This window comes from Lynx rufus, unplaced genomic scaffold (genome assembly GCF_022079265.1).
Source record: "Lynx rufus isolate CCGP_SWC_20201006 ecotype Redwood Valley unplaced genomic scaffold, mLynRuf1.p SCAF_9, whole genome shotgun sequence".
Lineage (NCBI taxonomy): Eukaryota > Metazoa > Chordata > Mammalia > Carnivora > Felidae > Lynx > Lynx rufus.
The window spans coordinates 70,801,597-70,945,775 of NW_025814897.1; the positions used below are offsets into that span (position 1 = coordinate 70,801,597).

The 144,179-nt window shown below is 39.7% G+C and overlaps 2 protein-coding genes and 1 long non-coding RNA gene across 3 annotated transcripts; 1 reads left to right on the forward strand and 2 right to left on the reverse strand.

Annotated features, from left to right (window-relative positions):
• Nucleotides 1-1,171: 1,171 nt before the first annotated feature.
• On the reverse strand, nucleotides 1,172-36,845 carry COPB1 (COPI coat complex subunit beta 1). The gene is made up of 22 exons (XM_047071322.1): nucleotides 36,761-36,845; nucleotides 35,899-36,048; nucleotides 31,501-31,730; nucleotides 30,707-30,876; nucleotides 27,802-27,916; nucleotides 26,477-26,569; nucleotides 23,530-23,667; nucleotides 20,944-21,063; nucleotides 19,011-19,118; nucleotides 18,775-18,921; nucleotides 16,950-17,095; nucleotides 15,630-15,726; nucleotides 14,401-14,561; nucleotides 13,417-13,537; nucleotides 11,939-12,166; nucleotides 11,603-11,782; nucleotides 8,267-8,411; nucleotides 7,078-7,197; nucleotides 4,238-4,383; nucleotides 3,570-3,659; nucleotides 2,254-2,409; nucleotides 1,172-1,569 (listed from the first exon to the last, which is right to left on the reverse strand). Exons 2-22 carry the CDS (start codon nucleotides 35,987-35,989, stop codon nucleotides 1,510-1,512), a joined length of 2,862 nt encoding a protein of 953 aa, XP_046927278.1. The 5' UTR covers nucleotides 35,990-36,048; nucleotides 36,761-36,845; the 3' UTR covers nucleotides 1,172-1,509.
• A 4,015-nt stretch (nucleotides 36,846-40,860) lies between these two features.
• PSMA1 (proteasome 20S subunit alpha 1) lies at nucleotides 40,861-53,790 on the reverse strand. Its single transcript, XM_047071738.1, has 10 exons — nucleotides 53,711-53,790; nucleotides 52,383-52,427; nucleotides 51,785-51,886; nucleotides 51,565-51,668; nucleotides 49,450-49,538; nucleotides 48,518-48,588; nucleotides 48,227-48,356; nucleotides 47,238-47,317; nucleotides 43,537-43,647; nucleotides 40,861-41,236 (listed from the first exon to the last, which is right to left on the reverse strand). The coding sequence occupies exons 1-10, from the start codon at nucleotides 53,711-53,713 to the stop codon at nucleotides 41,180-41,182; spliced, it is 792 nt and encodes a 263-aa protein (XP_046927694.1). The 5' UTR covers nucleotides 53,714-53,790; the 3' UTR covers nucleotides 40,861-41,179.
• A 226-nt stretch (nucleotides 53,791-54,016) lies between these two features.
• On the forward strand, nucleotides 54,017-82,744 carry LOC124506314 (uncharacterized). Its single transcript, XR_006960740.1, has 5 exons — nucleotides 54,017-54,119; nucleotides 56,121-56,166; nucleotides 60,047-60,138; nucleotides 80,694-80,896; nucleotides 82,602-82,744. It is a non-coding gene; the product is annotated as an uncharacterized LOC124506314 (long non-coding RNA).
• Nucleotides 82,745-144,179: the final 61,435 nt, after the last annotated feature.

The following is a 144,179-nucleotide window of genomic DNA, read 5'->3' on the forward strand; positions in this document are numbered from 1 at the left end:
GAGCTAAACGCCAGAGAAAAGCCTTTAGAACACAAGGCATTTTTGGAGATACTGGTTGCCGAAACAGTAAGTAAGTAAAACTCAATCAAGTAAATCAAGGCCTGTCTCATTTCATGTCACTGAACTTTTCTTTTTAAAGTTTATTTATTTATTTTGACAGAGGCAGAGACAGCACGAGTGGGGTAGGGGCAGAGAGAGACAGAGAGAGAGAGAGAGAGAGAGAAGGAGAGAGATGAATCCCAAACAGGCTCTGCACTGCCAGGACAGAGCCCAATGCAGGGCTTGAACCCAAGAAATCATGACCTGAGCTGAAATCAAGAGTTGGACGCTCACTGACTGAGCCACCCAGGTGCCTCCTCCTATCACTGAATTTGCAAATTCTCTTTTTCAACGTTTTTTATTTTTTTTTTTATTTTTGGGACAGAGAGAGAGCATGAACGGGGGAGGGGCAGAGAGAGAGGGAGACACAGAATCGGAAACAGGCTCCAGGCTCCGAGCCATCAGCCCAGAGCCTGACGCGGGGCTCGAACTCACGGACCGCGAGATCGTGACCTGGCTGAAGTCGGACGTTTAACCGACTGCGCCACCCAGGCGCCCCAACAAATTCTCTTTTTGAGAGAGACAGAGTGTGTGCACACACATGGCAGAGGAGCAGAGGGAGAAGGAGAATCTCAAGCAGGCTGCATGCCCAGTGCAGAGCCCAACATAGGGCTGATTTCACAACTGACTGTGAGATCAGGACCTGGGTCAAAATCAAGAGCTGGATGCCCAACCAACTGAGCCATCCAGGTGCCCCTGTAAATTCTCTTAATAAAGTCTGTACATGCACAACTCAAAAGGTCATTTAAATTTATAATAGAAACCCATTTAAAAAATATAAAATAAAAAAAAAATTGAAAAAAGGGGCACTTGGGTGGCTCAGTCAGTTAAATGTCCGACTTTGGCTCAGGTCATGATCTCACAGTTCATGAGTTCAAGCCCTGCATCAAGCTCTCTGCTGTCAGTGCAGAGCCTGCTTCGGATCCTCTGCCTCCCTCTCTCTCTGCCGCTCCCCCCATTCATGCACATGCGCTCTCCCTCTCTCTCAAAAATAAATAAAACATTTCTAAAATAAACTGTATTAAAAAGTATAAAATAAACTATGACTAAAAGAAATCCATTGCTACATAACTAAAGTTATGTAATTATAGATTTATTTATAAAATAACAAAAGATTTAGGAATAGATCTGTTTATTATACTGTGAAAATGGTCTTGGTACATGTGAGAAATATTATATACTTTAAGGACAGCATTCAGAACTGTTAAGACAAAAGACAAACTATAATTTTAAACTCAATCTTGATTTAAGGGAAGGCTATTAAATTATTGGCTGGAATGCATTCAGCATGAACTCAGATTCTATATAACATAAAGCATGAAAGAGTACAAAAGATGTTGGGAGTCCAGTAAGCCCATACCTAAATATTAACTGTAAAACTGCAAGGACTTTTTTTTTTTTTTTTAAATCTTATACACTAGTTTTCTTCTGAGACAAGTTGATTTTATCTCCAAGACTTAAGGCCATTCCCTGTAAAGAAGAATGAAAATGTTTATAATTATTAAAACTACATAAAATCAGTAGGTTATTCTATCTTAACCAAGTCCCCATTCAATAAGACATCAATAATGAGGGGCGCCTGGGTGGCTCAGTCTATTAAGCATCCAACTTCAGCCCAGGTCATGATCTTGCAGTTCATGAATTCGAGCTCCACATCGGGCTCTGTGCTGACAGCTTAGAGCCTGCAGCCTGCTTTGGATCTTCTGTCTCTCTCTCTCTGCCCCTCCCCGGCTTGTACTCTCTCTCAAAAATAAATAAAACATTAAAAAGTAATAATGAAACCAAGGATATACAAAACAGACTCAACTCAACTTTACTTTGTTAAGTACTTTTAGTGCTAGATTTACAAATAGTCAATAGATTTGTAGCCTGGATTTCAAAAGTTATAGAGAACCCATTTCACAAACACCCTACGGGAACCAATCTGTTTTAGGCAAATAATCCAGAATGACAGGCCCAAAAAGTGGGCCATTTTAATGAAGCAGAAGTTTTATTTCTATTAAGAGAATACTATTATTACATACATACATACATACATCTAATACATAAAACACTAGTACGATAGAGAATACTACATATAGAAATAACGAAGAAATGCATTCTTCCTTTTTATTCAGTTTAGAGATGATCTCAAAAAAAAACCCCAATTGTTACCTGACTCTTTGCACGAATTCTTATGTGGCCTGTAACAGGGGCCTCTGGTCCCTGTTGAATTGGCTTTTCAATGCTGACATTTGCAAGTGCATCTTCTCCAAATATGGAACGGGCATAGAGGTTGGCTGCCATAAAGCCACAGTAACCAGAAAGAGCCTGAAAGAAATTTGCGATAAATTCAATACTTCACTAGACAACTACACATAAGCAGGACCCATCAGCATAGGTAAATTATCATTTTTCAACACAGAACTTACCATGTAGTGATGGTTACATGACTACATAAATGTGTCAAAACTCAGGAACTATATATGTAAAAAGTGTGAAGGTTACTGGGGTGCCTGGGTGGCTCAGTCAATTGAGCGTCCAACTTCGGCCCAGGTCATGATCTCACAGTTCGTATGTTCAAGTCCCACATCAGGCTCTCTACTGGCAGCACAGAGCCTGGAGCCTGCTTTGGATTCTGTGTCTCTGTCTGTCTCTGCCCCTCCCTTGCTCTCTCTCAAAAAATAAATAAACATTAAAAAAAAATTTTTTTTTAAAAGTGTGAAGGTTACCGTGTCTGTATTATGCCTTAGGAAAAATGACTTCAATCAAAGACACAACACTTATTCCAGTTTGTATTTTTACATTCCCTGTTTACTTACAGTTTCCTGATTGCACAAGACCTTAAGTTCTAAGAAGGAAGAGACCATTTTTGTTTTGTTCATTACTATATATCCAGCAGCTCACAGAGTACTCGGCATATAGTATTTGTTTGTGTATCTGCTAGACTATTTTTTAAATAAACTAATATATGAATTAAAACCTATTTGGCAGAATTTTACTGGTAAAATTAGTATTATAACATTAGCAGAAATTCTACAAAGAAAAAAATTTCCATAGAGCCTCAGTTTAATTTTTCTTTCTAGTCTTTTTTCATACATACACAACTTAGAAAATTCTGTATTCGAACAGATATATTCTGACCCACAATCAGAGCCAAGAGAAAAGAGGGCATGGACATTTTTAAATCCAGTATCACAACCTATTCTGGAAGGAGCCTTTAGCTGAAAGGGAGAAGACTGACAAGGAAAACTAACTTGACTCTCAACTGGGTCACTGCACTGGGAACAAGCAGGTTGATGCATTCTGGTAGAAAAGGATAAGCGGACTGACGCATTCTGTGGGATAACTTATCTCTTAGCTAGTCCAGAATGACACTGCTTTTCTCATGCTCAACAGAAACAAAAACACACTAAAGGAAATACAACAAAGCCAGGAATCTGCCATACTACTCTCTTATCAGATTTAAGAAGTTCTCAGTTAAATCTTACCTTCTCTGGAGTGAGGCATTTCATGTTAGTTGACTTTAATATATGCTGTAAATAGTCATTTAAGTCAACAATATTTGTGTTAACTGTCACCTGCACAGAGGGAGGAAAAAAGTCAAGGAGATCAGAATCCTAACCATGAGAAAGTTATGAATTTCTTATCTTCAGGTTGAGAAAACACTCAGTTGTCATACAGAACCTCCTCAGTATTTATTGGGGAGGATGGGCAACAAAAAAAGTAAATGACATCTCTACAAAATCCAATAAACTGTAAGCTGGCATCAGAACTTTCATACATAGATAACTTCATAAAAGATCAACATGCTGCATATAAAATATTTCTAATAAAAATTAAGGCCACTTTGTAAAACCTCTTTTGGACACTGGATTCAATGGTAAATTATTATTTATACATGCAATTATTATTTATACATGTCTTTAATGTCTTGATCAATCAGATTAATAATAGAACTGCTCCCTCACCAATTTATAACAGCAACTTACTGACCTACTTGCATAATTTCTGGTGAAGACTAATTTGCAAGAATAGATTATCGAGAGACAGCTTCTCATATCTGACACTTTTTAGGGGGACTAATTTTATCAGACCATCCCTCAACACTAGCCAAATAGGAAGATAAGGAGTTCAAGGAAATCTCCCAAGGACTAACTTTGTTTTCCCATTCGAATTCAGCCCACATCTGACGGAATTCAGCATCAGTGCAAGTTGCAGGCTGGATATAGTCCATGATGTCGATGTGAATATCACTGAGGACTACACAATTTCTGTCACTTGCTGCTCCGGAGACATCATAAACTGCAATATACACACACAAAAAGGTCCTGAATCACCAGAGGCAATCTAAAGGTAAATCTGAATGTTTTACAAATATTAAGTAATACTCCCATCAATCCTATGTTGTAATATTATGATTTTCCATGTTATGGATGAGAAAACAAAAACAAAGAGAAGTCATGTAAGTTGCTCAAGGTCACAGAGTTGATTAAGTGGAAGGGCCAGGATTCAAACTCAGTTGGTAAATACACAGCAGTTGCAGTGTGTTAGGCACCCCGGGTGGATATGTAAGTAGGTAGTATTCATGGAGGCAACTACCCTAAGTAGGTGCTTAACTAATAGTTTTGAATGAATACTGAGGAGCCATGGTGCTTAATGATACAATTATTTGCTTCTACGACTGCTTTTTCCACAGCAGAGTCGAAATCTGATTGGAGTCTCTTCTCTTGACATTTCTCCACCGTCTTGACATTTCTATCATACTTTCAGAGAAAACTGAGGTTACCAAGAAAAAGTTCCTTCAATTTCTAGCCCCCTTTCTACAAACAAGTTTCTCTCTCTCTGAATCCATTCTCACCTCCTTACCCCACGTATCAGCACATCTGTGATCCCTGCTTTGGTCCAGGGCTTCATTCCACCAATCATTACCTCCCTCACTCGTGTGTTTACCTTTGTATTCTTTATGGACTTTTTTCCCTTTGTCTGTAAACATACTCACAGATCTCCCTCCCCCTCCCCCTCTGACTTCTCTTCAGTCTACTACCCTCTCTCATTCTTAACAAAACCAAGGTTCCAACTCAGAAGAGTCTATGCTCACTGTCTATGTCTCCATCTCCTAGTCTTCAACCCACCACCACTGTGCAAGACATACCAGAAGTGTTACTTCACTTCACTGATCGCCAAATCCAAAGGACCCTGCTTTTAGACTTCATGCTACTTGACCTTTTGAAGTTTCAGATTCTTTATGAAGAGTTTTCCTTAACTTCTTCTTGACCACATTTCAGATACCTTTGTAGGATTCTCCTCGGCTGACCCAGCTTTCAGTATTCCTGTTCTCTTAGATTCGGTTTTCAAATCCCTCTTCATGCCCTCTCTGGGGGGGGGGATTCTTCCATTTCTATGGCTTTCAAACAAATATTTATCTCTAGTTGAGACCTCCTGTTCAGACTCCTATCAAACTGTGCTTTGACATCTTTAGAAACTTTATTACTCAACTTGCTTAATATTTATTTTTTCTCTCAAATTTGTCCTTCTCTCCTGTTTTCCTTGTTTTGGTGACTGCCATAAATATCAACACAAGAAAGGCAATAAAACAATCTGAGGGTTATTCTAGCCCCTTCCTCCTCAATCAGTCCGTGTCCTGGGCATTCTATCTTCTTAATACTGATAATATTCAGCCCTTCCCTCCATCCCAACCTCTGCTACACTGGTTCAGACTCTGTCATCTCTCACCTGTGCTACTAAAATAGTCTGCTAGTTAACCTTCCTGCCTCCTCCAATCAGTCTTCGATCGTGCTGTTTAATCACATAACTCACTTTTAAGTCCTTAATGGCTCCCCTCTACATTAGGACAAACTGAAATCCTTAGCATGACAAAATACAGCTCCTACTAACCTTCCTAACCTCTGTACCCTCCAGTCCACTTTGAACTCCAAGTATGTCAAATTACTTGCATGTGTTCCAGCTGAATCCTTGCCTATCTGTGGAACACTTAGTAATCTTTCAAAACGCCACTTGAGCATTTAGTTGTTCCACAATGCCTTACCTAACCTTCCCTGCCCACTCCCCCCACCACTTTGAGAAAACTGACCAAATGTCTGCACAGACTCCCACTTTCCCCAGCACAAACTTCCTCGTAGCACTTACCATTCTGTATTACACGTATTCTCTGTTTTCTCTGTATTCTCTATTCTACTTGTCTGTTCTCCCTTACCACAAACTACGTGAGGAAAGATCTGTTGTCCTCACCATGGTGGCTCCATCCCTGACACAGGACTTACTTTAAAAAATGCTATTGACTAAATACCTCTGTGTAAGTTAGTCCCTAGGTGGTCCGGGAACCAATGCCTGTACAATGTTTTAGACTCAGTTCAAAAGTTATCCTTTGAGGGGCACCTGGCTGGCGCAGTCGGTTAAGCGTCTGACTTCAGCCAGGTCACAATCTCGCGGTCTGTGAGTTCGAGCCCCGCGTCAGGCTCTGGGCTGATGGCTCAGAGCCTGGAGCCTGTTTCCGATTCTGTGTCTCCCTCTCTCTCTGCCCCTCCCCGTTCATGCTCTGTCTCTCTCTGTCCCAAAAATAAATAAACGTTGAAAAAAAAAAAAATTAAAAAAAAAAAAGTTATCCTTTGATAACATATCCTCTTCCTCTGTAAAGCCTTCAGTACAGTCAGCATTTTTCCTGTATGATCTCAAAGCGTATAGTATATAAACTAGTACCAATCACATTGTGCTGTACTTATATATTTACTTATCTATCTCCTCCTTTTGCTTGGCAGTTTCTTGAAGACAATGACCCTCTATGGTTCATTTCCGTACATCCATGAACAGAGTACAGTGCTTACAATAGCAGGTGCCCCATAAATGACGAATGGGTGAATGAATGAATGAATGGAATAGATTCAGGTGCTGTCCTCAAGAAATGGCATACAGCTACTCTTTACAGAAATTCTTTAATAAAAATATTCAAACATCACAGGCTATAAAACAATTCCTTACCTATGTTACCAAAAATTATTCCATTTTCTGTTGATGCTACTTTGACATTAGCTTTAATATTTGCAAAATCATGAGGAGCAAGAGTCAAAGGAGATGGCTTTTCCACAAGTTTCAGATCCCCTGAGAAAACATTGAGATATGGTTAAAAAATTATTAAATCACATATATATTTCTCAAATCATAAATCACACATCTCCCTAAAAATAAAATCTTAAAATGTATGCAACTTAATTGCTTCTAGCAAAATAAGGAACAAGAGAAATGTTAGGACTCAAATATTTTGAGGAAAAAAATAAATCATTTAACATCTTATTCACATCAATATGCACATTTTTAAAAACAGGTTTCTCAGAATAATTCTATATTTAATTCGTGTGTGTGTGTGTGTGTGTCTATTTGGGGCATACCATTTTATCTCAATGACTGAATACAAACTTCTCAAAAGTCTTAAGTTTTAAATTATAATATACTCCATTATAAACAAAGATAAAATAATCCACAGAAAGACTTGTAAATGCTTAGAAATAGTTTTTTTTTGTTTGTTTGTTTTGTTTTTTTTAATACAGGCATCAAGCTATATTGAGGAAGACAGGGCAGAAGTATCTTTTCCCTTGATATCTTAAAGTCCTTTAACTCTTGCTTCAGTCACACAAAATTTCTAAAAGGCACTGTATTCACTATTCCTGTACACAATTTGTATTTTCCAACTTCAAAGCCAGCTGTAGAAGTGGTCAGAGAGAGTAGGATTCATGTGTCTTTATTAAGAAGAAAAAGACATCTCAAGCTGCTAACTGTAACAATATTACTTTGGTAGGTATTAGTTACAGACTCAGAAAATCCCTAGTTCTGTTCTAAGGCAATTAAAAATTTAACTAAGTGAACCATGTGGTAAATCCATAACTTTAATAGCTCTTATTAATATCTAGAAAAACTGGTATTTGTTAGATTACTGAACAAACCCATCTGGATGTACCAAGAGCATAAACCTAAGAAAGGCAGTGTCACAGAGGTTCAAAATATTGGGAGCTGAAGGAGACTAAACATTAAATGTAAAACTAATAAGCCTTGATACAAAATGTCACAAAGACTCAAGAGAATTCTTACACTAAAACTTGTACACTTCCCTTATTAATTTGTCATAAAGACTTGCTATGTAATAATATCTTTCCTTTATGGTAAATGTCCTTACCCAGAGTAGCTAACTCTAACGTGCAGTTCTGCAAAGTATCACTGGTTTGGTTCACAACAAGTACATCCAGGACGATATCATACTGGTTGACATGGACATAAGCTTCTGCATATACAGGATCTGAGAAACCTGTCAACTGGGTGACCTATCAAACAAAAATAAAGAGATAATCAAGTTACCAAGACCATTTAACCAAATATATCCCTAGCCAAATGACTAACTCTGTTAGGTAATTAATTAACAGGTGTACTTAGACAAATCATTTTGACGTAGATAAAATAAAACTATTTTATAATGTAGATGTGGGTAACTGAAACGGAGACATTAGAAATAACAGGTGCTAGACTTTACAGCTGGGTAGGAGAAAGATGAGCAAATACATTAAACATGATCTCCATTTAGGAACCAAATAGATTTGGATACATTTTCAGTTAAATCCCTCAGCATCTAAACTTACTAGTTGCTCTCCAAAACTTGGGAACTAAATAAAATCCAGATCATGTGGTAGTCCCTGCTACCTAAGCTCAGGAACTAAATAGATTATATAGCAAGAAATGCTTGTAATTCCACAAAGATAAATTTTATACACTTCTCCCACCATATTTTTTAAAAACACCCAAGTATAGCATTTTAAACATAATATTGTCACCAAAAACGCAGCAAAAGAAAAAAAACAGATTAAAACTGGATTATGTCAAAATGAAAAACTTTTGTGCATCAGAGGACATTATTAACAGAGTGAAAAGACAACCTGTAGAATGGGAGAAAATATTTGCCAATCATACATTTGGTAAGGGACTTATGATCCAGCAATTTCACCTCTGAGTATAATCCAAAAGAAATGAAAGTAGTGCCTCAAAGAGATATTTGTGCACCCATGTTCAAAAAGCATTATTCACCAACAGTCAAAAGGTGGAAGTAATCCAAGTGTCTATCAACAGATAAATGGATAAACAATTATTCAGAATGGAGTATTACTCAGCCTTTAAAAAGAATTCTGACACATACTACACCATGAATGAACCCTGAAGAGGTTAAGTGAAATAAGCCAGTCACAAAAGGGCAAATTCTGTATGATTCTGCTAATATGAGGTGCCTGGAACAATCATTCATAGTGATAGAAAGCAGACTGGTGGTTGTCAGAGACTTAGGGGAGGCGGGTATGGGAAGTTATTGTTCAATGGGCACAGAGTCTCAGCTTTGCAAGATGAAAAAAGTTCTGGGGATGGATGGATGGATGCTGGTGACAGTTGCACAATAATGTGAACATACTCAGTGCCACCGAACTGTAAGGGGCTTGGGGTGCCTGGGTGGCTCAACCAGTTAAGTGTCCGACTCTTGACTGCAGCTCAGTCATGATCTCAAGGTGGGTTTGAGCCCTGCGCTGGGCTCTGTGCTGACAGGAAGGAGCCTGCTTGGGATTCTCTCTCCCTTGCTCTCTGCCTCTTCCCTGTTTGTGCACATACATTCTCTCTCTCAAAATAAATATTTAAAAAAAAAAGAATACTTAAGAGGATAAATTTGATTTTATGGAAATTATATCACAATTTAAAAAAATTAATTAAAAACATTAAAAACTCTAATATTGTTGATGTCAATTCCCAATTATAAGGGAGAGAAAGTGTTTCAGTAGTTCCAATTCTGCTACTAACCATATCTAGGACCAATCAATTTGAGATTGTTTACTCTCACCTAATAGATGAAAGGAGTGAACTAGATCATTGATTTGTGAATTTATGTATTAAGAATAGAATAGTTTTCCTATTAAAATCCTATATGGTACTCAAAATACTAGGAATATAAAAAAGTGGGGTCACACTGTTTAAAATAACAGGGGACAAAGGGTGCCTGGTGGCTCAGTTGGTTAAGCATCTGACTTTGGCTCAGGTCATGATCTCACGGTTTGTGAGTTTGAGCCCCACATTGGGCTCTGTGCTATCAGTGCAGAACCTGCTTCAGATCCTCTGTCTCCCTCTCTGTCCCTCCCCAGCTTGTGCTCACTCTCTCTCAAAAATAAACAAGCATTACAAAAATATAATGTAACAGGGGACAGAAGAAACTGAGGGCAGGGTGTCAGAGTAGAGGCCAGAGCCCTGTCCTTTAAAAGTTTTAGTTAATCTTTTAGGATCTCCCAGCTTATGTGTTAGTCTATGATTCCACAAACAACTGGAACAAGTTATAAAACCATCTATTGGACTTATAGTACTACTGTAGAGTAAAATACTTTATTGGAATCTGAGGGTTTTTTTAAGCATTTTATTTTTTTTTTAAAGTTTGTTTATTTTTGAGAGAGGGTGCACATGCATGCGCACAAGCAGAGGATGGGCAGAGAGAGGAGACAGAGGAGCTGAAGTGGGCTCTGTTCTGACAGCAGACAGCCCATTGTGGGGCTTGAACACACAAACCGTGAGATCATGACCTGAGCTGAAGTTGGATGCTTAATTGACTGAGCCACCCAGGTGTCCCAGTATCTTGAGTTTAATACATGTTTCGTGAACCTATTGATCACAGTGACTTGATAAAAACTGATGCTGTGTAACAAGTTATTTTTCTTTTAAAAAACAGCGAGACCATGGGGCGCCTGGGTGGCTAAGTCAGTTGGGCATCCGACTTCGTCTCAGGTCATGATTTCACAGTTCGTGAGTTCGAGCCCCGCGTCGGGCTCTGTGCTGACAGCTTGGAGCCTGGAGCCTGCTTCAGATTTTGTGTCTCTCTCTGCCCCTGCCCTGCTCACTCTTTGTCTCTGTCTCTCAAAAACTGAATAAATGTTTAAAAAAAAAAAACAGTGAGACCAGGGGTATCTACCTGGGTGGCTCAGTCGTTTAAGTGTCCGACTCTTGATCATGCTCAGGGCATGATCTCATGGTCTTGAGATCAAGCCCTGCATTGGGCTCTGCACTGGCAGTGCAGAGCCTGCTTAAGATTCTCTCTTCCCTCTTCCCTCTGCATCCTCCCCACCCCCCCAACAAACAAACAAACAAACAAACAAACTCCTGTTTAAAAAAATATGGGAGCAGCCACTTCCTAATTACTACTTTCTTTTTTTTTTTAAATACTAATTTTTAAAAAAAATTTTTTTTATATTTATTTTTGAGAGACAGAGAGACAGAGCACAAGTGGGGGAGGGGCAGAGAGAGAAGGAGACAGAATCTGAAACAGGCTCCAGGCTCTGAGCTGTCAGCACAGAGCCCGACGCAGGGCTTGAACTCACAAACTGTGAGATCACGACCTGAGCCAAAGTGGACGCTTAACTGACTGAGCCACACAGGTGCCGAATTACTACTTTCTTAAGTGGCTAATTTAAATCCCTTACCAATGTATTTGACATTTTGTTACCTTGTTAAGTTTAGATGCGAGGGGATCTGCTGCCTCTTTCCTCTGTGTGTTGCCCATTGCTGCCAGCAGGCTCAGCTGAAACTGATCTTCCTTGCAGTTCATTTCATTCTTAGCAGTTAGTTGCATAAAGGAAATGGGGTCATCAGGCTGTACTGTCACATTTCTCTTTTCAGATTCTTTCTGTGTTGAGAAAACAGTACACACATCTCTCTTTAATACAGAAAGGAAGACAGCTTTCTGTAGGCCTATAGGGACAGCCTTCACATAGGAGAACAGAAAAATCAACAAAATAAAAAACCACAAAGTGCTTTTATGACTTAATCATATATACCTTACCTTCTGAGATAATTTCTCTTCTTCTAGTTTAGCAGATAACATGTGAGAGAGGGACTGTCTGCATTCCTTATTGAAAATGTCATTCATTAAAGGTGAACATTCAGACAAGACCTTGAGGCACAGGGAAATTCGATCTACATCATCATCTGTAATTGGCTTCTTAGGAAGAGACGATTTTCCCAAATGAAGGATAGTGGCCATAAGCAACATAGCCTCAGCAACAAAAGACTAGAAAAGTAGAGAAATGGATTATTATTGTCACGGTTCTCCAATTCAATAATGTCACTTTATTATAACTCACAATCCAAGGAATAAACCTAATTTTCGCTTCACTCAAATAAGATTTCAAATGCTTTAGATTTTATCGCCATATATTTGATACACCCTTTTCCTTCCTATCTTTTTAACTGCCACCCTCTAATACCTTCATTAACCTTCAACTGAAATAGCAATGGCTTTTTAACTGTTTTCCCTTACCTAACCCCTTCACATGCTAGTGCTATCTTTTTTTTAAATTTCCAACTACAGAAAAGTTAAAAGAATGATACATTTTACCAGTTGCTGACATTATGCCACATTTGCTTTCTTATTCTGCCTGTATGTGTACACTTCCTTTTTTGACTAACCATATGAAAGCAAGGTACTCCACCCCATAAGTACTTCAGCATACACGTCTTAAGAATCAAGGCAGTTTCCTATACAACCACAATATTGTTATCTCACCTGAGAAATAGAGCAATCTAAAAATATATATACTATATACTTATATTCAAATAAATTTTCCTAATGTCACAAAATGTTTTTATTGTTTTTTTGATCCAGGATCAGCTTCATCAATCTTACTTGGCTGTTATTCTCTTTAGTCCTTTCTAATCTAGACCAGTACCCCCTGGCTTTCTGTACTATTTTCCAGAAATGAAAACCCATTTAAGAGACACTTCTGGGATAAAATAGACAGTGACTGACTAGATGAAAATACTGGAGAGAGAGGTCTTTCCTTCACTGAGCCTTGACTGATCCTAGCAAACAAACGACTGGCTTCATAAACCCTTACATCTCTTCCACAAGGTACCATTATCGTATTACTTTGTCAATTTTACAATAACGTTATATTACTATATCCGTTTCCCCATTACCATAAGCTCTTTATTTTTAATAGTTTTAAATATTTATTTTGAGAGAGTGTGCATGCACACACACACAAGTGAGAGACGGGCAGAGAGAGAGGGGGAGAGAAAATCCCAAGCAGGCTCTCCGCGGTCAGCATGGAGCCTGACACAGGGCTTGATCTCACCACCATGAGATCATGACCTGAGCTGAAATCAAGAGTCAGATTCTTAACCAATTGGGCCACCCAGGTGTCCCCATAAGCCCTTTAATGACAACAACTTCAGCATTTCCTTTTAGGTCCTTCACTGTTCAGTGCATATAGCAGACACTCAATATTTGCTAGGTAAATGCAGGATAAATAAGCTTACATTTTGCTTTTTCTTCTCCTGAACCAAAGCTACATAGCGCAAGGCAATCTTGGTCAGAGTTGTGGCAAGGGAGGCAGCAACAAAGAAATCTCCATCCAGAAGGAATCCTCTTAGGGGAGGTCTGCAAAGCAACCACAAAAAGTGAAACCCACCCACCATTTCTTAAGCAGCATACAGTTTTTGCAGAAATGATTCCAATAAGCCTATTTAACAATCTCACTGCCACCCTTCAGTGAAAAGGATTCTCAGTTTCCTCCTTAGCTTTTAGAATGGAAAAAGGAAAATATACATGGTTTTACAGCTTATCCTCAAAAGATGCTAGAGCCACTGAATATGGAAAAAGAAAATGATTACCAGTGTATGTACTGGAGCCAATGAGCTACATTCAAATTCCAGCTTATCTATTTATTGTTTCCCTATGGGTAACAGAAGAGGAAACTTTTCTAACAGAAGAGGAATTTGAAGTATCTTCTGTAAAACGCGGATAATCATATACTGCATTTCAACAAGTTGTTGTTAATAGACAAACTACTCAGCACAGTGCCTAGCATATAGTAAACAACTGTTAAAACTTTAGGCATCATTTTTATCTTCGTTATAAAAGTGGGAGTGCAAAATAAGGCAGAAACATCAAATTGTTATTCCATCAATTAGAAGTGGAAAATCTTCAAAATATGTTTCCCAAGTACTAATACAGACAATGAAACTCACAAAGTTACCTCTACTTTGCATTTTCTATGTGAGTAAATTAATTTTAAACAGAACAGTTCTTTCAATGAAAGTAGTTTTGAGAAGCAGAGATTCAAGCCATTAACACAATTTCTGGGAGAAAGAAATTAAATGTCCTCCTTTCAAGTATCTTAAATGGCTAAGATTTCCATTTTGGTCAAAAAAAGCAAACTAATCAGAGAAAAACCACTTGTCCTATCACAGGAGTGATAACTTAAACAGTACAGATGGTAAGGTACAGGTGCTGCAAATTACCTTTCATCCTCTTTCTTGGTGGGTCGGGAACTACTAAGGGCGCTCTGAGTTGCATAGGTGCCCATCTCAGTTACCAACTTCTGAACTGGCCCCACAGTCATTTCCTCTTCAGGTTTTAATTCACCAGCTTCTTTCTTTATTTCTGACTCTACGATTGGGATCTAAAAATCAATTGGAATATCAATTTAGTAATAATATCAACCGCAAGCAAATTGTATTTAAATATTCAATCATTTCTATGGAGGAGGCAATTCCCCCGAGGGGATTTTTGCAACTCTGCATTCAATTTTCTTTCCTTCCCTGGGCAATGTAGTGAGGAGAACAGGGCTTTGGAGTGAATGCCACTTACTTGTTGAATGGTTCTGGGCAAGTTAATTAAACTACTTTGAGTCTCAGTTTCTCTCTTAAATGGAAATCTTAATTCTATTCATACAAGTTACTTTATAGGAAAATGCTTAGGACAGTGACTAAGACAGAGTAGATACTTACTAAGCCTTACTCCTCTTCTCTATCCCTTCCCCTGCAATCCTAGCCCTAACAGCACCTATGCTAAAATGAAATAAACCTGACTTGTATGTACATAGTAACTTCATCAACTACCTTTTTTAAAAAACCAAATGGCTACTATGTATTTATTCCTCAATACCAATCCAATCATCTAACTTAAGAGCTCTTCAATCATTAACTGTCAATTCCCTGACTTCATAAGTGAAAAACCTAAAGTCCAGTCATGTTAAGAAACTTAGATCCAAGGTCCCAGAGTTAATTACCAGCAGAAGCGAAACTGTAACCAAGGTCTCCTGACAAGCACTGTTCTTCCTATTCTACCATATGGTGGGATGAGGAAACACTGCCAGTTTTAGTACAGAAATATTCTAATGTCAGCCCAGTTCTTATAATATTTACATTCTCCTTTCAAAACATAAAGGCTAGCACAGAGTTTTACAAGTCTTTTTTTTTAAACATAGAACCTCTTGTTCAAATAAAACCTTACCCTAAACAGTAAATAACACAGACAATGCTGTATGCAGCTCAATGCAAGGGAGAGGGATGCCCCTAATTTCCCACAGCCTCTAAGCCTTAATTATAGAGGTAATTAAGACATATTTTTCAATGTTCTTTAACCCTGACTAACTAAAAACATGAAAGAAAGCAAACCAGCACACAAAAGTCAGATTTACTGAAGTAAATACCACCATTTAAGTAGTTTTTTCTAAAGTAAGACATACCTCCCCCAGGGACCTGCGGACTTCAGTCATCACACTCTGAATGTCTTCCTTGGTACTACAGTATTCTCCCAGGATCCATAATGCTCCTCGGTAAATCCTAAGGGAAGAACACAGTTCTTGAAGCAGAGATTGTTCTCTGTGAATTTAAGCTCAAGGAAAACAACAAGATTCTGCAGTTCCAAGGGTAGATGGATGAAATTTTAAGAATGTAATAAAGGCACTAAGTTTCTTTGATTCTCTCCAGAAATCACAAGGATTAAAAAGAAAATAAGTGTTCTCACCATTATTACAAATATTTTAAAACTGGTAATCTCATTAGTAAAAATAAAACACCAAAATGTTTCCCAGAAAGGTGTTATCCTCCATTTAGGACAGAGTTAAGGTAAATTTTATTTTAATCACTTACTACTATAAAAACTGTATTACTTTGATGTAAAAAGTAATTCACTTTTTATTACAGCCACTGAAAAGAATAGACAAGATGCTGAACAGAACTATTAGGAAGGAGTGCAAAGGATTGGTAATACAAAAAACCCAAAAACAGAAGGAAAGCAACAATTCTCTAATTAAAAATGTTAAACTGAATAGAATCTTCAGTCACCTTTTCCCTAAGATTTTCATTAAATTTATTCAGAAAAATTTTAGAAACTAAAGCTCTAAGAGATGATGGCCACTGAAGGCAAAACTTAGATATACTTGTTTTCTCACAAAGGAAGCAAATCTTTCTCACTTCCACAAATATCAATTCATTGTCATATCATAAAAACAATTTTGCAAAACAAAAAAACAAAACAAACAAACAAACAAAAACAATTTTGCAATGGTCCTTTCTTTTCTATCCAGGCAGATATAATGGAAGTGTATTACACTCCACCTATCAGATGCTTTCAATGAAGCAAAGTTTGGATGCAACAGTCCTTTCTCATTAGCAAAAGCTATTTTAAGGGAAATGCATGACGTCAGATTTGGGCTGCATTTTCAATCCCTCATTTTAGTAAATGCTAATGGGGGATATAAATACTGATATCCAAAAAGTGATACCCTTTAAAAATATGTTCCTTCGCCACTTTAGGATACACCATGTTTTAGAGGAAATACGGATAGAGAAACCTAGGTCAATCATACCTACAAAAACAAATTCTGCCCATAGATTGCAGATTTACAGAGAGTAAGGTAAGGTGATGTTTACTATGACACTTATGTTGGTTTTAGTGTTTTGCTTCATTTCTTCTCTCTTGTATTTTCTACCAAATGACCCTTTAAAGATAGAAACGGTAAAATGCTTGCTTGACCTTACATTTAAACAGATGTTAAACCTACTTGACAGATTTAATAGCATGAAAGACTTCAAGCATCTTCTCAACAATAAGCATTCTCAGGTTATCAAAGCGCTGAATGGCTTCACGGACAAACTCCAAGACATCAGCGGCTGCTGCTTCATTATTGTCACTGAGAAATTCCATTAACTGAAAGGAAAAAAAAGAAAAATAGGTAAGTTATATAATTTTCAGAAAGAAAATTATCTAAGTTTTAAGAAGTAAACAAATTCACAAGAAATATAATTAATGATTTTCAAACATGTAACAAAATGTTGAGAGACAAGTACTGTTACGTAAACAAAGTCACAATGTCTTTTCTGGTTTTTGTGCAGCCAAGTTTACTACAAAAAAACTCACTATAAAACAAAAGCTGGAAATACACAACTCAAAATAAATTAATTGGATACACCTCAGTTGTAACTAAAAGCAAAATCATTTCAGAGGAAATCTGAAGTTCAAAGATAAAATTTCAAATTATAATAACATACTTCATTTATCTGACAGTGACAGAAGCCAAAGATTCTAGGTATATATATTTTTCCTATAACTAAATCCTTCAACTTTTTTTTTGGTTTTTTTTTTTGTTTTTTTTTTTGTTTTTTTTTTGTTTGAGAGAGTGAGCAGGGGAGGGGCAGAGAGGGAGAGAGAGAATCCCAAGCACATTTCGCACTGTCAGTGCGGAGCTCAATGCAGGGCTAAAACCCACGAACCATGAGATCGTGACCTGAGCTGAAATGAAGAGCTGGCCACTTAACTGACTGAGCCACCCAGATGCCCCTAAAGCCTTGAACTTAAAAAAAAATTTTTTTTTAACGTTTTATTTATTTTTGAGAGACAGACAGAGAGGCAGAGTGTGAGCAGGGGAGGGGCTGAGAGAGAGGGAGACACAGAATTTGAAAACAGGCTCCAGGCTCTGAGCTGTCAGCACAGAGCCCAACGTGGGGCTCGAACTCAAGAACCCTGAGATCATGCCCTGAGCCGAAGTCAGACACTTAACTGACTGAACCACCCAGGTGCCCCTAAATCCTTCAACTTGTAAAGAGATAAAACTATTTGAGAGAAATACTTATTTGCCCTACTGAATCACATATACACAGCATAATTTTGCCACAGGTAATTGTAACAAACATCAATTATAATAATACATGGAAGTATTCATCACTGTGTTTTTCTGTATTTACTTAAAACAAAAAAATGTTTGTTTGTTTGTTTATTTATTTATTTATTTTTGAGAGAAAGAGAGAGAGAATCCCAAGCAGGCGCCACGCTGTCAGTGCAGAGCTCAACAGGGGGCTTGAACTCATGAATCGTTGAGATCATGGCCTGAACTGAAATCAAGAGTCAGCCACTTAACCGACTGAGCCACCCAGGCACTCCCGTTGTTTAGTTTTTTTTTTAATTAAAAAAAAAAAAAAAAAAAATTTTTTTTTTTTAATGTTTATTTACTTTTGAGAGAGAGAGAGACAGAGTGCGAGTGGAGGAGGAGCAGAGAGAGGAGATGCAGAATCTGAAGCAGGCTCCAGGCCCTGAGCTATTAGCACAGAGCCCAATGCAGGGCTCGAAACCACAGACTGTGAGATCATGACCTGAGCCAAAGTCGGACGCTTAACCAACTAAGCCACCCAGGCGCCCTGTTTACGTTTTTGATGTAAATGTAAGAGAAAGAAGTCAGAGTCCTTAACCTTCTGAGCTTAACAGTGAACATCAAGATCCCGTCTGACCACAAGATTTAGTGAATCTACTAGACAGTTCCAGAGTCTAAGTGCTATGTAACTCTTTTCATTCTTTTAGAGAATTTCAAAATTAAAGTCACTGGAATTACATACCACAGGAATAACATTTGCAGCCATATCTGGAAATCGGACAGAACAGGAATGCAATGTTCTCACAAGGAGTTGTCTGTATTTGTCAGTATCTTCATGCTCAGACACATTATTTGTTTTAATCACTTCCTTCTTCAGAACAATAACCAGCTAGAGAACCAAATAAAAGTTAAGTGGGAATTATACCATGTTTGTCCTGACAGCTTACAACAGTGCTTTCTTTCAGAGTTTTGTTTTACCTCTTCAACATTCCTAGAAGAAACAAGATCCAGTGCTAACTGCAGAGTTTTCTTGCGTACTTCTAAGTCTGGTGTGCTCAATACTCTCAGGATGTCCATAACTAGATCCTGAGAAAGAACAAAAACTCCAGAATTAACACAAATATTAACAGAAAAAAATCCTAACCACACAATAGGGTATCTATCACCACCTTAATTCTTTAATCAATAATACAATCACTAGTGGTAGAAGAACCAGATATCTGGGGTATCCTGATGTAATGCAATATGAAGTATATAATATCACATATGATGCAAACTACAAACATTTACTCTTTATCAAGCTTTAGATCAAACATATAGTTAACAGGAAATATAGGAGTCAGAGAAACAAACTGAATGACACCACTGGGAAGTCATTAAATAAACCCACAAGGAAGAGCATCTTACAGGACAATTGGTCTGGTCTCTTCAACAAGCCCACGTCATGAAAAAAAAAAATACTGCTCCAACTGAGACATAAGGACATAATCAGGTAAGCCATAAGGTCAAGAATTGGACAAGCTAAACAAAAGTACATTTCAGGGACATCTGGGAAAATCTGACTTTGGAGTTGGCATTGGATAATATTAAGAAACTATTAATAATTTCATTAAATGTGGTAACATTATTTTTGCTCTGCAGGAAGATGTTATGTTTTAAGGAATATACTTTAAAATATAGCAAAACTAGGGATACCCGGGGGGCTCAGTCGGTTTAAGCGTCTGACTCTTGATTTCTGCTCACATCTTGATCTCACGATTCAGGAGACTGAGACTGGCATCGGTCTCCACGCTGTCAGGGGCTCTGCCCCTCCTTCCTATTCGCTCATGCGTGCGCTCTCTCTCAAAACAAATAAACTTAAAAACATGTTTAAAATATAGCAAAACTAATTTACACATGATTTTACTTCTTTAAAACTTTATTTAAAAAAACTTCACTGATAAAAAAGTTCTAAAACTCTATTCCTGTGTAACTTTCACTTACATTCACCAGTTGTTAATTCTGTTGCATATGCTTTATCAAACTCTACCCCTAAACATTCTCGTGTACATTTCCAAAGAAGGACAAGCTCTTACATAACCACAGTACAATGATCAAATTCAGAGAACTTGACACTGGGAACAGTGATATTAACTAATACACAGTCTATAATGCACATTTCTCCAACTGTCCCAAAAATGTCCTGTAAATTTTTTGTTGTTGCTCTGATCCGGGATAGCATTGGAGTTAGCTGTCATGGGGCTTTACTTTTATAACAATCATTATTCTCACAGATTAAATAGGTATGTTGATAATTCCATAGAATTCAATTATCTTTTTTTTTTAAGTTTATTTATTTATTTTGACAGAGAGAGAGCACATGCACGCACACACAGGGGAAGGGCAGAGAGAGAATCCCAAGCAGGCTTCACAGTTTCAGTGCAGAGCCCAAAGCAGGGCTCAAACCCACGAGTTGTGAGATCATGACCTGAGCCAAAATCTAGAGTCAGATGCTCAACCAACTGAGCCACCCATGTGCCCCCAATTCAATTACCTTTTATTTTCAATCAACTGGAATAATTATTTTTCACAAACTGTAAATTATATCCAAATTAAAATGCGTGTATTTCTATTACTAAGAATATCCAATGCAGTACAAATAGCATATAAGATAACATTAATTCATTTTAGAAAAAAATTTTTTATGGCAAAGACAATACCCCAAAAGACTATGGTGATTCAAAAGTTACATCTTAGTTGACCAAAATTTACACTGCCCAGTCTCCAAGAATTTATGTTACTACACTTGATCTTAGCCAAAAGGCCAAGGAGTGATTCAAGAATTTATGTTAACCAAGACAGCAAGGCTTAAGTATTATCTCAACTTGAAAAAGATTTTATCTAGGATTTTTCTCTTCCAGATAATGTTTACCTGTAGTACTCGTTCATGAGCAGGATGCTCTTTTAATTCTATCAATCGATCCAGAACTATGAGCTTTACGTTGTTGTCACTTTCCTTAATAATTAAATCAATGTAGCACTGAGCAGCAGCCTATATAAAAAAAGAAACATGTTTTAAGCACACACCCATCTTAAACACAGAATTTGAAGATAAGGAAAAAAAGCCCCTAAGGAGCCAAAATATATTCACTACTACTGTACTAAAACTTTATGTATTTTCCCCAAAGGAATATGTCCCTCTATTTCCTAAATTCTAACAAATTTCATTATTTTCAAGTTTAAAAAACTTAGGAAGCATCACAAATTAAAATAATGAAAAGGGGCTGCTATAGGTAGAAATACCAACAGTCAAAAATTAAGAGTTGAAACTAAGGAAAAGGTAGAAAAAAGTATTCCCTAAAATATAGCTATTGAGCATCTTTTAGTTTAGGTGCAAAGTCTAACACACCTGCATTACAGTACAGAAAAATTAAGACCATAAAAATTACCCTGACTCATTAAAAGCAGAGGACAAAGGAACAACCTGAAAGAGCTCCCAATGACCAAAGCTGGAATAACATGACCAATAAAATTAAATAATAATGACTACAATATACAGAATGAAATAGCCATGCTAATATAAAGAGAGAAAGAAAGCGGGAGGGAGGAAAAAGTACAGCTCCTCCTTGCAGAACTCCAATTATTAAATGTAGAATGAGGAAAATAGAAAACCACCATTAAAATATCACATTAACAACTGCTGTACAGGGGAGCCTGGGTGGCTCAGTCGGTTAAGCATCCAACTACTTATTTCGGCCCAGGTCATGACCTCATGGTTCGTGGGTTGAAGTCCCACATCAGACTCTGTGCTGGCAGTGCAGAGCCTGCTTAGGATTCTCTCCCTCTCTCTCTGACCTTCCTCCATGTGCTCTCTCTCAAAATAAATAAACATTATGGGGCGCCTGGGTGGCGCAGTCGGTTAAGGGTCCAACTTCAGCCAGGTCACGATCTCGCGGTCCGTGAGTTCGAGCCCCGCGTCGGGCTCTGGGCTGATGGCTCAGAGCCTGGAGCCTGTTTCCGATTCTGTGTCTCCCTCTCTCTCTGCCCCTCCCCCGTTCATGCTCTGTCTGTCTCTGTCCCAAAAATAAATAAACGTTGAAAAAAAAAAAAATTTTAAACATTAAAAAAAATTGCTGTACAGAAATGCTAAAATTAGTTGGTTTAAGTCTGAGCAGAAATAGGATATTTTTTTTTTTTAATTTTTTTTCAACGTTTATTTATTTTTGGGACAGAGAGAGACAGAGCATGAACGGGGGAGGGGCAGAGAGAGAGGGAGACACAGAATCGGAAACAGGCTCCAGGCTCTGAGCCATCAGCCCAGAGCCTGATGCGGGGCTCGAACTCACGGACCGCGAGATCGTGACCTGGCTGAAGTCCGACGCTTAACCGACTGCGCCACCCAGGCGCCCTAGAGAGACATTTTACAAAGTGACCCACCCACTACTCTTAAAGTGTCAAGGTCATGAAAAACAAGAAAACGCTTGAGAAAGTGTCACTGATTAGAGGAGACTAACACATGACAACTATATGTAATGTGGGATCCTGGATTGAATCCTGGTACCAAAAAAGGACATTTTTGTGGGGGAAAACTGGTGGAATTCAAATAATGCCTATAGTTTACTTAACAATAATATTGTTCCAATGGGAATTTCTTAATTTTGACAATTATACAATTGCTATCCAAGACACGGACATTATGGGAAGCTGGTGAAGGGTGAACTTTGTCCTACTTTTACAACTTTTGTTGTTTCGTTGTTCTGTAAGTCTAAAATTATTTCAAAATAGAGTTAAAATTTTTTTTTAATTTTTTTGTTTACATTTATTTATTTTTGAGAGACAGAGACAGTGTAAGCAGGGGAGGGGCAGAGAGAGAGAGAGGGAGACAGAATCAGAAGCAGGGTCCAGGCTCTGAGCTGTCAACACAGAGCCCGATGCAGGGCTCGAATCCACGAACCATGAGATCATGACCTGAGCCGAAGTCAGACGCTTAATCGACTGAGCCACCCAGGTGTCCCAGAAAATTTTTTCTTCTAAGTATTGGCAGCTAAAGCAATCAAGTCTCCTATTTATACAAGCTGGCTTTATAGAACAATTTGTTCTCTGAATATATTAGAGGTTCATCGTGCAGTCTTGATACAGTAAATTAAAGAGAAAACTTAATACTCCATTATTGAAAATATGCACTCTTTTTAGGATCCATCATGTAGAATCTAAAATTCATTTCCCAGATCTAGGTTTTAATGTAATTAAAGTATGGAGAGTGATCTTAAAATCTTCATCATTCTCCAGAAACCAGAAATATTAGTATTCTCTGTCACTCTTTCTCCCCACATATATATATGAAAGCAGGAAGGAAGAAAACAACATTGGGGTATGTAAGGAATCTAATAAGTTCACAACATTTATAAATTGTTGTCTCTGTGTCATGTAATCACATAGTAAACTGCAATGCCACTAAATCATAGTGCTAAGACAGCATTCGTATCATCCAACTGGCACCAAAAGAAATAAGCAGTACCTTGATTGCAGTGGGCGCACTAGAAAGTGTCACTAATGTTCCAGCGGCTTCATATTTTACAGCAGGGCTAGATGACTGTAGTAAGTTATAGATGCAGCGAATGAAACGAGCCCTTTCTGATGGATTAGCATGACAGACCTGGAGAAGGAAACATTTAGGTTTCAACGGACTTCAGGGATACTTGCTTTCAAACAGATTTTTTATAGTTGTCAGCTTACGGGATGCTACTTCTTATCATCTGAAAGCTAAGAATAGTCTTATAAGGGCATCTGAAGATGTCAGCCAACGTGAGATGAGACACTGTGGCTGGTAATTTCAGAAAGAAATAGGTTTTACTTTGGATAATTGTTATAGCTACTCATTCATTTATTCATTCAGTCATAAATACTCTCACAAAAGGTTTTCAAATGGTTTATAATAAAAGATATGCGTACTATACACAAATGAAATAGAAAAAGAAAATGTAGAGTAACAAAATCAAGGACAAATTATTAACAAGTGATATTAAATTTGATTCTAAATTTTTATTCCAGATGTAATGCCAAAAAGGAAAACATAATGGATATCAATCTCAGTAGCTAATAAAAGGAAAATATCTGTTCTTAAAGCAAGAAAGATAACCCCCTTTTTAAGTACTACTACTTCTTATTGGGAACTATATTCCATACTGTGGAGACAACTAATTTTCTATGTTGTCCTAAATATATTTTAATACCTTTACCTATAAAGCAATTTTTTTTTTGATGTTGGTATTTCTGTCAGATTTTCCTAAAATATGTACAGTCAAATCTCTCATTCAGGCAAGACTCAGAAGCTATTCCCTTTTACTATAACCTGGACTCTGTTAGACCAAGAAGTCTCTGAATAGCAGAGAACCGCTATTTTTGAGAACCTAAGTGGCATCTCTAAACCATAAAATGAATTAAAAGGATCTATAGTAAAACCTTGGATTGCAAGTAACTTGTTCTGCAAGTGTTCTGCAAGATGAGCAAACATTTCTAATAAATTTCAACTTGATAAACGAGCAAAGTCTTGCAATATGAGTAGTACGTGACACCAAATGTCACATGATCATAATTGAGCCAATGGTTCTCTCTCTCTCTCTCTCTCTCTCTCGATGATGGATTGTGAGTGATCATCTTCCATGCTCGGATGCATCTCAGGCCACAGTGTTTGGCAGAAATCAGTGATTTTTCAGACTGTTGGAAGGTGCCCACAACTGGCACTAGTGTATTTTTTGTCACTTCAAAGCACCTACGGACAGACCTCTGCTTTTCCATACAAGAGTAAGCTTAGGAATGCTTTGCTTCATTCTAGGTCAGGCTGCCTGCAGATACAGACCCTTTCCTTTGTTGCCTTATTGGAAGTTACATTAAATACACTATATGACAAGAGTTTATTAATACTGTACTATAGTCAACATCCGTGCGAGCATATACAATGGCCCCCAGGCAGAAAAAGGTTGAAAAGAAAAGCGGTAAGGAGATGATTACAGTGGAAGTTAAGAAGGAAATCATCGAGAAGTACGAATGAGGTATACAAGTAGCCGAACCTGCAAGATTTTATAAGGAGGCTACATCTGCATCTCCTCTGAGAAGAGGAAGAGAAAAAGGCAGAGGAATACCTCACTTCAAAAGAGATTAGGGAGATGTGTACAATGTGGGAGACAGTGCAAAATTTTATAGAAAAGCACCACCCAAATAAGGCTGTAGCAGTGTGAGTGATGAATCTGTTTAACGATAATGCAATGTCACATTTCCGCAAAATCCTCAAAAGGAGGCAAAAGCAAGTGTCACTGGATAGGTTCCTTGTTAAAGTTGCATGAAAAGAAAAAGATTCGATTGAGCCAATAGGTAGCAGTGATTCTGTTAGTGATAGTGAAAGTCATCCTACACAATAACCCTCCTTTCTTGTCTCCCTGACACTAGCCATGGAGATTTTCAAAGGTAATGCACGTTAATTTTTCTTTATATTTTGTATTTTATTACTTTGTATTATGTTACAGTACTATAATCATTTTTATATAAATATTTTTGGGTTGTGGAATGAACCATCTGAGTTTCCATTATTTTTTATGGGGAAATTCACTTTGATATACAAGTGCTTTGGATTACAAGCATGTTTCTGGAATGAATTATGTTCACAAACCAAGGTTTTACTGTATATATTTACAGCTCTGGTTTCAACTTAAATGGCAGTTCCAAATGACTGGTACCCCGTATGGAAAGGGGCTTTTTTCTTTCAGAATCAAAGACAGCTGTAACCAGCAGTGTCTGCTCTAGGTACTTTGTTAGTGTCATCCTATTTAGCAAAGTCATCCCTGATGTATATTTTTGTTGCCCTCCAATGAATGGTATCAATAGCAAAACTGGATGTTATTACATCTTTTATCAGAATATTAAGATGCAATCAATTCTTTCTAAGGCTATATCAAATTTAACTGTTTCCAATAAAGCACTTCATTTTAAAACCCAAATCTCTTACCTAGTTTTAATGGCCTACAATGTCATATTGACATATTTAAAGTCTCTCTATTCTCTTTTACAAACAAGGAACACAGTAAGTATTTAAAGCTTTTCTGGTTTGTTTTTAGATGTCCAAAGTAGTCTGGTGTGTACTTAAGAAAAGACCTGAATTTTATTCCAAAGCCTGATTCACAATCTATTCAGTTACGGAACAGTGCACAATGATTTCTCTGCAGCTGTATTGGGTCAAGCCATGCGTTTTTAATAGAATTCTTTACGGAAGTTTAGAAAAACAGGAAGTGCTTGGAAAACAAAATAAACCAAAGGGAAAAGAAAAAAAAAAAGACTTTCACAGGCAATGCTATAAAATATTTCTACTACTAAAACATTATCCCAGCAAATAAGCAGCATTCCAGAAAGAGATGATTTAACCTTGTCTTAAACTCCTGAAGTTTATTTTACCCCTTATAGATCAGTCTTACCTTGTAAATTAGCTCAACAATAACCAACTGAAGAATGTCTCCAAATGTCTGAACTTGATCAATGCAAGTACTTAGGTAATCCAAAGCTCGATCCTAACAAAATAAAAACGTATTTATCAAATTCCACTTCATTCAATAAAAGGACTTAATTGGTGCAACCTTAAACATACACAACTGAATATAAAACAAATGAGGCAAACAGGGCAAAGAAAAATTAAAAGAAGGGTGGAAGAAAGGTTAACACATAAATGTTAAGAAAAATACATTTTCTAGAAATGGGCCACAAATCTGGGGTCTGGATTTTCTAGCACCTAAATGGAAAAGAAAAACCACTATGTGTTATATGACTCAGAGTACCCATACAATCAAAACAAACCAGCTATTTAGGTGCATAGTTATTCCTATTTCTAAGACCTAAAAGAAAAAATCTCATTGATTTTCATATACTGAATGTGTGATATAGAAAACTATGACCTCAACAGTATCTCTACAGCAAAAGTATCAGAAAATTTCACCGAACTTTTTCTGATTATGTCCCCCCCCCGGCCCCCATGTAGGTAAAGTGCATAACACCAAATATACAGGTTAATAAAACCAACACTACAAGAGGACAAAACATTCTGGCCTAAATAAACAGCTTTCTTATAATCTTGTTCACAAAGATGAAATGACAGCATCTAGATTTCAGAGAAATGGATAGAGTCCCTATCCTTCAGTCTTCAAGCATATCATTTTCCACATTTTGGTAATACTGGATAGCAAAAATTCCAAGATTAGATGCCACCAAAGTATGGAGAGTCATTGCCAAGCCACCAGCAGACCCATTCACTTTCAGTACCAGCAGAGCTGGATGTAGAGTTGACACCAACTTATGAAATTTGAAGAGCCTAATAAGGATACACATCTATGCTGAAGGCCACGCTTCTTTCAGGCTCAGGGCGAACCCTATACAAAGCTACTACTTTTCTCTGTTAAGCCATTTTAGAGCTACATCAACAGAAGGAAAAACAGGTTCAAAGCCCCAAAATAGAGTGCCACAAAATAGGACCATAATAATTTCAATCTAGAAAAACTGTCAAGTGGCTATTATTAAATATCTCTCAAATGTTTACTTAAAAAAAAGTATATGTATAAGCAATAGTTGGGAGAGGGGTTAAGAAAAACTATTTTACACAAATCAAGTTCAAAAATCTAAAAAAAACCCCCAAAATATACAAACACTTCTACTATAAACAAAATTACTAAAAAATTTGATTAGGACTATGTAGTACTTTTAATTCTCATTGAATTACAGACACAAAAGTATTTTTTAAAAAGTACTTCACCTGATCTGCATGAATTAGCATCATAAATGCATTCCTTTTACAACTTGCATCCTTCTCATTCACCAGAAAATCATGTATCAGTTCAGGAGCATCAGGTATAAGGTGTTCAAAATTCCTTGAAATAAAACAGGTAATATTCATATTTAATAAAAACTACTGTTATTTTAGTAACTCAAAATTAATCCTTATCAAGCTTTATAACACTATCAATTGTTTTACCTTTTGAAACTTTTTTTAAAGGTTTTTTTTTTTTAAGTTTATTTTTATTTATTTTGATAGAGAGAGAGAGAAAGCATGAACAGGGAAGGAGTAGACAGAGTGGGGGAGAGAATCCCAAGTAGGCTCCACGCTGTCAGCATGGAACTTGATCTCATTAAATGAGATCATGACCTGAGCCAAAATCAAGAGTCAGACACTTAACCACGCCACCCCAGTACCCTGCCTTTAGAACTTTAAATCAATTAAAATTGTGGGTAAGAGGGGCACCTGGGTGGCTCAGTTGGTTAAGTGTCCAACTTCAACTCAGTTCATGATCTCGCGGTCCGTGAGTTCAAGCCCCGCGTTGGGCTCTGGGCTGATGGCTCAGAGCCTGGAGCCTGCTTCTGATTCTGTGTCTCCCTCTCTTTCTGCCCCTCCCCGTTCATGTTCTGTCTCTGTCTCAAAAATAAACATTAAAAAAAAATTTTTTTTAAAAATCGTGGGTAGGAATCACAAACTTACATTTTCATCTATTAAATTATCAAATTATACGTTTTCTAGTTCAATAAAGAAAAAGGTGACTTATTCCACATGCTATCTATCACCTGAGTATCTCTAATAATTGTCTTTCATATACTTTAGAAATGTAACATCAATGCTCATAATGACCATCTCAAGGTACTAAAAGATTCTTCATTAAGAATTATCAGAGGGGTCTCTGGGTGGCTCAGTTGGTTAAGTGTCCAACTCCTGACTTCAGCTCAAGGCACAATCTCATGAGTTTGAGCCCCATGTCAGACTCTGTGTTGACAGTATGGAGCCTGAATAGGATTCTCTCGCTGTCTCTCTGCCCCTCCCCTGCTTGCTCACTCACACTCTCTCTCAAAAGAAATAAATAAACTTAAAAAAATTATCAGAAAAAAAAATAGTACCTTGAATTTTATTAATTATGCACTATATTTATTTACTTACTAACTTCCTATTCTGGAAATTAAGTACTTGCAGTATATAGAATAATGAATACTAGCTTAAAAACCATCACCTATGGGAATGCAAGCTGGTGCAGCCACTCTGGAAAACAGTATGAAGATTCCTCAAAAAACTAAAAATAGAACTACTGTACGACCCAGCAATTGCACTACTAGGCATTTATCCACGGGATACAGGTGTGCTGTTTCAAAGGGACACATGCACCCCCATGTTTATAGCAGCACTATCAACAATAACTAAAGTATGGAAAGAGCCCAAATATCCATCGATGTTTGAATGGATAAAGAAGATGTGGTATATATATACAATGGAGTATTACTTGGCAATCAAAAAGAATGAAATTTTGCCATTTGCAACTATGTGGATGGAACTAGAGGGTATTATGCCAAGTGAAATTAGAGAAAGACAAAAATTATATGACTTCACTCATATGAGGACTTTAAAAGACGAAACAGATGAACATAAGGGAAGGGAAACAAAAATAATATAAAGACAGGGAGGGGGACAAAACAGAAGAGACTCATAAATATGGAGAACAAATTGAGGGTTACTGGAGGGGTTGTGAGAGAGGGGATGGGCTAATGGGAAGGGGCACTAAGGAATCTACTCCTGAAATCATTGTTGCACTATATGCTAACTAATTTGGATATAAATTTTAAAAAATAAAAAAAAAAATCACCTAACAATTGTTAATTTATAGTCATTTCTGTTTCACTTACACCTCTGCCCACTTCTCCTCCCATATTATTTTGAAGCAAATCTCAGACCACTTATCATTTTTCTGTAAATATATCAGCATATTATAATTAAGGATTCTTTTAAAAAAAGTAATCAATATACCACTATCATACCTTAAACCGAAAATTCCTTAATATCATCATATACAGCGTTCAAATTTCCAACTGTCTTATAAATGTACTAATTTCTGTGTGTGCAGTCTAGTTTAAATTCTGATATTTGTGTAGTCTGTACAGTAACTTACAAAGAACTCTACATTATTAACCAGAATACCACTTCCCTAACAGATAACAAAATCTCATGTAATAATAAAAGAACTGTGAAATTACCTAACAATCAACTCTTAAAGTACAAAAGACATTTACAAAAATCACATCCTACTTCTAAATGGATTGACACCAGCGATTGTAAAAACCAAGCATTCTAGCCTTATCTAACTGGTTCTCTGAATCATTGTTAAAGTCCAAAATCTTCAGCTTTCCAAGAACAGGAGTCAGTTGAGAACTGCAACCTTTCTCATTAAAAAATTCCCTCCTTATGCTTCTAAGGGTAAAAAGACAAGAACCACATTCCACATAAAGAGAATTCAAAAACAGGGTCAAAAAACTCAAAACCTACAGGGTTAACTTGACCTAACAGGTTAACTGGTCAAAACCAGTTAATAAATTAATTAAGCGCACTGAAGTTACTACAGTTAAGAATGATAGGCACTGTAAACTAGAGTCTGTGTACAACTTATTTAAAGGGAGCTAGTGTCATCCAATATCAGCATATTGTTGTCAGACAGAAACTAGGACCCAGTGTTGTCAGATCTTTTCAATGATGACAATATAATGATATTAAGAAAAAAATACTGTTCAAGCCAAACCAAACATTACCTGTAAAAGACATATGACTTGCAAGTAACTGCTTTGGAACCTCCAGGCTAAAAGACTAAACAATCCTCACAAAACTAAGCCGCAGGTGTGCCTTTACTTACCTATAGATAGTATAGATGGCCAAAACAGCATTTCTTCTAACATAGCTGTGTCGATGCTCCAAACAAGCACGGATAGCTGGCATTAAAGGTTCTAGCAATTCCGCTTCTTTCAATTTGCAAAGAAAACGAAGAGTAGATCCTCGAATAAATTCATTAGGATGCTGAAGATCCTGATAAAATTTAAATATGAAATATTGAGTTCCAGCATTTTACAAAACACACAATTTTTAAGTGCAAAATTTTCCTATGTAAAAAATAAGAAAGTAGGTTTGAGGAAAAAGATCTAGATTACCAGACAATTTCCTTTAGATTCCTGTCTAATCAATTTTTCTCTTTTAAAGTTTATTTATTTATTTTTTAGAGAAAGAGAGAGAGAGAGAGAGAGAGAGAGAGAGAACACACACATGTGCAAGGGAAATGTTGAGAGTGGATCCCAAGGAGGCTCTGCTCTGATAGCTGACATGAACTGTGAGAGCATGACCTCAGCCGAAATCAAGAGTCAGACACTTAACTCACTGAGCCACCCAGGTGCCCCTGTCAAATCAATTTTTACTTATCATAGCAATGTCTCATATTCTATGTGTCACTATTTTTTATTAAGAACACATAAAAATGTATGGAAAATGTCCAAAGAAATTAACAATAAAACTTTTTACAGTAACTTACAACTTCAGTTCCAAATATCAATAACTTCTATCTTACCCAAGATCCAATTTTAAAAATTAAAACTAAGCCCATTCCACCAATTTTACAATCAAAAATCAAAGCAATAATCAGAAATAACCATGGTTTACCTTTCTGTATGCATCACAAACAAGGATCATTTCATGTAAAAGTCTTCCATCTGGAGTTGTTTTAGGAACAATTTCCCAAAATACTAGAAGTAATTTTTTGATGGTATGATCCTGAAGAGGTAGTACGAAACGAATGATGGTCATCAGAAGCCCAGGAAGTTTTTCACCATTCAGAATCATAATGATCACTTTCTTCAAAGCTTCAGTCTTTGACTTCACATCTCCTTTTTCTGATTAAAGAGAAAAAAAAACACACATTTCAAAGGAAAATTCCTCAGATAATTTTACAATTCAGAAAACGTTTTCTCACTTTATTAGCAGTAATGGCAATAAAGGTAATAGAGTGGCAAGGGCTCCCCACCTATCTCTGCCACAAATAAGCTGAATGACTTTACACAAGTCATTTATTTCCAAACCTCATACTTCACATATAACATGAAGGCACTGGATTAGATCTCTGGTCCCTAACCCATGGAATTACTGCAGAAGCCATGAATCTACAGGTATACCAAACAATGCATTTCTCAAACACATATGTAGCTATTTTTCAAAGTGTAAATAGATGTTAAGATAAGTGCTTCTGAATTCAAAGTGGCTTTAAGTTAGTGTGTATTTCCTCAATCAAAGTTACAACCACTATCATGAGGGGAAGGAGGAGGAAGATCAGTGGCATTTTTTTCAACATTAGATCTTCAAACTCAAAAGGCTGGGAACTAATACACTAGATTAATTCCAAAATCCCATCATATTTCTACAGACTATAAAACTTTAGGATCTTAAGAAATCACCTTAGAAATTGGAAGAAAATTACAATGTACTAGAGGAAAAGCCACTATTTAGAATTAAGGATGACACGTTTAAGAAATAAGTTTATTGTCCTTACTTAGCGTAAAACAATTTATACTATAAACTATTTTATGCAAAACAACCTATAATTTCATATCATTATCACTGCAAATTGAAGAATTCAGGGTAAAAATCTCTTGTATCTCAAATTTGAAGGCAGGAATGTAAGAGGCAAGTACACCAATACAACTGTTTAGATCACAGAAATAAATTACCTAGGAGATGGAACAACAAAGAGGGATGACAGAAGTTTTTAATAATTTCAGGGAGTTATCATGAGGAACAGAATAAAACTAGAAATATAGTTCCAGCAGTTAGAGCTCAGTGGCTCTCAAATAAAGAGTTTCTTGTGGTTGCCAAAGAGACAAGAAACTGTGAATGACCAGCTGGTAGAGTTACAGAAAAAATTTAAGCTTTGGAAGAATCATAGCAGGTAAATCAAAATTTCTCTCTAGCCCCCTAAGGCTATTTATCTATTACTAGCTTGGTATGATATTTTTACATGTTGCAAACTAGAGAATATCTTCAAATATTTGGACTAAATCACAGTAAAGGTTCTTGCCAAATTTATCCATCCCACAAGTGTCAACATTTTTGCTAAAAACAAACAAAACAAAAAAAAAAACATTTTTGTTTAAAACAGACCAATTCCAAATAAATAAATGTTAAAAAAAATTTTTTTTAAAATAAATAAACGTTAAAAAAAATTTAAAAAAAAAAAAAAAAAAAGAGGGCGCCTGGGTGGCTCAGTCGGTTGAGCGGCCGGCTTCGGCTCAGGTCATGATCTCACAGTCTGTGAGTTCGAGCCCCGCGTCGGGCTCTGTGCTGACAGCTTAGAGCCTGGAGCCTGTTTCAGATTCTGTGTCTCCCTCTCTCTGACCCTCCCCCGTTCATGCTCTGTCTCTCTCTGTCTCAAAAATAAATAAACGTTAAAAAAAAAAAATTTTTAAAACAGACCAATTTCTCATGCATCTCTCCCTGCTTCAGAGTATTATCCTGCTACATATGAAAAACTTGGTATGTGCCACATCAACTCAAGAAACCAAAAAATGATGAAGAATCAATCTGTGCAAACCTTCAGTTTTTAAGTCTGTGAGGATGACAAAAACAAAGCATCAGGAGAGGTGACAGAAGCTGATAGCAAAAACTATGATAAGATGACAGACTGGGCAAATTTTAAGTAGCTAAAGTTGGATTTGTGAGCCTAAACAGGTCTTATCTCTGTCTGGAAGCTTCCTGAATATAAAAAAAAAAGAAAAGTTTTTTTCCCTAATCTGTTTGATAACATAAAGGACACAAAGTCCAAAAGGCATAAAACTGTATCATTATAATGCTGATGTCTTTTGTTCCAGTTTTTTTTTTTTTACTACTTTTCCTAAATTAGCAAATTCTAAAAGTTTAGCAGAAACTTTTAACTGGTAACTAAATAGAAAACCTGTAAAAAATATACAATCATTTATATTGCCAGCCCTCTTAACTCCAATTTCCACTTATTCCAACAATTCAAAGTGAGGTAAAGGATACTTTTTTTCCTATATCTTCAAAATTTTCAGAACTTCTTGTCCTTTATGACACTACTAACAAATAAACCAAAATAAACCAAGTACTTCCTACTCCGGGTAATGTAAAGTCATCAGAACTCATATCGATTGACTAATAAAAGTATACATAAAATAACTCAATATATCACCAAACAAAAAAGTATTTGTTACTCTAACTGGAAACTATTTCTAAACTTTTTCTCATATCAACTCTTTTGAGATACAGTAAAAAATATATACAGCAGGGGCGGCTAGGTGGCTCAGTTGGTTAAGTGACCAACTCTTGGTTTCTGCTCAGGTCATGATTTCACAGTTTATGGGTTTGAGCCCCACGTTGGGCTCCGCGCTGAGGAGCCTGCTTGGGATTCTCCGCTTCCCTGTCTCTCTCAAAATAAATAAATAAACATTAAATATATATATGCACATACACATAAAATTTGAGATTTAAGACTACTTCTTTCTTTCTTGGTAAGGGGAAGGTAATTAAGGCAGCTGCAATTACAAAAAAGATATTGTTACAATTAAGGACAGATTCTGTTCTTTATCTTCCCATCTATAACCTCAGTATTTTAGGGTCTAAAAGCGAAAACTTTTAAATTTTAAGAAAAAAAATAGTGGGGTGCTTAGGTGGCTCAGTCGATTCAGTGTCTGACTTCGGCTCAGGTCATGATCTCTCCGTCTGTGAGTTCCAGCCCCGCATCAGGCTCTGTACTGACAGCTCAGAGCCTGGGGCCTGCTTTGGATTCTGTCTCTCTCTCTGCCCCTTCCCGTTAGCGCTCACGCGCTCTCTCTTAAAAATAAATAAACCTTAAGAAAAATGTAAAATGGGACACCTGGGTGGCTCAATCAGTTGGGTGTCCAACTTCGGCTTGGTCATGATCTCACAGTTTATGAGTTTGAGCCCTGAGTGGGGCTCTGTGCTGACAGCTCAGAGCCTGGAGCCTGCTTGGGATTGGGTCTCCCTTTCTATCTGCCCCTCCCCCACTCACGCTCTGTCCTCTCTCTAAAATAAACATTAAAAAAAATTTTTTTAAAGAAAAATGTAAAAAAGTAATGAAAACTTATTAATTTGCATTTCATTATACTATCTTACATAACCATGAAAAAAAAGGAACTATATGTACCTTTTGTATATAGGGGTATGGGTTTAAATGCCATAAAGGAGGGTTTCTTTTTCCTTCTCTAAAAATAGATCTCAATAGAAACCTAATGTTAAGTAGCCTAAAATCAGGAGGTATTCAATGCTTCTGATTAAGAGGTGGAATGAGGCAAGTAACATATTGTCTCCTTTCAAACTGCAAATTATCTTCTAAAAGATATTTCCAAGATTTGAAGCATAATTCTCACTCTATTCTTAGATTAGAGTCACCAGTGTAGGTTAAACTTATTTTCAGTAGTTCAATGAAACAAGAATTATTACTTTGGAATGCATTGCTTTAAAAAAATGTTTCTGACAGAATCACTCACAAAAAGGAGACAGAACATACACTTTTAAAATCCACTTGTTTTCTTTTTGTATAAAATGCTTTAAAAAAGCTTAAACTTTTTTAAACCTCAAAAGCTTGAAAAAGGGTTGACTTCATTTGTTCAATAGGTGGCGAACCCAAAAGAACAAAGTTCTTTTGGTTTTACAAGCTAAGGAATATGAAGTTCAGTGCACAAAGAAACTAAGACATTCAAATACACATTCTCAACCTGTTATCTATAGAAAACTGTCAGCTATACTTCAGCATAATATATTAAGCTACACAAGCCATTATATCTAACAACTAAACTATTATATTTCTTTTGCTTTACTAAGACAAATTGAGATGTTATTTCCAAAAACCAATATTGCAAGCCTAAATGTAACAAGTTTCCATTTTCAGTAAGACCAAACGTCTATTAAAGAGATCCTAGAAAACAGTGTTTAGACAAAATTAAGTATTTCTAATTACAAAGAAACTTGAAAAGGAGCTTTTTGTTTTCATTTTTTTCTCCATTTCATTTTCAAAATATTATCAGAGTTTACCTAGATCATTTTTTAAGCTAATTTCAGATGGTGGTTCTGAATCCATGGGCACGTTAATTAACGTATAGCACACGTTCTCAGCAGCCGTCATGGTTTCGGGATATAATCAAATCTCGATACAAGACGTAAGGATGATAGATGCCAGAAAATCTAGAAAAAGAAATACAAGGCTATCGTTACAAGTAAAAAACCAAAAACACAACCAGTAACTATTGTGATCTTTACTGTCTAAAGTTCATTCCGTTTGGCTAGTGAGTTTAAAGTATTAGAAAAGTGGGATCAGTTTATATGTGGTCCCATAAAAATAATGCCTAACAATAAAAAACACGGTCTGCCTCGGTCTAAGGTATATTATCTCCCACCCCACAAACCCGCCCAGGGCTTGAGAATGCTGTACTGCAACACTAAGGCCCACAATACAGTGACAGTCCTCCAGCCCCACCCCACCATTTAACAGAACAATGATTTTTGAACATAACACACAACCTGAACTGCTCAAGAGACCTGCGCACGAGTACTCAGCTAAAAACCAGAAACATTTCGCGTTCATGGGTGGACGCGACTGCGTGTCCGAGGGTCAATGGGTGCGCTGCACCCCACCCCTCCTCTTCCTCCTGCAAGGCAGCCCCCCGCCCTGGAATGGTGAGTCCCGGAGCCCGGGAAGAGATCAGACCCCTGGTCAGTACGCAAAGACGGGAAGGGGCGTCTGGCCCAGAGCTCCCCAGCCCCCCGTTCCACTTGGCCAGGCCCGGACGCGAGCGGCCTAGTCGCTCCCCTTCCTCATCTTCCCGCCGGAGAGCCAGTTCCTCCGACTCAGCCCGGCCCAACACGCCTCCGAGATTGGGGGCTTGTAGCCCGCTACCTGGCTCCCAGGGGCGGCAGCTAGGGCAACGGTGGGACCGTCGACTCCGGCTCCAACCCGCAGCAGCAGCCGCCGCTCCGCACAGTCTTCGGCTGACGTGGAAGGAGGTGGGGGTTACGAGGACAAGCCACCTAGCGCCTACGGCAACTCAGAGAGGACATGCCTTCTCTGTCCTGCGCTTGCGCTCTGCAAGTACGCTGCAAGTTTCTTCCTCTAGTCCACGGTTGTTTTAGACTACGTTGGGGACTGGAGAAGCATTATTAAGCTTTCCCCGCAAGCCAAGCGCCGAATTAAGCGCTGTGGTTATTTAAGCGGTACTTAGAAATTGTTTCTTTCAGGAACTGCAACAGGCAAGGGAGGAGGTGCCCGGAAAGAGGAAAATAGGGTTGTGTGGTCCAGGGGGAAAGAGCACCAGACTGGGAGCTGGAAGCCATTTTCTAGTTCACCCACTAACAAAACAGAGAAAGTAACTAATTACTCTTTGGGAAAGTCGCCTCATTTCTTCTAATAGGTAACACTAGATTCTATGAAGATCCATTTCAGTTCTTAACGTCTCCTCTCCAGTAGTCTGAATCTCTGCCTCTGCAGTTAGGCTGGGTTTACTGGAACATCAAGGCCACTCTTTACCTCGTAATGGTCCCTTTCACGATCCTTTTTGAGCACCCAAGAAATTAACTTTTTTTTTTTTTTTAACGTACAAAGGGAGATTAACGATTTTAAAGGATTTTTACCTGTCTCCACAAACCTAATTGTTACAGCTATAATCAGCCATGGCACCTTCAGTTTTGCCCATTTGAGGTTCCATGTGCCCCCACACAGCATCTTCCCAGCAAAGGTTTTCTGCCCAATTATCATTAAACATTTTTTTGAACCCTTGAGCAAAATACTGTGAATACAAAGACATCTGACAGAACTTGCCCTTAATAGGTTCACTTCAGTTAGGAAGACAATACAAATACTGCCTCATGTATCCAGAATCTAGCTATTTGAGATTTTTAGAACCATCAAGCAAAATGTAAATTCTTCAAGCACCCAGAATATATCACGAAAGTCACCCATTTATAGCACTTTCTAAGAAAGCTCTTCAAAACCCGTGCATTGATTAAAAAAATTTTTTTTCATCGAAATAATTGTGATCTAGAGATCCCATATACTATCCCACTAGTTTCTTCCAGTAGTAACATTCTGCATCATTATAGTACAATACCAAATCCAAGAGATTGACATTGATATAATTCAGTCTTTACCTCATTCTGATTCACCAGTTTTACATGCATTCACTTGTGTATTTAGTTCTATGCAATTTTACCATATTTAGATTCATGTGACTACCACCACAAATGATACAGAACACTTTTAAAGATCCCTCCTGCTATCCTTTTACAGTCACAGCCACTTCCTTCCTTAATCTTTGGCAAGTCTGTAATTTCCCATATCTCTGTAATTTTTTCATTTCAAGGATGTAATATATATGAACTATACAATGTAACCACTGAGATTGTTTTTTCATGCAACATAATTCCCTTGAGATCAACCCAAGATATATATACAACAGGTTCTTTCACTTCCATGTGTTTAACATGAAATTTTGCAAGTACAGTATCTGGTTTCCAAGCCCACATATCAAAAAGTGACAATCTGTTGGCATGAAATAAGGCCCCCAAAAGCGTAAAAACTAGACAGCAATATGAAAGCTCAGTTTAGAGCCACTATGGTGTAGGACCAACCACACCCACTTCAGTTGCCCTGGAGGATCATTGTGTTACAGAAGAAAATTTGAGACTTACCGTGACAGAGTCATTAAGGAAACTATTAAATGTGAAGAGGGCAAGAAAATACAATGTTTTACAAAATCTCATTTTAGGTCTGCACTTAAAATGTCATTGGTGGTGTATATGTATTGATGTATATTAAGTACAGAGTTTGTTCAACAGATATCATGACCTTGAAAAGCCTATTTCTTCCTGGTTTATAACATGCACCTTGTTTTGGGACTTCTATTTTCTATTCTACTATGTAATTATATCATTTTGAATGCATGTGAAATTTAAATTTTTTGAGAGCAAAGACCTTTTGAGAGTCATATACCAAGGATCATAAAAACAGGCATCTAGGAAATCAAGGCCTAAAGAAAAGGGACTTGCTCTCAAATCACAAAATCATCAAACATTGAGAAAGCTGGTCCCACAACCTGAATCCTGTGACCCACTTTACTGCCTCTTATTTTTTAACCATGAGTTCTTCAAAGCTGTACATATAGATGTCTAATAAATTCCAGGTAAATTGATTGTTTGTGTATCAGTGATAGGTTTTGTGAGAGGATACAACTAGGAATTTTATTGTTTATCATTAACACAGACTAAACAGAATGAATATAACACACTAGACAAAGTGACAATGAAAAGGCATTACAACGAACTCTGTACAAACAGTGGAGTTGACTGAATCTTACTGGGGTGGAAACGATTTTAAATTCTAAGGTCAACGTATAAGACTAACATCACATATTAAAAAGATTACTAAAATCGCCTCTGGGGACGCCTGGGTGGCTCAGTCGGTTGAGCATCCGACTTCGGCTCAGGTCATGATCTTGCGATTTGTGAGTTCCAGCCTAGAGTCAGCCTTTGTTTTCATAGCTCAGAGCCTGGAGCCTGGAGCTTGCTTCAGATTCTGTGTCTCCCTCTCTCTCTGCCCCTCCCCGCTTGCACTCTGTCTCTCTCTCTCTTTCTCTCAAAAAAATCTTTAAAAAAAAAATCTTTAAAATCGCCTCTTAAGTACTATCCAGATCACATTTTTTTCCCACCTGAGCACCAGTCAAGTAATTGGTTTACATTTAGGAACAGGTACAAAACGATATACATTATACATGTTATCTTTAAACAACAGAATCACTCAACAAGACAGAGGCTGGCACAATGATAGGCACAGAAGAGACCCGCCTGAGGCTTTAAAGATCAGATTATGAAATTTCCCACTTATGTTCCCTCCTCCAGACTATACTAGCTATTGAGTCTGAAGGCCTGTGGGAGAACTCCCTCTTCACTTTGCGTTTATGAAAGTTGCATGTGCTTAATGCAAATCTATTGTAGGTCAAATGGCCACATGGTACTTGTGGTCTCATCCCAAGCTCAAATGGCAGACTCCTGAGGCTACTTTCAGAACACAGACCCAACACCTCATACACATTCCTATATTTAGTCAGGTCTTTCCCTCAACAAGTTTGCCAGAAAGCACCTAGCACTTTCCCTTCAAGAAGCTAGAGATTTAAATCTACTCAAGCTTTTAAAGTTTTAGGTGATCTGGAAAAAAAAGTAAAGTAACAATTTATGAATTTTAAAGTGTCCAAGTTTTCACATAAATTCTCCCATTTAACCTTCACCCTAATTCTCCAAAGGAGTTCCTTAAACTAGAGCTAAGTAACTTGCCCGAAGACAATGGTAACTAATTAGTAGAATTAGGTCTAAAATCTAAATTCCCTATCTACAAATGAACTGCTCCTTTCTAGATAGGAATCTCAGGAAATAAAAAACTCCTCTCGGCTTCTTAGCAGCGACATGTTGGGATTGTTTTGTAAATCAGATTTCCTCAGATTTCATTTTGCATGGCCTAAGATAAAAATTGTTCTGCAATTTCTGCATACACCACTCACAAAAATAATGGAAGTCAGCCTAAAGATTACGATGGAGTGGGGCTGGGCAGGCTGAGAGGAAATGATGGTTTGGGATTAAAATTTCCCTTTGTTATTTTTGCAGGAAGTTCCCTACACGGAGGCCAGAGCTAGCACTACTGCCATCTGCTGGTTGGAAAGAAAAACCATTCATATGTTAATAGTCTCGCTACTATGGTGGTTGCAAAGGGGAGGTTTCTTAGGTTTATTAAGAAATCTCCAGGGTTGAACTTTGCAAGTTGTATTCTGAAACAAATCTCCATAGATTCTCATGTAGCAAGTCCACACACAGGGAACTGGTATAAGGTTGTGATAGATAAAAGGTATTATTTTCCCCGTCACTAAACATAAGGCAATTTAATTTGGCAAACATGGCAGATGACCAGTTGTAATCTCGTACTATTTACAGTTGAAGCTACTTAAAAAACAAAAACCCAATACACCAGCAGGTGAAACAATTTTATTTCACAGTTGTCTTTAAAACCACAAAGACACTATGTTCTTCATATAAAAACATTAGTACAGATAACTATACTTTCTAGAAAATGATTATATAGACCCTCTCAAAAAAAAAATGCATACCATCATATGGTTTCAGAGAAGTAGCCTGGGAAAAACACATCTGGGCTGATTCCTAAAACATACCATAAGACCACCCTGCATCTTTTGGTTCAAAGTATAGATTATTGTCATCAGTACGTGCTCCTGAATTCTTACATATTTGATAATATACAGATAGACTGGTTTATGACTTAATGTTCCATTGGTTCATCAGCCTTTTCTGCAGGTTCATCAGCAGGTTGAGCAGGCTGTAAGGGGAAGAAAAAAACAAAATAGGTCAAAAAAAAATCACTTGACTAATATATACTTCTTATCACACTTATTACAGTCTGAAAGAATTTATGAGAAAAGGGGTTAGGAAAGAGTTTGGATATTCAATTTTAGTTGACTGTCCTGTTAAAATTTCTGAACAAAGTTTTGTTTTTGTTTTTGTTTTTAAACAGACGTAATTTTATAGGTCTGAAAACCAAAGCATCACTGAACAATTCCAGCATTTTACCATATTGTCTTGGTTAGGAATAAAGGCCTTCCTTTTATCATCACTACTAGCCTTAGAATATAATCAGTAGATTTTAGGCATTCTCTTCCTCTTTAGCACTAATAAACAGAGTGAAAACATGGTCAAACCAACCAGCGGTGTGGAACTCACAGCATTCTCCCCAACAGTGCTGGTTCTTACCAACAGGTTTAAATACAATGCAAATCTTGCTTCTCTAAATAGTACCAACAATATCCTCTCCAAGGTGAAAAAAAAAATTCACACTGTAGAAAACAGTGTCTCTCCAGAACACTTTATTTTCAATTATACAACTATCAAATAAGTATCTGTAAATAGCCAATGTGTATTCTTTTTTTTTTTTTAAAGAAATTTTATTTATTTATTTTTTTAAATTTTTTTTTTTTTTCAACGTTTATTTATTTTTGGGACAGAGAGAGACAGAGCATGAACGGGGGAGGGGCAGAGAGAGAGGGAGACACAGAATCGGAAACAGGCTCCAGGCTCTGAGCCGTCAGCCCAGAGCCCGACGCGGGGCTCGAACTCACGGACCGCGAGATCGTGACCTGGCTGAAGTCGGACGCTTAACCGACTGCGCCACCCAGGCGCCCCTAAAGAAATTTTATTTATTTTTTAATGTTTATTCACTTTTGAGAGACACAGACAGAGCACGGGCAGGGGAGAGGCAAAGAGAAAGGGGGACACAGAATCCAAAGCAGGCTCCAGGCTCTGAGCTGTCAGCACAGAGCCCAACGTGGAGCTTGAACGCATGAACTATAAGATCATGACCTGAGTGGGAGTCAGACGCTCAACCGACTGAGCCACCCAGGTGCCCCGCCAATGTGTATTCTAAATATTCAACCAAAAAGACCAGTATTTCCTGACCCTTTTCTCAGTATTTGTGAAGAGCCAACTTAGTTTCCAGAGGGTCCCCAATGAACTTTCCCTCAGTCCTCACTCCTATAGACTCTTGGCCGGCCCTGTGACTTGTTTTAACCAATAAAATGTGCAAAACTGATGCTGTGCCACTCCCGAGCCTCAGCCTTTTAGAATGTCTGGCAGCTTCCACTTTGGAGCTTTTGAACTTTTACAAGCTCTGAGAAGCTACCCTGCTGAAGAAAGGTTCTGAGAGGACACAGCCATCCTAGCAGCAGTCTCAGCCTTCTAACTGTCCCTCTAAGATATACCAAGAAAGTCTGAATAAAGAAGACATGTGAGGGGAAGCTTGGGTAGCTCCCTCAGTTAAGTGTCCAACTCTTGATTTCGGCTCAGGTCATGGTCTCATGGTTCATGAGATTGAGCCCTGGGTCGGGCTCTGCTCTGACAGTGTGGAGCCTACTTGGGAGTGTCTCTCTGCTCCTTCCCTGCTTGCGCTCGCTCTCAAAATAAACAAATAAAATAAAATAAAATAAAATAAAATAAAATAAAATAAAATAAAATAAAATAAAATAAAAACAAAACATTAACAAAAACAAAAAACAAAAAAAGGGGTGCCTTGGTGGTTCAGTTGGTTAAGCATCCGACCTCAGCTCAGGTCATGATCTTGTTGTTGGTGGGTTCTAGCCCCACATCAGTCTCTGTGGCGACAGATGGGAGCTTGGAGCCTACTTCGGATTCTGTGTCTCCCTCTCTCTCTCTCTCTTTGCCCCTCCCCTGCCTTGCACTCCATCTCTCTCAAAATTAACATTAAAAATTAAAAGAAAAAAAAAAAGACGCATAAGTAGAGCCATCTTGGATGTTCCAGCCCCCCTGCTTCAACTGACTTCAACACAAGAGGCCCTAAGTAAGACTAGCAAAAGAATTATTTAGCCAGTCAACCCACAGAATTGTGAAAAATAGCAACAGATAACTAGATTATCAACCCTCTTTCACTTATGTAGATAACTGCTCCCTCAGTATTTCACATTACTCAGTTCTAAGTTCTCCTACTGTCATTTGAATTATGAGCCTACCTCAATAATTAAAAACAAAAATGGTAGGTTTACACACTTGTGGTAGGAACAGCAGCTTATGACAGAACTAAAGTCTCTGGTGTAATGATTAGTTATATACCTGTGCCTTTCTCTGTGGTCTTTCTTCAAGACCTTCCAGGAATGGAGATACATCATCATCATCATAAATCGTAAACTCCAAGTCTTTACCAACAATTCCAATGGAAACATTCTGAGGGGGAAAAAACGGTAAAAATTAAAAATCAAGAGAATTTAGGTTGGAAAAATGTTTATGATTAAATGGGTGAAACAAAGCAGAATAAAAGTTTATATAGCACTTAAATAAGACTTGAAAAACACTCAAGTGTAGAGAAAAAAGGAAGAAAACTGTAGACTCTTATAACTTGCAAATTTCATATTTTGATAATCACAAGTAACTTCAAAGGTCTATGCCACCAAGAAATTCGCAAGTTGAATCATAATGAGAATGTGCTGCAGACCAGTGTAATGGAGCAAGTCACTTAGCTAAGCAGTAAGCCTAACTCCTAAGAAACAATCAGGTTTGTTTCTTGTTTAAGAGATGATGGTTCTTAACAAGGAAAGAGAGTAAGTAGTGGGTTATAAAGTGCTGAAGTTGGTGGGCTCCTAGAACTATGTTCTACATATTAAAATTAAAGACCAATTCTTAAAATGCTCAGTGAATGCTATCCAGTGTAAAATTAAAATTTTAGTGAAAATTTGAGGCATAAGGATATATAGGCCTTCTCTCAATGATTTCACTGAATCATTATCTACGATTCAGTAAAAATATGAAATCAGAAACCCAGATACCTGAGCAAACTTTTCCAAAGTGTACATGTCAACAGTTAACTATAAACCCAAATTTTAAAAGACAGTCATCTTCAGTGATAGCATTATGGGTACTTTAAACAAATAAAAATAATTTAATGTACATTCCTGATTTCTTTGAAAAAAAAATTACTTTTATGATAGGAAAAATTATTTTCAAAAGATTATCAAGCTATAAATTCTTCACATACATATTACATAATAATTATCTAATCACTGTAACAAAATGGATTTATAAAATGCTGACTGATACCTATACTCTGGTTAATGATCATTCCTGCATTGTACTATATGGGTCCCTAGATCATTCAATCTCTTCTCCTGGACATCTTCTAACATTTTCCATTCTCATTTCACTGAGAAAACAGAAGCAATTAGAAGAGAATGTTCACAAGCTCCCATGGTATCATATCCCTAGATCCTCTCCCTTGCTGTGTTAATGAATAGTCCAATTTCCTGTCTAAGGTCTGTCTACTTTTCTTCCACCTGTGTACTATTTAAGGACACTGGTCTAGCAGTTTTTCTCATATTCCTCCTACATAAATGTTTCCCTTTACAGGGATTATTCTTATAACCATGCACCAAACATGCTGTAATTTCTCCCCTCTTAATTAAAAAAAAAACAAAACAAAAAACTTCCCTTCATTCTCTTCCAGTCACCACCCATTTCTCTGACCCTGCAAGAGAAAATCTCCACAGAGCTGCCTCCAGTCCGTCCTTGCCCATTCTCTACTGATTCATCCCTTTCAGGCTTTTGGCTCACCATTCCAATGAAACCGTCTAGTCGAGTCCCCCATTACATTTAATTCTCACTGCACATCTTCCTTGATGTATTACCAATTTTTTGTTCCCTCCTCCTTGAAATAGTTTCTTCATTTGCTTTCAAGAATGTCTCACTTTCTAAGTTTTCCTCCTATCTCCCTGGTCATCATTCTCAGTCCTTTTTGCTGATACTTACCTTCCAATCTCTGAAGGTTAGAGTGCCCCTGGCCCAGGCCTTAAACCTCTTACAAAACTATGATTCCTTTAGCAGTGTCATCCAATCCAGTCTCAAAATGCCGTTTCTACATAAAGACTCCAATATTTGTAAGTCTAGGCTAGACCATTCTCCACCAAACTTTAGGGGAGACACATCTGATAAATGCTGTTTTTTTTTATTTTATTTTATTTTATTTTATTTTTTAATGTTTATTTATCTTTGACAGAGAGACAGAGCATGAACGGGGGAGGGGCAGAGAGAGAGGGAGACACAGAATCGGAAACAGGCTCCAGGCTCCGAGCCATCCGCCCAGAGCCTGACGCGGGGCTCGAACTCACAGACCGCGAGATCGTGACCTGGCTGAAGTCGGACGCTTAACCGACTGCGCCACCCAGGCGCCCCTGTTTTTTTTTTTTTTTTAAAGTAAGCTTTACACCCAACATGGGGCTTGAATTCACAACCCTGAGGTCAAGAGTCGCATGCTCCACTGACTGAGCCAGCCAGGTGCCCCAATAACTGCTTATTTTATATCACCAATGGACAATAGGCATTTCAGGTTTAATAAGTCCCAAGCTAACTGCCTGATCTTCCACAACTCCCACCCCCAAACCTGTCCCTTCTACTGTCTTATCCATCTCAGTAAATGTAAACCTCTCCTTAATCTATCAGGCCCCAAATTTTGAAAACAACTTGTTTTGTTGTTGTTCTCACACCCTCACAACTAATTCGTTAGCAAACATTTTTAGCTCTAATTTCAAAACATACCCCAAACTGAACCACTTACCTCCCCCTCCAACTCCATAGCTCTGCTCTAATTCACCACGTTCTCTCATCTGCATTACCTTAACAGTTTTAAAACTATTTTCACCCATGTTGCCCACTATAATCTGTTCTCAAAATGGCAACCAGAATGACTCTTTAAAACCCAAATCAAATCATGGTATTCTTCTGCTCAAACTCTTGACAGCCCACTCAGAATAAAACCCAAAATACCTACAATGGTTTATATATGATCTGGCCTCCATTTATCTGACTTTATTCCTTCTCTTTCTCTTGATCACTGACTCCAACACTACTAGCCTCCCTGCCTCAACTACAAGGAATGTTCTGGACTCAAGGCCCTTATACTTGTATTCCCTGGATTAATCTTGTGGTAGACATCTGAATGGCTCACTCACTCACTTCCTTTAGATATTTTCCTCAAATTTCACTTTCTTGACCATCCAAGGCCATCCTTGATCACCCTATTTTAAATTTTCCCCAGCACACCTCCTTCCTATACCCAGATGGTCTTTCTCATTTTAACCTGTTTTATTTTTTCTGTGGCATTTATCACCTTCTAATATATTATATAATTTACTTATGGGTATATATTCTCGCCCCAACTTGGATAGTATGTTCCATGAAGGCCAAGATGCTTGCTGTGCTTATATTCTCAATGCCTAGTGTCTGCATGTGGTAGGTGCTCAATACATATATTTGTTAACTGAGTTAATAATACAAAAAGGTATCAGGGCGCCTGGGTGGCTCAGTCAGTTGAGTGTCCGACTTCGGCTCAGGTCATGATCTCGCAGTCTGTGAGTTCGAGCCCTCCATCGGGCTCTGTGCTAACAGCTCAGAGCCTGGAGCCTGCTTCAGATTCTGTGTCTCCCTCTCTCTCTGCCCCTCCCCCGCTCATGCTCTGTCTCTTTCTCTGTCAAAAATAAATAAACATTAAAAAAATAATAATAATACAAAGGTATTCTGACCTGCTAAAGAAATGTAGGGCATTCTACATAAAACTTACTGGCTTTATTGCTTTACACCAAAAAGAAATGTTTAAAAATCATTGCAAAATCAGATCACTTAGTGAATAGCTTAAAGAGAAAGAATGAACCAAGGCAAATCTCCCAAATTGAAGAACTGTGTAGTACACGCCTCTATTACTTATACTTATGAAATAAGTGATTGACCTGTAATGTTAAAACTTCAAGTTGAAAAACATGATTATCTACCTTTGTAGTTAGGTCCTGTTCTGCAGGAAGTGTCTCTCGTAAGGCACGCAGACCATGTTTAACCAGTTCATTCAAATTGCCTATGTAACAAATTAACAATTATTTCTTAATTTCATCTTCACATGAGGCTGCTTTTACCAGGTCTACAGTCTGTTATTATGGTTTTAGTCACATAATAAATATATCACAATAAAAAGCCAAAATTTTAATGTTTAGCCATATAATCTTCTAATAATAATAACATTGCTATTATTTTACTTAAAGAGGAGAATACATGATTTTTGTTACTAAATTTCACCTTTATGCTAAATTAAATGAGAATCCTCACTCACAAATGCTACAGCTCAAATTTTTGTAAAATGTATTCTATGGAATTTATTTGCTCTTTATAAACAAAGTCTCCAATATTTCTATGTGGCCAGTATTAACCTGATACCAAAACTAGACAAAGATATCACAAGAAAATAAAACTACAGATCAATTATTCTTATGAATACAGACACAAAAAAAACCTCAACAAAATATCAGCAAAATGAATCCAGCAACAATTATGTTTATGTAAACATTTCTATATATAGTTACTATTATAAATCATGATCAAGAGGGATTTGTCCTAGGAGTCCAAAGCTGGTTTAATATTCAAAAGCCCAATAATGCAATACACCACAATAGAATGAAGGGTAAACAACCACACAGGCACCTAAAGAGATGTCCAAAAAACATGTGTTAAAGTCCAAGACCACTGTTTAAGCAAAGCACTTGAAAACCTGCCCCATGATCACATCTTCCATCATCATTTTACCTTTCTTTTTCATAGCTACCCTCATTTCTTGTCTATGCACTACTTATACAGAAATGTCTATGTGGCTAAAAATAACAACAGAATCATAGAAAACTAAAAGTTGTCAACAGAACTTATAATTGGTAACCAATACAGTGGTTCTCATCTCTGGCTCATCTCTGGAGGGGACAAAAAAAAAATTACTTACACTCCATAAACCCAGACATATGTCTCTCCAAGTAAGTACGAGCTGATTGAGAACGTGCTCCAATGGACATAGCTCTACAGTCAAAATAGTTAGCAGAGGGACAGGTCTGGAAAATGTGAGGGCCCATATCCTACAAACAGAAAAAAATACACATACATATATATACATACATTACATATATATATATATATGTACACACACACACAATTTTTGACTTTGAGCTAAAAATTACGAAATTTCTAGTCAGTTTTGAAAAATCATCAAAATATAACAAATATTCTATGAACTTACATCATAACCAGCAATAAGCAGTCCAACACCATATGGTCTCCGGCCATATCGTTGCGTTGGTATCTGGGTCTCTTAAGCTAGTTAAAGAAACTGTTCTAACAAGGAATAAAGTACTATCTTTTTTTTCAAGTTAAACATTATTAACAAAGAGCTTTGGTTTTTTAATTGCTGCATAATCCATCACAGCAAAGAGAAAATAAAAGAACCATATTTCTTTGGCCCCATATTAAAAAACATTGGGAGGGGGTGCCTGGGTGGCTCAGTTGGTTGAGCATCCGACTTTGGTTCAAGTCATGATCTCAGGGTCTGGGAGTTCAAGCCCTGGATCAGGTTCTGTGCTGACCGCCTCGAGCCTGGAGCCTGTTTCAGATTCTGTGTCCCGCCCCACCCCCTACCTCCCACCTCCCCACCCCTCTCCTACTCGCATGGTCTCTCTCTCAAAAATAAATAAACATTAAAAAAAAAAAATTTTTTTTTTAAATGTTAAAACTATCCACAAAACCTAAGAATGAGTGCCAGCAAAATGATCTCCTCTTATGTAGAGTACCTCATCTATTTTGGGTGAGAGGTTAAGAATTTGGGGGGACATCTAGAACCACCAATAAAAACTTTAAATCTCCTCTAAAAATGATACTTGAATAGTTTTCCTGAATTGGGCTTCTCTATGTCTGGAATAGGGCTGATGAAAGAGCAATCTAATGCTTTACTTAGAACATTTTTCCATGGCAAAACTTCCCACAATTCTAAATTTTAAACATTGTTATTGAAAAGTAACTAACCTTAAAGTTTTCAGAATCTTACCTATCTTATGTATTATATTCCCAATAATTAACATAAGCATTAGGTTATATTTTATATAATAATTAACATAAGGATTAAGTATCAAAATTCTTTGAATTTCACATCCATAAATCCTAACATAAAAAGGATACTGCTTCCAATTAGAGATACAAGACGAGACACAGGAAGAGGTCTGTCAAATACAAATCTGGAATCCAAACACTCCTGGCGCATAAAATTACTAAAAAAGAAACAAGAAAAATTAGTTATTTCAAATCAGAGTTATTTCAATCTAAATAAAGTAGTTTGATATCTTTTTGCTTTTCCTCACATGGATTAAGAAAGACATGCCACAAGGATGCATTTTTATACTGAACTCTGGGGCATGATGAGGTTTTTAAAAAGACTAAATATTCCTTAGCTCTAGATAAACTTGGTCTCTGAGTAGTTTAGAGAAGGCTGAGCAAGAAAAAAAGAGCAAGCTCTCTTTTCCTACCCTTTCCCACTGTCAATAAGACTGTCTTAATTCTAGGTCTTAAACCAGCAAAAAGAGTAACTATTTGCTTTTTTTCTTGAAAGCTGACTGAAATTTCCCCGAAAGAGCAAATGCAAGGAATAGAATCCATACAAGGACATTGCTACATGTTCCTGCCAATGTTGCTCCTCTCCATAAGCAGCACTCTAAAGGAGACACAGAACACTAGACTATTGAGTCTCACTGTTAAACATACCAAGATTCAAGCAGATGTAACATTGGGGAAAACAGAATTCATGCCTAACGATTAAAGACAACAGGATAAACAACAGGGAAATGGATATGCACCTTTCTTTCCACGTTGCTTTGTCTAGTTTATGTGTATGTCACATCTGATAATCAAATGTTGACTGTGGGAACCATGCTATTTGTTCACTACTTTTATTTAAGCTCATTTCCCAAGGCTATCTATACTGCATTGCCCAATATGGCAGGTATTGATTACATGTGACTATTAAGCACTTAAAAGGTGGCTAGCCTGAACAGAGATGTACCGGAAGTGCAAAATACAACTGAAATTTCAAAGACTCAGTACAAAAAACAATGCAAAATATCTCATTAATGAAGTTTTTACATTGATTACACATTTACATGGCAGTATTTTAGATAGATGGGGTAAATAAAATGTTTGACCATGGAACATATTTTACACTTTCAAGAGCTCTCAGAAACCAATAATGCAGTCACTATCTTGCCAACCTAAGAGAGCAGGCGACTCACTGGATAACTCTAAAATCTTCAACAGTGGCATTACTATTTGCGTTTCGTGCGTATATTCTTTCTTCCCTAATTAAATCACAGGCTTGGGGCACCTGGGTGGGTCAGTCAGTTAAGCGTCTGACTTCAGCACAGGTCATGATCTCACAGCTCATGGGTTTGAGCCCCATGTCGGGCTCTGTGCTGACAGTTCAGAGCCTGGAGCCTGTTTCAGATTCTGTGTCTCCCTCTCTCTCTGCCCCTCCCCTGTTCATGCTCTGTCTCTGTCTCAAAAATAAATAAACACTAAATCACAGGCTTAAGAGATTAGTTTTGGCTAACTACCTTCGACCTCCCAACACACACATTCATAAATTACCTGAAAGGCACTGTGTTAAGTGCTCTACATGTTAGGCTATTCAACAATAACTCTGAAACAGAACATACTAAAAGCATCAATGCTGTAAGTAACTAGCCTCACCTCAAATCCTAAGTGGTTTCAAAGCCCCAGCTCTTCACTTATATGTCTCTCATCTCTATCTCCTCTGGACTCTCACAGAAATCTACCTGTTCCTCTCCACTTTCTACCTTGTATTAAAGATATACTACTAGATTTTAAGTTCCTAGAAGACAGGATGTATATCTGACTCATACATACAGAATGAATATCCAGTAATGAGCTTCGCAAAAAATAAATATCTTACAAATACTGGCATATTAAAGTAAGGGTAGTTCTGCCGATCCTTAGAAACCAGACAAAAGTGTCAAGCTCTTCTTAGACACAACATTGTCTCAAACAATAAACACTGAGTTAACAAGTATCGCATTATGAGGTGACTTCTCAAAAGCTTTAATCTTAACATGGCTAATTGTTAGTAGTTACTACTACAGGGATCAAGAAATGGAATACTTAGTAACTGAGCCCAAATCCAGTAAGGTATTCTGAACTTCTAAACTCTGCCAGACAACTTCCTAAAACATCGTATCTTGATGAATCCAAATGGATGTTTCTTTTGCTTTTCAAGATCATACTCACCATAACAGTCTAGCATCAGCAGTAAGTCCCGCAATCGAGATACCAATATGGTTGTCAACATGGAGAATTTTTTTCTGATGAGCTGCAAGCTCTGACTGTGCCCTCTAAACAGAGACATTACAGAACATAAAAATACATTTACGATTTTATTACCGACGCAGTGAAACTTCTGACAGTTCCCTTTTCTACACGAGGAAGATTTATTTACTGCTGTACTTACCTTCAATGCAACCAGCACTGCATGGGTTTTTGACTTCAGACCAACTGTGGCTGAACCTTGTTTAACAGCTTCCATTGCATATTCAATTTGATGAATCCTGCCCTAAAGAGAAAACAACACATCTTAGAGTCATCTTGTAAGATCCTTTTATATATTTAAAATTGATTTAGTGGTCCCAAATCTCAGGGGAGTTTGGTTAACTCTCAAATGATTTTTCTTTTAAACTAGGAAACTTACTTTAATGATAAATTTAGGTTCCAGGATGTCTAAAATGATTATATTCCATTTTGCCACAGCTTATACTTTCATGAGTTTCTAAAGTCACTTCACAGATATAGTATAAAACATTTTTACTGGGACACATGGGTGACTCACTCAGTTGATTAAGCGCCCAACTTTGGCTCAAGTCACATGTCACAGTCTATGGGTTCAAGCCCTGTCGGGTGTTGTCCTGACAGCTCAGAGCCTGGAGCCTGCTTGGGATTCTGTGTCTCCCTCTCTCTCTCTGCTCCTCCCTCGCTCACGCTTTGTCTCTCTCCCTCTCCAAAATAAACATAAAAAAAAAAAATTAAAATAAAGAAAACCACAACATTTTTACCTGAGGGCTCCAAACAGTGACATCATTGTCATACTGGTTGCGAAACTGAAAATAAAAGAAAAAAGACCTGTTAACTTAAGAACACTACAAATTCCAGTTTTTAATAAGCTCTATCATTACAAACTGTTCTCCCATCTGTTTCCATTCAACATTAACACCTGCTATTAATACAAACTCATTGGAAGATTACTGCTATACTCAGTTGCAAGCAAATTCTAAATTTACCATGAGCTACAAGGGAGGAGCAGATCTAGATAGGACCCATCTTTCCAACTTCCAATTCTACCACTATCTATAGCATTCCCTTTGGGTTCCGTTCCTAAAGTTCATAGTGTCACCTTTCCTTCCCATCTCTGCTTAGGCTCTTCTCTTATACTGGGCCCTAATAAATGATCAAAAGCGCTTTTTCTTTAACCTCGCTCAAATGTCTATCTCTCTAAGTCTTCTCTATTTTTCTCCCAAAATTCCAACACATACTCCCATCAGTTCTTTATCTACACTCCCTTTCTACTTTATGATTAGGGACATGTCAGATTTATCTTTGAACCCTTACCGCACTTAAAACGGTGACTTGTACGTATAAACATTCATATTGAAGAAAAAAACACAAGAATGTTCTCGGGAAGTTAGATGTTAACACAAATAGCTACACAGCCAGAACCATTACTGCTTTAATAAGGGTACTGAAACAAGTCTACCAGCACAATATTGGGGAAATAACCCGAGGGGTGAGACAGTTGAGTGCTAGAATGGCAGACATGAGACTGGAAGCCCCGAGCCCTAGACTGTGTCCGTGGTAACACCACTTCTCTCAGCCTCGGTTTATTCACTTGGACAAAGTGAATGAAAAGAACCCTTTCTGATCGAGTGTAGGGGAGAGAAAAATGAGACGGGCCCACAAGGAAAATGGACGCTGTCCTGGAACCCAAACCCTAGGATCAAGCCCGCACTGGCAGTACAGGGAAGCCGCCAAGTCAAGTCCCTATTTCCTCCTCTCCTACATAGAGCACGAGGAGCCATTCTGAACCGCTCGGAACTACTCCGGCTGTAGGAACTTGAGGGGCGAGCTCATCTAGTTGACCGAGGAGGTAGTGTCCCAGGCCCGGCAGAAAGCGCAACAAGCCCGGGAGAAAGGCCGCACTGACTACCCATCGCCCCTCTCCCCGCCAGGCCGGAGATGCTGAATCACTGCTGGAACCCTCCCGTCGGCCGAGGTTCCCATACCCCGTGGCCCCAGGCCGCTCTGAGGATGACCGAAGGGGCGGCTCACCATCCCCCAGTCGGCGGATCTTTGCCCCAACCCTGCCTGAGCTCGGAATCAAACGCACCATGGTTCCGGCGCGGGTCTGGCTGCGGCCTCCAACAGAGGTGCGGACCCAGGAGCGCGGCCGAAACTACCGCTCGGCGATCTACAAACAAGTCTTCGGATTTTGACGGCGGCGGCGCAGGGCAAGGCAATCTATCCCAGAGATATCGATAGGCGCCCAGCGCTACCCCACCCTCAAACTCCCAGATCACCCCCCAGTAGGCGGGGCCTCGTCAGGAGGCGGGGTTGAGATTGGCGGGAAATCTTGGGCGGGGAGTGCCCGCGGCGGCTGAGAGCTTCGGGGCGGCCACTACAAAATCGCCCTTCTCGGATCCTCAGTGATTATTACCTGTGTATTGCCGATTCCCTCCAGTTTCTCACCGCTCGGCTGATACACCTGAAATCGTTCGAGACGACGCCTGCGACTACAGGTGATACAGTGTGCCGCTCGAAATCTCTCATTCAGGGTCCACAGAGATTTGGGGTATTGTGTGACTGGAAGAAGAGCGAGGCTGTAAGAAAGGCCACAAAATAATGGTTCGTTTGTTTGTGTCAACCACACTCTTCGTCAAGTACTTTGTGTACACGCATTTCTTTCTACTTCGGAAATCCTTTTCTCCATTCCCTGGAGAAACCATTTTTCAAGGCTCTGTTGCCATTGGTCCCTCTTTAGTATCATTACTGGTTTCCCCTACATGACTTTTAACTCCATGAGGGCACTAATGCCTTTCTCTGGTGTCAAAATCAAGCACGATGCTTGTTTTTTCTTTATTTTGTTATAATGTTTTAATCGGGTAGATCAGACCACTGAGAAAAACTGGACATTTTCTTCTGAAACACGTACTTTCTCTGTTGAGAACTTTTGGCAAATCCACAGAGAGTTTAGCACAGCTCTGCAAACATCTGCCAATTTAACACCTACCCTGTACCAACGTTGACATATTTTCTTTATAAAGTAGGAAAGTTAAGTACCTAGACTCAGGCAAGGTCCACATTGAAAGTTTGGTCCTTAATGATCTAAGCTTTTGCAGATGAAGTAACAGACTCCGGTCACTTCTGTGATTTGCTCGAGTTCAGAGCAATTTAGTATCACAGTCTGTTTAAACCTTTCACTTTGATATTTTGGTCTTTTTTTCTCTGTCAAATATTTTTCAGGTTAAATATGACTCCCTAGTATTCAGCATTATGAATATACGATGTTTTATTTAACCAAATCCCTGTTGTTTAATATTTAGGTTACCCCCTACTCACCAACTCATTTATGAACTGCTTGGTACATAGTTTTGCTTGTATATGCCAATACTTCCTTCTTTAGAATAAATTCCTAAAAATGGAATTGCAGAGTCAAGTGAAGTGGATTTTTCCAAAGCTTTTAATAAAAAGTGCTAAGCTGCCCTCCAGAAATGTTTTATCAGTTTATACTGTCCACAATAGTATATGAAACCTCCCTGGTGGTCTAGTGGTTAGGATTCGGTGCCAACCACAATAGTATTTGAGGGTACCTTCCTCCTTAAATTCGCCAATACTGGTTGTTGTCATTTAAAAAAGAATATATATTATATATATTATATTATATATATATTAATATATATTATTTATAAATTATTATTATTATATTATATCTTTTAAAATGTTTATTTTTGAGAGAGAGCATGCAAGTGAGTGGGGGAGTGGCAGAGAGAGAGTGGGACAGAGGATTCGAAGCAGGCTCTATGCTAACACCAGAGAGCCCGGCTCAAACTCATGAATGAACATGAATGAGATCATGACCTGAGCCAAAGTTGGATGCTTAACCAAATGAGCCACGAGGCACCCCAAATTGTTGTCATTTTAAAAATCACTGTTAATTTAGTGGATTAAATTAGCAGATTGTTCTCTTCTGTTTCTCTAGCACCCAGCACAATGCCTAGCATATACTAAATGCTTAATAAATATTATTTAATGAATGTTGAGTGCAAAAAGTACATTTAATAATTGTTATATAGTACATAAACATTTTGGCAATTCTTTTCTGCATATGCGTATGTTCACATGCTTCAAAAATATGTGTAATAAATATATAATTGTTTTTAGAAATAAGATCATACTAAACTGTTTTATACTACACTTTAAAAGTTATGGCCATGTTTTCGTGTTCATAAGTAATGATATATATTATTTTCAATAGTGACATAGTATTCCATTGTGTAGAAATACAATAATTAACTAAACTATGGGTGAACCATTAGCTTATTTCCAAGTCTTCATTATTATAAAAATACTATAATGAATATTTTTATACATACACACATTTTTGTACTTTCCTGATTACCTCCTTATGATGAATTCATAGTAATGGAATTGCCAGGTCAAAGGGAACTTGCATTTACAATTATGATAAATATGGCTAAATTACGAAAAAGCAAAAACTTATATCAATTTATATTCTACAGTGCCTGAGAGTCCACTTTCTTTATACTTTCATCAGCACTGGATAGGGTAAGTACTTCTTACCTTTATCAAGTTGATAGGCAAAGAAAAAGAGGAAAAAAATCTCTTTAATTTTACTTGTATTTTTTGCTTCCTAGCCAAAAAAAAAAAATCTTTTCATGTATTTCTTGTCTGTTTACATTACTTTAGTGAATTGCCACTTAATTCCCTTCCTCAGTTTATTATTATTAGTCATTTTCTCATTGATTTCCAGGAGCCCCTGCCCTTAGGTAGTTAACCTATTGCTACCGTGTTACTTTTGTAGAAGGAATGTATTGAATACAAAGAAAAGAAACCCAATGAAGCTAGTTCAAGTAAAAGTTAGGGGGAGGGACAGCATGGGGGATACTGTAAGTATGTAACAGGGAATCACGTAACACTCAACATAGGGATTTTTAAAATAATGTCTACTTATTTATTTTGAGAGAGAGGGAGAGAGAGAGAGAGAGAGAGGGAGAGAGAGAGCGAGAGAGAGAGAGAGAGAGAGAGAGAGAGAGAATCCCAAGGAGGCTCCACACTCAATGCAGAGCCCTGTGTGGGCTTGATCTCACAATGGTGAGATCATGACCTGAGCTGAAATCAACGGTTGGACGCTTAACCCACTGAGCCACCCAGGCACTCCAGAAATTTTTTTTATTTACTAAGCTACTCCTAGTGCCTAGAACAAAGCCTAGCATAATAGTAGGTACTCATTAAATATTTGTTAAATGAAAAAATGAAAGAATGATGAATCTGTCACTCTCAAACTTGTCCTTTTGATTGTTATCTCCTAAATAAATATTTAGGGCTTTGTGATATATCCTTCATTCACAGTGATTGGCTAGACTCTTCAGAGGCTCATATCAAAGCTCCTCTCATAAGCCATCAGAACGGGCATTTGGTTAACCTTTTGGTCAAAACTGAAGGTCCTAAGCACTTAATAAAGTTTTTACATGACTTTCAGCTCTTCATGTTTTGGGGATTTGGCTTAGGATGCATCTTGGTCTTTAACCAAGAGTTGAAAAATTGATCAGTAGAGATATTTTGTAGGAAGAGTGGGTCAGCAAATGTAGCAGTACTTCTTCAATTTCACTCAACACTTGTAACTTTATGCATTCTTTGGAAACACCTCTTTCCTCACCTTACCCCAATGAGCAAATACTGGCAATCTCTTGCTTGCACTTGGGTAAATATATGTCATCTGGCAATCAGCTCAATGTCAGTTGCTTGCATCTGTGCTATATGCCTCCAGCTTCTTTCTGTGGGGGTCTCTTTACTCTTCCACGTGACTTACTTCAGCAACCCATATCTGATCCAGATATCCACAGAATGGCTTTGCCTCACACCTCTGAGTATAGATTTTGACCACTCAAAACTCATCTTTGCGGTTAGCCAGCTATCTTTGCTTGTCCAGATTCCACTAGAATGTTGGCTCTATGGAGGCAGGGGCTTTTCATCTATTTCATTCACTGCTGTAGTCACCTGTGTCTGGTATAGTACCTGCTTAATAAGTGCTACTGAGGGGCGCCTGGGTGGCTCAGTCGGTTGAGCGTCTGACTTCAGCTCAGGTCATGATATCGCGGTCCGTGAGTTCGAGCCCTGTGTCAGGCTCTGTGCTGACAGCTCAGAGCCTGGAGCCTGCTTTGGAGTCTGTGTCTCCTTCTCTCTCTGCCCCTCCCCCACTCAGGCTCTGTCTCTCTCACTCTCAAAAATGAATAAATGTTAAAAAAAAAAATTAAAAAAAATAAGTGCTACTGAAGTATTGAGTGAATGAATGCCTCAAATATAATCCTGACGCGAATCCACTGTGACCCCATAACCCCCAGCTCTAAGGGACATATATCAAAGTTCCATTAAAGCCTCTCTCCCTGGGCATGAGGTGAGGAAAAACCAATGTCAACACACTGCACATTAAAAACCCTCTCAAAATCTTCTAAACTTCAACTTTTTTTCTGACTTAGAAGTGGATACACAGGTAAATTGTAAAAGCAGCCCCCCCCTTTTTTGCAATTTCTACTTTTGGTGGCCTTCCACTTTACTGTGGAATGTGGGAATAATTTACTTTCTTAGAACCACACACAAAAATGAGATAGAAAGAGTCTCACTTTAACATCCTGCTACACACATATAACAATTGCACTTATTTGTTTACATATTGTCTCCATCTATTAAATCACCAGCTCTTGGAGAACAGCAACACGCGCGCACACACGCACACACACACACACACACACACACACACACACATACATATAAAGTGTCACACTAACTAGCGCCTAACATAGTTTAAAAAATCAGGGATGAGTAAAAGTACCTTAGCAGTACTAGTAATAATTCCAGTGTATTGCACAGTACCAAAGATTAGTGTCCAACACTGTCTTTCCAGTACCCTTCTAGGAGAAGTCTTTAAATTTGGAATTATTTTTTTCTATTAAAAATATTTTTTAATTAAAAAAATTGTTTTTGTTTATTTTTGAGAGAGAGAGAGAGAGAGAGAGAGAAACAGAGCACGTGTAGCAGAGGAGCAGAGAGAGAAGGAAACACAAAATCTGAAGCAGGCTCCAGGCTCTGAGCTGTCAGCACAGAGCCTGATGCAGGGATTGAACTCATGAGCTATGATATCATGACCTGAGCTAAAGTCAGAGACTTAGCCGACTGAGCCACCCAGGCACCCCATTTTTAAATTTTTTTTAAATGTTTATTTATTTTTGAGAAACAGAGAGAGACAGAGCACAAGCGGGGCAGGGACAGAGAGAGAGAGTGAGGCATAGAATCCAAAGCAGGCTTCAGGCTCTGAGCTGTCAGTGCAGAGCCCGATGTGGGGCTTGAATGCACAAACTGTGAGATTATGACCTGAGCTGAAGTCAGATCCTTAACCGACTGAGCCACCCAGGTGCCCCTAAAATATTTTTTTAATTGAAGTATAACCGACATATAGTATTATATTAGTTTCAGGTACACAACATAGTGATTTGACAATTTTATATATTACATAATGCTTACCATGGTAAATGTAGTCACCACCTGTCACTGTACAAAGTTAATTACAATATTACTGACTATATACCCTATGATGTACTTTTCATCTATGTGACTTATTTATTTTATAACTGGAATTTTATAACTATTAATCCATAAATTTGGAAATATTTATAACAAAATTGTAGGATTGCTTTCCCCTTGATGTTACTGTGTTAGATAGTCTCCATTGCCGCTATAGATCTCACTGTGCCTTCGCCAGTGGCTTCTGTTTGAGCTCAGTTGATGGAGGGCACTAGCAGATCAGAAGGCAGTGGGAGAAAGAGATCAGGGTATTTATTAACCTCCCACCTTCCCTCCATGTTGGCCACAAGTCAGCAGTGGTACTATATCATCTCTTGCTGTTTCATTGCCCACATTCTGATTACACTGTTTTCAGTTGTGCCTTTGGAGTGTGCTGTTTCCTGCTGGGACCCTGACTGATTCAATAATATCTAAAAATTTTACAGGGTGCAGGAGGTATATGATAATTTTTTTTTAATGTGAGAAAAACCCGTTTTCTTTTCCTGAAGTTGAGTTTGTATTATACCTCTAAGAATATTAATACTAGTAGATCTGAAACAGCTGAAATAGAACCTAAGATTATGATATATACCCTTCTGTTTTTTACCTGTTCAAATATATAGGATAAAAGCTTATAGTTGGCTTTATATTTTTTTTCAAAAATAAAAGGAATACACATTTATTTAAACTGTTTCAAATGCAAACAGTGTGGAAAAAAATCCCCTATGTAGAGAAAAATCCCTATTAAAATTTTAGTGATTTTTTTTCCCTACGATAATATATACCTAAAGGAGGAAAATTATCCTGAGAATGTATTTTCTAATATTTATAGTTTGTAATACATTGTATTTGCATATGCATATTGTAGGTATGGCTCTCTTATTCCACAGAAGTAAATAATTGCATTTCTTCAGATCAACTTGAATCTAAACCTGAGCTCCCATCCTGCCATGCTGGTGGGTAAGTCCATCTCGGTTACTGAGCATTTCCTCTCCATCTAGGATTGTACAAAGTTTCTAGGGCCTTAATTATCATGGAAATACCTGGAAATTATTTAGTTGTCTGTCCACATTGATTTACTGCTAAGATTCCCTTTTATGCCATCTTCCCTTCAGGTCTCATGACTCTGATACTCCTTTACCACCCTTGGAATCAAATGAGTGAATCTGGCAGCCCAAGCACCCAGGTGCAGCCTTCCCCTTTGAGGTTTTGCCACCATCCTGGGTTCTGTCACAGAGCAAGACAGAAGACTTAGCTGCTTACTCAACATTTGAGCTTCAGACTTCTAAGTCTTAAGGAATCTGTCTTCCACCTCACCTTCAAAGGCATTTCTGTCCTTTGTTTCTCCTCCTTATTTCAAAAGACAACAAGAGCCTATGTTTTGCTTTTTGCCTTACAAAAATATGAGGGTCTGGATACTTGCTTGAATGGGGGCGAGGGGCAGGGGGATACATAGAATTAATATCTCAACAAAATAACCTGCCACAAAAATTTATATCAAATTATAAATGCTTTTTTTACCCTGCTTTTTTATTTAAACATTATACCATAAACATTTCATGCCATGTGCTTTTGTAATTTTTAAGTTTTCCTTTATTATTTTTGAGAGAGAGGGAGAGAATACAAGCAGGGGAGAGGGGCAGAGGGAGAGAGATTCTCAAGCAGGCTCTATGCCCAGCGCAGAGCCCAGTGTAGGGCTCGATCCCATGATCCTGGGATCAGGACCTGAGCTGAAATCAAGAATTGGATGCACAACCGACTGAGCAACGTAGGCACCCCTAAAATCATGTCACATGATTTTAAATGTCTGCATAACAGTAAGATCCTTCATCATACAAATGTATCATAATTTATTTAATTGACATTTCATAGCCTTTAGATAGCTCACTCTAAATGCAGTCTAATCTATATTTACTACCTTTTTAAATTTTTATTTTTTCTGGTTATTCAGAAGCTAAGGTTCTCTTCTGGTAATAACTAAAGCTTAGAATAGAACAATTGGAACTAATGGACATAATTTGGAAGACTAACAGTTTAAAGTTTTATCTAAACTCCATAATATAATTTCCCTCCCTCGGTATTACCAAAAGTGAGGCCTGTACAAAAGCCATTGGCATACTTGAGTTGTTTAGAAATGTTTTTTTCCAGAAATGAAGCAATTATTACAGAATATCATCTAGATAGTTGAGTAACAATGAATGTTACATGTCCGTGGGAAAATTTCAACTTGGCTCTTATTACACTTTATTTTAATTTAATTCTAAAACATCCTGAACCAACAAAAAATAACCTTTAAATTGGAGCATAGTACTGCTTTTTTCATCTATTCTTTCTACTAAATACCCTTATTGATCTTTTGATCAAATTTGCAACTACTGGTTAACAGTCAAGTTGTACCCTGAGCAAAGTCCCCACATCATTCTTGAAGGAACTGAAAACCATTAATACCCCAAGAGACCAAATGTCTCTTCTTTTGGTTCACAAGTGAAGCTTTGATATAAGAACTGCTCTAAAGAGTCCAGCCAACCACTTTCAACTCCCGGAGCCACCAATATGCCCATAGAAGGGAATGATGAAAAGGAAAATTTCTGGAGTCAGATATTTTTCATTCATTCAATATGTATTTGTTGATCTTACTATATGCTAAGCATTATCACTAAGATACTGAGAATACCTCATAAACAAACAGATCAAAATTCCAGAGGAAGAATATAATGAGATGAAATCAGAGAGGAAATGGGACAGGGGTTACAGATAATATAAGGCTTTCAGGCCATAGTAAAGACTTTGAGAGAGATGGGAAGCTACAAGAGGATTTTGAACAGATGAATGTCATGACTGACATTTTAAAAAGATTATCCTGACCCATGTGCTGAGATCAGATTATAGGGGTCAAGCAGACTAACAAGATCCAGACTCTTATAGTAATCCAAGTGAGAGATGACAATGGCTTGGACCAGGATTGTAATGCTGAGATGGTAGGAATTAGTTGGATTCTGCATGTATTTAGAAGGTGGACCCAACAGTACATTTTGCTAATGGGTTGAATGTGGCATGTAAGAGAAAGAGAGGTTTCAAAATGGCTGCCATTATCGTCCTGAACAAATGGAAGAATGGAGTCGCAGTGAACTGCAATCAAGGAGAAGTGGAAGGAGCGGATTTTGGGGAGAAAGATGATGATATGATTTTATAATATTTCAACTTTGGGATGTCTGTTAGGCATCCTAGTGGAGTTAAGGCATAGTTTGTTGGCATATGAGTTGGAGTTCAGTGGCAAGATGGAGGCTGGAGATCTAAAATTGGGAGTCATTAGGGCACCTGGCTGGCTCAGTTGGTAGAGCATACAACTCTTGATCTTGGGGTTGTGAGTTTGAGGGGTATAGAGATTACTTAAAAATAAAATCTTTAAAAAAAAATAATAAAATTGGGAGTCATCATCATAAGGAAGTTATTTAGAACCACAGACTAAAGAGTAGATAGAAAAGAGTTCCAAGAATTGAATAGTGGGGCACTCCAATATTAAGATAGAACTGGGTTTGTATGAGCTTAGCTACTTACAGATTCTAAGATCTGTAATGCCTAATTTTGCCTCTCTGAACCTTTGTTTTGTTGTTGTTGTTGTTCTTGCTTAAACCTGTAAAATGACATACTTTGGCTAGTATCTTTTATGATTATTGTGATGACTAAGTGAATTTTTCATTTAAAGTGCTTAACACACTGCCTGGCACATGGTGAATTCTCAGTAAAATATTAGCTGTTATTATTATTTTTAAACCAGAATTTGTTTTCCAAAATGTTGCTGGTTGCCTTGGTGATAATATACTCATAGACTCAGTACAGTAGCAATACTTATTATTTAGCTAGGTAAAAAGTGGCAAACTGGAAGTGTCCAGTGAGCCACTCACTCCTCCATATGTAATATCTTAAATAAGTTACATTTTTAGCCAGTAGCCTTTTTTCCAACTTGTTAGCTTTTGAAGTCCTCCTAAATATTTAATTTTGTTTGAATCCCTTTTGAAAGTTTTTAATTATTTTATTTATTTTTCATCATTAGAAGTACACTTCTAATCCCCATCACCTATTTTACCCATCTTGCCCACCCACCTCCCCTCTAGTGACCATCAGTTTGCTTTCTATAGTTAAGAGTCTGTTTCAGGGCGCCTGGGTGTCTGACTCAGTTAAGTGTCTGACTCTTGATCTCAGCTCAGGTTTTGATCTCAGGGTCATGAGTTCAAGTCACATATTGGGCTCTGCACTGCACATGAAGCCTATATAAAAAAAAAAAAAGAGTTTGTTTCTTGGGGGGGCACCTGGCTGGCTCAGTTAGTAGAGCATGTAACTGTTGATCTCAGGGTCATGAATTCAAGCACCATTTTGGCATGAAGCTTAGGTAAAAAAAAAAAAAAAAAAAAAAAAAGTCTTTCTTGGTATATCTTTTTCCCCGCCTTTGGTCATTTGTTTTGTTTTATTAGTTCCACATATGAGCAAGATCATATGGTATTTGTATTTCTTTAACTCACTTATTTCACTTAGCATTATATTCTCTAGCTCCGTCAATGTTGCAAATGGCAAGAGTTCGTTCTTTTTGATGGCTGAATAATATTCCATTGCATATGTATACCGCATCTTCTTTATCCATTCATCAGTCGATGGACACTTGGCATTTCCATAATTTGGCTATGGTATATAATACTACAATAGACATTGGAATGTGTGTAACCCTTTGAATTAGTGTTTTTGTAATTTTGGGGTAAATAGTAGTGTATTATAGGGTAGTTCTATGTTTAGTTGTTTTTTTTTTTTTAAGTTTTTTTCTTTAACGCTTATTTTTGAGAGAAGGTCGGGGGCAGAGAGAGAGGGAGACAGAATCAGAAGTAGGCTCCAGGCTCTGAGCTGTCAGCACAGAGCCCGACACGGGGCTTGAACCCACCAACCCTGAGATCATGAACTGAGCTGAATCGGAGGCTTAACCAACTGAGCCACCCAGGCGCCCCATGTTTGGTTAGTTTTTTGAGGAACCTCCATACTGTTTTCCACAGTGGCTGCACCAGTTTGCATTCCTACCAGTAATGCACAAGGCTTCCTTTTTCTTCACATCCTCACCAGCACTTGTTGTTTCTTGTGTTTTTTATTTTAGCCATCCTGACAGGTGTGAGGTGATATCTTATTGTAGTTTTGATTTATATTTCCCTGATAGTGATGTTGAGCATCTTTTCATGTGTCTGTTGGCCATCTGGATGTCTTTGGAGAAAGAAGATTTTTTTGTTTTGTTTTGTTTTGTTTTGTTTTGTTTTGTTTTTAGTGAGAGAGAACTCCAGCTGGGGAGAGGGGCAGAGGGAGAGAGAAAGTGAATCTTAAGCAGGCTCCGTGCTCAGTATGGAGCCTGTTACGTGGCTTGATCCCATGACCTGAGTTAAAATCAAGAGTCGGACGCCCAACTGACTGAGCCACCCAGGAGCCCCAAGAAGTTATTTTTATTTAGCTGCCAAGATCTATGAAATGTAATAATAGAGACTCTCCTTTAAAGTTTTGGCATTCAGTATGGGTGAGTGCTATAAAACTAAACATGTGACTGGTAAACTGAAATAAGGATGTCCTTCTTCAGCAGATTTGAGTAATCATTTGGTCTGGAAATCATTTCGTCCAGTATAGGAAGATGTCTTCTAAATTTCAAAATAAATGACCTCTTATTGTCTTAGCAAAATAAAATCTATTCTGATCTCATTTTTTACAGAAACCCAACCCAAGATTATTTGGGAAACCACTTTCTGTATTAAAAACACACATTTCTTCCTTTAATAAGCCAAAGCCAGCATTTTTTTAGTGTCAGGGTGACTTTAGCATTTCTTTTCCTTTGGCCTATTGCTGAGGTGGCAAGGGTAAATTGAGAAACAAAAAAGCTGAGACATTTTATGCTGGAAAGAGCATTCTTATAAATAAGCCAAAATTTTTCATTTGTTGTATTTCGTTTTCTTCCCTCATGACAAGAGAGAAAAAATTCAAACCCTAACCTATCAGGAGGCTAATAATTCTTTAAATATTGGTCATGATAAAAAATAATGTGGACATTAGGGGCTCCTGGCTGACTCAGTCCATGGAGTGTGCGACTCTTGATCTCAGGGTTGTGGGTTCAAGCTCCATGTTGGGTGTAGAGATTACTTTAAAAAAATAAATCTTATGGGGTGCCTGGGTGGCTCAGGTCATGATCTCACGGTTCCTGAGTTCAGGCCCCACATCGGGCTCTGTGCTGACAGCTCGGAGCCTGGAGCCTGCTTCGGATTCTGTGTCCCCCTCTCTCTCTGCCCCACCCATGCTTGTGATTTGTCTCTGTCTTTCAAAAATGAATAAACATAAAAAAAAATTTTTTTTAAGTAAATCTAAAAAAAAAAAGGTAACGTGCCCTTTAAAACCGACGTTTTCTAAAATTGAAGTCCAAAGTTAGTGTGCAATTCCCTTCTCTGCTGCTAGGTGGCAATTAATGCTTTGGAGAGAAAAAAATCTGCCCCCCCCTTCCCCACCCAAAAAGATACGTGCATTTTCTCTTCCATAAGGTAAGAATTCTCTTAAGGATAATGTTCTCTTTCCTGTTTTGTTTTGTCCAAGTGAATTTACATTCACCTTTTCCTTTAATTGTTAAGAATAACACATACAAATCCAATGCAGATTGCTATAGCTAGGGAAGAATAGATCATATCTTTGAAAGAGGGTGGTTTCCAAAAAGGAGTGTATGTTCATCAGTGATATAGAGTAGGAAGTGGCTATAATTTCCCTGCGACATTTCTTTTCTTTTTTCAGTTTTACTAAAGAAAATTTCCTGTGGAAGGAATTATAACTGGCCCATGCCAACTTTATGCCAAATGTAATATAATTAACTATAAAACAAAAATGGAGAAAGAAAATAATTTTTAAGACCTAAAAGCAATTCCAGTGTGGCAAAGCTGCTTTTTCAGGTCAACTACAGGAAAAACAATAAAAAGATTCTTTATCAGAGTCACAGACTGGTACAATATTAAAAAAACAAACAAACAAACAGCAAACCAACAACTTTTTTTTTTTTTCAGACAACCTATTCAGGTTTACCTATTCCTAGCAAAATTATTTAAAGACTATACATAGTTTCTGTGTATGTTTACATCTAGTGACTCTGGTCTACATCCTTTAAAAAAATATGCTTAATCGTATACATTGCTTTTTGTGACCTTCCTTACCAAAAGGATATATATAGTGGGTGTTTGCTTCATAAAATTCAAAATATCAAATCCCTATTCAAGGAAGACTCTCAGTTTGGGTCTTAAAGCAAAAAGACACTCCCCAGGCTGAACTTAATGAAGCCTAACACCAAAAAGAAAAGCTGTTTCTGGCATTCTAGGCTTTCCCTGCATCCAGATGGCCTGTCTGTAGCCTAGCCAGAACCAGACCCTTCCTGCTGCCGTTTCTGCTGGCCTTGGATGACAGCCCCAGGCTACACCGGCTTCCATACCCCTTTAACTCTTCAATGTCCAAGCTTTTTAAGAGACTGGACTTCCAGTGTGAATTGGGTTGAAAGAGTAAATCAAGTTTTAAGCTTAAAGTTTAGTTTATAAAATATTTATCCACATCACCTTCCACCCGGCCCCTCCCATAGGCTTCCTCCCCGGGTAGCTCAGCTAGCCAATTGGCATCAGAAGAGCACCGTTTGGAAGGGAGTGTGTGTGGGCAGCTTGCAGGTGAGGACAGGGCTGCCAAGGCAGACCATGCGGTTTGTCCTGTGCCTACACCCAATACCTGACTTGTGCCTTTCCAGAGCATGTGTATACACACAGCAGTTCTGCTGTTTAGGGTGTGGGTAACTTTAAAAAGTATTTTTTTTAAATAACTCTCTGACAAGACTTAGGTTCAGCAAACAAGAAATGCATAAATGGGAGATATAAAATGACCATGCATGGATTTAAGTGAGAACGTCTCTGAAGAAGTCGTGCCAGAAAAACCTACTCTGTGTTTCAGAAGTGCCCTTGGAAATCTTAACTGGTAGTAGCCATTGTTTTCATCGTAGGTTTTCAAACGTTTGTGTGTATATGAGCATTTCACCAGAAGGGAATACACAAAGCTGACTTCACACTCCAAGGCAGAAATCCCCATGGTTTTGCTTTTCTCCACATAGACAGATGCTATTAACTGATTTATAAGGGTGTTTCTAAGTTGGTCAGAATAGATATTTTTGCATGAAAGCCTATGACTCTGTATCTTTTGCCTTATTTTTGAATCTCATTTCTTAGTTCTGTGCTCCCTATTATTTTTAATTATTATTATTATGCCTGTTGCCAAGCTGTTTTACTTTCCGCAGAGTTGATTAGAGACCTGAGAAATCTAGGCCAACATAAAGTCCTGGTTTCCAGGTCAGACTACATGAACAAAGGGGGAAAAAAAGGCAAAAGTGCTAGCTTTCACAAAGCTCTTAAAGAAAACAAAACCAAAGCAAAAAATGCAAAGGAACCTAGAGCCTTAGCGAGTGGAGTTTAAATCTTCTTCTTCTTTTTTTTTTAAGTTTATTTATTTTGAGTGAGAGGGCATGAGCGTGAGAGGGAGAGAGAGGAAGAAAGGGAATATCACTGCACTGTCAGTGAGGAGCCTGAGGTGAGGCTTAAACCCACAAACTGCATGATCATGACCTGAGCCAAAATCAAGAGTTGGATGCTTAACTGACTGAGCCACCCAGGCAAGTAGAGAGTGGAGTTTAAAAACAGGAACCCATGGAAGGAAACATGACAGGATAAAAAACTATACAGCACTGAGATGAAAAGAAAGTATTTAAAAGAGCGAATAAAAATAGATTTTTCAGTGTTTAGCCCGGAGTGCTGCGGGTCTATGCCAAGCAATAGAATCTCTCTCCACAGCAGACAGACGTAAAAGGGGCACTGGGTGTGGCTTCCCATTTGTGGCTGCAGAACTAAAACACTTCCCTTGACCCTCTGCACCCAGCTCACTCTGTTCAGATCTTCCCTCACCTGATCTCAGCTTCACCACTTACTTCTCTGCATTTGCCTGGCCCACAGATGTTGTCTTCTGTGCCATGACCTTGTCTCCTTGCAACTAAGTTGATGAAAATTGGGACTCTCCATCCCACTATGTTGTCTTAGGCCACATTGCATAACATTCCTCCCTGTTGGACCCACTCCTCAGGATTCTCCTTTCCATGAAAAAAGCAGTGAACCAGATGGGCATTTAGGAGAGATTATGTCCTCAGGAGAGATAGGGTATCACTTATTATTTGATGCACATTTCCAGAATACAGGCTGAGATCACCTAAATCCATACAGAGCAAAAAGGGCCATCATTTCTGGTTGTAAATGTCTGTTTTTCAGCTTTACATATGCTACCTTACTAATGATTGATGCATTGCAATCGGATTTTCACAGAACGATAAAATACTACTCCCTCTAGGACGTCAATGTTAGAAAAAAAATTTATGAAAGCAAAAAAGGAACTAACAAATAGAGTTCAGTGTCAATTTTTCTTAGAAAATCTGAAGAAAAGCCCAATTAGAGGGGAAGATTATTTTATAATAATTCATCTACTGTGGGTTTAATGCTCCTTTTTTTAAAAAGTGCTTTTTATTTCTGTGAAGAGAATTTTACTTCCCTTTCATTTTGAGGAGAGGGACAAAAACTTGGGAACACTATTCCTGCATTCTAGAATAAAAAGAAAATTGCTGGCATGAGAAATGTTATGAATTTGTGAAAAACGATAGCTTTATTTCCTAATTAGAATATTGCATTTTTCTTCACTTTCCCCATCACCATGAGAGTATATATGTATATATATATATATATATATATATATATATGTGTGTGTGTGTGTATATATGTATACACACACACACACATATATATATATATACATAAAGGCGTCCTTGCCTGAAAGCCTTTGACCAGATTTCACAATGCTAGTCCTGTGCTAATAAGAAGTCTTTATTTAGTTTCTGTCTTTCCAAACAAGCCTGTAAGTTTCTGACAGAGCAAATACCAGTTTGGTCCTCTCTGTCCTCTGTCCCTTGACCCCCAGCTGAAATCTGGCTCAGTCTGTTCACCTGAAAAGATGAAACTAGACCCTATTTCTGTAGCATATTTTTGTTCTGATGCAGGGCCACACAGAGCTGTGGAGAGTTCCAGGCAGGCCCAGGGAGGAGATAGAGATTGGCCGCCATCCAGTTCAGCTGGACGAGAAGTTCAGCTTCCTTGTCCTCTCACACACAGCCCCTTCCGTGCTGACCTTTGACTAGCTGGCAGTGCTCTTGAGCCCTGACCCTGCTGCTGCTCTGCCCACATTCTTCCTCTTCACCGCACTCTCAGTACTTCTTGGAAAGAGGAGAAAGCCAGAGGAGAAAGGGCTGGGGAGAGGAAAACTGCAAGTCCTGGATTTTTGAGCCTCTAAGGATTTTCTCTCCATCCTTGATAAGGGGTTCTGTAATATAAAAGGATGTCAACAGGGCCGCCTGGGTGGCTCAGTCAGTTGAGTGTCCAGCTTCGGCTCAAGTCATGATCTCACAGTTTGTGGTTTGAGCCCCTTGTCGGGCTCTGTGCTGACAGCTCAGAGCCTGGAGCCTGCCTCTGATTCTGTGTCTCCCTCTCTCTCTGCTCCTCCCCTACTCATGTGCTGTCTCTCTCTCTCCTTCAAAAATAAATAAAAACATTAAAAAATAAAAATAAAAAATAAAAGGGTGTCAACATATGACATGCAAAATTCACAAATACTTGGAGAATTTACCATGACCTATGCATCAGGGTAGATAGCTTACAAACCTCAGAAGAACATGCTAGCCCTTCTGCAAATATCCCATAGTCTTTTTCTAAACTCCATATTTAATGGAACATTTTGCAAATGGCTTGCTTCTTTTTTGTGGTTATTATTATCAGTACTTCCATTGTAGAGGAATAGGTTCCAGGAAAAATTATGATGCATATAGACAGTGATCAAATAGCTTATAGAATTTAATGCTAATGCCGTTAAAAGTACAAATGATTTTTTTATAATCGTTTGAATAATTTTGAAAGAGACCCAACCAATACATAACACCATCTATACCATGTTTAAAATTTAAGAAAAAGTAAATAATATGGAGTAACAATTGTAAAATTACCTTTATCATTGTAAAAGTAAAGATTTGATTGTATTTTCCTGATTTTTCTTCCCCTTTGATGACTTTAGTGCCAGTGGCTCAGTTGCATACTTGGCCTCTCTCCTCCTGCTAACTTTGTACAAACAATGCCCTCCCTCATTTGGGGGTGTCTATTACCCTTTCATCTGGCCTGCTCTATTTACCTTCCAAAAGCTGGCATTCAGCTGAAACCAGAGGAAAAAAAAATCTTTCCCCAGTTTGTTGGCGACTTGTTGAAGGCAATTGACTGCTTTTCAACAGAAAACATTTCCTTCCCCTATTGTGTCACCTCTACTCCTTAAAACACTCAATAAAGTTCTGGCTGAGCCCTTCTGTGATTGCCAGACAATGGCTTCCTTTAAAAAAATACTTAGAGGGGCGCCTGGGTGGCTCAGTCAGTTAAGTGTCCGGTTAAACATCTGACTTTGGCTCAGTCATGATCTCACTGCTCCTGAGTTCGAACCCCACCTTGGGCTCTGTGATGACAGCTCAGAGCCTGGAGCCTGCTTCAAATTCTGTGTCTCCCTCTCTCTCTGCCCCTCCCCCACTCATACTCTGTCTCTCTCTCTCAAAAATAAACATAGAGAAAAATACTTAGGGGCATTGAGGATGGCACTTGTTGGGATGAGCACTAGGTGTTGTATGGCAGCAATGAATCACAGGAATCTACCCTCAAAATCAAGAGCATACTGTATACACTGTATGTTAGCTAACTTGACAATAAATTATATATATATATATACTTATTATATATACTTATATATACATATATTTATATATATAAATATATAGTACTTATATATAATGTAAGTACTTATCATGTATATATATACTTAGAAGCAACTGGTGTCACAGACATGGGTATTTTCTTAAGAAAAGAGTCATTGGGGCGCCTGGGTGGCTCAGTCGGTTAAGCGTCCGACTTTGGCTCAGGTCATGATCTCGCGGTCCATGAGTTCGAGCACCGCGTCGGGTTCTGTGCTGACCGCTCAGAGCCTGGAGCTTGTTTCAGATTCTGTGTCTCCCTCTCTCTCTGACCCTCCCCCATTCATGCTCTGTCTCTCTCTGTCTCAAAATTAAATAAATGTTAAAAAAAGAAAGTCATTGATTTCCACCCATAATGTCTGCACAATAAAAGGTACCATAGAACTAGAAGGGGCTTCCCAATCCTACCCATGAATTTTCCAGGGAAGGGAAGTGAGGCCCAGAGGAGTAAGAGTCTTGTCCAATTTCTAGAGTGAAGATTCTTCATTTTTTTCTGTACCATGAATCACCTTGTCAATCTGGTGAAGCCTATGGACTCTCTCTCAAAATAATGTTCTTGAAAGCATGAAATAAAGTACATGAAGTCAAACTCTTTCCTTATACCATAAACAGATATTAATTCAAAGTAGATCAAAAACCAAATGTAGAACTTAAAATGATATAATTCTTAGATGAAAACATTAGTAAACATGAGTATGACTGTAGATTAAGGAATGGTTTCTTCTGTCTGTTTTCTTTAATGTTTATTTATTTTTGAAAGAGATAGAGCATGAGTGGGGGTAGGGGGGTGCAGAGAGAGAGGAAAACAGAGAATCTAAAGCAGGCTTCAGGCTCTGAGCTGTCAGCACAGAGCCAACACAGGGGCCTGAACCCATGAACCATGAAATCATAACCTGAGCCGAAGTCAAATGCTTAACATACTGAGCCACCTAGGCACCCCTCTTCTGTCTTTTTTAAAACAGCTTTATTGTGGGGCACCTGAGTGGCTCAGTCAGTTAAGCGTCTGACTTTGGCTCAGGTCATGATCTCATGGTTCATGAGTTCAAGCCCCTCATTGCATGGGGCTGCTTGGGATCCTCTGTCTCCACCCCCATCCCCTCCCCCCACTCAGTCCCTCCCCTGCTATGCCCCTCCCCTGCACTCTCTCTCTCTCTCTCTCTCTCTCAAAAATAAATAAAAATTGGGGTGCTTGGGTGACTCAGTGGGTTGAGCATCAGACTCTTGGTTTCAGCTCAGGTCATAATTTCACAGTTTGTGAGATTGAACCACACATTGGGCTCTGTGCTGCCAACACAGAGCCTGCTTCAGATTCTTTCTCTCCCTCTCTCTCTGTCCCTCCCCACTCACGTTCACTTGCTCTCTGTCTCTCAAAAGAAATAAACTAAAAATAAACATACATTAAAAAATAGCTTTATTGAAATATAATCTATATACCATAAAATTCATCCATTTAAAGCATATACATTTTAAGTATATTTACAGAATTGTGCAACCATTATCACGGTCTAATTTTAGGACATGATTTATTGATTTATTGAGTTTTAATTTTTTTTTTTTTTAGGAATCTCTATACCCACCATGGGGCTCGAACTCACAACACCAGAGATCAAGAGTCACATACTCTTCTCACTGAGCCAGCCGGAAGCCCCACTTATTTATTTATTTATTATTTAAGAAAAAAAAATGTTTTTTTTAATTTTTTTTTAACGTTTATTTATTTTTGAGACAGAGAGAGACAGAGCATGAACGGGGAAGGGGCAGAGAGAGAGGGAGACACAGAATTGGAAGCAGGCTCCAGGCTCTGAGCCATCAGCCCAGAGCCTGACGCGGGGCTTGAACTCACAGACCGCGAGATCGTGACCTGAGCTGAAGTCGGACGCTTAACCGACTGAGCCACCCAGGCGCCCCTAAGAAAAAAATTTTTAAACATTTATTTTTGAGAGACAGAGAGAGACAGAGCACGAGCAGGGGAGGAGCAGAGAGAGACGGAGACACAGAATCTGAAGCAGGCTCCAGGCTCTGAGCTGTCAGCACAGAGCCTGATGAGGGCTTGAACCCGTGAACTGTGACATCATGACCTGAGCTGAAGTTGGATGCTTAACCAACTGAACCATCCAGGTGCCCAGCCCACTTATGTATTTTTAAACAATAAGGAGGATTTATTGGTTTATGTACAGACATGACCAAGCAGTGACACCAAAGTCTGGATTTTTCTAAGCCTACCTGTTCTTTTCTTTTTTTTTTAAGTATTTCTATTAGATTAAATCACATGTTACATAATTCACTCATTTAAAATGTATAGTTCAGGGGCACCTGGCTGGCTCAGTTGGTTGAGCGACCAACTCTTGATTTCAGCTCAGGTTGTGATCCTAGAGTCATGGGATCAAGCTCCACATTGGGCTCTGTGCTGAGTGTGGAGCCTGCTTGAGATTCTCTCTCAGCCCCTCTGCCCCTTTCTAGCACTAGTGCTCTTTCTGTCCTTCTCTAAAATTTAAATCTCTAAAATTTAATTTTAATTAATTAATTAATTAAATGTACGATTCAATAGTTTTTGGTGTATTCACAAAGTTGTGCAATCATTGCCTAGGCAGTGGTTTCTTAGATATGACATCAGAAGCACAAGCAACAAAGAAAAAAGGTAAATTATACTACTTCAAAACTAAAAACATCTGTGCTGCAAATAATACCATCAAGTCAGTCAACCCATAGAATGGGAGAAAATATTTGCAAATTATATATATGATAGGGGACTTGTATCCAGAATATATAAAGAACTCTTACTGCTTATAATTAAGGGCAAATGACCCAATTAAAGAATGGGCAAAGGATTTGAATAGATATTGCTTCAAAGAAGATATACAAATGGGCCATAACCACATGAAAAAATACTCAGCATCATTAGCCATTAGGGAAATGCAGATCAAAACCACAGTGATATACCACTTCATACCCACTAGGATGCTATAATCAAAAAGATACAGAATAACAAGAGATGGAGAGGATATTAAGTCAGAACTGGAAAACATTGCTGGTGGCATAAAATTCTTCAGAAAGTAAAACATGGAAATATCATAGGATCCAGCAATTCCACTTATAGGTATAAATCCATTATAAATGAAAATATCCATCCACACACACATGTGTACAGGGATGCTCAAAGCAGCATTATTCATAAAAGCTAAATAGTTGGCATAACCTAAATCTACATTGATGTGAATAAGCAAAATGGCACATCCATTGCAATGGAATATTACTTGACAGTAGAAGAAATGAAGTCCTGATACGAGGTACAACTTGGATGAACCTTTAAAACATTACACTGAGTGAAAGAAGCCAGTCACAAAAGACCACACATTGCATATTTATATGAAAGGTCTGGAATAGGCAAATTTATAAAGATGGAAAGTAGATTAGTGGTTGTCTTGGGCTGAGGGATGGAGGAGAGGACAATGGAGAGTGATTGCTAATGAGTATGGGTTTCTTTTCATGATGATGAAAATGTTCTAAACTTAGATTATAATGATGGTTGCATAATTCTGTGACTACAGTAAAGTCGTTGAATTGTTCACTTTGAATGGGTGAACTTTATGGCATATGAATTATATCTCAATAAAGATGTTTAAAAAATAGAACACATAAGAATCCAAAGGAAACCAATTCTATCGAAATAGTTATCAGAATATTGAAAAGCAAATATGATACTGTAAATATGTGCTTTAAAATTTTTTTTTTTAATTTTAGGGTGAGGGAGAGTGTGTACACAAGTCAGGGAGAGGAGCAGAAGGGAGAGAGTTAAGCAGGGTCCACACTTAGTGCAGAGCCCAACGAGGGCTCGATCCCATGACCCTGAGATCATGACCTGGGCCGAAATCAAGAGTCAGGCGCCCAACCAACTGAGCTACCCAGGCGCCACTATGTGCTTCTTTATTAACGCATTAAATTATAAGATATAGCAGCAAATCTATTAGCTACCATAATTTTGAAGTAGTGATGAATGGACATGATATTTTGAGATATCAGCAACAAACGTAAAAGCAATAAGAAAATGTCTGGTTTCTATTGGTGAAACGTCTTAAGTACTGCTAATAATACTCTATGGTTTCTTGTCTTCAGTGATCAAAGGACTACACGGCACATTTAAGCCAACAAATGGGAAGAAGTAACAGGGCAGAGGTTGGGGAGATCCTTAATGAAATGCTAACTTTCAGTGGGCAATGATGTGATTTGTTTTCCTTCCAACTTCACTGACACCCTGAATTCTGTCTGTAGACCCCCTGGGAGCTTATCAAGAAAGGTAGTGAAAAGCTGGTTGAAAATCTTGGGGCATCTGGTTGGCTCAGTCAGTTAAGCGTCCAACTTTGGCTCAAGTGATGATCTCACTGCTCGTGTGAGTTCAAGCCCTGTGTTGGGCTCTGTGCTGACAGCTCAGAGTCTGGAGCCTGCTTCAGATTCTGTCTCCCTCTCTCTCTGCCCCTCCCCCATTTGCACATGCTGTCTCTCTCCCTCTCTCTCTGTCAAAAATAAACATTAAAAATTTTTTTTTAAAAATCTATGCCTCATGACTTAGTCCAGTTCTCTATCTAACCCTACTCTTTTTTCTCTTTTAATAAAGGGGAATAGGTAGAAAAGACTGAATTTTCTAAGTTCTAAAAAGAGTGAGTCAGTTCTAAAAAGAGAGGGACCTGAGGTTTGCCAGCATGGGAATTTCTACAGAAAAAAGGATTCTGGTTATAACCCTCCCCTTCCTACTCTGTCCCAGCCCTCCCCTCTCCCCAACTAAATGATGCTATAATGCTTTTTCCTTTCAACAGAAGACCGTTGATTTCAAGAAATAATTGTAATTTAGAGCTCTAGAGTGGAAATGTGAATTTTGCAGTTTTCTGAGAGGGAATATTTTCAAGAGTTTGCCTCTGAATGCCTGGCAAAGCAGAAAAGCTGCTCGCAGAATCTGAATCGGTGGGAAATGGTGGGTAACCAAGTTCCCACCACTGATTCTAGATTTTGCAGAAATTTAGCCACTTTTTGATTTACAGGGAAGTTTACCAGGGCATGCCATCATTAGAGACAGCTACTAATATACTTGTGGTCACTAAGAGGTGGGATGGAGGAAGACAGTCAAGTTTGCCTCTGTTATATTCACACAATAAATATCAGATGATTACAATATGTATACACAAAAATAGTAAGTATTTTTTAAAAATGAGAATAGGAGGTGTGACATTTCTTCCATTATTTGAAATGTGAGGCAAGGAAGTTTTTGTGTCCTCACGTGAACTGTGCCTTCTTTCCAAACCACTTCCACCAGGTAATATGATACTGCCTGATAGAGTAGTACAACCTGGAGCATTGATGGGTGCCTGAGTGGCTCAGTCGGTTAAATGTCTGACTCCTGATTTCAGTTCAGGTCAGGACCTCATGGTTTGCGGGCTCTGGCTCCTACGACCTCACAGTTTCTGGATTTGAGCCCCATGTCAGGTTCCGTGCTGACAGTGCAGAGCCTGCTTGGGATTCTCTTTCTCTCCCCCTCTCTCTGTCTGCCCCTCCCTACCCCTCAAAATAAATTTAAAAAAAGAGAGAGATTGGCCATTAAGACTGGCAATCACTTCAACACATTTGTTCCACTTCAACACTGGAACTTTGGAATTGCCCAAAGTCACATAAGTAGTGATTGGTAGAGGTGGGATTTCGAAGTAGGAACTGGCTTCAGTCTTCCTCTCTACTCCATAGCCGTGTGTGTGTGTGTGTGTGTGTGTGTGTGTGTGTGTGTGTGCACGTACATGCATGGATGTGTGTGATGTATACTGGATGTGTGTGATGTACACAGGAGTATGTGTGTGTGAACACGTGTGTTTATATATGTATGTATACTGACATGCACACACACACTGGAACTTAAAAGTTTAGGCACACCATGATTTTTCTGGGTTAGAGAAGAAAGGATGTGTTTTTTTTTTTTTTCAACGTTTATTTATTTTTGGGACAGAGAGAGACAGAGCATGAATGGGGGAGGGGCAGAGAGAGAGGGAGACACAGAATCGGAAACAGGCTCCAGGCTCTGAGCCATCAGCCCAGAGCCCGACGCGGGGCTCGAACTCACGGACCGCGAGATCGTGACCTGGCTGAAGTCGGACGCTTAACCGACTGCGCCACCCAGGCGCCCCGAAAAAAGGATGTGTTTTGACGATGGGGTTTTGTAGTTTTTTCTTTCATCAAAAATTCTCTGGACAATATACTTTGTGCACCAAACCACTAGAGTTATAATGACAGAGTATATAAAATTCACATTATCTGGAAAATCCAGGTTGAATAGCCATCAAGGTTATAGATATCACAAATCAAAAGGATTGGAGTTGCAATAAAAATGGACAGGAAATGGGAAAGGTCCAGAACAAGATCATTAGTTGGGATTCCAAACCAAAGCAAGATCATGAGGTCAGACCCTGGCAGTGGAGGTCCAGAGATCCAGATACACACTCAGAACAAGGATTAAGAAAAGACACCAGTCAAAAACCAGAAGAGAGGCAACCAGATGAGCTCAAGGCTCTGGGGGATGAAGGTGGGTAGCTGAATACCCAGGGCAATGCTCCAGTACCAGGAGCTCTCCGGGGTCTGATAGAGAGGGATTCCCAGGCAAGATAACACACTTGAGGCTCCCTAACAGCTTCTTCCTCAAGTCTGAAGATTGGTGGATTCTTTATTTTTTATTTTTTTTTTATTCTGTTTCTGACAACTTCTTTTTTTTTTTCAATATATGAAGTTTATTGTCAAATTGGTTTCCATACAACACCCAGTGCTCATCCCAAAAGGTGCCCTCCTCAATACCCATCACCCACCCTTCCTTCCCTCCCACCCCCCATCACCCCTCAGTTTGTTCTCAGTTTTTAAGAGTCTCTTATGCTTTGGCTGTCTCCCACTCTAACCTCTTTTTTTTTTTTTTCTTCCCCTCCCCCATGGGTTTCTGTTAAGTTTCTCAGGATCCACATAAGAGTGAAAACATATGGTATCTGTCTTTCTCTGTATGGCTTATTTCACTTAGCATCACACTCTCCAGTTCCATCCACGTTGCTACAAAGGGCCATATTTCATTCTTTCTCATTGCCACGTAGTACTCCATTGTGTATATAAACCACAATTTTTTTGTCCATTCATCAGTTGATGGACATTTAGGCTCTTTCCATAATTTGGCTATTGTTGAGAGTGCTGCTATGAACTTTGGGGTACAATTGCCCCTATGCATCAGTACTCCTGTATCCCTTGGGTAAATTCCTAGCAGTGCTACTGCTGGGTCATAGGGTAGGTCTATTTTTAATTTTTTGAGGAACCTCTACACTGTTTTCCAGAGTGGCTGCACCAATTTGCATTCTCAAGATTGGTGGATTCTAATTGGGACAGAGTTTAATCCCTACAAGGCTAACCTGCACCTGCAAATTGGAGGAGGAGAGAGATGGAACAGAAGCTGGGGAGTGGGGAAGGAGATGGAAGTACTGGCAGCAGCGGCTTCAGTTGTGCAAGATCCCACCAAATCAATATTTGTGTGTATATATATATATATATATATATATATACACACAGAGTTACATATAGATAATAATATTAATAGCCACAGCAATAATAATAGCTGATGCTTATATAGCACGTGTTACTGTTGTTAGTACTTTACATATGCTAATTTATTTAATCTTCATAACACGCCTTCTAAGTCATACCATTATTATTATGTTCATTATGCAAAAAAGGAAACAGAAGCACAGAAAAGTTAAGTGATTTGCCCAAAGTCACATAAGTAGTGATTGGTAGAGGTGGGATTTCGAAGTAGGAACTGGCTTCAGTCTTCCTCTCTACTCCATAGCCGTGTGTGTGTGTGTGTGTGTGTGTGTGTGTGTGCACGTGCATGCATGGATGTGTGTGATGTATACTTACCCATACACACAGGAGTATGTGTGTGTGAACACGTGTGTTTATATATGTATGTATACTGACATGCACACACACACACCCATGTGTAGATACAGCGGTAAGCTGGAGGTTGTTTGTACTGACTTACTGGAGGCAAATGTAGACATCAGTGCTTTCAGTGGCATCATATCGGTAGCTTGAATTTGGTGTTGATGGGAGTATTTTACAGCATGGAAATTGCCAAAGGCTGTACACCAAGACTTTACTTATTTGAAGGGCTGACTTTACCAGAACACCACTGGGTTCACATATCGCATAGATATATTATAAACCACACAAACTAAAAATCCCCAAATAGAAAACTAAGTTTAAAAATACCAAAACTGCATAATAACTTTATTTTGACCTGCTTTCCTTCTCACTCAGAATGACTGAAAGATCAATTAAAAATATTTCTTTAGAAGATACTTGCTATAAAATGTTAAATTAAATTTCATTATAGGAAAAAATGCCTTGATACTGCTAGGTGGATAACATTGATAGGTCCCTAGAGCTGCTATGTTGCTAAAAGAAAAATACTGATTAAAAAAAAAAAAAGCAACCCTGGTATTCCTGGTGTTCCTGGTTGCTGTTTGTTTTTCGGTTAGACTCCTGATAGAGTCAACAATGGAAAAGATACATTACAATGTCTCTCTTAAGGCTTTTGATGAAATGTGCCTATGGGTTGCTGCTGTGAATCTTAATATGAAACTCATTGCCTCAGATCTGCACAACTTTTGTTGTTTCACTTAGTACAATCCTCCGGATGTGGATTAATTTCCTTTGCTCAATATTTATTGTTTCATTCACAATGAAATGGGAACCATAAGCATTTTAATAAGTGGGCTGTAAGGCTTCTAAATCTCACTCTAGCCTTAGAGCGAGCCCCATGTGCAGTAATCTGTTTTTATAATTTCCTACAGTGAAAATTAGACCTAAAGAGATGTTCTTGCCACCTCATGCAACATGGCAACAGTAGGCAGCCTGCACCCTTGGCTCCTCCTGGCCAAGTGAGTGTCAACAGTGTGCACAAGACCAGAGCTGTGGCCAGAGCCAAGATGACAGGAACAGGTTCTGTCCTGATATTCCAATTGCAATAGGGTGGCGGTGGTAGGCAATAATAGTACATGGAACTGGATGTTTCTTGCCTTAGCAAAGCAAAACATGTGAACTCTTCTAAGACTCATCTTACCCTGATGCCTCGCGTTCTGTATTTAACAAAAATGTGTTTTGGGTGAAATGGTTATCTGAACAAGATTCTGAGCACAGTCATTACTTGTAATCATGCTGAGAGCAATGGAGACCATGACTTCCCTCTGGGGCTATGACTGCAGCTCTCCATCTCAAAGGACAGAGCTGAACACACTAGGTTATTATTATTATTTCAAGTTTACATAAATAAAAAAGGTCATTATGCATGAATTGGAGGAAAGCAAAGCTCAGAGTAAATATGTTCATGTATTTCATAAACATTCATGTGTTTCATAAATAGTCAAGGAATCAAATCAAAATAGAACAGCACAACTTGATAGAAACATTATGCTGTTTTATCCCCAAACCAGTTGAAGTGAAACTGGTTAAAAACTTCATTTTCTCATATACTGCCTCTGGAAGCCCAAATTTATCCCCGAATTACTCAGAAGCCCTAACATGCTAATGGCATATCCATTTATCTTGATAGATAAAGCTGTTGCAAAATCATTCATGAAGCCAGTTGGCCGGTGTTTTTTCCTTGCTTTATTGAACATAATGAATTGATTAAGATTGGGAAGATCTCATTACTAATGAGGAGAACCCTGCTTGTGCCATTTCAAGAAAACCAGAGAAGAAAAAAAGATTGAAAAGAGAAACAAAAAGCAAGCAGAGGATACTAGAGAATACAAGGTAACTAAACAGAGTTCAAAGGAACAAGCTTAGTCTGAATTTTATTCTTGCTGCCATGGGTGATGTAACTTAAACTTTTCATGGGAAAAGTGATCTTGAAATCTATTATTATTATTACTGTTACTACTACTATTAATTATGTTTTCTTATTCTTCTGTAAAGTAGAAAAATAGGGTAATACTTCTTAATATATGCATAGATATATAGGTGAGGAATTACCATAAAGATTGCTTTAAGCACTTTCACATTCAGAGTTCAGTTTTTTCTTTAGAACATCCATTATTTCTCTGCAAAGAGCAGGAGGAAATGTCATGGATTTGCCTGTCCTATGCTACATTATTGATATATCTGAGGTTAGATATCTCAACACAGCATACATACAATAATCTGAAAAGATATTGTTACCCACTAAGCCAGACATGCCTAGGAACATTTACAGCGAGACCACTCAACACTTAACAGTATGCACTCAACACTTAAAAATCTGACTTCAAGGATGCCTGGGTGGCTCAGTCGTTCATGTGTCGTTCTTTGGTTCAAGTCAACATCTCATGGTTTGTGAGTTTGAGCCCCACATTGGGCTCTCTGCTGTCAGTGCTAAGCTCACTTCAGATCCCCTGTCTCCCTCTCTCACTTCCCTTCCCCCACTCATTCTCCCTCTCTCTCTCCCTCTCTCTCTCTCAAAAATAAACAAACATAAAAAATATGATGTCAGTAACATTATTATTGGATCATTTGTATCCAGCAGATTTTACCCATAGTCATGGGTACTGCACTTAACAATTATTCTTTAATGGTTACAATGATATAATTTTTTAAGTATAATTATTGAAAAATGTTTAAGATAATTCTTTTGGATGCTTCTGGTGTTTAGAATCACACACTGAAGATCTTCTAATATAATTAGTTTTATACATACCATTATCAGTATGTGGCAGGTACAGGAAGAATAACCCAAGAAATTATATGCCTCTTTGAGAGTTCAGTTTAAAGTCTCTGTGCAACTGATTGGAGCAGATCCATGCAAAATCATCCCAAAGAGACATGAATCCTAGGCCTACAGGAATGGCCTGTTATTTGATGAAAGAGGTGGTGAGTTGTGGAAGCATAGAAAAAGAACAGTCTCTAGGACAAATGGTGGTGGTGTTCATCCAAGTGGTCTCCTGGGAGACAGTGTCCTAGCCAAATGCCTCTGAATATTGCAACTCCACTGGCAAGGACATTCTCAAAGTGAACGTGGATCCAGGGAACTATAGCCAATGAACTTCCCGTGTTTTCGGCTTTCTTAGCACAATGTAGGTATGCCTAATGTGGAATTGATACATCAGGCTATGACTGCTTGACCTACTTATTTGTTCATTCATTCATTCATTCACTCATTCATTCATTGATTCATTCAGCCTGACCCCTTTAAATGTTGAATTGTTCTAATATCCCTGGTTCTGATTCTAGGCTCATTAAGCAACAGTTTAACTAGCATCTTGATTGTCTCCTTTAAAGAGAGCAGAATGGGCTAGTGGATGTGACCTGTTGCTGTGATATTTATTGCTCATTGCCAATTAATTAAGTGGCTTTTCTGGTTCAATGCAGTTTGGGCAGAATGAATTGTTAAAATATTAATTTCATTTTGTTCTCCATATATTTTCCCCCCACATTTCAGAAGGTAGTGAGGCTTTGTAATTCCTTTCCATGGGTATTTTGGCAGGACCAAAAATAAAAGCAGCTTCAAGTTAGTGGTTTTTCCCACCTTCTGGAAGAGCTAAGCTGATTGAACAGATGATGCTGGGTGTCCTGGAGAACAGAGAGAGAAACGATAGAAGAGAAGTAAGAGGCTGCTCCAGGAGCTTCCCCAAGGTAGGGCAGGGGGAGATTTCAGAGCCTGAGAAGGTATAAGACCTCAGGGGGAAAAGGCTGTATGGAATACTCAGGGAGGTTGGATTCTAGTCACTGAATACTACTGAGTCCCAAGCATCACAAAAGCCGCAGTCACCATTTTTGGGAGAACCCTTCAGACAATAGTGGGAGTCTGTGCAGTAACCACACCAACGATGCCTTTGCAAAGAATTACTTAGGTTGAATTTCCTCCAACTTATAGGATGGGGATTTGGAGTTCAAAGTAAATTGATTTAAAGAACAGAGAAATTTGAGGGGTACCTGGGTGGCTCAGTTGGTTAAGCGTCCAACTTTGGCTCAGGTCATGATCTCACAGTATGTGAGTTCAAGCCCTGCATCGGGCTCTCTGCTGTCAGCACAGAGCCCGCTTTTGGATCCTCTGTCCCCTCCTCTCTCTGCCCCTCCCTGACTGATGCGTCCTCTCTCTCTCTCTCTCTCTCAAAAATAAGTAAGCTTTAAGAAAAAAAAAAGAACAGGGTATCTGGGAGGCTCAGTTAGTTGAGCGTCCAACTCTTAATTTTGACTCAGGTCATGATCTCCTTCAGAGATCAGAGCCTCCTTGAGATTAATTCTCCCTCTTTCTCTCTGCCCCTCCCCTGCTCTCTCTCTTAAAATAAAGAAATAAACTTTTTTTAAAAAAAGAGAAACTTGGCTTTTCTGGAATATCTGAGTGTGGCTGAGATTGTCATCCATAGCCCATCAGTCTTATGAGCTCAGTTAAGAGGAAATCCATGCTCAGTTTGCAACAAAATCAAGTTTTTCAGCTGAAAAGCTGAGGGCCAGACATTGGGCTATAGTAATAGGTGCCATTTTGTAAGGACTCTCAGAATCTGCTAGTTGCCTTCACTTCATTTCCTGAAGTGAGCACCTACATAAGCACCCAGCCTGTGCGCGCGCGCACACACACACACACACCTCTTTGCCTTTACCATATTTTGAAAGAAGCACTATTCTTAGACGAATTTTTATAATTTCTCCTAACTCTTCGAATATCTTTTAAATATTTATTTTTGAGAGAGAGACAGAGGGTAAGCAGGGGAGGGGCAGAGAGAGAGGGAGACACAGAATTCAAAGCAGGCTTCAGGCTCTGAGCTGTCAGCACAGAGCCCAGCGTGGGGCTCAAACTCATGAACCTTGAGATCATGACTTGAGCCGAAGTCAGACGCCCAACCAACTGAGCCACCCAGGCACCCTGCAACCCTTCAAATATTTAAATTATCATTTTATACAATCTATAAAGAGCTTGCTAAAATAATCTCCAAAGTAATAAGATTTGCCTAACATTTTCCATAGCATCTATTTTTTTTTTCAACTTTAGTTTGAAATAATTATAGATTCACAGGAAATTGCAAATACAGTACAGGGAGGTCTGGCATACCCTTTACCCAGTTTCCCCCAGTGGTAACATCTTATACAAGAATAGTGTAATGTCAAATCCAGGAAATTGACCTTGGTACAATCAGTAGACTTTACTCAGATTCCTATTTCATATACGTGTGTGTGTGTGTGTGTGTGTGTGTGTGTGTGTGTATAAATGCCCAGGAGTATTGATTGTTGGTTCATGTGACAAGTATATGTTCAGTTTTGTAAAGAAATTGCCAAACCATTTTGCAGAGTAATTATACTGTTTTGCATTACAACCAGCAATATGTGATAGAGCCAATTTCTCGGCCAACATTTGGTTTTGTCACTATATTTTATTTTAGCCATTCTCATAGCTGTATAGTGAAATCTCATTGTGGTTTTAATTTGCATTTCCCTAATACCTAATGATGTTGAATATATTTTTACTTGCCACTGTATGTCATCTTTCTAGAAATGTCTTTCCATTTCTTTTGCCCATTTTCTAATTGATTTGTTTGTTTTCTTACTGCTGATTTTTGAGAGTTCTTTATGGCCCCTTACAGATGTTTGGTTGAGATATTTTCTGCAATACTTTTTGGGTTGCAAATACTTTCTCCCAGTCTGTGTCTTGTCTTTTCATCCTCTTAACGGCGTCTTTTTGACAGGTTTGCTCTTAAATTTTTTTTAATGTTTTATTTTATTTGAGAGAGAGAGAGAGAGAACAAGTGTGGGAGGGGCAGAGAGAAGTGGTGACAGAGGACCTGAAGCAGGCTTTGCACTGACAGCAGAGAGCCTGATGCAGGGCTTGAGCTCACAAACTGTGAGATCATGACCTGAGCCGAAGTTGGACGGTCAACCAACTGAGCCACCCAAGTGTCCCAACATGTTTGCTCTTAATAGAGCAGAGCAAACATTTTTAAGTTTGATGAAGTCCAAATTTTCAAATTTTCTCTTATGGGTTATGCTTTCAGTATTATACCTAAGAAATCTTCACCTAGCCTTAGGTTCCACAGATTTTCTCCTTTGTTTTTATCTAAGAGTTTTCTAGTTTGACATATTAAATTTTTTTAACATTTATTTATTTTTGAGAGACAGAGAGAGACAGAGTGGAGGGGGGCAGAGAGAGAGAGGGAGACACAGAATCCAAAGCTGGCTCTAGGCTCTGAGCTGTCAGCACAGAATCTGATGTGGGGCTCCAACTCACAAACTGAAGCTAGAGGCTTAACTGACTGAGCCACCCAGGCACCCTGACATGTTAAATTTTAATATATGCTCCATTTTGAGTTAGTTTTCGTATAAGGTGTGAAGTCTACGTTAAGGTTCATTTCTTTGGCTATGGACATCCAATTCCTCTAACACCATTTGCTGAAAAGACTATCTTTCCTCCATTGAATGTTTTGTACTTTTGTCAAAAATCACTTGGTTATATTTGTGTGGATTTGTTTCCCTATACTATTCCATTAATGAATGTATCTATCCCTTCGCCAGTATCTCACTGTTTTGTTTAGTGTAGTCTTCTCATATCAGATCCATTTTTATTCTTTTATTTTTTTAAGCTTATTTATTTTGAGGGAGAGAGAGAGCAAGTAGGGGAAGGGCAGAGAGAGAGGGAGAGAGAGAGAATTCCAAGCAGGCTCCACACTGTCAGCACAGAGCCCAACGTGAGGCTCGAACCCGTGAACTGTGAGATCATGATCTGAGCCAAAATCAAGAGTAGGACACTCAACTGACTGAGCCACCAGGCGCCCTGAAATCCATTTTTAAAAAACATTTCTTGGGGCGCCTGGGTGGTTCAGTCGGTTGAGTGTCCGACTTTGGCTCAGGTCATGATCTCACAATTTGTGAGTTCGGGCCCCGTGTCGGGCTCTGGGCTGACAGCTCAGAGCCTGCAGCCTGCTTCGAATTCTGTGTCTCCCTCTCTCTCTGCCCCTCCCCTGCTCATACTCTGCCTCTCTCTGTCTCTCAAAATTAAATAAATGTTAACAAAAAATTAAAAAAAAACATTTCTCTGAAAAATAGCTATCTTTTTCTTTGAGTGCTTATATATGCCAGGCATTGCTTTAAGAGCTTCATAAGCATAAACTTATTTAATCTTCACAAAATCCTATGAAATGATAATATTTAGGCCCATCTTATAGATGAGAAGTTAAGTAGCTTTCTTAAGATGCAGATTTGGAACTCAGGCCCACATGCTAGCCACCATGTTTCTGTGCTCTCTGAGGTGAGCAGATTTTTATCTCCTCACAGAAATGCTTTTACTGGACTCTGCTCTGGCATTTTGTCACCAACCTACATTGAGAGCCATCATAACGAGCAGCTCAATGAAACTTACTGCACTTACTGGGCATTTACTGGGCAAGTTGATGAGGATGTGGTTCACTAGGTCACATGATGCCCTCTTTAGGAGGACAGATGGGAAAAATGTCTCTCAGATCTCAGTACCAGGAATAGATAGATTTCTCCTGAGTAAGTGGTTTGTTTTTATCTCTTGGACATGGTGAAATTGTATAAATGATTACATTTCCCACTTTGTGCTGGATGCTAAAAAGCTCAGAGTCAAATTTTCAGCCTATCTTTAGCAATGATGTGTACTCGATCTAATATTACGTCTGACTTCATCTTAGTTTTCTACTCTAACTTTCTTTTCTCCCTTATTTCCTCACTCACTTTTTTTCTTTAGTCTTTCTAAAAATCAAAATATACAAGTACGTAGTAGAAAATAAAATAAAATACAAAGCTTTTAACAACGGTAGCAAAACAAAGTGGCAGTCTCTGCCCACTCCTCCCCACCTGTGATTTCTGCTGTGCAGTGCCAACCATACTCATATCGTTTAGCTATTTTTTGTGGTGCTTATTCTGCTTTTTTTTCCCTTGACTTTTCAATTTAGGTATTATCTCATTTCCTATGGCATAGGGTAGGATTTTGCTTTCTCATACCACCCTCTACAACACACACCCTTCAGCTGCAACCATCCTCCCATTATAATTATATGACAATTTTGGCTAAACTCATTTTTAGTGTTTAGATTATTATGCCTATGGAAATACTGTTCACAGGTGAGCTGCTCACTGTTCGCTTTGTATCTTACATAATAGTTTTGTTTTCCCTTAGGTTAATAATTATCTTTTTTTAAATTTCAGTTTCATAGGGCAATCATTAATGTCTACTCAAGTCCTCTGACAGAATTGTAAATTTCTCCTCCATCAGTATTGTGTTTGTTTGTTTGTTTGTTTGTTTGTTTTTCTCACAGACACCTCTTCTGGTGCTTTCCATCGTTCAGCTTAGGTCTGGACCGGTAGCTCTCTAGGCCAGCTGTCCAGCTGCCATCCCAAGACTTCCCTTTTACATCATTTTAGGAATTTCTTCTGCATCCTCTCTTTTGTTGGATTCTTTGTTTGCCAGATCTCATATTTTCCTTTTGGTTTACTCACTTGGTTTGGTGGAGCTCATCCTGCAATAGCTTCCTGAGAAAAAGTTCATAAAAAATAAAATTTTTTGAGACCTAGCATGTCTAAAAATGCCTTTGTTTTAGCAGCACACTTGAATGGTAGTCTGGGTATAGGATTATAGGTTGGAAATTATTTTCCCTTGGGATTTTAAAGGCATTGCTTCTTTGTTACCTAGCTTTTCACCTTGCTCTTGAGAAATTTGATGCTAACACCTCCTACTCTCTGGAAGGTTTTGAGATCTTCCCTTCCATCCAAATGTTCTGAAATTTCACGTTGATACACCTTAGAACAGGGTCTTTTATCATCTATTGTGTGGAATGAACTCAACACAATGAACCCTTTTCAGTCTGAAAACACATTTCCTTCAGTTTTGAGAAATTACCATGTATATTCTTTTTTTAATGTGTGTCCTTATTTTCAGCATTCTCTCCCCTCCATTTTCTCTGCTCCCTCTTTCTAGTACTCTTGATTCAATTTTTGGATCACTTAAACTGATATAATTTTCTTCCTATCTTCCCTTTTTTTTTTCTTTTCTAGGAGATTTTCTTCACTCTGTCTTCTAACTCCTCTAGTGAATTTTATATTGTTAGTTTTTAAAGTTCTATCTGGTTCTCTGACTGTCCCCTTCCCCCATTCCTGTTTTTGTTTTGCTCTGTTTTTAAATGACATCTTGTCCTTGCTCTGTGGGTGCAGTATCTTCTCTTACCTCTCTAAGGATATTAATTTTGATGTTTGAAGTTTTCTTTTACTTCCTACATGTCATCTCCCACTGAACTCTTTTTGTTTGTATTTCACATCAGTGACTTTTCATAAATGGCTGTCTATTCATATTAAAGAGTGAGACACTTAAATGCCCCCCCTGTGAATAGGCAGAGCTTGTTGACTGTTAGGATTCACAGTAATTTAACATATCTTTTTTGGGGGGAGGGACCTCCAAATGTCATTATGTGAAGATCTTTTCTCTTAAGCTAGTCAGTCAGTCAGTCAGTCAGTCAGTCAGAGGAATTCTTTTGCATAGGAGTTTATAAACTGGCTTCTAGCCTTCTGGGAGCTTATCAGGTGAAAGGGACTGGAGGGTGGGGGTGACAGGAGTTCATCATTCCTTATAGAGACTTTCATTTAATCCTCTGTCTTCCACTGTGTCTGGTGCACCAGACCTAGAGCCTTTGACCCAGCCTCTCAAAAGAAGAAACTGCCTGGCCTCTTTTAGGGTGGTGAAAGGGTAGTCACTTGGCTGTGCTGTTGCAAAAAAGATCTAGGCATTTAGCTGGTCATTATAAAGACTTTGAAATAATCTTTTCTTCCTATGCCACATTCCCATCTTCAGAGGCACCTGGTGTCTCCAATTTCAGAATATTCCAGGGTTCTGGGGTTCAACTTCTCTTACTTCTTTCAGCTTTCTTTGATTTGTCCCCATGTAAGGGAGCCTGAGTCCTGATTCAGGAGTAAAAAAAAAAGTTTGCAGTCAAAGTCAGAGAAATGGTACCTACAGTCAGATACAAAAGATGAGCAAGAAACAAGAAGGGTTCTGAAACTGAAAGAGTAATCATATTAAAAGCCACAGTCTTTGTCTACCTTCTCTACATATTTCTCCATTTGAAAAGACTGCTCTTTGAGCTACTGTGCTGAAGAGGACCAGTAGTTCCTTCTGCTGACCCCAAACGGCCCTGAGGGAGAGGCAAGGCTGTCTGTAGAAGAATGAATCCCAAGGTCAGAAACCTGGAGGTTGTAGAAAGATTGAGAAGTGTGTCCAGGCTTGAGGACTAAGGTCAACAACAAAATGAGGATGGAGAAGGGCCAATTTTATGTGGCTCTTGATGTCGAAGTGCCCAAGAGGGCCTGATTTCTTAAAGGAGCTACTGGGGAGGGGCCTGGGTTGTGGTTTCCAGCCTCCCTGTCCAGTTGGCCTTTGAAGACTGACTGGTGGATAGAAATCTACTGGTTAGGGACATTTCACTTTATTACACTAAATATAGTGGGCCTTTACAAAACTTGGAGGCCTTCCTACACAAAGAGAATGCTGTTAATATGTTCTCCATCCAAGGACATGAGCTCTGGGTTGTTGTTCCAGTGGGATGTGTGCTGCAAGACTCAGCCAGAGCAGCCATCTGCTGCCAACTTTGGACCCTAGGGAATCTGCAAGAAGGAATGATTGTGTCCTTAATATCACATTTAATAACCTTAAATAAGGGTAGGTAGAGCCCAGCTTCTCTTATGAGATGACTCAGTTGGTACACAAGACATTTACTAAAGGAAGGAAGGAAAATAGGAAGGAAAGAAAGAGCTTTGTTCTCATTTATAGCTTTGTCATTCAGAAATTTTGAAGTGTAATATAATAATAATAATAATAATAATAACATTTGAAACTGTAATACAGAGATTTACTACAAAAGGGTGTTGAAATCCCGGTGGCAAGACAATGACTTAACTCTGATCATGAGAGAAAAATCAGTGGGGGCAAACGAAACAAACAAGATGGTGATTGGTAACCAGAGGAATTTAAGCTCCCCTCCTCCTGGTGACACTGAGAGACTCCCACAACTCCCTCAGCATCTGGAACTTATTTGACTGTGGGTGGAGGGAGACAAGTGACAGCTAGTAGCTTTCTGGAAAGATGGGATAGAAAAGCTCAGGTCCTGGCACAGCCAGAGAGCTGAAGAAGAAAAGAAATGACCATGAGACAGAAGCAGAACTGAGACTTCCTGGCTGCTTCTAGTATTCAGCACCTCCAATGGGGTCCCAGGAAAACAAAGTCTCCAAAAGGAGAAGAAATAGCATCAATGTTACTGGTAAGGTCAATGAGCTTTCCAGATGTAGATCACCCAGGGATTCTTAATATCTATATATGTGATAGCCACACAAAGCCTGTGTGTTAGACAGTATTTTTCTGTTTAAAAAAAAAACTGATGTAACTCTTGCGTACTGAGTCCCCCAGAAACTGACTCTGAGATGGAGGTTTGTCTGCGGGAAGTTTCCTGGAGAGTGCCCAGGGATTCGATACCAGTAGAAGAGTGAAGGAAGTAAGACTGGGTAGAAGGAGGAGTTGGATTGCAGTGAAGTCACAACATGGGTCTCTCAGTCAGTCCTGCGGGGAACTCTGTCCTGCCTTGGAGCAAAGCAGGCTGAGCCTTCGTCCCTGGGCATGGACTCATCATTCCGTGTGAGCAAGGTGACTCCCTGGCTGAGGACAATATCAAAACAGCAGTTCATCTGAGGGCCATCAGCTGCCAATATTGCTAGCAGCTGAGGGTCTGATTGCCTCAATCCAGAAAGGAGGACTTGAGTGGCACACCACAGCATTCATTACAGCAAACCCTTTGCACTGGATCCACTCACTTTGCATAATAAGTTCTGAGAACTCCTCCAGTATCCCTGTTGGTGTCTTTTGCCAGGGAAATTTACAAGAGTAAAGTTACTCGGACAAACTACAGTCACCAGGCCCCCTGGTACTGCTCCTGGTCTGAAGGTTGCAACTGATATTCATCTCCCTCCTCTCTAGCCCATTTTCTTTTCCCTCACTCTCATCTCCATTTGCCATCAACATTGGCAAAGAGTTTCTGAGTCAATCACCAGGACCTCTAAACCCACAGAGTTTAGACTTGCTGGGACAAGAAGCATAAATACCACAAGTGGGTCACTGTGAGTGATGGTAAGCAGGGCTCAGAGCCACTCCTACTTCCTTCCCTTCGATTCCAGAACCATGTATTATGCCTACAATAATTGTTGATTTACAGTGTATGCTGCATCTTAGAAGACGGCGCTCCCTTTTTGCAAAGTGTCACCTCCAAAGTGGTAGCTCAGTTGTACTTCCAAAAGGCCATTTCATCACTCTGTCAAGCTGACAGCTTCTGTGTAGTGTGGTATGAAATGGTAAGAGGGGATCCCACGGTTATGTGCCACTGTTGCAGCTACTGTGTGTGAAATGGCTCCTGGGTCCCATAAAAATATTACACAGGATTCCATGTTTGCAGATCAAACACTGCGTGCCTTCAGGTGGTGGTACCAGGTGAAGCCTAAGGGCAGGAAAGGCAAACCTATACCCCAAATACGTATCCATTCCACTCAAAATGAATCACTGCCCCTTCCAGTGTAATCAACTTGTCATCAAGTGGCTGGTTGCTCTCCCAGAAGAATGGTGCTGTATTGGGGACTTAGGCTTGGTATCTCTTGGTGACAAGTTGGACAGAGGGAGAAGTAAACAGTTACAACAAAGGCTCCCATCCGGAGCTCTGGGATGAGATGACCCTTCCTCTGAAGGCTTCCTTGTGCTTCCTCTGTGCTTCCTTGAGCAAGAGAGTCTGACCTCCCCCCACCCTCATCATTGGCCAGACATTAGATGGTGGCTGCTCCCAAGGCCAGTGGGCACAACCTTGGGCAAGGCAGCTTTCTTCAGCTGAGGGAGGGCAATTCTTGAAGAGATGCTCATCTGAGAGTTGTCAGCCAACTCCCCCTGCAGCTGGAGAAATGAGTGTCTCATTCTTGAGTGGGAGATCTAAGGAGGTGGTATACCACAGAATCCAGTACAATGACCAAATTGTAGGAGTTTCCGTTCTAAATTTCAGATTTTCTGAGGAGTTCTAGAATGCGGATGGGTTGGAGTTAGGATAGAGAATTGTGAGATATGTCACCTGCCAAATTTCATAATTGATTATCTGGGAAGATTAATTGAAAACTGCATCATAATATATGCAGTGGGTTTTTTTTGTTGTTGTTGGTCCAGGCAAAAAAATTCCAAATGGATCAAGAAGAACTACAAAGAAGTCTTTTTTCATAAAATAGTCACCATTTATGAGATTCTGCTTCCTTCCTTTAAAAATCTTTATTGTTGGGGCGCCTGGGTGGCTCAGTCGGTTAAGCGTCCGACTTCGGCTCAGGTCATGATATCGCGGTTCGTGAGTTCAAGCCCCGCGTCGGGCTCTGTGCTGACAGCTCAGAGCCTGGAGCCTGCTTCCGATTCTGTGTCTCCCTCTCTCTCTGCCCCTCCCCATTCATGCTCTGTCTCTCTCTGTCTCAAAAATAAATAAACGTTAAAAAAATTTTTTTTTAAATCTTTATTGTTGTGTAGACAATGTTTACATAGTCTTAACAGGAAGTCGTTTGCATACTATTTTTGTTTTTCCTTTTCCATTAATACACATCATTCACAGATTTATTGTTTTTTATTAGCAATTCAATATTCTAACAATTTTAATATAGCAATGCTTTCATAATGACTTATTGCCTCTATTTGGGGCATTTGACTTATATCCAGTTTTCCACACAAGTAAGTCATACATATTTAAAAAATCATTTTTAAAATCTTTTTCTTTTTTCTTTCCCAAAGTAGGATTAACACGTATATCCCATGTTGCTTTTTAGGAGGGTTTTCTTAATTTGCAGTGATATCAGCAATGTTCAAATGCCCGTTTACCCATTACTATGCTAACATTGGATCTTTCTCACTTGTACTTTTTTTTAAGTTTACTTATTTTTAAAATTTTTTTTAAAGTTTATTTATTTTGAAAGAGACAGAGAAAGGCAGGGAGGGGCAGAGAGAGGGAGAGAGAGAATCCAAGCAGGCTCCACACTGTCAGTGCAGAGACTGATGTGGGGCTTGAACTCACAAACCATGAGACCATGACCTGAGCCGAAATCAAGAGTCAGCCGCTTAACCAACTGAGCCACCTTAGTACCCCTGAAATTTATTCATTTATTTTGAGAGAGAGAGAGAGAGAGAAGGTGCGGGGGGTGGGGGTGGGCAGAGAGAGAAAGAGAGAGAGAGAATCCCAAGTAGACTCCATGCTGTCAGTACAGACAGAGCTGGATGTGGGGCTCAATTCCACAACTCTGGAATCATGACCTGATCTGAAATCGAGAGTTAGATGCTGAACCAACTGAGCCACCCAGGCACCCCTCACTTGTACTTTTGATACAATGAATTGTCACCTCATCATTGTTTTAAATTCAGCTTCCTTCCTTATTACTGAGGCTGGGAATTTTCCCAGGTGTTTATTTACTTTTAAAATTTTTTATTATTTATATCTTTTGGCTATTTATCTTTCCCTAAAAGGGTACTGAGTTTTTATATTTCTATCAGTCCCTTATATATTACAGATAATAAACTTTATTTGACATTTCTTTTCAGTGGTTTCTCATTCTGTTGCTCTTTGTCTTGAATTCACTTTTTAATTAAATAGTTGGCTTTGTGTTTTACAGCATAAAAACCACACTGACCTTGCCAGTAATGATTTCTTTAAGAGTTTCAATATGCCAACATTGATACTTTGTTTTCTTTTAGGAAAGAAGTATTATTGGATTGTCTTCTGTATTTTATGATACATTTTTGAAATTTTTATCTTCAAATGAAAATAGATTTCAGTTTAATTGTTAAACTCCTCCATATCTATTGTGGCAAAATATAGTGGGTTATATATTTCTAGTCTTTTAATATATTTATATTCTTTTAAATAATATCTAGTTTCTCCCCTATGGCTTGACAGGGATTCATTTATTTGTTGCTTATTTCAACAAATTTTTCATGTATTAATTTACTGTGTGGATTTGAATTTATTTCTCAAATTTCTAATTTGGTCAATTGGTCTACTTTTTAAAAAATATTTATTTATTTATAAAGTTTATTTCTTTATTTTGAGAGACAGGGAGAGAGCAAGTGGGGTTGGGGGGGAAGCAGAGAGAGGGAGAGACAGACTCCTAAACAGGCTCCACAATGTCAGCACAGACACAGGGCTGGAACTCACAAACCGTGAGATCATGACTTGAACCAAAATTAAAAGTAAAATGCCTAACCGACTCAGCCATCCAGGCACCCCAATGTTTATTTTGAGAGAGAAGAGGAGGAAGGGATAGAGAGAGAGGGAGAGGGAGAATCCCAAGCAGGCTCCACACAGATGCCCCTCAATCTGTCTACATTTTTAAAAAATCCAGTATTATAAGACTCTTCCCTCATATTTCCCCCTAAGAAGGAAAGTAATTTTGGTTCTAAAATATACACATAATGGGGTGCCTGGGTGGCTCAGTCGGTTAAGCATCTGACTTGGGCTCAGGTCATGATCTCATGGTTCGTGATTTCAAGCTCCATATTGGGCTCTGTGCTGTCAGCGTGGAGCCTACTTTGGATCCTCTGTCTCCCTCTCTCTCTGCTCCTCCCCCACTCGTATTCTCTCTCCCTCTCTCTCTCTCTCTCTCAAAAATAAATAAACATTAAAAAAATAATAAAATATACACATAGGACCATAGGCATATGCATATGAATATGGAGACATAAAAATAGTCTGAAAGGTTAACATTGGAGGGTTGGATTACAGATGAACTATATACATTTCTTGTCATTTATCTATAAATTCTAATATACATTACATTAAAATTAACATATCACTTTATTGCTTAAAAAAGGAGAAACTCTTCAAACAAAATTAAGAAAACAAAAATATTCATTATGAAATAAAAGGCAATTATTAGGAAAATAAGAAGAAAGGGCGGGTTGGGGAATATGTCACATTGGGGGCAAACTCAGACAAATGGTAATTCCTCTCAAGTCCTTTATGTGACTATCCTCGACCACTATGCAGACCACTGTGTAAGCACATCTCTGATAGCTGCCCCTGACATTTCAGAAGTGTCTTCCATCCCCTGTTCCAGCCTGTCTCAGTCCTATTTCTGGATTCTACTACTTGTGACTGCAACTGTACCTGCCATTGGTGTTTGACCCAGTTGGTTACCACAGTGATTACCACTCACTGATTCCTTTCTAGATTTCTGGTATCAGATTTTGTGCTGTGTTGGGGCAACTGCTCAAATCTCTTTGTTTTCCTTCCTCAATCATCAACCCTCTTCACCCCCATACTTCCCATCCATCCCCAGCGCTACCAACTTCTGGACTGTCTTGTTCTCAGCTGCACCAGATCATTTGGGCTGACAAATCATCTACTCAAGATAGCCATGCCCTGAATGTGGGTTTTTTTTTTTTTTTTTTTTGGATCAGAAATGGATACCTGCCCACAAGAGAAACAGTTTGTGATTTCCGCACTCTGGCTCAAAACAACCAAACCAAGCTCAGCACTAGAGCTGGCCATGTAGCAATCAGAGTCCAGTCAGGAGAAGAGGAGCCACTGTAGACATGTTAAACGGAAGGGATTTAATTCAGAGAATTTGTTACACAGCAGTTGGAAAGCTGGAAAAGCAGCAAAAGGGGAAGCTAGGAAAACCAGAGATTTATATTTCAGGAAATAGCTACTGCCTCCCACACTAGCAGAACAAAAGGGAAGACGTGGCATGAACATCCTCCAGGGCTGCTGCTGCTTCAGGAGCTGGAACTTCGTGGACTGTGATATGGCCTAACCAGTGCCCAGAGCTGGGGGATCAGGGAGGCACCAGGAAGGGTCCTTGAGATGTGGAGAGAGTTGCCTTGGTCCGTGGTTTTAGTGCACCAAGGTCCTACTATTCTGCTTCCATCCTCAGTGAGGTGAAATTACTTGACAGAGTCTTAAAATAAGCTTCATTTTACTTGAGCTACCTTGTCTCACAAACAAACCCTCCCGAGACACCCACTGTGGTCGTCAGCCTTGGCCTCTTCCCGCATGTTCTCCTTCACCATGCTGATTCAGAACAGACCCGTCAACTGGGAGTTGAACTGCCCGAGAGTTCTGATCATGGCTGGTCTGTGATATCACAGTGTTTTTAAATGCAGGAAAGGGAAGTTCTGAAACATGATCTTTTTTCCTCCCAGAACACTAACCTTTTTGTACGCTTCTTTTCAGGTGCATTGTACCATTGTTTTGTATTTTATAGTTATAAAACTCTTAATGCTCCATTAATTAGCATTGCATAAAGTCTGTCAACAGGAAGCGTTACCTTCACATTTGTTTAGTCTCTCCAGTTATGAGCAAGGTTAACTCCCCATCTTGTCTGATTTCCTTTTACTGTGTCATTAAGGTTTTGGGGTTTTCTTTATGGTTTGTGTTAGGCAGACATTAAAAGTTTAAGTGGGGATTCAAGGTCTTGGTTGTGAATGGATTGCTTTTTTCATGCTTTCATTTTTGGCTATTGATTGTAACAACTACATATTTTCAAATCTGTTTATGTTCCCTGCTGACCACTTGAGGAAATGAGGAATTGTCCAGTGTGAGAAGGGGTGCAGAGCAGAGATGGATTTGTGTCACATTCACATGTTCCGTGTCTCTTGTGGACAATGTTTGAGTAATGCATAGCCTTTGTGAACATTGGGGGGTGTCCCTTCCCCCTTTTTCCCTGGGAATGAGCCAAGTTAATTGACCTGTGCTAGGACCAAATCCATGTCCTTAAACCCTCTGAGGGCACAGGCAGTACAGACGTTTGCTTTACAGCAGCCCTCATTTCTAATAATTAGAGCTACCTCGGCCACTTGGGGAAATATTAATTTCTATGATATAAAAGACTGAAATGACTAATTATTTGGAGATTGATTGCAGGTTTTCAGGCAATGGATTAAAGGTTGGTCTAAACAATGTCTTAAAAATATGGTGTACTTTGAAAATTGCTCATGTAATATGTGTCCACTATACAAAAATAAGAAAATGCCCATAAGTTAAAAAGAAAGAAAGAAAGAAGGAAAGAAAGAAAAAAGAAGGAAAGAATGCTCACAATCCTACTACTAAGAGATGACTACTGTTATTTTGGTGTCTTTTCTTCCAAATACTTCCCTGTGTCTGATGTACATGATTACACAAATAAATATGCATACCTGTGGGACTTTCAGTCTCCATAATCATGCAAACCATTTCCTACAATCAATCCCCTCTTACATACCTGTATCTATCTATCTATATCAATATTCACATCTGTATTTACAACCCTGTTCTTGTTTCTCTGGAGAGCCCTAACTAATACACTCAGTTTCCCCATTGGTAACATCTTGCAAAACTATAGTACAGTATCACAAACAGGATATTGATATTGATATGAACATTCCATCACCACAAGAATCCCCATGCTGCCCTTTTATTTATTTATTTTTTAAATGTTTATTAATTTTTGAGACACAGAGAGAGAGAGAGACAGAGCGTGAGTGGAGGAGGGGCAGAGAGAGAGGGAGACACAAAATCCCAAGCAGGCTCCAGGCTCCGAGCTGTCAGCACAGAGCCCGATGTGGGGCTTGAACCCAGGAACCTCAAGGTTATGATCTGAGCCAAAGTTGGAAGCTTAACTAGCTGAGCCACCCAGGCACCCCTCCCATGCTGCCCTTTTATAAGGCAACTCTGTCCCATTCTCCTCACCTCTACTGAGTCTGTTATCCCTGGCAGCCATCAATTTGTTCTTCATTTCTGTAATTTTGTTATAGAATTTCAAGAATGCTCTATAAATAGAATCACACAATATGTACTTTTCTTGGTTTTTTTCCCACATAATTCTTTTTTTAACTTCTCAAAATTCATAATTTTTTCACTTTGTGTAATTTCACATAGTATGCAAAATGTAGCATGTATCAATAATGTGTTTTGGGTTTTTGTTTTTTTATTATTGCTGAGTATTCCATGGGGTGGATATACCTGATTTGTTTAGCCGTTCACCCACTAAAGTACATCTGGGTTGTTTCCAGCTTTTGGCTATTATAAATAAAGCTGCTATAAACATTCATGTAAAGATTTTTGTGTGAACGGAAGTCTCCGTTTATCTGGGATAAACACCCAGGAGTGCAGTTGCTGGGTTGTATGGGGTTGGATGTTTAGTGTTTTTTTTAATTTTTTAATTTTTTAATTTTTTAAAATGTTTACTTCTTTTTGAGAGAGAGAGAGAGCGGGGGAGGGGCAGAGTGAGAGGGAGACACAGAATCTGAAGCAGGCTCCAGGCTCTGAGCTGTCAGCACAGAGCCCGACATGGAGCTCAAACTCACAAACTGCCAGATCATGACCTGAGCTGAAGTTGGACGTTTAACCGACCGAGCCACCCAGGTGCCCCATGGATGTTTAGTGTTTTTTTTAAACTACCAAACTTTTCCAGAGTGGCTGTACCATTTTACAGTCCCACCCGCAGTGGGACCAGCAAGCGATCTGGTTTCTCTGCATCTTCAACAGCATTTGGTGTTACTTTTTATTTTAGCCATCCTAATAGGTATGAATTTCTGTAATAGTTATAGTGCTACTCAAATGATCTATTCCACATTGGGCGAGTTTGGTTGGTTTGTGTTTTTCAAGGAATCAGTCCATTTAATCTAAATTGTCAAATTTATGTGTGTAGAGTTGTTCATAGTATTGTTTAAAAAAAAAAAACTGATTTGGGGCGCCTGGGTGGCGCAGTCGGTTAAGCGTCCGACTTCAGCCAGGTCACGATCTCGTGGTCCGTGAGTTCGAGCCCCGCGTCAGGCTCTGGGCTGATGGCTCAGAGCCTGGAGCCTGTTTCCGATTCTGTGTCTCCCTCTCTCTCTGCCCCTCCCCCGTTCATGCTCTGTCTCTCTCTGTCCCAAGATAAATAAACGTTGAAAAAAAAATTAAAAAAAAAAACTGATTTATCTTGCCATTTGCAACAGTATGGATGGAGCTAGAGGGTATTAAGCATAGTAAGTCGGTCAGAGAAAGACCAATACCATATAATTTCACTCATATGTGGAATTTAAGAAACAAAACAAATGAGCAAAGGGAAAAAGAAAGAGAGAGATTAACCAGGAAACAGTTCCTTAACTATAGAAACAAACTGATGGTTACAGAGGGGAGGTAGGTGGGGGGATGGGTGAAATAGGTGATGGGGATTAAGGAGGGCACTTGTGATGAGCACCAGGTGTTATATGGAAGTGTTGAATCACTACGTTGTACACCTGAAACTAATATTATACTGTATGTTAACTAACTGGAATTTAAATAGAAACTTAAAAAAATAATTGATTTCTGCTATTTATTATTTCTTTTGCTTTGGGTTCATTTTGTTCTTTTTCTAGTTTCTTCAACGGAAGCTTAGATGATTGATCTGAGATTTTTCCTCTTTTCTAATACGTGCACTTAGTGTTATAAATTTACCTGAAAGAGATCTTCTATATTGCATGGAGAAACCTTAGTGTACCTGCCACGTATATAGCTCCCTACCGAGGAATTCAATTTAATTCAGCAAATATTTATGGAGTGCTTGGGCCAGGCACTATTCTAAATCCTCAGTATACATCAGGGAACAAAGCAGACAAAGATCTCTATCTTTGTGGAACTTACATTCTAGCTGGGGGAGACATGCAATAAATAGCATGCATAATTTAGATAGTATGTTAGAAAGCGGTAAGTAGAGGAACAAAAAGTACTGTAGGAGAAGAGGAATGGATATGGGGAACTATAGTGTTTAATACTATAGTACTTACAGTACTGCATTTGATACTACAGGTGTAGTATTGAATAGGTTGGTCAGGCAGGCCTTGTGGAGGAGTAAAGATCTAAAGGAGTCGGTCAAGCCAGTATCTGGGGGGTATGCTTCAGACAGGTGGGGCGGCGAGAGCAAAGGCCCTGTGATGGGAGCATGCCTGGATGATCTGAGGAAAACCAAGGCAGACAGTGTGGCTGGAGCAGAGTGAGCAAGACAGAAAGTGGTAAAAATGAAGTCAGATTATAATGGGGGCCAGGTCTTTAGGTCTTGCTCTGAGTGAAATTCACATTGCAATATGTGAAGCAAAGGAATGACATGACCTGGTTTGGGTGTTCAAGGAATCACTCTGGGTGCTATGTGAGGAATAGAGTACAGAGAAGCAGGTGACCTCATGGCAGGTGAGAGGCAGTGTGGCTTGGAACAGGTAGCAGCAGCAGGCATGGTGAGAAGTGATTACATTCTAAATACATCTCCAGAGTAGAGTTAATAGGTGTTCTTCATAGATTGGACTCGGGGTGTTCAAAAAACATAGACAGCTGTTGCAGCAATTTCTTGCTTGACATGTCTCCAAAGGCAAGGGAAATAAAAGCAAAAATGAACTATTGGGACCTCATCAAGACAAAAAACTTCTGCACTACAAAGGAAACAATCAACAAAACTAAAAGGCAACTGACAGAATGGGAAATATATTTGCAAAGGACATATCAATAAAGGGCATATCAGATAAAGGGTTGGCATCCAAAATCTATAAAGAACTTACCGAACTCAACACCCAAAAACAAATAATCCAGTGAAGAAATGGGCAGAAGACATGAATAGACACTTTTCCAAAGAAGACATCAGATGGCTAACAGGCACATGAAAAGATGCTCAACATCACTCATCATCAGGGAAATACAAATCAAAACCACACTGAGATACCACCTCGCACCAGTCAGGGTGGCTAAAATTAACAACTCAGGAAACAACAGATGCTGGAGAGGATGTGGAGAAATGGGAACCCTATTGTACTGTTGGTGGGAATGCAAACTGGTGCAGCCGCTCTGGAAAACAGTGTGGCGGTTCCTCAAAAACTTAAAAATAGAACTACCCTACGACCCAGTGATAGCACTACTAGGAATTTATCCAAAGGATACAGGAGTGCTGATTCATAGGGGCACATGCACCCCAACGTTTATAGCAGTGCTTTCAACAATAGCCAAACATGGAAAGAGCCTAAATATCCATCAACTGATGAATGGATAAAGATGTGGTTTATGTATACAATGGAATACTACTTGGCAATGAGAAAGAAGGAGATCATGCCATTTGCAGCAATGTGGATGGAACCAGAGGCTATTATGCTAAGTGAAGTAAGTCAGTCAGAGAAAGACAGATATTATATGTTTTCACTCATATGTGGAACTTGAGAAACTTAACAGAAGACCATGGGGAAAGGGAGGAGAAAAAAAGTTACAGAGAGGGAGGGAGGCAAACAACGAGAGGCTCTTAAATACAGAGAACAAACTAGGGTTGATGGGGGTGGCGGGGGAGAGAGGAAATAGGTGATGGGCATTGAGGAGAGCGCTTGTTGGGATGAGCACTGGGTATTGTATGTAAGCAATGAATCACGGGAATATGCCCCCAAAACCAAGAGCACACTGTATATCCTGTATGTTAGCCAACTTGATAATAAATTATATTAAAAAAAAAAAAACCACAGGCATCTGGATAACCACCTTGATATCAATCCATAAACATAGGTGACCACATTCCATACCTGCCCCCCTCCCACCTCTACAACCCTGCTTGCGGCTTATTGGACAATGGGAGGCACTTACCTAGGAGCAGCTGATCCATAGGCTGGACATGAGCCTATAGAGTATCCTGGCATGGAAGTTTCACTCAAGAAGGTGGCAATTAACTGTGCCAATGATTTTCTCTTTCAGGAATCAGAACTGGAGAAATAAGAAAAGATGATCAGTGAAAGCAGAAGCTGAAAGACACAGAGAGAAGGCAGTATTCAGATTTCATGAGCAAGCAGAAGCAATGAATACACAAGAGCTCTGAGCAAACAAAAGCCTTAGGAGGTAGCAAAAAAGATATACAAAGTGACAAAGGAAGTGATAGACCATAACTAAGAGAGTATCAAATTCTCAGGAGAAAGTCAATGGCCTGGGTCACGGGCCAACCCTGAAGCCAGAGGTACAGTCACCTCCTGTGTTACCGGAGGTGGGGGAATAGTACTAGACAGGCAAAGACTACAGGTGTGCCCCAGCCATGTAAAGTCAGGCTGGAATCAGCTCTGTAAGAGCCAGAACTACATTTGAGCCAAAATTCTGAGGGTACAAGGAAGCCAGAGAGAGGAGCGGAAAGCTGTCTACCAAGAGAAGCAGAAAGTGTAGCAGGTGCTCAGAGAGAAGCAGGGATGGCAGATGGTACGGCCACAAGACACAGCACTGCATCTCACCTACCTGTTTCAGTCCCATCCTGGGGTGTCCTGGCTGTGCTGACCGCTGCACGTTAGAGCCCCCAGAGCGTAAAAGTTTGTAAAATACCTTTGTAAAAGTTTGAAATACCTCCTTCCTGCTTGCATTAGTGGGAGTCGTTTTTGGTTAATGCTCCAGGGATAAAAATGGTACGTTTGGCTGGAAATTTCTTGGTGCCTACTTATCCGTCTGGATTGAGCATGGCAGACAAGGTATAAAACGTGAAGATGCAAATATATGTGATAAAGAACTAGCTGGAGGGGTGCTTGGGTGGCTCAGTCGGTTAAGCGTCTGACTCTTGATGTCAGCTCAGGTCATTATCTCACAGTTTGTGAGTTCGAGTCCCACATCAGGCTCTGTGCTGACAGTGTGGAGCCTGCATGAGATTCTGTCTCTCTCCCTCTTTCTCTGCCCCTTCCCTCCTCTCTCTCTCTCTCCCTCTCTCTCTCTCTATCTCTATCTCTCAAAAAAAATAAACAAATGAAAAGTTGAAAAAAAAACTAGCTGGAATCATGTGAAGCATTTTACATACCTTCTCTCATTTAATCTGTAGGGTCAGGGAGGTAGCATTATGGCTCACAGGGAGGCTCAAAGAGGGTAAGTACGGTCCGTCTTCATTATTCACTTAATCTGTATTTGCAAATTTGCCTACTCACTAAAATTTATTTGTAAGCCTAAATCAATACCCCCAGTGCTTTCGCAGTATTTACAGACATGTGCAGCGTGGTGAAAAAATTGACTTGTTCAGCGTGCATGTTCCCAGCTAACCTAAAAAAAGCAACACTCTGAAACCTTTCTGTTTCAGCTCTCACACTGTAAACAAGTTTCCGTTTTGCAAGTGTATTTAGTGCTACATTTTTCACATTTTGTGCTGTTTGTTGATGACTTCACTGTTTAAAATGGCCTCAGTTGTAATGTTGAAGTGCTGTCTGGCGTTCCTAAGCCCACGAAGGCCGTGACGTGCCTTACGCTGAAAATATGTGTCAGATAAGCTTTGTTTAGGCAAGAGTTATAGTGCTGTTGGCTGTGAGGTGAGTCAATAATATACATTAAATGTTCTGTCTTTAAACAGAAACTTACATAGCACGAAAGCTATACATTGATTGGCTGATGAAAATGTCATGACTGGAGGCCCGCAGGAATCTACCCCTGTATTTCCCCTAGGAGTATTAATAGTTCAGTATTTGCTAATTCAGTGTTTGTAGAGACTTCACAGAGCGTAACTACTATGAAAAACAAGAATCCACTGTCACACGTGCAGGATCGGACAGTCTGTAGAACAGTGGATGCCTAGCTCCAAAGCCTCCTCTCTCTGATTCTGGACACCTTGTGCTCATTCCATTCCACCATGCCATGCTTCAGAAGAGAAAGAAAGACTTCTATGCACAGCTTCCAGTGCTCCCTCCACTGCGCAATGCCACCTTCTCTAGAACTTGTTGCCTAGTTGGGAAATGAGCAGGTAGGAAACGACTGTGGAAAACGTAGTGGAATCTATGTTAGGGCTGGGAGAGTAATGTGTAGCAGTTAGTCACCACTTATCTCTTAAGTATATGTGGCAGGTTTTGCTCATCTACCACAGCCCTTTTCCTGCTTCAGCCCTGATGGGGTTTCACAGTCCTTCTCAAGATAGGATTCCAGGCAACTACTACCAGTTGATCAGAATTGGCATCCAATGTGAAACTTTTATGTTCCCTGCATGACAACCTGCACCCTTGAAGATTAAGCACGCACTTGGAGGGTCTGAGTTGCCAGACTTAAGGAACTTTAGAGGTAAAACAAATGTGTCAGTCTGTTTCAAAGCCTAGACCTTCTGGTTTCTCTGTGAGTCCAGTTAATTGCCTTTGCAAAGGCTTTCTGGGTTCCTTTACATAAAACTTTGATCCTGAAAGATTCATCTGGATGGGAGCATCTTCCTTGGTCATCTCTGAATCAACTGTGACTGGAGCACTGTCTAGCATAGAGTTGGTGCTCAGTGATATTTGTTGGATGAAGGCTTGGGGACCTAGACTGACATCTATCTTCCCCAGGGAGAAAGAGTTCTGATGTAGGCCAGTGACAGTATGGAATCCTTAAGGGCACAAAGCAGGGCAGGCACAGCAGGGGGTGGGATTTTCAGGGCAAGCCATCAAGAAATTGTAAATGAAACTGACTTGGAGCTACATTCTGTTGAAACTCTCTGCCTCTTTTTTTTTTCACTTCTCTTCATGTTTTCTCCTATGGCTTACCTCTTTACTTCTGGTAAGATGGATCTCAGAATCCCCAGCAGGACTAGGCTATAGGCATACAGGGAAAAGGAAGCATGAGCTGGTAGCTAGTTTTGGCCCTGAACTAAAGGACCCCAGCTTTCAGTTTCTAGAGCTGCTGGGCACCAGTTCTGCCCTTTCTCACAAAGGACTCAGGACGTTTACCACTGCATCAGCATAGCCCAGTCCCTCTCTTCCTCTGCCCTATTTCCTTTCCCCTTCTTTCCTCCATTAGTCATGACAAATGGGGTTTGATAAGAAATAAGGAAGAGGTGATGGGAAGTCAGGCCATGAAGAGATGGATATATGTGGCTGGGAGAGCCTAAAAAGAGAATGGCACGTAGAGCACCAATATAGCATGGTGGTTAGGACTGAAAAAATGTTGTTAGGTTTCTGGACCATGTTTGTTATTTTAGTCACAACAAGTAATGTTCAGTCAAAACCTCTGCCCTGGTATTGGGAGAGCTAGAGAAAACTGGAACTTTCCAATCTGCAGCTAATTCTGGGGAAGTAGTGTGGTACTTACAGCCATGGGCTTTGGAGTAAGATTGAGCTGGGTTACCACTTGGCTAGCTCTGTACTGTGGGGCAGGTTCCTTAATCACTCTGGATTTTAGTTCTTTCATCTGTAAGTTGAAGATAATAATAGTACGTACTTTATGGGATCATAATGACTAAAAGAAATGAGGTTTACAAAGTTTCGTAAAGTGTTCTTAGGAAACTCAAATGGTATCGTTATCATTACTAACATGATCATCTTGTGTTATTTACTTACACGTAGTGAGGTATTTCCTTTTTTTCTCAGCTCTGAGGATGGAAGCAAAATAGACTTGAGTTTTGAGTTTCTGAGAATTCATAAGAGGAAGACAGACACTCAGTCTGTCTGAGAAGCAATTCTGATAGTTTAAGTGTCAGGAAGCCCACAGAATTCCCCAGCAGTGACTATAATGGGGACTCTAGCGACCATTAGTTCTCAGGATCATAGTGTGACTGACTAGGAAAAACACAAAAGTCTTACTTTGGGCAAGTTTGCCCACACTGCCTGCTACCCTTTCTCTACAGGCTTGGATAGTAAGGGGTGGCCATCACCAGTTTAACCAAGAAATGAAACAATTAGCCAAAGAGCTGGCTATTAAGCTACTGTAAGCCCTGACACATTTGGCTTTACCTCCCCAGTCTCTGTGACATTTACTTTGCCACAGCTGGGCTCACTGATGCATACTCCCCCTGGCCCCCAGGTTTTGCCCATCACCCATTGTGTTAGTTTTAATGCTGCTGTTACAAATGATCAAGACCTTGGTTGCTTCAACAACACAAATATATCATCTTATAGTTCTGGAGGGGTGCCTGCGTGGCTCAGCTGGTTAAGCATCTGACTCTTGGTTTTGACTCAGGTCATGATCTCATGGTTTTGTGAGTTCAAGCTCCACATTGGGCTCTGTGCTGGCAGCTTAGGATTCTCTCTCCTTCTCTGCCCTTCCCCCACTTCACTGTCTGTCTCTCTCTCTCTCAAAATAAATAAATAAATAAACTTTATTTTTAAAAAATGATCTTATAGTTCTAGAGATCAGAAGGGCAAAATCAGCCTCACTGGGCTAAAATCAAGGTACTGGGGGATGCCTGGGTGGCTCAGTCCGTTAAGCGTCTGACTTTGGCTCAGGTCATGATCTCGTAGTTCACGAGTTTGAGCCCCACCCCACATCATGCTCTGGGCTGACAGCTCAGAGTCTGGAGCATGCTTTGGATTCTGTGTCCCTCTCTCTCTCTGCCCCTCCCCCACTTGTACTCTGTCTCTCTCGCTCTCAAGAATAAATAAAACATTTAAAAAAATTTTTAATAAAAAAATAAAATAAAATAAAATAAAATAAAATAAAATAAAATAAAATAAAATAAAATAAAATAAAATAAAGGTTTTGGTAGGTAAAATCAAGTGTTGCTTTCTAGAAGCCCTAGAGGGGACAATCTGTTTCCTTACTTTTCCAGCGTCTGGAGGCCATCTACATTTCTTGGCTCATGGTCCCCTTCCATTTTCAAAGCCAGCAATGGAAGGCATCGAGTCACCTCCACCGGCTTATCACATTTCCTTGTGACTTTTCTGCTTCCTTCTTCCATATTTAAGGACTCTTATGATTACAAAGGGCACACCTGAATAATCCAAGATAATCTCCTTATTTTAAAGTCAGCTGAAGGGCACCTGGGTGGCTCAGTCAGTTGGGCGTAGGATTTCGGTTCAGGTCATGATCTCACTGTTCCTGAGCTCGAGCCCCATTGTCGGGCTCTGTGCTAACAGCTCAGAGCCTGGAGCCTGTTTTAGATTCTGTGTCTCCCTCTCTCTCTCTGCGCCTTCCCCTCTCGCACTTTGTCTGTCTGTCTCTCTCTCAAAAATAAACATTAAAAAAAAATTTTTTTAAGTCAGCTGATTAGTAACCTTAATTTCATTTGCAACTCTTGCCATCGTTCCACAATCTCCCTTGCCATGTAAGGTAACATATTCATAGGCTCTAGAGATAGGATGTGCATATCTTTGGGCGCCCTTGTTCCACCTTCAACAACTATTATCTGTTATGCCCTGCTCTCTGCTTCTAAACCAGGATTTAGAATTTAGTAAACTCCCTCGGATACCAGGCCTGAGCCATCCTCTTGGTGAATGGTGTCCTTGAATCCCATGCTGGAGGAGCTGGTCTCTGGCCTCACTGGCTCCCTTCCCTTCACTTGACCTTTATATTGAGGATCAAGTGACCTAAGGTGTTGTATACTGAGCCTGCGAGTACTCTGGTTTCCCTGCCCAAACTGGTGGGCAGGGGAAACTTTTCTTTATTTCTTCAACAATATTCAGTTTTTTTATTGTGATAGCTGGCTAATAGATCCACTTTTTCTTTGATGAATATTTTCAAACATAAGAAGCTTATCTGTCCATTCTATGTCACAGCCTTATCTGATAGTACTTTCCTTAACTCAATTAATGCCCGAGGACAGTTTATACAAACTACAATAATCATTAGCTACCAGTGCCTAAAACTACCCGCAGGCGCCTGTACTTTTTAAGATATGTACATAAAGGCATGCTCATACCTTCTCAGACACATGCACGAAGGCACACTCATCTACACACACAGTGGTCAGTGCAGTGGGAAAAAGATCTTAAATATCTGTTAAGACATGCTAGATGTCTACAGAGTGATGTATGGAAGTGTTGAATTACTATACTGTACACCTTAAACTAATATAACACTGTATGTTAACTAACTGGAATCAAAATAAAAACTTTAAAAAAAAAAAAAGATATGTTAGATGTCATCTTACCCTAAGGGGAAGAAAACGTTTATTGAGAACCTGCTTTGGTGTTGGAAACTATATATTCTTAAACTTACTTTAATTCTCCTTACAATGCAGGAAAACAACTTTTATAATTGCCCTTTCACAAATGGGAAAATTGTGGGGGGCCTGGGAGGCTCAGTCGGTTAAGCATGTGACTCTTGATATCAGTTCAGGTCATGATCTCACAGTCATGGGATCAAGCCCCATGTCATGCTGTGCACTGATGGCAGCAAGCCTGCTTGGGATTCTCTTTCTCCTTCTTTCTCTGCCCCTCTCTGCTCACGTATGCCTGCACTCTCTCTCAAAAGAAATTAATAAACATTAAAAAAAATTTGGGAAAATTGTGACCCACAAATCACACAGCTAGTAAGATCTCAACCTTTCACTCCTGGACTGTCTGTTTCTAAAACCTTTTTCTTTCCCCTTTACCTGACCAGCCCTTAAAGCGAGGGATGGGAATGTCGAAACTGATATTACTGGAGTGAGCCCTAGAGTTTTATTGAGGTATCCAGGGACTCCTCACATGGGGGGTGAAGGTGCTAGGTAAGAGGCAAGCCCAGTGGGCTGGGCAGTGGGCTCATTCCCACCTTCAGTGAGGCCAGCTCTGCTATTATTCGTTCCACATATTGGGATGCAACGTAATATTTCAACAGAAAAAAAGATGGGGTGCAGTTCTGCTACAATAGTCTCTTGAAGGCCATTAGACTAGAATATGGCCACCATATCTCTGGGACTGTGGAAATCCGTCCTAATTGTCCCCAATTAATTAACCGGTTCTTCCAATGCCTTGGTTATTCTCTGAATGTGATCAGGGGCTTTGCTGTCTAGAATGAATGAGATCACCTCAAGTTAGTGACTGATGCAAGAATTATTAAGGTAGAGAAGAAGCAAGATTCTCCAGGCACTTTGCTGCACCACACACAGAATATAAGCTGAGGGCAGAAGGGAAGTCAGATTCATGTTAGAGAGAGTGCTGATCAGGCCCTAGACAGTGGAAGATTCTACAGAAAAGGAAACCCTGACGGTGATGGTGAATGGGGTATGAGGAGGTACACAGATATTTTGAAAATTGTCCCTTTTAGGAACTATATGCAGTTCGGATATTGATATGGTCCCTTCTGAGAGTCTGCCTTGCCATACCACTGATTGGCTTGTAGTGAGTCAATATAAGACTCTCAAAGCAAGTACAGTCCCATTAGAGTATCACTTATTTAAATCTGTAAAGGAGATAACAACTTTGAAAATTTTAAGTCAGCACCTCCTAGGCTACCATGTCTGGGTGAGTCACTATCTTAAAGAAGACAATCATATGTGGAATGTAAGAAACAAAACAAATGAGCAAAGGGGAAAAAAGAGAGAGAGAAAGAGAGACAAACCAGACTCTTAACTATAGAGAACAAACTTATAGTCACCAGAGGGGAGGTAGGAGAGGGGATGGGTGAAATAGGTGATGTAAGGAGTATGCTTGTGGTGACCAGCACCAGGTGATGTAGTCACTGAAAGTGACTGAATCACTATATTGTACACCTGAAGTAATATTACACTGTGTGTTAACTAACTGGAATTTAAATAAAAACTTAAAAAAAAAAGACAAAAGATAAAATGAAAGCTACATTTTCTCTTCATTCAGGGTATACTCTTACCCCTGCTTCCCTGAGTTACTTCTTGGTAATCCCTCAATGAAGAATATTAAAAATAGTCAACATTAATTGATGAAGCTCTTGAATCTTTACAAGCACTTGAATCTTTAACAGAGCTTCAAACTGTCCTCCCAAATCCACCTTGCCCCTCTCCCATAGTAATAGGGTTCCCAAGTTTTAGCTGTGCCCAAGCCTACCTGGAATGTCCCAGCCTCCCTTACAGCTAGGTGTGACCGTGTGACTAAGCTCTTGTCAATGAAATACAAGCAAAAGTGTTATATGGCAGCTTCTAGCAAGTTTCCTCAAAAGATAAATGGTACATGCCTTTTGTCTCTTCTTCATGCTTTCCCCCATCCTGCTTCCTGGAACACAGAGGCGATGGTTGTCTCTCTAGTTACCATCTTGGACCGTGAGGGCGGGGCCCACACTGGGGAATAAAGAGCAATGAGCTGAACCTGGGTCCCTGAGGAGATTGTAAAGAAACTCTGTATTTTCTAACTCAGGACTTTGATTCGGAGGAGAAATCAAATATTGTTTAAATCACTTATATTGTATTTCTGTTTCTCACAGCCAATATTAATACAAAATGATACACTATGTACTAGGTGCTATATTATTCCAGTTTTGCAAATGAGAAAACTGTGGCTTAACCAAATGAAATCATTTGCCAAGGTCACCCAACTAGTAGATGAAGGAATTAGAGTCTGAATCACAGTTTTTGCCAAAGCCCAAATGAGAAGCTCTCCTCATTGTTTACTCTCAGACCATGAGGGCGATAGTCTCTAAACTTCTCTGGTTGGCAAGAGCCTTTAAAGAAAAGCCCCTGACAGTGTCTGGTCATGAGACTACAGTCTTCAACTTGCCCCTCCATCATCTCTTTCAAAAATAAAATTCACAAGCCACAAGGGTCATGGTGAGACTCAATTGAATATCATCTTGTGAGTTCTGGGATGTCACAGCATCCACCAGGGGTCTGATTTGCATGAAGACTTTTAGGCCTTCTGGGAGAAATGGTATAGAGAACCATGGGAACTAATGACTGGGACCCTAGGGATATGGTTGACACCCTTGAACAGAGAGGGCATGATGAATTAGGCCATAAACCTAGGAGGAGGGCAGATGCCTGATGGTGGAAAATCAGAGGACTATCTTTTTTTTTTTTTTTTTTTGTATTTATTTAAGATTTTTTTTAAAGTAATCTCTACACCCAACGTGGGCCTAGAACTTACAACCTCAAGATCAAGAGTCCCATGCTCCACTGAGTGAGCCAGCCAAGAGCCCAAGAGGACTATCTTTAGGTGAGAGTGGGGTGGAGCTGGGCAGTTGAAGTGCATATCCATCTTGCTATGGGCCCAAATAAGATAGGTGAGGGAGGCTGAGTTAGGTGGTGTCACCAAGTGAGTCCCAGACCAAATCAAACCTTAGTTCATGAAAACAGCTTCATGGTTATATGAGCCCAAATGTACTTGTTTAGATGCCAGATAATCTAAGATTTGTTGGAAATGCTTTCACTTTTTAGAGGAGCAATTTCATTCCATTTTAGGGTTAGAGAGGGCCATGGTATGATTAAATAGAGCTAACACTGATATGGTGATCAAGGTTGGGCGACAGAGGAGGCAAATTGGCAACATCAGCAGAAGTAACGGAAAGGGAGAAATGGACCCTCTTCCCCTTGACTACACACATCTCCATCAAGGGGAGAATCACAACCAGTGGTGGATAAGGGGCAGATGGTTGGTTTATCTGAAGACCTAATTAGAGGCACAACTTAGGGCTCATCTGACAACAGGCTCCTTAGGAATTTGAGGGAATATTATAAGGTATGTTTCATAAACCAGATATAAATGGACAAATTACTGTATGATTCCACTTATATGAGGTACACAGAATAGTCAAATTCATGGAAACAGAAAGTAGAACAGTGGTGACCAGGACCTAGAGGGGGGGGGGGGAATGGGGAGTTGTTGAGTGGATCCTGAGCTTTAGTTCTGGAGATAGACACTGGTGATGTTGCACTCCAAACGTGAATGTACTTAATACCGCTGAACTGCCCACTTAAAAATAGTTGAAATAGTAAATTTTATGTATATTGAACACACATACAAAAAGGTATGTTTTAATGTGCAGGGCATACATTTTCCCCCCAACCTCTACGTCCCACTGAAGAAAGGGAGCCCCAGGTAACCAACACTGTGGCCAGAAATCCTGTACCTTTCACTCATTCCTGCCTTGACCCTGTCTTCTGCTCAGTTTCTGCATTTACTTGCTTCTGACATTGGGCTTCTCCCATTTTTGACCTTGTTCCTTGGACTTAATGCAGATTTGGTTGCTAAGACTCAACTGCTGACATATATTCTTGGAATACATTTGTTCTTTTTCTCTGTCTCAATTATATCCCAGAGGCCCTCGGGAACTCTGGACCCCTGCTCCCTGAAGCTGTCCCTACCTCTGGGGCCTCACTTTTGCCTGTGGCCCTGCCTGGCTTAATTTGGCCTCTCTCAAGGGCAAATCGGATACCTAATCACCCAGGCCTACACTGCTGTCTCTCTTCCCTAACCCCCTAGACTCTAGGACCTACAGTACTTATCTACAGAGTTTCTTGTGACAGGCCTCAAGAGAGTGATAAGAGCTGAGGCCAGAGATGACCAGGCCACTCTGACCAGCTCCAGAGACCAGATAAACTAGCAGAGAGGCCCATGAGTGCACAGTGGCTTATGTGGCCAGCCTAAGAGTCAGGTGGTTCTAGTAGCAGGACCCACAGACCATTTTATGTTTTGCTTTCTTTCCTGCTGTTACACTGATGAAGGCTGAAGCTTCCCTGACCAGTGCAAGCTGGATAAGATTGCCTCAACTACCTGGTTCCATAACATGGAGTAACACAAGCCCCCTGCCCCTCCACCTACTGTATGGGAATTTTTAGAGGTTCCTACTTTCCTAATCCTCTCTGCCTCCAGCCTTCTGCATTTGGTTTGCTAGATCTGCATTTGGTTTGCTTGCCCCCATTCAACCCAAGTTTTACCAAGATTCAAGCAGTTATCCAAATATTTCATCTCAAGCAGTTAATTCTCCCCTATTAGGAGCACTAGTACTAACCTTTAACGTAATACAATTTTCTGTACTCTTACATTCTTTTAGTTTTAAATGTTATATCAACAAAGCCAAACGTGATGAAAACAAGACTATCAATGTGATCCATGCCACTCAGAATAAATTAAAAAGCTGAAACCCTCCCAAATCAGACCTTATATGATAGCCCTTTCTATATTTATGCCCAAATGGATACCCTTTACCTCCAATCTCCTTAGATTATGCAGCAATTCCTAAATCTGGTTGGATATTTGTCACCTGGGGACCTCTGATCAAGCCCCAGATATTCCAATTAAGTAGATGAAAGTGGGGCCTGGTGTTCTACATCTTAATTGAGGGAAAAATTCCTCAGTTATTATTTAGGATCACTGATAGCACTGGCCTCATCTCAAGTGCTCAATAGCCACATGCAGCTTGTGCCTACCATATGGGTCAGTGCAGATATAGAACATTTCCATCACTGCCTAAGGTTCTAGTCAATAGTGCTGATCTATACCATTTATTGTCCATAGCACTTACTGTGATGTTTAGCAAAGGTAGCTTTACCCTAATCCTTCCTCCAACTTCCAGACTCTTACCACGCCATCAGGACCATCACTCCCTTAACAGAGAACCCTCTGGACCCTCAGAACATTCTCTGACTGTTCCCTCTAACTCTTGGCTTTATTTTGTTTCCTCCATTCAGGGCCAAGATATGGTGGTGGGGTCCTCTTTGCTCCCAGCACATGCTTCTACATTCTTGTGAAAGACCCACACACCAGCAGCCAATGCCATTTGGTTATTATTACTCTTCTCCTTCTCACTGCTTTGCTATCAGCCTCCTGGTCATCTCATTCACTGAAGACTTTTACACTGGGCTCACAGTGTTCCTGTTTACCTCAGACCTTGCTGTCACCTTGAATAATGCCAACATCCAGCTAACAGTTGGCCTCTCAGTTCCTTGACCTTCTCATCTAAAAAAAAAAAAAAAAAGAAAAAGAAAAAGGTAAGAATAATGGGGCACCTGACTGGTTCAGTTGGAAGAGCATGCAACTCTTGATCTCGGAGTTATGAGTTTGAGCCTCACACTAGGTGTAGAGATTACTGAAAAAAAAATAAGTAAACTAAAAAAATGGTAAGAATAAGAACTAACACTTGCTAACACTAAGCTAACACTTAGACCAGTCACTAGTCTAAGTAATCAGCATGTCGTGTATTAATTCATTTGATTCCATGACAGCCTTGTAAGATAGGTCACTCTTGTAATTCTCTCCATTTTACAAATGAGGAAGCAATTAAGTAATCTGCTCATGGTCGTGTCACCATTAGGTAATGAAGGCAGGACTCAACTCAGGCACTCAGGTCCCAGAGAGCATGCGCTTCTCTGTTACTCCGTACTTCCTCCTTCCGATGATGATCTTTCTTCCATTTCAGCTTCCACTAGCCACTTCCACTGTCATACAGTGAACTCTGCCATCACCTCTACCTGTATCACCTTCAAATCACTATTTCAGGCATCCCAGCCTCTGACCAACTTCCTCTTCCTCCAGCAGGTCAATAAATCCAATCAAAGTAACAATAATAGCAGTTACATAGTCTAAGTGCTTTTCACATGTTAACTCATTCATTCCTCACAATTCTGTGATGAAGGGGGGTATTATTACCACTGTTATACAGATGAGGAAACGGAAGCACAGAGAGATTAAGTAACACATGTAATGTCACACAACTCATACATGTCAAAGCCAGAATTGGAATCCAGTCAGGCTCCAGAATTTCCATTCTTATCTACAGTGTTAAGGATGATAAGCCTGGAGTTGTGGGGAAAAGCATTATCATCTGGGGATTTTTTTTTCAAACTACCCATGTCTACCCTCCAGTTCCAAATGTTTGCTTGTTTATTTATTTTGAAAGATACTTTCGGATTATCTAGACATTGGCCTCATATTGAGAACCACAAATCAAATCATTTCAACTACCTCCCAACCTGGCATTCTAGTGGAATTCAACCAACTGCTGTCCCACTAGCCTTTGTCAGGACATCTTCGCACAAACAGGTCAGGGTTATGCCTGAGGGGCTGCAGCAAGCAGGGATGGGCAGATTTCTTGATGCCTGTATAATAGTTGATTTTTTTTTTTTCTCATGTCCATCTGATTCAGTCCAATAGCCAGGAAGAGAACCAACTGTGTAACTGTGGAGTCTTGGGGCAACGATTTGCTCCTTGGCAATGTGATGGCTTCTAAGACGAGAAGAAAGCAGAATTAGAGTTGAGCAAAGAAAGTATTCTTGGCATAGGTCCAGGGGAAAAGCAGTCTGGCTGAAACGGTTCAGTTCCCGTGGCCAGGAAGCAGCTATCTACGTAAACAGGAAGTAGAGAAGGTTGGGGGATAGGGCAGTGGTTAGTTGGTGAGAACAGGAGCTGACGCCAGATGGGTGTCAAGTGGTTACATTCAAAAGAGATTCTGATATAGGTCCTGACTTTGCACATTAACCAGCCCTGCTCTCACCTGGGAGGCCTGGTTTCACCAGAGTGTCTGTCTGTGCTGTATGTGATGGGTCCTACTCTTAAATGGATACATCTTTGAACACCTGCCTTTTTTGCTAGTTGTCTGCTAGGTAGTTTTATTTTATATGGTTTAATAGTCTAAACACTCTGGAGGATAGGGCTATTATTTCCATGTTTGTAGGTGAGAGAACTGGCTCAAAGGGATTAAGTTACCTTGCCCAAATTTATTTACATTACACCATTATACAGGACACTTTTGAAAATTGTCTTCTCTCTGGGGTGTCTAGGTTGCTTAGTCAGTTGAGAGTCTGACTCTTGATTTCGGCTCAGGTCATGATCCCAGGATGGTGGGATTGAGCCCCACATCAGGCTCCGTGTGCTGAGTGTGGAGCCTGCTTGGGATTCTTTCTCTCTCCCTCTGCCCCTCCCCCCTGCTCACACATCTCTCTCTAAAATAAAAAAAAGAAATAAAAAGAAAAAAAGAAAATTGTCTTCTCTCTGAAAAGTGACTATTGAGCATAACCTATTAAACAGAGAGTGTGTGCATTTTCTAAAGATGCCATAACAAATTACCACAAACCTGTTGGCTGAAAACAATAGATTTATTTTCTCATCATTCTGGAGGCCAGAAGTCTGAAATCAGGTTGTCAGCAGGCCCATACTCCTTCTGAAAGCTCTAGACGAGAATCCTTCCTTGCCTCTTCCAACCTCTGGTGGCTCCAGACATGCCTTGCCTTATTGGATGCAAAACTCCAGTCTCCTCCTCCGACTTCACACGGTCTTTCCTCGTTGTCCTCATCTTCTCTTCTGTCTCTTATGAGGACCCTCATCATTGGATTTATGGTCCACCAGGATAATCCAAGGTGATCTTATCTCAATATCCATAACTTAATCACAGCTGCAAAGAGCTTTTTTTCCAAATAAGGTAACATTCAAAGGAGCTGGGTATTAGAACATGGACATATCTTTTTGGAGGCCACCATTCAACCAACTACATTGATATTATTCAAACATCAATGCAGATTGTGTATACATGCTTCCGAAGCGAGCATATCAATGCAGATTTTGTAGTATTTTAATAACAACCATGGAATTTAGAGGGACAATTATCTTGATTAGACTTCCCATGGCCAGATCTCTATTCTTTAAAAGAATAAACTTCCACAGTGCTGGTCTCTCCACCCAACCCAGCCCATCTTCCCAAGACTTAGGCCTATCACAATTTCAGGAAAAGAGAGGAAGATATGGCAAAAGCATGCGTATTTTGAAAATGTCCTCCAAATGAAAATGATAGACCCTTCCCATAGTGCACACAACCACACATGGTTGAGAAGTACTTCTCTGAGGGAATATTATAACCCAGGCTGATGGGAAAGGGGGATCCTTAGGGTATGCTAATTATGCGTTGGGGAAGGAAAGAAAAACATCTAAAAACAGTAGTGATCATGGAGGCTGAGAGTTGGGTCAATCCAAAGAACCTCAAATCCGAAGAGCAGGGCTGGAAAAAAAGGGCTTAATTACTGCAAGGACGTGATGCTGTTGTCCTTGCAGTCTGTCTGGAATACAAATGCAATCATGTCACTCTCTGCTTGAGATCTTTCAGAGGCTCCTTATGAATACTGAATGAATTCCACATTCCTTAATACTGCACACTAGGATTTGTCAAAAGTTGGCCTCTATCTACTTTTTTAGACTCCTCTCTCACTGCTCCCTCTGAAAGACTGTCTCCTCCTGCCACACCAAAATTCTTGCTATTTCCCAACAAGGCATGTCCTTTATTGCTTTTCTAGCCTTGAACATGCTGTTCCATCTGGTTGGAATCCTCTTCTCTCTTCTCTGCCTGCTAATTCCTACCAACACTTCAAGACCAGTTTCCCTGCCATTTCATCTGCAATTCTTCATCAACAAGCCCCTTTAATCCTTTCCATGAGTTGGCACCTCCCTGTACTGTGATTTCAAGTCACTCTGTTCATGGGAACTGTTGACCTCTGTCCCATCCAACTTCTCTTCAATAGTTTGAGAGCTTTCAGAAAGAACTGTATCACATTCATCCCTGAATCCCTGGTGCCTACTAGGTGCTCAATAAATGTTTCCTGAAAAATGAAAGGACTAGATGATCATGGATTCAAGTCTGAGATACTTGGTTTGGTGACAGTGAGACCCAGGATTTTACTCTTTGTAAACTTGTCAGGCTGCAGCTAAAGGCAGAGAAGAACACAGAGCCAGTCCTAGAAATAAGTCCGGAATAGCACAAGACAGAATTGTAGGAAATGGAGTTATCCATTTTGGGGGCATAGTGGTATTGGTTTAAGACAGACTGGGAGGCCTCAGTCCATTTTCCCACGTTCAGCATGAAGACTGTGGAAGTGGAATTATGTTGGGATTCCCCATCAATATCAATGACAATACATCTGAAGGGTTGAGGAGGACAGATGAGCTACCAACTAGAAATGTCAGTACTGATACCAGGGAGCTATGTAGTTATGGGATGAATTAAGGGAAAGAGGACAAAGGGAAATATGTGTGAGAGACCATTTAGGAATTTCCTGAACCAAAGAATGATATGATGTTGGGTCCTATTGGCCAGCACACATGTATTGGTTAAGAGTTTATTATGTTCTTGGTACCTGCCACTCTTAGGCAATTCTGGGGAAAGTGTATCATATTGCCCACCTCTAACATTTGTTCAGGGCATCTGAACCATAGGCCAGCAACAGCTAATGATGTCATGGTGTGAGAGTTCTTAAAATGATGTTAGTAACCTCTGAATCAGTAGGCTCAAGCGACACAGTGTAGTGATTAGCAATCCAAGGTCTAAAACCAGAGTGCATACCAATTGGACAAGTTATTTGACTTCCATGTGCCTCGATTTCCTCTTTAGTAAAATGGGTATGATAAAAAGGTTGCTTTAAAGTTACAGTGGGTTATTTCATTAATAAGAGTATTCAATAAGCATTACCTATTATTACAACTATTAAGAGGCAAATACAAAAGGAATTTTATCAAAGCATCAAATTGTACACCTTAAAGTTATACAGTGTTATGTGTGAGTTACATCTCAATAAAGCTGGGGGAAGAAGAGGCAAATACACCAAAGTGCGACCTTATGAACAGAAAAAATAATAGTTATCCTTTTCTCACCTGTTGGAACCCGTACTAGTTAAGACTCTTTCAGTTGCAAATTACTGAAACCCAGCTCAAACTAGCTTAAGCGAAAAAGGCTTTCCTGACTGATCTATCTGGAAAGCCCAGAGCCCTTGTACACCAGCTTCAGTATAGTTGGTTTCAGGAGCACAAAGTCACATGATTAGCACTTGGCTAAGATCTTTTCATCTCCCAGCTCTTCTTTCTTATCTAATTTTATTCTCAGGCAGGTTCTTCTAGTAGAAGCAGAATGGCTGTTGGCAATGTCAGACTTGTGTTCTCACAAAGGAACAACCATGGTGGAAACATCCAGCAAGCATTCTAGCTCCAATTCCTCTTGGCCTAAATTGTATCCCATGCTTATTCCTCAACCAATCTCTGTCTCTCTGTTTGGTGAGACCTAGGCCATGGACCTACCCCTGAGTGAGCAGAAGGGCCTTTCCACAAAGGCAAAGTAGGGTGTGGTTACCAGATGAAAACCAGTAGAGGCATACTGGGACAGATTTGGATTTTTGTGGAACCTGAAGCTTTGTACTTTGGGCTCTCTTTAATAAAATTAGCATAAAATTACAAATTAAGAAATACATCTGAAATTGAATTTTATTTAGACTGAGAAAATAAACCACAACAAATTATTGGAATCTTGGAGAGTCGGGGAAGAGAGTTAAGCTGGTGCAGTAGCAGGGAGACCCTATGCTTTCCTTGTCCCTGGAGCACAGCTGGATAAATATCTAATCATTCTGGAATCTGGGAGATTTGGGTTCTTTTCTTTTGAGGTCCACTTAGGGTATTTATCAGAAATGCTTATCTATAAAAAAACTTCCTGTCACGTAGTTTCCTCGCCCCATCTAGAACACTCTGTAACTCCTAGAATCTCCCAGCACTTATAGGGACCCATGCAAGTGAAGGGCTCTGAAGCTTAAACTTTGTGAGCTTCCCAATAAATTCACCTCTGGACACAGGGCAAGCAAAAACAACAGATGTCTATTTCTTAATAGCAAGTTCCTTGTTTTAAAGAATGGCGATCTGGACATATATCCTAAAAACTCTGCTCAGGCCACCACGTCTGAGGAACCTTGGGTCTTGGCAGAACAACTGATCATCATTTTGTACTTTGCGGCACTGGCCAAGCCCAGCTGGATTTTTGCTACATGGATTTTAACAGCTCTGCTCTCACGTAATTCCGTGCTTTAAAAGGCCATGTTTTATTTGGCACTGCTGCTTTCAACAAACTTACAGGGACCATTGGCCCCAGGAGTCCAAAGCTGAACCTGTCCTGCCACAGCTCCCAGCCATGTCCTGATTTCCTCCTCTTCTTCTCATCTACCTTTGCCTGCACCTCTTACTTCTCTTCTTCCTCCTCCTTTTCCTCCACTTTTTCTTCTTCCTTCCTCCTCTTTCTCCCTGATTATTTTGACAGATCTTTGAGTTCAGACAGTGCATCACACATGAGGCCTAAATTATGAGCAAATTCCACTGACGTCAGGCCATTTGCACATCCAGTGAACTTGGCTCCATTTTTGGCATCTCTAAGCTGTGTCCATTGGGGATGCAGACAAGTGCCTTCAGGGCAACAGAGGCATTCCAGATGGTGGTGTTCAGATAGGCTCCCCGGCACACTGCCTCCCATCTGGGCCAGTGCTCTGAATGCCATAGGCCACTCTAGGCACATCCCCACAGCTGCTGTTGACTCTTGGAAGGAGCGCAGCAAACATACTGTGACTTATCAGGGGAAACCTGCAGATGATTAACTCTGGGCCCATTATATGCTGCATTTCCACCCAAGCAGACTCCAGGCTGGGGGTAAAAGCAGGGTAGGAGAGAGAGGGCAGACATAGTGGAATACCAGGAGTCTGGCAGCAACTGAAAATGTTTTCCCCTAGCAAAGGAGACACATCAGTGGGAGAAAAAAAAATTTAGAGGTAGACGAACATAGGTTCAGGTCTCTATTTCACTCATTACCTGTGTAAACTTGATAGATTGTGGTAGATATCTGCGGAGCATTCTTTCCCACACTCCTCTTTCTGAAAACAGTAGCCTCTTTACTTTGGGGGACTACTTTGCTACTCCATATGGCCTCAGGGCTCTGTCCTCCCACCCCCACTCCCACTTCCACTCCTTCTCCCTCCTACCCCTCAATGATGGTACGCAGGGGGACCAATTACAGTGTCACAGCCTTCTGGACATGGCAAACAAACACATGGTTTATGCCAGCCCATTGGAGTCCTTCCTTGAAAGTTTCCAAAATTTCTAAATTAGATCAAAGCTCTACAAGAATGTTAATACACCTTACAACTCAAAAAGGAGGGAGAAAGGAAAATAGCTGTCAGTCTAACTGGGAGAAAGGAGACATCCAAATTTAAAAAGCTATGCCTCTACTTCTCTGAATTGCTGCCACAGCTACCTAGATTTATGGGGGTAATGTGGGATTACACATACGTGAATTTTCCTGGCAGCTGAAGGTTAGCCTTTCTAGCATAAAAGGACCTCTTACTATTTTTTTAAATGTTTTTAAATTACTTTTCTAAAATGTTTTATATACTTCCCTTGCTTTCAAAATGGGAAATACCACATTTAGCCTCTTCTGGAAGTCTCAGGGTCATCAAAACGAGCCTCAATTAATAGGCTATGTGATAATACGCACTTCTTAAATCCTTCCTGCTCACCCCCAGCTCTCCAGGGAGAGCCCCCAGCAAGAGCGAGCTTCATTCATAGACAACACTCCCGATTCCCTTCCCATCTTCATACCCCCTTCCTGATGTGTGCTCATGCATTCCTCTGGCTCCCGAACTTCTGTTTGCTTCCTGCTTTTAGTTCAGCAGTTTCCCCTTAGATCTCACCTGTGATACAGCTACTCTGTGGCTGACCTTTGGTCCTCTTCCTCATGTGCCATTCTGCCTCTGCCCTTGGGCCCTGTTCTGCTTCCAGCTGGCATTTGCACTGAGCCAGGTGAGGGTCCCATGACAAGGGATCAGATGTTAATGTTCCTGTCTCCTTTCACATGGTTAAACGAACTGGGATCATTTACTGCAGGAACAAACAACCTTACAAACCCTCATAACCCCCAGAGTAAAAGTTTAAAATAGCTGAGGGCGGAAGAAGGGTTACAGAGGATATTTGCACTTACAGCAGAGTAGTGTCCTATATCTTGATTGGGCAGGATAGATATCACTTCTCTGGGGAGCATCAGTCACCAATTTTACTGGATGGGTTGCAGATGCTTCTTTGCACTGTCGAATTTCCAAGCCTGACAGCTAACCTTGACTGCCGGCCCCTGCTTTACCCAGGCCTAGCTTTCGCTTGTTCTCTCCTAGCTGACACATAAGCCCATTGCCACCCAGGTTACAGTATTTTCTTTCTGCTCCAACAGGCCCATCTCTTCATCCCCCCAAAATGGTTTTTTTTTTTTTAATTTTTTTTTCAACGTTTATTTATTTTTGGGACAGAGAGAGACAGAGCATGAACGGGGGAGGGTCAGAGAGAGAGGGAGACACAGAATCTGAAACAGGCTCCAGGCTCTGAGCCGTCAGCACAGAGCCCGACGCGGGGCTCGAACTCACATACCGCGAGATCGTGACCTGAGCCGAAGTCGGACGCTTAACCGACTGAGCCACCCAGGCGCCCCCCAAAATGGTTTTAAGATGAGTTAGAAAAACATGAAAATGTATGTATATACATGTCAAAAGTGGATCTTGAACCGTTTTCAAGATGAAAGGGAGCTAATATGATAAAACTGTCATTCTAAAAAAATAGACACTTTTTATTTAAATTTTTTTAAAGTGTATTTATTTTTTAGAGAGAGAGAGAGAGAGAGAGAGCATGAGCATGAGTGGGGGAGGACCCAAGAGAGAGGGAAAGGAAGAGAATCCCAAGCAGGCTCTGCAATGTCAGCATGGAGCCCAATGTGGGGCTCGAACCCGTGAACCATGAGATCATGACCTGAGCCGAAATCAAGAGTCAGACACTCAACCGACTGCACCATCCAGGTGCCCCTGACACTCTTTTTAAAAGCTATAGGAAACATTTCCAAGGATGAATCATGCCAAATTAAATGCTTAAATTAAGTATAAACTTCTCATTCTCATTTTAGAACTTCAGAGAACCCTGACCAATTCCGCATTCTCAGTTACCTGCTCGGTAGTAGCTTCTTGCCTCCTTGACAGGTAGCTGGGTCATCTGCCTGTCCAGCTACAGAAAGCGCACAGAGCCCAGCCTGGAGGCCTCCTTGCCTTTGCACCCCTCTTGCTTACCCCATGCCCTGTTGTACCCACTCTTACTCTATCATCCCATGGCATACTTTAATGCAGTGGTCCTCAATCCTGGTCACACCCTGGCATCATCCAGAGAGCTTTTTAAAAATTCTAATGTCCAGGTCCAGTTAAGTCAAAATCTCTGTGGCTGGTGCCTAAGGGTAGAATTTCCCCCACATTTTACTGAGAAAAATTTCAAACATATGAGAAATTTGACCCCTATATACCCACCACTTAGATTTCACTGTTATATTATACATGTCTCTCCATCTGGTAACATTTTATTACTGCATGTCTATGTATCTATTAACATTCTGCTAATCATTCATTAATTCATCTTATTTTTTAAAAAACTTTAAAGTAAATTGATACCAGTGTGATTAGGGAGGAGAGGATAGAAAGTTATAGCTCAATGGTAACTGAGTTTCTTTGGGGTGATGAAAAGTGTCAGAAGGAGTAATGACGGGGTGACGGGGCACAACATTGTGAATGTAACTAATGCCACTGAATTATACACTTAAAAATGGTTATAATGAGGGCACCTGTCTGGCTCAGTCAGAAGAGTGTGCAACCCTTGATAGTGGGGTCATGAGTTTGAGCCCCATGTTGGGTATAGCGATTACTAAAAATAAATAAATAAAACTTAAAAAATGGTCATAATGGCATATTTTGTTGTATGCACACATTTGTATATATTGTAAATATGTATTTATTTAACCACAAAAAAATTTTCTAATTGCAGATAATGATGTTTTGCTTCCTGAGCTTGGATAGTGTGTGCGTGTTTACTTTTCTTTATTCTTTATTCTGTGCGCCTATATCATAGATATTCCATTTTATCTCCTGAGTAGAAAGACTTTTAAGAACAATGAGTAGTAGTCTTTACCTGCAGGAAAATACCTAGATGTTCTTTCTACCAGAAACACCCACTCTCTTTTCTTGACTTAAAGGTATGTGGAGTCTCTCCCTCACTACTGCAGCTACCACAAATCTCCCCTTCTTCTGAACTTGCTTAATATTTTTGCCATTCTTCCTAACTCTAAATTGAGTACTATGTCATTTCCTGGTCCTTTCGTCTCAGGTAGAGAGGTAGCATGCTTGTGCTGGTCTCGATCCAACCCCACCCTTTTGTGCTCTGCTCTTGTATTGCCTCCCATGAGTTCTTGATAGTTAAGGCCATGGGACACACCATCGAGGCTTGGAAACAGAAGGGAGAAGCCAGAGTATTCCTCACTCTTTCCCTGCTTTCTGTGGAATCTGGCAGGGTCCCACCGGACAGCCTCTCCCTACCTGGCCCCAGCTCTCCCTTGGACAGTTTCACCAGTGTTTCTGGCTTCCTCTGCCTGACAGCCCAGGTTTCTGGGCTCTGGTAACACTGTCTTCTCCCAGTGTCACCTGTGCAGCAAGGGGAGAAGCCTCTTGGTTTTGCTAAATCTTTGGGTTGCTTTTCCATTCCCTATTTGGCTTCTTCATTCTTCCATTCTTCTATGTAATGAATCCTTTGTGGAAAAAAAAAATTCCTTTCCCCTGAAAGACCTACTTATTCTCCAGGATAGATTCGCAATTGCTACAACAGATAGTAAAAAAGAGCAAAAGCTTGGAAGCTGGAGGGACGTAAAACTAAATCGTGTTGCTTACTCTATGAACTTGGACGAGTGACTTAACTTCATTCTGTAAACTGGGGGGGGGGGTCACAACACCTGCCTCATTGGGCTGTTATAAGTATTAAATAGCATACAAGCCCAGCCATGCTATAGGGATGGTGCCTGTGCTGTAGCTAGGACTCTGTCAATGGTAGCTACCATTATTGATTTATAAATTCCTTGACAGCATGACTATAATATTACTCTCTTTGTGTCCCAGTGCTTTATGTAAAGCTGTTTGTCGCATTCTTGCCTCTAAAATTTTATTTCAGCAGCAACTTATTGAGCACCTGCTCTGTGCTAGCAGTTGTCTTAGGCACTAATTCTAAGAAACATGACAAAAATAAAGCCTTGCTTCCAATGTGCTTGCAATGTAATGGGAATAAGAGACGTGATAACAACTACGTCTATGGAAAGGCAAACACAGCAAACTGAGACACATGTAACATGGATGGATACATGACTGGAAGAATGAGGACTGACTCTGCCTGCGAATATCAAGCCCAACTTCAAAGGAGCATCAACTCTGCTGACTTTGAAGGAAGAGAAGACTTCCAACAAGCAGTGAAAGCAAACAAGGGGAGCACAGGCTGAGGGAATGGCGTGAACTAATGGTAGGGCTCTGATCATGCATGTATGCTTAGAACACAATTTGTCCAGCCCTCTCCTTTAACAGGAACCTGTGGAAGGACACCTAGAGGGAGACCTTGAAATCCTTTCTACTTCCTGAACATGAACTTGATTGTGCAAGTAAAAAAATCAGGAAATTTTTGAGGAGAGGAGTGATTTGATCCTTCCGCAACCCAAGAAATAGAAAAGTGGAGTTTGGGGAGACCTGTTCGCAAGTTCCTGCGATGGTCCTACTGTGGTGTGATTCACAGCACTTGGGGATTGATTGATATGGGGGGTGAGGAAGAGGGTTAGTTAAAATTGGCCCTAAGGCAGCATTTCTCAATCTGTGCCACAGAATAATGTCTCATGGATACCAACAATAGTTATAGCTATTTTTTCAATGTCTTTAGAAAAACATGTAGAGATAAACATTTCACACACTGGCCTGTCATTATAACATAAGGCTCTACGTGATCTGATTCAAATGACATCTTGGAGCTCAACTCTTCCTTTTGCTTAGTAGACTCTAGTTTTCAGCCATTTTTCTCTTCCTCAGATAGGCCAACCTCGGTCCTGATCCGGGGCCTTCGCACTTGTTATTCCATCTGCCTGGAAGAATTTTCCTCCAGACCTTTGCTTATCCTTCCATGATCTGGCACTTTCTTACCACTCTCTGTTTACTTACTCTCCTTTGAGCATTCTCTCCCCTTGTTCTTCTCTGAATATATCAGTGCTCTAGCTCCAGGGTTTTTGCATTTGCCACTTCTTTTAGCCTAGAATTATCTTCCTCTAGGTTTCTGTAAGACTTACTTCCTCATCTTTTTCAGGTCTTTCATTGGGTATGTGTCACCTTTTCAATGAGGGATGCCTGCAACCCTATTTAAACTGTAAAGTTTAAAATTAGATAGTTTTGGGGCACCTGGATGGCTCATTGGTTAAGCATCTGACTCTTGATTTTGGCTCAGGTCATGATGTCGTGGTTCATGAGATGGAACCCTACATTAGGCTCTGCACTGCCAGTGCAGAGCCTGTTTGGGATCCTCTCTCTCTTCTCTCTTTGCCTCTCCCCCTACTTGCACCTGCTCACACATACACTCTCTCCCTCTCTCAAAATAAATAAACATTTTTAGAAAATTTACAAAGGGGCGCCTGAGTGACTCATTTGGTTGGGCATCCAACTCTTGCTTTCCACTCAGTTGGTTTCCAACTCTTGGGGTTGGATCAAGCATAGGGTGCCATGCCAAGTGTGGAAACTGCTTGGGATTCTCTCTCTCTCCCTCTGCCTCTCTCCCCTGTTTGTGCTCTCTCAATCTATCACTCTCTAAAAATAAAAATAAAATTTAAAAATTATTTTTAAAAATTTTTAAAGGATTTAAAAAATAATAAAATAAAATTAGATAGTCTCCCCCTGCTTTTCCCCATGACACTTAATACCATTTTGGTGCACTATATATTTTCCTTTTTATTTTTGTCTTCCCACTCTGGAATATGAACTCTGTTAGGACAGGGGTTCTTACCTAATTTTATTTATTGTTCTTCTGTGCCTAAAACAGTCCTGCCATATGTGGTAAGTACTCAATAAACATTTGTTGAATGAATGACTGAATGAGTGGAGAGATAACTCCTGTCTCATTCTATCTTGGGTCTCAGATAAAATGCCTTCCTCAGAAATGCGGTCTCCAATCTTCCCATCTTAACCAGCCATTTCCATCCTAGTTATTTTTTTTTTCTTTTAGAGAGAGAGAGTGAGAGCACAAGCAGGGGATGGGGACAGAGAGAGAGAGAGAGAGAGAGAGAGAGAGGGAGAGAATCTTAAGCAGGCTCTAAGCTCAGCACAGAGACTGGATGCAGGGCTCGATCGCACAACCCTGGGATCATGACCTGAGCCAACATCAAGAGTTGGACACTCAACTGACTAAGCCACCCAGGTGCCCCCCCTAGTTATTATATAACATCACCACATTTTATTTTACTCATAGTACTTGTCACTACCTGAAATTATTGTTTATTTACTTGTTTATTGTCTGTCCTCTTGCTCTTCCATTAGATTGCAGGCTCCATGAGACCTGGGACTGTGGTGCATAGTAGGTAGTCACTAAATATTTGTTAAATGAAGGAGAAAAAGCTGTGCTGACAGCTTCTCATGGATTATCTTACCTTCTGACAGTAACCCCCGTTAAATAATACCATCAGACTCCTCTTTTCTCAAATGACGCAACAGAGGCTTACAGCACTGACACAACCTAGAAGGTGGTAGAAACCAGATTTGAACATAGGCAGTTTGATTTCAGAACTAATTCTGAGTTAATTTATTAACTGCAAGACTTCTCAGACCTTCTGAGTCTATAATCAATAAGAGAAGGAAAGAAAGCATATGCAACATTGCCCAAACTTATGTGACCACAGAATCCTCTTTTTTTGGTGGAATATTCTTAGAGTTTTATGGATATGTTTTCGAAATGCCATTATAACATTTCTAACCCATTTGATTAGGAAGTTCATAGAGTTTTATTTATGGGTCAATAACATAATTCCACTGTAATCCCATGTAGCCTAATACATCTAAGAGGTGTGGTAGGATGAAAGAATAAAGGTCTTCTCAATGGGGAAGAAAAGAGAGCCCAGGGTTATTGTCAAAAAAAGCAATGGAAGAGGAAAAGTATCTAAGTGAAAGAGACCCAAAAATAAATAAATAAATAAATAAATAAAGGTAATGCTAGTATGGCACAAAGATCACCTTTCTTTCAGCAAAATCTGACTGTTCAGTATGTCGGCCTGAGTAAGTAAGGCAGCAGAAAATTAAGTTGGCCTGTAGCACAAAGGACCCTGCAGATTTTCAGTGGATGAGTAGACATTGGTATTGTCTACTCAACATGGTTCTCTCTCTTCCCTTTCTAATAGAACCCCATGTTTGCCCTTGTAAATCACCCTCTTTCATGCCGCCTCATGCTTATCTCCCTGCTACTGAATGGTGTAGAAATGAAAAGGTCACCTTATACATTTCTGGTCAGCAAGACATTAAGGCAAGTCTGCCTGGGGACTTCTGGGAAAGATTGGCCTGTTCATTGAAGAGCCAAGCATAGGTAGGGGTGTTGTATCATGTGATGCCCAGAACTAGACAGGGCTAACATGGACCATGAGATGGCAAAGCAGAAAAAGGGTATATGAACTCTTTAGCTTTCTTATGTGCTTTATTATTTATTTATTTGTAAGCCAGATGTCTTGAGAGGCATATTCAAGGGATTAAATTGTAGGTAAGGAAGTAAATCATTCATCACCAGCGAATAGCGTTGTTCACGGCCATGTGTTTTTCTGTTTCAGAATTTTAGCCACGACTCCCTATTTCAGGTGACTGTCAGTTGACTGTTTCAGGAAGCAGGGGCTGGGCCCCAGTTACGCATGCAGTGTGTACAGGGTGTTGCAACCAGGGTGGATCGCTGCCAGCTCAAGGGTGCTGTTTAAATTGGAAAGAGCAGGACTGGTGTCAGAAGTGAGCATGAGGGGAGAGGCCATCAGATCAGTGGTGTCATACTGGAGTAACAGTCCCCAAAGTACTTCGGTTGAGGATTTTAGGGATTCTTCCCTTTCGTTCCTAAACTAAGTTCTCATCTGCCGGGTACCCAGCTATGTGGCTGTCCCTGGGTCTTTTGAAATTCCTACTTGAAACCTGCAGTGTCTGCTGTCCTTCCATTTTAAAACAGGGGGCTGGCTGCCTGAGTTCTTGTCTGAGGTCCTCTGGCTATAGCCGAGAGAAAATGTAGACCAGGTCAGACCCATCTCTCTCTTTCTTCTTTTTTAAAATTTATTTACTTATTATTTTTTTAATGTTTACTTATTGTTGAGAGAGAGAGAGAGAGACAGAGACAGAGACAGAGACAGAGAGCAAGCGGGGGAGGGCAGAGAGAGAGAGGGAGACACAGAATCCAAAGCAGGCTCCAGGCTCTGAGCTGTCAGTACAGAGCCCGAAGCAGGGCTCAAACTCACAAACCACAAGATCATGACCTGGGCCAAAGTCGGATGCTTAACCAACTAGGCCACCCAGACATCCCAATTTATTTTATTTTAATACCAGTTTAGCCAATGTACAGTGTCATATTAGTTTCAGGTTTTAGGTGTACAATGGAGTGATTCCACTATTTCGTACATCACCCAGTGCTCATCATGACAAATGCACTCCTTAATCCCCATCACCTATTTCACCCATCCCCTCACCCACCTCCCCTCTGGTGACCATCAGTTTGTTCTTTGTGGCTAAGAGTCTCTTTCCTGGTTTGTCCCTCTCCCTCCCTTTCTTTGTCTCTTTTTCTCTTTGCTATTTGTTTTGTTTCTTAAATTCCACATATCTTGGGCTGCTTCCATAATTTGGCTATTGTAAATAACGCTGCAATAAACATAGGGGTGCATATACCCCTTTGAATTAGTGTTTTTGTATTTTGGGGGTAAATACCCAGTAGTGTGATTAATAGATCATAGGGTAGTTCTTAGTTTTTAACTTTTTTTTTAAATTTTTTGTTTTTAATGTTCATTTATTTTTGACAGAGAGACAGAGCATGAGCGGGGGAGGGGCAGAGAGAGAGGAAGACACAGAATCCGAAGCAGGCTCCAGGCTCTGAGCTGTCAGCACAGAGCCCGATGCGGGGCTCGAACTCACAGACCGCGAGATCATGACCTGAGCCGAAGTCGGACGCTCAACCGACTGAGCCACCCAGGCGCCCCCTTAGTTTTTAACTTTTTGAGGAAACTCCCTACTGCTTTCCACAGTGCCTGCCCCATTTTATATTCCCACCAGCAGTGTGAGAGGTTCCTTTTTCTCCACATCCTTGCAAACACTCGTTTCTTGTGTTTTTTTTAAAGTTTATTTTCTTTATTTTGAGAGAGAGAAAGAGAGAGAGAGAGGTGGGGAGAGAGAGAGAGAGAGAGAGGAAGAGAGAATCTTAAGGAGGCCCCGTGCTATCAATGCAGAGCCCAACTCAGGGCTCAGTCTTACAAACCATGAGATCATAACCTGAGCTAAAATCAAAAGCAGGATACTTAACCAACTGAGCCACCAAGGAACCCTTTGTGTTTTTGACTTTAGCCATTCTGACAGGTGTGAAGTGGTGTCTCATTGTAGTTTTGATTTGTATTTCCCTGATCATGAGTGATGTTGAGCATCTTTTCATGTATCTACTGGCTATATATTTTTTAAGTTTTATTTAGTTAAGTAATCTCTACACCCCATGTGGGGCTTAAACTCACCACCCAGAGATCAAGAAACTGCGCTGGCTAGGTGCCCCCAATTGGATGTCTTCTTCATAGAAATATCTGTTCATGTCTTCTACCCATTTTTAATTGGATTATTTATTTTTTTGGGTGTTAGTTGGTGTAAGTTCTTTATATATTTTGGATACAACCCCTCATCAGATATGTCATTTGCAAATATCTTCTCCCATTCAGTAGGTTGCCTTTTAGTTTTGTTGGTTGTTTTCTTCTCTGTGCAGAGCTTTTTTTTTTTTTTTTAATTTTGTCCCAATAGTTTATTTTTGCTTTTATTTCCCTTGCCTTTGGAAACATATCTAGAAAAAAGTTGCTATGGCCAATGTCAGAGACATTATTACTTCTGCTCTCTTCTAGGATATTTATGATTTCCTGTCTCACATTTAGGTCTTTAATCCATTTTTAATTTATCTTTGTGTATGGTATAAAAAAGTGATCCGGTTTTATTCTTTTGCATGTAGTTGACCAGTTTTTCCAACACCAGGTGTTGAAGAGACTCTTTCCTATTGGATATTCTTTCCTGCTTTGTTGGAGATTAACTGACCATACAATTGTGGGTTTATTTCTGGGTTTCCTATTCTGTTCCATTTATCTATGTGTCTATTTTTTGTGTCAGTGCTACACTGTTTTGATTACTACAGCTTTATAATATAACTTGAAATCTGGAATTATGGTATCTCCAGCTTTGCTTTTCTTTTGCAAGATTTCTTTTTCAAATGGCTTTGGCCATTTGGGGTCTTTTGTGGTTCTGTATAAATTACAAGATTTTTTATTCTAGTTACATGAAAAATGCTGTTGGTATTTTGTGGGGTTTTTTTGTTATTTTTAAAGCAATTTTAGTTATTTATTTTATTTTGAGAGAGGGAGAGCAGAAGAGGGGCAGAGGAAGAGAGAGAGAGAGAGAGGGAGAGAGAGAGACTTCCAAGCAGGCTCCATGCACAACGTGGAGCCTGATGCAGGGACTGATCTCAGGACCATGAGATCATGATCTGAGCTGAAATCAAGAGTCAGACACTTAACCAGCTGAGCCACCCAGGTACCCTTGCTATTGGTTTTTTGACAGTGATTGCATTAAATGCGTAGATTTCTTTGGGTAGTATAGACCTTTTAACAATATTTTTCTTCCAATCAATGTGCATGGAATGTTTTTCCATTTCTTTGTGTCGTCGTCAATTTCTTTCATAAGTGTTCTATAGTTTTCAGAGTATAGGTCTTTTATCTCTTTGGTTAGGCTTATTCCTAGGCATCTTATTATTTTCAGTGCGGTTGTAAATGGGATTGTTGTCTTAATTTCTCCTTCTGCTGCTTCCTTATTAATGTGTAGAAACGCAACAGCCCTATCAAAATAACACCAGCATTCTTCACAGAGCTAGAACAAATAATCCTAAAATTTATATGGAACCAGAAAAGACCCCGAATAGCCAAAGCAATCTTGAAAAAGAAAACCAAAGCTGGAGGCATCACAATCCCAGACTTCAATCTATACTACAAAGCTGTAATCATCAAGACAGTATGGTACTGGCACAAGAACAGACACTCAGATCAATGGAACAGAATAGAGAACCCAGAAATGGACCCACAAACATATGGCCAACTAATCTTTGACAAAGCAGGAAAGAATATCCAATGGAATAAAGACAGTCTCTGCAGCAAGTGGTGCTGGGAAAATTGGACAGCGACATGCAGAAGAATGAACCTGGACCACTTTCTTACACCATACACAAAAACAAACTCAAAATGGATGAAAGATCTCAATGTAAGACAGGAAGCCATCAAAATCTTTGAGGAAAAAACAGGCAAAAACCTCTTTGCTCTGGGCTGCAGCAACTTGTCTGGAGGCAAAGGAAACAAAAGCAAAAATGAACTATTGGGACCTCATCAAAATAAAAAACTTCTGCACAGCAAAGGAAACAATCAGCAAAACTAAAAGGCAACCAAAAGAATGGGAGAAGATATTTGCAAATGACATATCAGATAAAGGGTTAGTGGGGCGCCTGGGTGGCGCAGTCGGTTAAGCGTCCGACTTCAGCCAGGTCACGATCTCGCGGTCCGTGAGTTCGAGCCCCGCGTCGGGCTCTGGGCTGATGGCTCAGAGCCTGGAGCCTGTTTCCGATTCTGTGTCTCCCTCTCTCTCTGCCCCTCCCCCGTTCATGCTCTGTCTCTCTCTGTCCCAAAAAAAAATAAATAAACGTTGAAAAAAAAAAAAAAAGATAAAGGGTTAGTATCCAAAATCTATAAAGAACTTATCAAACTCAACACCCAAAAAACAAATAATCCAGTGAAGAAATGGGCAAAAGACACAAATAGACACTTCTCCAAAGAAGACATCCAGATGGCCGACCGACACATGCAAAAATGCTCAACTTCACTCATCATCAGGGAAATACAAATCAAAACCACAATGAGATACCACCTTACACCTGTCAGAATGGCTAACATTAACAACTCAGGCAACAACAGATGTTGGCGAGGATGTGGAAAAAGACGATCTCTTTTGCACTGCTGGTGGGAATGCAAACTGGTGCAGCCACTCTGGAAAACAGTATGGAGGTTCCTCAAAAAGTTAAAAATAGAGTTACCCTATGACCCAGAAATTTTACTACTAGGTATTTATCCACGGGTTACAGTTGTGCTGTTTTGAAGGGACACATGCACCCCCATGTTTATAGCAGCACTATCAACAATAGCCAAAGTATGGAAAGAGCCCAAATGTCCATTGATGGATGAATGAATAAAGAAGATGTGGTATATATATATATATATACAATGGAGTATTACTTGGCAATCAAAAAGAATGAAATCTTGCCATTTGCAACTATGTGGATGGAACTGGAGGGCATTATGCTAAGTAAGATTAGTCAGTCGGAGAAAGACAAATATCATATGACTTCACTTATATGAGGATTTTAAGAGACAAACAGATGAACATAAAGGAAGGGAAACAAAAATATTCTAAAAACAGGGAGGGGGACAAAACGGAAGAGACTCATAAATACGGAGAACAAACTGAGGGTTACTGGAGGGGTTGTGGGAGGGGGGATAGGCTAAATGGGTAAGGGGCACTAAGGAATCTACTCCTGAAATCATTGTTGCACTATATGCTAATTTGGATTAAATTATTTAAAAAAAATTTTTTTTAAGTATAAAAGGATAAAAAGGTTTAGAAAGATAAACATTTAAAAAAAAAGAAATGCAACAGATTTCTGCACATTGATTTTGTATCCTGCAATTTTACTGAATTCATTTACCAGTTCTAGTAGTTTTTTAGTGGAGTCTTTAGGGGTTTCTACACAGAGTATCATGTCATCTGCAAATAATGAAAATTTTACTTCTTCCTTGCCGATTTGAATGCCTTTCATTTCTTTTTGTTGTCTGATTGCTGTGGTGAAGACTTCCAGCACTATGTTAAATAAAAAGTGGTGAGAATAGATGTCTTTGTCTTGTTCCTGACTTTAGGGAGAAAGCTCTCAGTTTTTTTCCCATTGAGTATGACGTTCACTGTGGGTTTTTCATATATGGCCTTTATTATGTTGAGGTATGTTCCCTCTAAACCTACTTTGTTGAAGGCTTTTATCATGAATGGATGTTTTGCTTTGTCAAATGCTTTATCTGCATCTACTAAAATGATCATATGATTTTTTTTATCCTTTTCCTCTTTTTTTTTTAAAGTTTTTTTTTTTTAATGTTTATTTATTTTTGGGACAGAGAGAGACAGAGCATGAACGGGGGAGGGGCAGAGAGAGAGGGAGACACAGAATGGGAAGCAGGCTCCAGGCTCTGAGCCATCAGCCCAGAGCCCGATGCGGGGCTCGAACTCACAGACCACAAGACCGTGACCTGAGCTGAAGTCGGACGCCCAACCGACTGAGCCACCCAGGCGCCCCTATCCTTTTCCTCTTTTTAAAAAAAAGTCTATTTATTCATTTTGAGAAAGATAGAGTGTGGAGGGGGAGGGGCAGAGAGAGAGGGAAAAAGAGAATCCCAAGCAGGCTCTGTGTGCTCAGAGCCTGACGAGGGGGCTTAATCTCATGAACTATGAGATCATGGCCTGAGCCAAAATCAAGAGCCAGATGCTTAACTGACTGAACCACCCAGGTGCCCCTATCCTTTCTCTTATTGATGCAATGTATCACATTGATTAATTTATGAATACTGAACCACCCTTGCATGCAGGAAGTAAATCCCGCTTGATCATGGTGAGTGATTTGTTTAATCTACTCTTGGATTCTGTTTGCCAGTATTTTGTTGAGGATTTTTGCATCTATGTTTATCAAAAATATTAACCTGTAGTTCTCTTTTTTGGTGGTGTCTTTTTGGGTTTTGGTATCAGGGTAATATTGACCTCATAGAATGAATTTGGAAGTTTTCCTTCCTCTTCTATTTTTTGGAATAGTTTGAGAAGAATAGGTATTAAATGTTCTTTAAATGCTTGGTAGAATTTGCCTGTGAAGCCATCTGGTCCTGGAGTTTTGTTTGTTGGGAGTTTTTTGATTACTGATTCAGTCTCCTTTCTGGAAGACTCATCTTGAATTGTTGGTAACTCTAGGGGCATGGCAACTCCATAAAAATAGAGTAGGGGGTTCTCCCTGGCCAGATAATCCTGTCTACATAAGATAAGATAGCCATGGGCTCCAGACTCTGTTTTCAACAGATTTTCAGATGTTTTAAGAAATGAAAGTAAGTAGGGGCACTTGGGTGGCTCAGTTGGTTAAGCGTCCGACTTCAGCTCAGGTCACGATCTCACAGTTCATGAGTTTGAGCCCCACATTGGGCTCTATGCTGACAGCTCAGAGCCTGGAGCCTTCTTTGGATTCTGTGTCTCCCTCTCTCTCTGTCCCTCCCCTGCTCGTACTCTGCCTCTCTCTCTCAAAAGTAAATAAAACATTTTTTAAAAATTTTTTCAAAAAAAGTGAAAGTGAGCACTTCTACCCCTCATCCCATGAATTTGCTCAGGTAGCTTGTCCAAGGCAACACTTTTAGTTTGTGGGAGAATGAAGATTAAAATCCAAGTTCTAAGTCCCAACATCTGTGCACATAACCATGACTAAGTGAGAACTTTCAAAGTGTGTGCCCAGTAACTTCACACATGAGAAAATCCTGTGAAGTGCTTGTAGTCAGAAAAAAAATAATGAGACTGACCCCCACTCTGACCTGCCACCAGTCCCCACCTTTCACTTCCACCTAAAATTTGGCAAAGCCTTTCACTCTCAGTATAGAGCACTGGTTCCTCACCATATATGCACGGTTTCATGCTTCACACCAAGCATAGCACAAATAGGTATATGGTCCTATCTCAAGCTCAGGAATCTCTCAGATTCCTCCCATTAGTGGAAGGGGATCCAGCAGGATGGAGAAACCCATGAACCACTAAACTTTGGTTGAAGAGGCAATCTCCATTACTATAATGGAGATGGTTTTCCAGAACTGAGCACTTGGGCAAAGCTGCCGGGGGCAGTGAAAAGGCTGGGCTATCATCAAGCTATTGGAAGTAGCAAGGAAAGTTGTCCTATCATCATCACCTCTCTGGGACATTTGTTTAAGAGCTAAGAGTGGACTGTGTTTTGTATTCTCTTCCTTGGCTTGATGTGTTCATTCATTAGCAGAGAGCTCTGTGCCAGGCTTTCCAGCTCCTTTTAGACCTTCAAAGGAATGAAAGAATGATAGTTACAGAAACTTGTTTATATATATAATAATAACATATAAAATAATAATTATCATATAAGTTTATAATCTCAAAAATGCTTATAATTTGACCCTTTTTTTTATAAGAAAGAATGGAAATCACGCTGATAGTCCTGGAGAAGCCATATTTGGACAGGTACTAAAAAAGACTCTTGGTGATACAGTGGACGAACTGGTAATGAAATTTAAATAAATGAACTTGGATAGGCATGACAAGAGCTGTGGCAATTGAGCTAAAGTACAGAGAAAAAGAGAAAGATAGAACCCAGCTTGCACTGAGTGCCAGTTGCCTTTACGCTGAAAGCAGAGACAAAGATAGTGAGTGTTTCTTGTGGATTAGATGTGGGCTCAGCAGAAGACAGCCAACCTGGAGCCATTTCAAATTTCACTCAAGAGTCCTACTCAAAAAGATGAAGTGACCCCAACAAAGGGCTGGTTCACCTGATTCCCACTGCTGTGGGAGGAAATAGAAGTGACCAGCGGGAGGTAAATGTTTCACCCACAGTACAGGCAGTTCAATGTGGGAGCCTCCAAAGTACCCATGAAACCACCCACAAGAAGAATAGTCAGCTTTGAACATCCACCAGAAAAAGACAGCTTTAAACATTTGCCACAGGCAGAGGAAACCAATGCCAAAGTACCTTGGTGCCAGTCAGGTAAGACATTTCCTACCCTTCAGTTCTTATTCCTCTCTCTGTTTTAATATTGGAGGATCCAGAGGCAGCCTGGGGGCAAGTGGGGACGGAGGAGGGGAAGCATCAAGTAGGGGAACAGAGATGAGGCTAAGACCTCTCTTTCACTGCAAGCACTTTGTCAAGGGGAGAAACTTTAACTTTAAATGGAATTTGAACTTCAAACTATTACATTTAAATTATGGAACATTTTGATTAACAAAATAGGACTATTCAGATGACTAGATATAATTGGAAGACTTTTTTTTTTAAGGTTTTATTTTTTTAAGTAACCTCTACACACAACATGGGGCTCGAACTTACAACCCCGAGATCAAGAGTCGCATGCTCTACTGATTGAGCCAGCCAGGTGCCCCCACGGAAGACTTTTATTATCTAGGAGAGTCCTGGTCTGGCCTTCTCTCAAGAGAAGGACTAGCTCCTCAGGATGGGCAGTGTGAAGAAAAGGGAAACTTGTTTTTGACTGTGTTGATTCAAAGTACCTGCCATAGTGTTTTGCCATACTTATTTTTCTGTTATATGAAACTGAAAATGTTCTAATACCATAGTGAATATTTCGTGCATAAATTAAATACCAAATATACAAAAATGAATTTCCTAAAGTAATGTCTTACTTCAAATTCTGTTTCTCTCCGCTTATTGGAAAGGACATTTAATAGTCAGAAGAGGGGCGCCTGGGTGGCTTGGTCGGTTAAGCATCCGACTTCAGCTCAGGTCATGATCTCACGGTCCGTGGGTTCGAGCCCCGTGTCGGGCTCTGTGCTGACAGCTCAGAGCCTGGAGCCTGTTTCAGATTCTGTGTCTCCCTCTCTCTCTGCCCCTCCCCTGTTCATGCTCTGTCTCTCTCTGTCTCAAAAATAAATAAACGTTAAAAAAATTAATAAAAAAATAACCAGAAGAAATGTATTTTAGTGCTAGAAAGGGCTTGCAAAGGGTGCTTTTTTCGGGGGATTTTGTAGGGAATCAAACATGAGATAGTATGTTGACTTTCTCAAGAGAAAGTTAAGCATCAGCCTCTTTCCTCCCCCTCATATAGGAATCAAGCCACGAGCTGTATATATCCGTCTTCACAAAGCTATGGAACTAAAGCTTCTTTTTGCCTTTGGATTCCTGGGGCATTTCTTGATGCTGTTTTCCAATTCATAATTTTATGGATCTATTTTTTCTGTTGCTACATCTATGCATTTTGAGCATATTTGTTTCTTGCACTTGTAAGTAAATAGTCGACCAGGCTAAGTCCAATAGAAATGTAACTGAGGCCACATATTTGCTGCTTTTAGCATCCCTAATAATTTCCATCTTTCATTACTCAGCCATAAGTATTAGCATTTTTATTTTTCTGCCTTCCACTCACTTTTATAAACTAGGTTCAAACAAAATATTCAAATCATTGCATACACCAACAATGCTTTACAGATAATAATACAGCCCAGACAAAATACGATCAATTGCTAAAGACACTATCATGAAAACTTTACTAATCAGCAAATGTTTGAGAATCCCAATTTATGCATATAAAAAGTGGGTTATACGATGTCCAAAGACAGTGTCAGGGTCTTATTCATCTGAGGGTCACTAGTATCTAGAAACATGATGCTCAATAGATGTTTGCTCAGGGAATGAATTCCCTTCCTAGAAGGTGTGGAGTAGATTTGCAAGTTTGGTAAATTTTACCTGATTTTTGCGATGTGTACTTAATCATGTTAATTCTACTTCTTTGACTATTATGTTCAGGCCATTTCAGATATCTAGATTCAAGCCTTTCCAGGTTCCCAACACAAAGATGAAAATATTGGGACAAACACAATTTTGGATCACTCCTTGTCATGTGCTAGAGGTACACATGAGAGACTAAGATAGTTAGAAGTTGTTTTCCTTTAAATCACCTCTTTTGAAGTGTTTGTCAAGACATTTGGTGACAGATTTCAAATGTGACCATTTAAAAGTTTAAAAGAAATCCAAGATAAATAAATGCAAGACTACAGAACCAAACTTTATGGACACTACTAATGTATTCACCAGCTGGATGTTTCTAATTTGTGCATGTCAAAAGCTTTCCTTATGAAAATAGAATTATAATAAGAAATGACTAAATTAAAAAGCATGGAAGCACTCAGTTTCTTCTTGAATTCTAAGTCCACCACTTGTTGGGACACCCGGGTGGCTCAGTCCATTGGGCATCCAACTTCAGCTCAGGTCATGATCTCACAGTCCGTGAGTTCGAGCCCTGTGTCAGGCTCTGTGCTGACAGCTCAGAGCCTGGAGCCTGTTTCAGATTCTGTGTCTCCCTCTCTCTCTGCCCCTCCCCTGCTCATGCTCTGTCTCTCTCTGTCTCAAAAATAAATAAAAACATTAAAAAGAAAAAAAAATTAATTCCACCACTTGTTAACTACATGATCTTGGGAGAGTTGCTTGGCTTACCATATTTCAGTTTCTTCTTAGGTAAAAAGAGAATAATAGAACTTTCCCCCCCATGAGAGTTTAGGACTAATTGTGAGACAGAAGAGGAGAAAATAGATGGTGATCAAAGTATCACCTGCTCAACTGATAAAGATTCAAATTGAAGATGTGGCCTAGATGTATGGTACCAATAGGCATCCTGATGTAGAACCATGGTCATACACTGAGTAGCACTAAAACTGCTCGTCTCTCCAGGCAAGAGCCTGCCTCTGTAAAATGTACGGAGTGGAGAAGCAGGATAGAATGAATGTTCTTTGTGGATCCTGGGTTAAAATGAGGTAAGCAGGAGCTGAGATAAGCATTTTAAAATTCTTCTTTCTAAATTTTTAAAAAATATTTATTTATTTTTGAGAGAAAGACAGAGCATGAGTGGGGGAGGACCAGAGAGAAAGGGAGACACAGAATCCAAACCAGGCTCCAGGCTCTGAGCTGTCAGCACAGAGCCCAACATGGGGCTCGAACCCATGAACCGTGAGATCATGACCTGAGCCAAAGTCGGACACTTAACCAACTGAGCCACCCAGGCACCCATTAAAATTCTTTTTTCTAACTCATCAAGATGAGAAGTCACTCCTCTTTCCCTGTGGGAGTATTGAGAGGGGTTGTCAGAGAGTTGACAGGAGTATTACATTAGTGAAGCTCCTTCTATAAACATTGGCATGGGGGGAAATTTCCTAGACTTTTGTTCTCTTAATCCATAGGGCTAGACCAGTTAGCCTGTATTCAACCAGGCTGTGTCTATATCCTCATGGGGAAGAGATCAGCAGACTATCAGGATCGTCCTATTCTCACTTTCATAAGGCTGTTCCTCCAACACTAATCATGCTCCTGATATAATGCAGGTGAATAATGTTGCTTCTGCGTTCAGAATGGTCTGAAATAGGCCAGATGAGTACACTAACTAAATTAACTCAGAGGCAACCTTGTGCCCAAGGCTGAAAATAAATTTCCTATTTTATTTCCCAGCCTAAATTATGTCTAGCCAAGTTGTCCAATTACGGTTGACCCTTGAACAATGCAGAGGTTCAGGATGCTGACCCCCCCCAACACACAATCAAAAATCCATGTATAACTTTCGACTCTTGAGAAACCCATCTACTAATAGGCTACTGTTGACCTTGCAGATAACATAAACAGTCGGTTAACAGGTTTGCATATTATCTGTATTACTTACTGTATTCTTACAATAAAGTAAGGTAGAGAAAAGAAAAGGTTAGGAAAATCATAAGGAAAAGAAAATACATTCACAGCACTGTTCTGTATTTATCAAAAAAATATGACTTTAAGTGGACTCTCACAGTTCAAACCTGTGTTGTTCAAGGGTCAACTGCACACATTGGATTACATTGGTCCACTAAGAAGCAGAGTCCAAGAAAGGACCAAACATGTAAGAGATTTACTGGGAGAGGGGGTAGAAGGTGAGAAAAGCTCTCAAACCACAGTGCTGGTCTGACCCCTGTGCAAGAAGAGAAGGAAAGGATTTTTTCCTACACCTGGATAGGAAGACTCTTAGACTATAGTGTAGTTCCTAGAAAAGTTAAACCTGGTTTATGGGGAATCCTTGAGCCAAAGTTTCTTGTTGGGGGAGTTCTACCTCACTGAAATGGCTACGCCTCACTGAAATGGGCCTGCTTTGTTACCCCAGCCATCCTCAGTCATTGGCTAGGACCAGTGAGCAGACAGGGGGGCCTTCGTATGAACATGATGATGGATCAAAAGCCATTATGCTCCTGCAGCAGGGGATCTGAGTAGTGTGGGTTTTACTTAATGTGCTGGTCCTTCCCTTCCTAATGCACATAAAATCTCTTCATTTCACTTTTCCCACTGAGTCTCATGTTTCCAACATGCCATGCTGAAGAGTGGGACTTTGTCTACTTACATGGCCTCCATGAAGTCTGATGAACAGCATTTGAATCCTGAGCCACAGAGATTACTGCTTTTACTTCTTGCCACAGCTAAGACACCTACCTCCTGTGGATGACTCCCCTCTGCCACCCAAAGTTATTTCAACAGGATAATCCCTTTCAGTAGAGACCTGAATTAATGCTGCTTTTGAAAACTGTGCCCCTGTGGGCCTGGTGAGGTTCTATTCCATGTGCTACATACTACTTAAGACCTTGTCTTTCACTTTGAACGTCACAGGCTTTGAGTAGCATTTCTTTCAGCTACATCTTTTTCTACAGCAAGAAATTAGGCCTCTGGTGTTATATTTCCTTGCCCTGTTCCACTGCTATTTTTCATCAAAAGTCATCTGAGTTTATAACATTTCAACTTGTTTTTTTAGCTTGATCCCCTTCTTTTTCTACTTATAGGAAAGCTAGTACCATTTGCTAGATTTGAATAGTCTTCCTTCTTTTGCTTTGTTACACATTTTTTTTTGTCTCTCATTTTGTTTCCTGGCCCAGACATGCATTTTTCTTACACATACCCCTAGGTTTTTGCTTTGTGGGGTCTTCCTTCTTCTTCTTCTTCTTCTTCTTCTTCTTCTTCTTCTTCTTTTTTTTTTTAATTTTTTTAAATGGCTATTTATTTTTGAGAGAGAGAGAGGGAGAGACACTGAGCATGAGTGGGGGAGGGGCAGAGAGAGAGAGGAAGACACAGAATCCGAAGCAGGCTCCAGGCTCCAAGCTGTCAGCAAAGAGCTGGACGCAGGGCTTGAACTCACGAACCATGAGGTCACGACCTAGGCCGAAGTTGGATGCTTAACTGACTGAGTCACCCAGGCGCCCCTTTTTTGGGGTCTTTCATAGAGAAATATATGAAATCTATACATTTTGTATTTCCCAAAGGCAAAGAAATTCTCTTTTCTAAGCTGCATACTATGCCCAGGAGATAGTCTCTTAATAAGTCAATATCCAATCCAGGCCTGGACTTGACTTACCATAGTCTTTTCTCAGCCATGCAGAGGAAGGACCTTTACCCTCTGCTCCTGGCTCTTTCCAGAGCAGACAAGAACACGTGCTTTTTGCAGGCTGAACTATCTGAAAGAGAATGGTGAAGGGGAAGTGAACATTGGTTATATTTGATCTTTGTCATGTGCCCTCATCCCAAACTCATCAAAGTTGGTTCTCCTCTCCTGGGAAGTAGTAAGTGCATAGACCAGGAAGATTACAGTAGTTCTTCCTCATCCATGGTTTTGCTGTCTGTGGTTTCAGTTACCTGAGACCAACTGCAATCTGGAAGCAGATGAGCCTCCTTCTGACGTCTTGTCAGAAGGTCAGTGGTCATTGCACTTATGTCATTCACCTCAGTTCATCTTATCACGGAGGCATTTTAGCATCAGACATCACCACAAGAAGAAGGGGGAATACAGGAGAATAAGAGATTTTGAGAGAGAGAACACATTCATATAACTTTTATTACAGTATATTGCTATAATTGTTCTAGTTCACTGTGCCTAATTAATAAGTTAAACTTTTTCATGGATATGTATGTACAGGAAAAAACACAGTTACATATAAGGCTCAGTACTTTCCATGTAAGGCTCATACATTTTCAGGTATCTGCTGAGGGTCTTGGAACATATCCTCTGCAGATCGCGGGGACTACCATATGCTCATGGAAAGAAATGTAGTCCGTATGGAAGGAAATATCAGGAGTGGGGTGTAAGTGTTTCCCCATAAAGTTATGTGAAATACTTAGCACAGTGACTGAAAAGAGATTAGTACTCAAATGTTGGCTATTATAAATCGAAAAGGAGTTGAAAAACTAAGATGAAAATTATTTCCAGTTTGTTATTTACAGGAGTAGGACAATCAAGCAAATTCTATAATGTTGAATTTTTTTTCTCAGATTTTTTTTAAGGGTAAAAGTCTATATTTGGAAGTGTCCTTTTAATGATCGTCTATGAATACAACCTACTTCAGACATGGAAACAGCCTCCAGACAAACAAACATGATGAGGTCAGTGGTGAATTTCTTTTCCTTGGATCTCAAGACCATAGAATTGGATTAATACTAATCTTTGGTTATGATACACTCTCCTCATTGGTTCTTCCCTCTCTCCCTCCTTCCCTTTCCTTCCTCCCACCCTCTTCTCTCCCTTCCTGCCCTTCCTCCCTGCCTTGTTGCCCCTCCTTCTTACTAACTTGTGCCCCCTCATAGGGAATCTTACCACATCAACGCCTCTTTCTGAATGGAATAGGACTTTTGGACTCTTTTGCCCTTCTCCTCCTTTCCCTCCCAGGCAACTGTCTTTATTTGTTGGGCTGGGTTTCAAATTTGAATAAACACTGAAAGTGACAGACTTGTCACATCTGGAGGAAGCTGCTGTTTCTTTTGGTTTTTCACAGAATTCTAAGTGCATCCCTAAAGCTCAAAGAAAGGGTATGATTTTGACTCAAACTTTGCCCTGTTTGCCAACCTCAGGGAGTCTAGGTTGAGTTAGGGAGAATGTAACAAAACCTGACAGTAGACAAGTCTAATGTGGTCTGGAGTTTTATTATGAAACTTCTGCATAGTTCTGCTTTTCACCCAGTTGTGTCATAAGAAAACAGCCAAAACAGTCATCTCAGTTTTTGCTAACCATCTTTTAGAATAACACACACATTCAGTATTTAAATTTTCTGTATTGTAATTAACAAATTAATATAAGATGTTGAAATTGTATTATGTACTGATTCAAACAGACTTGAAGCTATTTTCTTGCTTTCTTTCAGTCATGACTATGTATATACATATATGTACAATATCAAGATCTATATAAAAATATTCACATTAAACACAAACAAAATATTGGACTTTAAATTTTTTTAACAAGTGAGAACTTGGTATATTGTTCCCATGAGTCCTATTTATTTGTCTATTTACTTAGGAGCAGAGAGAGAATCCAGAATCCAAGCAGGCTGTCAGCATGGAGCCCAATGTTGGACTTGATCCTGTGAACTGTGAGAACACGACCTGAGCCGAAATCAAGAGTTGGATGCCCAGCCAACTGAGCCAGCCTGGCACCCCTGGATTTTATTTTTATTATATACACAATTTTTTAAGATTTTTTAAAAATGTTCATTTATTTTTGAGAGAGAGAGAGGGACAGAGTGTGAGTGGGGGAGGCGCAGAGAGAGAGGGAGACACAGAATCCAAAGGAGGCTCCAGGCTCCAAGCTCTCAGAACATAGCCCGACACCGGGCTTGAACTCACGAGCCATGAGATCATGACCTGAGCCGAAGTCGGATGCTCAACTGACTGAGCCACCCAGGTGCCCCTATGTACACAATTTTTATTCATTAAAGGAAACTTGGATAATACAAAAAATTAGAAAGAAGAAGAAATTATATATGGGACAATTTCTTAATTCACTCT

What these genes read in the sequence shown, in the direction of transcription:
- COPB1 (XM_047071322.1), bottom strand. Translation starts at nt 35,989, where the DNA reads ATGACGGCTGCTGAGAACGTGTGCTATACGTTAATTAACGTGCCCATG. An exon ending in TGCTAATTCATGCAGATCAG is followed by an intron (nt 26,570 to 27,801) that starts GTGAAGTACTTT and finishes TTATTTTGTTAG; the next exon opens with GATCGAGCTTTGGATTACCT. An exon ending in AATGCCTCACTCCAGAGAAG is followed by an intron (nt 2,410 to 3,569) that starts GTAAGATTTAAC and finishes AATTTCTTTCAG; the next exon opens with GCTCTTTCTGGTTACTGTGG.
- PSMA1 (XM_047071738.1), bottom strand. An exon ending in CAGTGCTGGTTGCATTGAAG is followed by an intron (nt 51,669 to 51,784) that starts GTAAGTACAGCA and finishes GTCTCTGTTTAG; the next exon opens with AGGGCACAGTCAGAGCTTGC. An exon ending in TGTATCTCTAATTGGAAGCA is followed by an intron (nt 48,589 to 49,449) that starts GTATCCTTTTTA and finishes AACTAGCTTAAG; the next exon opens with AGACCCAGATACCAACGCAA.